The sequence below is a fragment of the Ascaphus truei genome, chromosome 3 (assembly GCF_040206685.1).
Source record: "Ascaphus truei isolate aAscTru1 chromosome 3, aAscTru1.hap1, whole genome shotgun sequence".
NCBI lineage: Eukaryota > Metazoa > Chordata > Amphibia > Anura > Ascaphidae > Ascaphus > Ascaphus truei.
The window spans coordinates 340240040-340384218 of NC_134485.1; the positions used below are offsets into that span (position 1 = coordinate 340240040).

Below are 144179 nucleotides of genomic sequence, written 5' to 3' on the forward strand. Positions count from 1 at the left end.
GAATTTCTCCCTATTTGATTGCTTTTTGTTGTTGTATGTTCGCGAGTGGCTTAGCCACCAGGCGAATAGCCAGGAAATTCTTGATGTCTAGCACTCCAAAAAGGAGCTATTTTTGATAATTTATTTGTGGTGTGACAGCTTGCAGCTTTTCAAGTCAAGTAAAACAAACGGACAGGAAGAAAAGCTCTTCTCAGTGATCTGCACTTGGTTTACCTGACAAAAAGACTTTAACAAGACAAGTACCCCAAATCTGGGACACTGTGAAAGATCCAGCATGGAATTTTATCACATAACCCACCAATTACTGAATCCCTTTGTTGATTGAGGGTTCTGCAATGCAGTGCTTTGCAATATATTGCAGGTCCATCTGGCACATATTAATATTCATAAATATAGCACACACATTTGCAATAGCATGAAAACCTTGAATAGCGCTTTAATAAATAATAGATTCAGTAAGACCTCGTAAAACCTATAGTAGCAATGAACATAGTTTTTTTTCTTTAAACAGTGTAGAGTATTCACCTGTCCCAGGAGCAGCACAGTGAGGGAGAGGGGCAGCGGCTGGGGAGTGGCAACCTGCGGACGGAGGGGAGAGCCGCATGTTGGTGCGGAAAGAGCTGAACCGCAGGGTGCCAACCCCATGACTAGCCGCTAAGGTAATGAAGCTACTTTTAGTTTAATTATATAGTATTGAAGTAGGGGGTCTCCGGAGCTGAACCACATTCATTTCTGCCCCGGGACCCCTTGCTTCCCGAGTTACAGGTCCCAGTATGGGGTGCCAGTTTCTCCCTGCATGTTTAATTCCCCCGTGTCACATGACCGGAACATTTAAACGCACAGGAGATACCGGCCCCCAGTACTGGGGCCTGTATCTCAGGAAACAAGGGGACCCCGGAGCTGAAATGAACGTGGTTCCGCTCTGGGGACCCCCTGCTTAGATACTATGTAATTAAAATAAAATAAAAGCCTGGCGATCGCCTGTTAGAGGTGCACAGAAAGAGGGGTTGACTATCTACTTTCACTGTGCGTCTCTTACAGACTGATGAAGCCGGGTAGGATTCACACAGCGGGAGTCCGATTCAGAAGCAGGCACCCCGCTGTGTTAGTCTGATGGGTGATTCCCCATGCCAAGCACTGTGCCGTGAATGCACGACTCATGGTCCGCGGTTCACCAGTACATGTGCTGCAGCTGCTGATGGTGGAGGGGAGTGAGTACTATTGAGTAAGAAGGAGAGGAGAGTTGTGAACCTTGAACTAGGCTTAGTATGCTTTGTGCTGAGTCACACTAACAACAGTATATGTCCAGAATCAAAAGCATAGCAGACAACAGGGCGAACACACTCTGTGTTTGCCTAGTTTTCAGCACACAACATTCAGAAGGTTTGCCATTACTGAACTAGCGAGTATAAAAGGTAAAAGCAGAAGTACCTTAGCTCATGGTATAAAAATAAATGTATCGTTTGTAAGTAATAACATGATAGTAATTAATGTGGGTGCTGCAATGGCTGCAAACAATTTCTCACAATGTTCTATTTTCCATAGGCTTAAATGTGGAATAATAAAGAAAATGAATCTTTAATGATTCACGACAGGGGAAAATTCTCCTAGTGAATGTTACGCTTGAATGCAATATTTAAGGTCAGCATGTATGTCCCTCGGTATTGTGTTATTATTGCATATTAATGTTACAATCAAGCCGCACTCTTGTTAAATATTATAAGTAAAAAAATATGTTAGATAACCGTGCCAACAATATTGTTTGCGCCAAGCTTACTGACAAGTAGACTATTTTTTTAGCCTACTAGTACAGAATACGCGTATTATTAATGCACAATATAAAAAAAGAAATCTTTTACAGTTCTTCGTGCAGATTTGAAATACTGCCACCTAGTGACCATAAAGCAGACATTCAGCTATTCCACTTACAAACATTTGAGGTAATTTAGTGTTGCATTAGTCGCCCTATAAATGAAACGACAAGAACGGCCATTATAGATAATAGTTTAATCTATAGAGCTTTTAAATTCTCACTTTCTTTATGTCTATAATAATTCTTTTGTTGGGCAGTTTTACAACAACAAATTCACACTTTAACATTGCCGTGTAGAACTTTGAACTACATTGTTACTCAATGTAACTCAGTACTTCCATTTACTTAAAATACTCTCCACAACATATTTAAATGTTTTCTATCTGCCTGTATTAATAATGCATGTCCTGTTGTCAAATTGCAACTAAAATGCAATTTTAAGAGCCATGTCCTATCCAGTGTGGGACTATATTTGCAAATGGGCATAGAGGATCCTGAGCACATCAAAAAGATTTTTTTTTTTTTTTAAATCACATACATCTAATGATGACAACAATATCTGTATGTGACTTAATGTGGGAGCTTTAAGTATGTATCAACCCAGGTTTGCAGACTACTGTAAGGGATCGGGGGACACGCGCCTCTCAGCGGGTCCCCGTCACCTCTGCTACCAGTACGCCTGCCAGTTCCGGTCCCCCTCCCCGTCGGCTCCTTACCCCTTCTTCTCGGGCGCCATGCCGCTCCTCCGCGGCACATGCCACATCCCTTCACACGTGGCCGAGGCGCGCGCACGGCAATCTTACAGAGTGCGCGCGCACCCGATCTTCTTGGCCGTCCTCCCGTGCCGCTGGCTCCGCCCCCCATCGGCTGCAGGCGATTTCCACTACTCACCTATCTGACTCCCTCCCTGCACACCTGGACCTATCCCTGGGCTTACCCAGACAGGCCTCCGCTCCACCCCATGCTACCATAGGTCCTCCAACATTTATAACCCAAGTCTGCCCTCTCCTTCCTTGCTCTGCATAATTCTTCTGTGACTCCTGTTGTCCAGTTGTCTATGCCAAGCTCTTGTTCCTGTCCCTGCCCCTGTTGGATACCTTTGGATTTGATCTCGGCTCTTGTTTGACTACGTGTACCTCGCTACCCCTGGACTCAGCTTTGGACCTCACTTCGCTGCTATCTACTGCCCCTGACCCACGGCTCTTGGATATTAACCCTCGGACTTCTGGTACCCCGGACGCAGCAAGTATCTCGTTAACCCTTTCTCACCAGGCCCGGCAACGCATCTTACCACACTCTGGGCACGCCCTCACTGCTGTGGGTGCGTGTTATACCCTTACCCACCTCAGTACTGGGGACTGGCCAGGTCTGCGGGCATACAGGCGTTACAACTACACAGTATATGCTCAAATTATTGTGATACTGTCGCGGCCCCTTTTATTCTCCAACATCACCGCATTTTTCCGGGATTTTTTTCCGAATGCCACGCACTTCACCGTGTTCATGCCGCATTCTGACCGCATTAATACTGCATTCATGTTGCATTCACAGCCGCGGTTGATGCGCGGTTGATGTGTTTATTGATATTGGTTCGGATTTAATTGGTTGAAATTCTTCGCGTATCTGCCAGATGGCAGATATTCATGAATTGTAATGCGCATGCGCTTCAGTAATGTGTCGACTTGCAGGTGTTTAAAAAAAATACCACAGTGGTCCATTGTAAATTGGCCTTGGGACTGAAGAAAGAAGTTACAATAATGTATCAATTTAGGCTTCTCATATTAAAAAAAGACAAGCACGGTTTCCGGTCTGGTTATTATCCTGAGCTGAGCGTCCCGCCATGAGTGTACAAGTGCAGCCCGTGTTCCAAAAACCCGACAGAACGTACGCGTATTTAATATGGGCCGCGATTAATGCAACAGATGATAAGATGGCAACAGTTGTTCAAATGTACCAGTATTTTATCGAAAACTATGACTTTTACAAATTTTTGCCAGATCCTCATGTGTGGAAGCGTGCAATAAGGAAAAAGTTATGTAGCGATCCATGTTTTTTTCGTATTGATCCCGATTTTATTGGAGGGTATTGGTGTGTATCGCCGGGTTTTTCCTGTATCTATGATCATGCAGACGGCAAAAGGCGAAAGGTCGTGTTAAAACCAAGTAAGAAACGTCAGTCGCTGGCAAGCAATGCGCCAGCACCAGCACCGGCTTCCAATAATGGTCTGACCGTCAGTGACAACCCATGCTGTCTGTCCACGCACGGATACCTGCAGCCTGAGCTGGATTTCGCGTACAGTTTCGAGCAAGCTTGCATGTACCTAACCGATTTCCAGCCTCATCAGCTGATTACAGGTGTAGTAGTCCCGCTGCCAACTGTCAACGTGTATGATCAAGAATACTGGACTGGCAGTGGCCCGGCGCCGCCACCAGCTGAATGGGAAATTCTATGGTGAGTATTGTTGCCGTATTTTATTCTGTTTTTTTTTATTTTGAAAATATCAGTATCAGTGCGATTCAAAAGTCAAGCGATTCTCCTGTAAGCAATATCATTGGCTGAGCGGCTTCTACAGTAGATACTGCACAATTGGTGGAAAGCTAGGCGCATGCGCATTGGAACCTTCTTGAAACGCATATGCGTGTCATTACATCGACAGTAGGCGCATGCGCATGTGAACAGGAGACGCCCCCCGAGTAAATTATTGGTGGGACTGACTGTGGGAACTTCTTTAGGGGACTGACCATTACAGTAAAACTTGTACTTTTGTTTTTCCTCAGAAAAGAAAACTTTGTCATCTCATGCGGAAAACGGCAAATGGAGGGATTTCGATGGATAATATCGCTTTGTGTAACAATGCCTGCACATTGCTGAATCGGATTTAAAAAACCACGTACCGGAGTCTACAGTTTAGTGGCCGTTGTTATTGATTAGGATAGAATACCTGAAACAGTATGCTGATGTTTTCAGACCGTATACAATACTTTTTATATATATACTGTATAATAAACCCGAGAAAATAAAAAGTATGCATTTATTCTACATGTATTCCAGTACATATGTGTATTCTATACCCGTACAGCATGTATTGTTTTAATACTCTTGTGATGTACAGTACTGAGCATGCCTACAGTATACAGTACAGTATGCAGTACAGTATGCCTGGACAGTACTGTACATTCTAGAAACACTGTATTTTGATACAGTATAAAAGGAGACAATGGAACAATTTAAAACAAATCAACATTTTCTTTTATTGGTGGAGTAAGTACAAAAACATTTATTTACAAATACTGTACAATGTAAAAACATTTTAAATGTACAGCAATTCAAAACATCAACAGGTGTATGGTTTACTGCTAGTGAAAACGTTTATGTACAGAAAGTCAAAACATTTACAGTCAGTCAGTATGGTTTACAGTCACATGTTGTTATTAAAAAAAATTCTTTATTCAGAAAATTTAATAAACGCAGCATCTCCTTTATTAAAGTACAGCAAGTCAAAACATTTCTTTATTAATACAAGTTGAAACACGCAACATCTCCTTTATTTAAGTACAGCAAGTCAAAACATTTACAGTACAGCACAACAGTATGGTGTTATTAAAAAAAATTCTTTATTCAGAAAATTTAATAAACGCAACTTCTCCTTTATTAAAGTACAGCAAGTCAAAATATTTACAGTAGGATGGTGTACAGAATAGTCAGTCAGGCCTGCACAACTCCAGTCCTCGAGGGCCGCAAACAGGCCCGGTTTTCAGGATAACCTTGAAAACTGGGCCTGTTTGCGGCCCTCGGGGACTGGAATTGGGCAGGTCCTGTGTGTACAGTAAGTAAAAACATTTCTTTATTAATACAAGTTGAAACAAGCAACATCTCCTTTATTTAAGTACAGCAAGTCAAAACATTTACAGTAGGATGGTGTACAGAACAGTCAGTCAGGCCTGCACAACTCCAGTCCTCGAGGGCCGCAAACAGGCCCGGTTTTCAGGATAACCTTGAAAACCGGGCCTGTTTGTGACCCTCGGGGACTGGAATTGTGCAGGTCCTGTGTGCAGAGTAAGTAAAAACATTTCTTTATTAATACAAGTTAAAACACGCAACATCTCCTTTATTTAAGTACAGCAAGTAAAAACATTTACAAAAACATTTACAAAAAATAAACAACAGTTGAACACTCATGCAAATGCGTACCCCACCAGATTGTCCTTCCAGGGCCGATGCTTTGTATGGTGCAAAATGCCATTAATGGAGACTCAAACGCTTTTCATTGAAGGATCTGTCATTGAAAAAAAGCGCCGCAATTCCTCCACAATAGTCTTTCTTAAATTTTCAAAAAGCGCCTTTTTTTTGCGTTTTCCTTCATAGTTCACTTTGTATGCCCACTCGCAGTACACCAAGTAGGGCACGTGGTGCTTAAAAATTAACATGGCATACTTGTGGGGTAAACCAGCACTCATCACCCTATACTTCTCCCTGAGTGGCTGGGGAAGCTCGCGCAGGATGATGTCGGGCACCGTCTCGATGCAAGTGTATGTAGGTTGGGTTCTGTGAGCGGGTGTGCTTCTGTGAGCGGGTGTGCCTGTGGCGGCGGGCGAGGGTAGGTTGTCTGGGAGGAAGATTTCCTCCTGTCTTGGTCGCCGTGTTGTCTCCTGGCGTGGTCTTGACGGGGTTGTCATGTTATCCTCCTCCTCAACGGCATACATGTACACAAAATCTTCTGGTGGAGGGGGTGCGCTTGCTGATGGAAGGTGGTCGAAGGTCCCATTCATCACATCCATGCCAACCTCCTGCTCCGGCGTCGGGGATACAGGGGCATGAACACCGAGCAAATGATGTATCCCCGCTATGTCAGTCTCTATCTTCTCCATCCGTTGATCCATCTTCTGCATCCGTTGATCCATATTTAGCATGGTCTCCAGAAGCAGATCTATCTTTACCAGCATAGTAGAGTTCCCGTGGATATCCACACTTAACGCATTCAGCATGCGGTCTAATGAGCTTGTTCTTGTGCATGGGGTGCTGTGGACATCTGGGTGGATGGGTACTACGGAGGATGAGATGGGGGTTCCATGGAGAGAAGCGGCAGCGTCGTCGAAGAAGGATGGATGAGGTGACCTGTGGATTTCCGGGAGAGGAGAAGCGGCAGCGTCGTTGAAGAGGGATGGAGAAAGTGACCTGTGGATTTCCGGGCGAGAAGCGGCAGAGTCGTCTAAGTGCAAAGGAGAAAGTGACCCGTGGATTTCAGGGGCACCAGCGGCAGCGTCGTCGAAGAGCAGTGGCGAAGATGGCCTGTGGGTTTCCCGGGAGAGCGGCGGAAGAGTCGTCGAAGCATAAACGAGGAAGTGGCCTGCGGGTTCGATGGGTTGGCTGCCATTTGTTTTGCGTTGTGTGTACATCACCGAATTTCTTCTTGACATAATAAGGCTTACGTGTTTTAAAAACCTTAGGCTTTGGGGTCAGCAGAAGGTTTTCTTTATTAGCCTTAGCCTGTCGCTTTGGGCTTGGCTTGGAAATGGCTGGCGCCGCCGCCGCCTTTCGCTTTTTCTGCATGACAGGCACGGCAGAGCCAAGTGGGTTCCTGCGTCCGTAGATTCGGGGTTGATCCATGGAAGCAGATGGCACAATGCAGTATCTGGACAGGGGCAATTGGAGAAAAATAGAGGTGTATGACCCCCTAAGTTAACCAGTGCTCAGAGTATATATCAGTCCACAACAATGATAAAAAGCTGCTTGTCCGGATGGAGACAGGAGTAAGGGAGCTGAATAATAAATAACCCCTATTAGGGATGTTGTCTCGTGGAGACTGTGAAGGGTTGTCTGGGAGAAGTCCTAAGACCCACCCAGATCCCATACATTAGTCCCACTTCAATGTATCAAACACATCACCTGGGGAAGCTCCAGCAATGAAAGAAATCACTCACTGTGTCTTTTAACTCCTCCGGTCTCTTTTCTTTGTCTGTACTTGGCGTGCGTATTAATAGAACTATATATTGTGTAGATCTATCTCATTATATACTATTTTTACTGCAAATGATGTGCTGTGCTTGTGGCCTACTGCACTGTAACTTACCGGATTGTTGTTTTTCTGTACATTGTAGGGAGACAATTCTTCTGGTCGGCAAAATAAGTGAAGAGAATGATGAGAAGAGTGCATTAAGGGTCAAATACACTCTGTAGAAAAATCACAATCTCACTGTATCCGAGACCAGCATAAAGAAGATGAGACGCAGAATTGGATGGAAATATGGACATGTGAGGTTTGTACTGGACAGTACAGGAGGTAAAAGTGTTGTTTAAGAAACTGTACTGTACCTCTAAAATTATTTATTCCTTGTCATTACAGAGCGTACCTTATGATAAGGGACGTTAACAAAATCAAGAGAGTGGTCCAGGCCCAGGCATGGATCGACAGTGGAGAAACTTTCCAGGATTGCATCTTCACTGACGAGTCTACTGTTTCACTGGAGAGATTTGCCACCTTTGCATTCCACAAAAAAGGTCGCATATCTATGAAGCCGCGTCCAAAACAGCCAGTGAAGATGCATGTGTGGGGTGCCATCTCTAGGCGTGGACCAGGATGCATCGTCATCTTTGAAGGTACAGTAAAATGTATGTCACACGCTTTTGCCTTACGCACTGTACTGTACTAGTGTGCAGTTTTTTGAGCACTTTTCTTTTCTTGTTATAGGAATCATGAATAAAGCTTTCTTCCAAGAGAAAATTGTGCCTGAGATTGTGGAATACATCACGCGTGAGTTCCCGGATAGTCACCGTTTCTACCAGGACAATGATCCGAAGCACACCGCGTCAAACGTGCATATCCTTGCGCGTGGTATCAACTGGGTGAAGATGCCAGCGGAGTAAGTGCGGTAACCGTGTCTCATTTTTCCCCACTGTTTTTACAGTGTACTGTATCTCTTAAACTAATTGTCCTTTTTTTCCCCCTCCAAATGACAGATCGCCAGACTTCAATCCTATCGAAATGGTCTGGCATCAGCTGAAGGACCATATCCGAAAAGTCGTGAAACCCTCCAAAAAGGATGAGTTGGCGCAAGGCATACTGAGTTTTTGGAACGATGTACTCACCGTGGAACGATGCAATAAATATATTGACCATATTGCGACTGTGTTGCCCATTGTAATCGCGCGTAATGGGCAAGCATCAGGAAGGTAGTATGGTATAGTACTGTAGTATTGTAAGTACAGTATGATAAAGGTAAGTATGGCACAGATTTTTTCTTTCCTAGTAGTCAGAGTATACAGTAGTTCCAGTGTAGACTAGTTTGACAGTACTAACTGCATACTGTAGTCCAATATGGAGTAGCTATACAGTACACAATGCCATAATACAGTATGCACCTAACTGCTCAATTTTTTTCTTTCCAGAGAGAGCAGCATCAGCCATCTGGTTACAAAGTATTTAACAGTAGTCAGAGTATACAGTAGTTCCAGTATAGACTAGTTTGTCAGTACTACATAGCACACAATGCCATAATACAGTATGCACATAACTGCACTAATTTTTTGTTTTCTTGTCTTTTCAGAAAAAAAAGATGGACTGGGGGAGAGGGGGGTATTGTGTACAGTCTGTGAACGGTTTGTACAGTTAAGTGTACAGTATCTAAACTGCAGTCATGATGTACACAAAACCTCTCCTCTCTCAATGAACTACTGTACTGTACACAGAATGAGGAAGAAGATAAAGACGGAAAAAATTATATTACTATATATATATATATATATTATTATATATTATATATTATTAATATTATTATCAATGTGCATTATTCATGATTATCCACCGGCCCTCAATTTCCATCTGACAGAAGAACTTAATAAAGACTGCATTATGTATTATTCATGATTATTTTTACATTTGTTTTTTTTTGTTCCTGATAAAATAAAATAAATATTTATTTACATTCATGATAATCATAATCATTGACCCCCCCCCCCCCAAACCTACACCAAAGAAAAAGAAAGAATGACAAAACGACATGACTCCGTCAATGTTTTTTTTAACTCTCAATTCTCACAGTGCTGTGCAAATCAGATTTACATATCAAATTCGAGAAGGGATTTTCCAAAGCATTACTGTAAACAAAGCTTCAAAGGGTTGGGGGGGGGGGGGTTGGGTGAGTCATGCGCAGTAATCAACTAGCTCCCATCTCAAAGAGGATTACAAGCAGGCGCATAGAGAGGTGATGCTCGGCTGGGGACGGATTCAAAACACAATGGCAAGCTTCAAAAATTGAATGATTGAATGTAGATAAGAGTTTCAAATCCGTGAGCGAGCCTTGTGTGTGTGCGTGGGGGAGGGGGGTACAGGGTACAGCAGCATGAATGATTAGCTCTACTGCAGTTCAAAGAAATGGCATATTTTCAAAAGGCAGGTCATCATAATAATTTGATCGCTGCACCCCCAAATACAGTACTGTACATAAAAAGCACACAAATCAACCATGTGTAATCAAATGCAGTGTCGCAGTCAAAAGCTACAACACAGATTTAATATCGTAATATCAAGATGGTTTATGCAGGCTACTTGTGGAGAAAATAAACATAAAAAATGAGGAGAAATTTTTTTTTTTTTCTTTTTGGTCACTCACTCAAGCAAGCAGTGGTGAACTTTCAGACGCATGCGCAGTAATCAGCAGCTGTCAAGCAGGAATGTGATTGAAACCAGAAAGACACACATTCAAAGGAATGGTGTGGGAGAGGTGTACTGTACTGTAGATAAGATAAGAAGTTGAAATACTGCAGTGCAGTAAATTATCCTGTGTGTGTGCGGGGGCGAGCGAGGGGAGAGTACTGTATATGCTGAAATGTGACACTGTTACCGCACACGCCACACGCCTATGCGTTTCAACAATTTTCAAATGAGACATACAGCACTGCAAATGCATGTATAAATATGCAAATTTACAATTACTGCGCGCGCACACGCAGACTGTGTACTGACGTAGGTTGAACTGCTAAAGTACTGTATTAGACTTCCAAGACAACAGCTCGCTTATAAATGTAGTGCAGTTTCCTCTTTCATCCAGCAGGGTCCATGTAAAAGACAATTTTGGAGGTGAACTGTTGAAAAGAGGGGCATTTTCATTACACGTCTTATTGTAGCAGTAGGAACCCTGTTGGAACCCATCAAAACTGTCTTTTAATAGGTTAATAGGTAAAGGGGGGGGGAGAATATTAGTGACTACATTATATCAGAGGAGTTAAGTGGGGGGAAAATGTCAGAGGAAGCCTGAAGGAGGAGGGGCAGACAAACTATATCTCCTAGAGTTCCCCTGGTCTTTTTTCAACCAAGAGACACACAGCACAAAAAAACATAGGTAAACAGTGGCGGATTTCGAAATCCGCCGTCCCCCGGCACTTCCCTGTTTCAGCCGCCTCCTTTCTGCCACCCTCCGGCTCCTTTGGCATCCAAGTGTCAAATGACGTTACGTTGCCAGGGCAACGAGACACCGTGTGACGCCACGTCCGTGGCGTCATTTGAAGCTGGGATTCCAAACGAGCAGGAGAGTGACAGCAAGGAGGCGGCTAACACAGGCAAGGGCATTCCCATTAGGTCCGATAGTGCAGCGCAAGCATGTGGTGGCAGCACTTTGTGCCGCCCCAGGGCTGGGCCTAATGGAAAATCTGACACTGTACATAATGAGCAGCACACAAAGACACATCTACCCAGACAACATGAGACAAGAATAGCAAGGGTATGGGCATGTTGTACTGAACATTGGCATAAAGAACAGGCCAGGGACAAAAGAACAGAACTCTTCCCCTTCTGCATCAATCTGACAATTTATTATATATGTCTTTATATTTTATGCCCAGTTGTCCTGCACTATGGAGCTCGCTGCCACTGTGTACATTTAGATCATTACAAAGACACCACAACAAACAAACAACTAAATAGAGTGGACAAGAGATCCAGCAACCGAAACCCTGTTGGAGATGATCAGCTATGATCAGATATTCACACAGTGTTTGAAACAGTACCAGTGCCCAATGTGGTACCTGAGATATGATACAGCGGTGTTGATGAGATGAATGTAGATATATTAAGCCAACGGACAGAAAAGGGAACACACCACTTACCTAGGGATTCTTTTATCTGCGACTGTATAACTCAATTTGATGCCTAGAAAAACACAACCAAGAATATCTTTACACGTTGTTTGGTGTAAACTTTGAGGTCTCCAATGGAATAGGCTCTAAATCTTATTAAAAAGAGAACTATCAATCATCAAATGTCACAACCAGACCACCTTTCACAGCTGTTGAGTGTTTGTAAGGTGTAAAGATGCAAAAACTATGTGGATCAAAAATGCTTCGATATGATAAGATGTTTGGTTTGCTTGGTAACCATGTTTTCTTATTCTTTTTTTTTTTATTATTAACTTGAATCTCCATCATTGCTATCAGCGCACTGCTGCCGAGTGACTGGAGGAATAGTGTTGCACGCCAAGGACACACTAATGATATAATGCTAATGACACACTTTTTGATATAAGAGCTATACAAAAAAGTCAGCACCACGGTCGTAAAAACCCTCTCTCTGATGCAGGTCGTGTTGTGGAAGTCTGAAGCTATTTTAAAAATTGTTCAGGGCTCTGGTATTCACTGCATGTTTTTTTCTGTGTGTATAATGTGTATGTTAAACACTTTTATTGCCACCCTTCCCCCCCTTTTCTAAGTTCTGTATCCCTTTCCACACTTTATTTTGCAAAAAATAAACATCTGTTTGAAAAAATAAAAAAACCTCTCTGTAAAATTATAAACGTTTCACTAATATTCAGTAATTATTTTGCTGGGTATTTCAATATTCATTTTTCCCCCCCTTTTTCTTGTAATCGTTGTATTACTTGCTCAATTACTTATACTCAATACTTATTCAATCACCAAGGAGGCGAGAGCTTCCCCCCCTCTCCCTTTAACACTATCAACATATAACGTTATGCATAACGAGAGGACATGGTCTGGAGGAATATAGGCCACGGCTTTGTTTATTAATAATAAATGTAGATAGCGTACCGCCAGTCCGTGCCAGAATGCTCGATGATGGGTAACGCGAATTGGGCAACCGGAAGTAGGTTCCGGTAACCTGCCCCCTCGCTTCAACCCCCAGCATTAACAGCCCCGCTGCTAGCCAGGACCAAGTAACCGACGCTTGCTCCTGGCTGGAGGTTCGGTCCATGAGGCCCCTCCCCCGCTCCTCCCCCGGCCGCTTCTGTGGCCAACCAGGTTTGGGGAGGCCGCACCCCCTTGTCACCGGCTGTTGCCACCCATTCGGGCTAGGCCAGCTTCATTCTCCTCTAAGTGCACATGTCAATATTACAGAAGCTAATTTTAACATTACATGACACAAGGCACTATCTACTCGCAGAAATATAGGTCATGAACTTATTTTCTTCACCACATCATTTACTATTTCCGTGACAGTACAAGTTTAATGATTAACAAGTGGCCATTTTCCACATTGTTACAAAACAAACATTCCTGTAACACATGAACGGTAATTCTGTGCAGCAGTTTCACAATTGAGCAAATATTAAACATGATCCAATAATTACAAAAGAAACAAGGACTGTAAATGCACATACATTACTCCATGATTTTCTAGCATTTCATACATTTACATGTATTAATCTACAAGCAACTTTATCAATAGTAAGGAAATGTAATTTACGAAGCTTAATTTTAAGCCCTGATGATTATAAACACATGCACAATAGTTTAAGAAGCTCACAAAACCCTTCTATAATAAACTACTTTAAATAGTAAGTTACATTTTGCATTTCCTATATACAATTAATTTTTTTCTGCAGAGAAAGTGACATGGGTGATATGCAGGGACTACTGTATTCAACAAGGCGTTGAAAAATCATTGGAGCAGGTATTGGGGGGTTATGTAAACCATAGTCTCATGTTTGGCTCATATGACTAATTCATATTTTCAAAGCTACAGAAGATAATGAGAAGGGTAACAAAGGATTAGACACTGAGTTTAAATCCTCGAGACTAAATTGGCGGTTACACAGCTGCAAAGTTAATGCATTGAAGTCTTGTTCAAAGGGGTCACATGTAGAGTGGGAAGTGAGCAGGTTGGACATACTGTAGAATGCTTCCAGCCACCAGTGACAGACGTTCTGCATTTTGCATTGTTACAGATCTATTAGGGTAAACTTGGGTGTAATTGTTTGGGCAATGACATACTAAGGGGGTTATTCATTCAAATGCAATAGAATTAAAATATTTTGGTGCAATAGTGCCCCAATCTGCACGATCACAGTTTAATGAGTAACCCCCGTAGTATCTGATCAATTCCAGTTCTGGTCCTACTTAAAACTGGGCCACAGACCTTTCTCAGAGAGCAAGTTCTCATCCTATCAGCACTTTTTAGCAACATACACTAATAATTCCTATAAAATGTAGCTAGATTTAGTAAACTTATATGATTTTTTTGACCCCCCAATTGGTTTCTCTTCTTTACATTTCTGAAGATGAAAATGTTTTAGTTTTTTCCCTCCAAATAGTTCTTTGGGATTGTGGTTTCTACAGCAGCGTTTGGTGTGCATTTTACTTCATCGCTGTGTCTACTGCATGTGTTTCAAGGCTCAGTATCTGCAGAATGGATAAAGATACCGTGCACAAAAAGGATTCAGGAAAGTGGAAGCAGCAGTTTTAAGTGGTATGTGAAATAAAGGGTTGCATGTTACAGCTGTGTTGGGGCCATCACACTTAGCTCACCAATGCCATGGACTTTCTTGAAGAAATGTAATTTTCCTCAATACAAAAACGTAATTATTTGTTTAAAGAATATTGAGTAAGGTTTTCTGTCAATTGTCCCACCCTGATTATTGTATCATCCACGTGTCCTGCCTCATTGTCCATTGAATTCACATTACTGGCAAACATGAATTTGTTTAGAACTGCATTAAAGGAACTGCATACCATTTAAATCACTTAAAACCTTCTCTTTAAAAAGAAGCAATCCAAGCAATATCCTGTGTTTTTTTTTTAAATAAATCTGTTTTGTAGAAATAGATACTACTTGTTTTTTTTAATTCAACTCTTAATGCCATGTTTAATAAGTTTTAAAATACTGAGCATCCTATGATTTCTATATCCGGCTTTAGCCCACCTCCCCAGCAGTGCAAGGTATTTGCAACACTTTCCTGCTTGTGATAATTTGTTATCAATATTCCCAGCAGTTTAAGCGGCAAACTGTAACAATAGCTCTTACCGTAGTAATATCAGGGTACATTGTAGCTGCTGAGTTACACTGACTGACGGATTGATTAAAACCGAAAGGCGCCATTATATGAACCCCAGGAAGCTGTATCTTTTCTGATTAATCAAGGGAGAACCAATTGATTGGCAGCTTAGATAATTTGTGTTCAGTAAAGGTAATCAAATGCTGCATATATTTAAATAAAATCTAATTTTGTTTTATGTGCTGTATGGACTGCCTCTTTAACCAGGTATTTTTCATATAAGAACTGACACTAAGGAACATTTCCCCCCCCAATTTATAATAACATTCTCTTCTTTAACAGGGTTGTAGCTTCAATAGCCATCTTGTTCACAGACGCTGTGTGTCTGACCTGTGGAAACTCACTTTTTTCTACCTCATGTTGCCAATTAGTAATTGGACAACAAACATGTAATTGTTCATAGCTCAGTTTTCTCATTCAGATGCTGCCAGACAGAAGAGCACAAATATCAAACATTTCCAGGGGAACAAATATCATTGTACCTCGTTCACATGCCAGAAACCCCCAAACGGATGGAAACTTTAAACACGTACAAATGCCCTAAACATGTGGTGACACCGGGTCACTTTGTAAAACGCACGTGCTTGCTTCATGTACCCCACCTCTTGTATATTTTAAAACATTATTAAAGTTAAGGATTTGGATTATTTGGAAATTCATACTTTCTAATATGGATTATTCACACTCCTTTTCATGAATTAAGTTGGGTTGATCGGAGGCATTTCATTCCGACAAACAGAGAATGAATATCCCCGTTTGAGGAGAGCTCTTGTTGCTTTGTATATACTTGCTGTACTCTGTGAATTTTTTCTAGTTTAATGATTTTGTATTCTTTTGTAGCCCAAGAAACAAAAAATTATAAGTGTGTGTGTGTGTGTTTCCCCCCACCCCCCCTGATGTTTTTAATGACATATATTACCATTACCTAACAATTTCTGTCACTTGTTTTGGATTTGTTAGTAGTAAAACTTGCTTTTGTACGATTTGGTAGTTTTGCTGAACATTCAAATTGGGTCGTTAGATGGTGTGAAATCGATGGATTCAATAACAATTGAGACAATAATGGAAAAAAACATGATACCCGCAGTAGTCCAAAGACATATCAATCCACAAAGTGATCACTTTTACCATCAGCAACAAAGTATACAGATTTCAGTACAATATCTTTGTAATCATATTGTGGGAAGGAGATAAGTACAGGCATACCCCGCATTAACATACCGGAGCATGTATGTAAAGTGCAAATGTACTTAAAGTGAAGCAATACCTTTTCCCCACTTATCGATGCATGTACTGTACTGCAATCGTGATATACGTGTATAACTGATGTAAATAACGTATTTGTAACAGGCTCTATAGTCTCCCCGCTTGCGCACAGCTTCGGTACAGATAGGGAGCTGGTGTTGCTGTTCAGGGCGTGCTGACAGGCGCATGCGTGAGCTGCCATTTGCCTATTGTGTGATTATGTCATTACTCACGAGTGTACTTAAAGTGAGTGTCCTTAAACCGGGGTATGCCTGTACAGGTAGCCTGTAATCAAACGTCTGTGTCAAATGTGCCAATTACGTAAGTAGATTTGTAAATTACAAAATCAGATGAAGAGTGACAGGTAACTTTATTTTGCATGAAATAAATAATTTGTTTCTTTCAGGGAAGTATATACTTATTTTAGAAACTGTAATGATTGATTTTCTACTTTACAAAGCACACTGAACATGAAAACTGAAACATGTTAAAATAACTGAAAACCAAAGAAAGCTACTGCATGCCGAAAACAACTACTCAAGGTATTAATGCTAGTACTGTAATATGCAGGGGTAACAATCCATTTATATTCATATTCGGAAAAAGCCTTTTAAGACAAAGCCGTGCATTTGCACACTCTCCCAAACTTAGATGTTGGATTCAACAGATCTCTTGCGGCTAAGGTGTTCCAAGTGGGCTTTTTCAGACGTGTCCAAGATGATGTCATATTTTGCAAGAATTTTGAGGATGGGACGAAGTTTAAGCCACCACTGCTCTTTGGGTAAACGGTGCCTGGATAAACAAGTATAACAAAATGACAGATAATAAACAACATTTAGATTTGGAACAAAACATATACTTTTCCATTTTACCATACAGCTTTTTTAAATCTTCGTAAAATGGAAAACATTGCATAAAAATCATAATGCAGATTTTCATCACACCATATAGCTGTTATAAACTTTCTGCACTGGTATGTTAATTATTTCAATTTTAGTGGAATCTGATGAGCAATGTGTAGCATGAACGTTTGTCCAAGAGCTACAATAAAATGCTCACTACATGCACATTTGTCTTGTTGAGCTTTGAAATTAGCTTCAAAAAATAAATAAATTAGATAGTTAATGCCAGGAAAGTCACATGAACTACAGATAGGCAAATAATTTAGATAAACATAAATCAGACAAATATTTAAATTTTATGTGTGGGAAAGAAGTATATTTCATCCAAACGTAAATTAGAAAATCTAATTGCACTGAAAGGCCTTCAATTGAGGCGATTTTGCAATTTACTTCAGAAACATTACCCAATAATGCATAACCCTAAGGCCGCGCTTATAGTGACGGCGATGACGTCACCCGTCGCCGCTAGCGAAAGTTATACTTCATTTTTAAGCGACGTCGCTGGCGACAAGGCCAGTGACGTCACGAAGGGAGCGGGCAGCGCTCTCTGATTGGTTTAGAGACAGTCACATGTGGCGACTGTCTCTAAAAAAATAAAATTTACCCGGCTTCAACATTTTTGGTTGCTCCGTCGCGCTTATGAAGGAGTCAATGGATTTGTTTTGGAGCGACGTCGCGCCACCGTCGCCAGGCAGTATTAGCGCAGCCTATACCTCTAACCACGTTGTCCATAAAAAAAAATGCAAAGCTGGTCCACTGCTCACCACATTGTGAAGAATGTAGCAAGAGAACAATTCTACCAGTGCTACAATTGGGTCAAAACAAATTGAGCATGGAGTCTAGTAGCCTTTCCCAAACAGAGGCCAGCAATTGAAGCGTTTGAGAAGCATACAGAAGTCAATCCAAAAATGATATTTGACCAGGTGCTGATCATGGAAACCCATACTTGTTTACTCTTCATGTTTACCAGGGACTCCTAGATGGTTAAAACATAAATATGTTTTCTACATTCTTCCTGATAAAAGCTCCACAATCCCCAAACCAGGTCAACAGAGGATGTAAAGGTTTCCCCCATGTTTCTCTCCAATCATTCTGGAAGGAGCACAGACATTTTAGTCTACAGTATATGACTGCATGTCTTCAGCCCCATGCTCTTTGGTAATCTAGATCATTCAAATATTCACTAAAGTAAAAACTGCACATCGATTTTGAAAAGCAAATACTGTATCAAACAAATAAAAGGACTAATTTTTCGGTCACATGGGGAACTTCCTCAACCCTGATAACAAGGGCTCTTTTCTTTGTTTAATACAGTAATCCTTTGCCTTTCTAAATTAATGCATTGTATTTTTTTTCACTTCAGCATTTGCTCTACTTAACATTTGAATGATTGAGGAGTGCAGCCTAATTCATACTTATCTGCTTATATAACACACACAATCATAACTATGTTCAAGCAGCACAATAGATCATAGCCATGCTATAAATGTGCAAAAACATACACAGTGTCAGTTTGCTCTTTAAGATCCTCCAAAGGCTGAAAAACGAGGCTTCTTTTGCGCATTCCCAACAGACAAGCTGAATCGGCCGTATTAGCAAATATACGACCTGCAAAACAGGATATATGTATAAGAATGTTAATTTTACATTGGGGTAAATAACTAAAGATACGACATTTGTGCTTAATACTTACCATGTCTAGAGCACTCCTTTACTTTCCCTGTGATCCACATTACAGCTTTAGCACCCATTTTTGTGCCAAAATTTCTATCAAAGGGAGTAGGTGTACCACCCTGAAAGATAATAAATATCTGCCATCAGGTATAATACCTATACAAATAACACAGCAATGTATCCATTCAAACTGCACTTTAAATGAATCAATCCGATTTGATGCTTGATTTAACCAAATCGGATTGCTTGATTTTAACCACCTGTTATGTAAGATTTACATGTCCTATATAAGGGCCATCCCCTTACATAACATGGCTATGTGGCGGAGAGGACAATTAGGATGGGCCAGCATTTAGTGAAGAAAGAAGACAAAAAAGAAGACTATTTCTTCTTTCAATAATCTTCGAGGATTATTCTTCAACCAACATAGGACAGAGGGCTGACACTACCAAAAGTTTCTAGAAGACATGGGACCCTTGGATCCACAGGTAGAATTCTAGGCACCAGTAATTGAAATCCACAGACTAACCCACAGTGAGGGAATTTTACAGAACACAATTGGTACATATGAAATTGTAGCTTATATAACTATTTCTCTATGTCTGTTTATTGTAATGTTTTGATCCCTTTTCTTATCCACCTCTTTTGCTTTTGTACCCCACCCTCAATATTCCTAGTAAACATGTCAATAAGCTATATATATATATATATATATATATATATATAAAAGAAAAGATGAACCGTTATTTTTCCGAGATTGACGTTGTATTGCATCTAGGCCATCGATTATTTTTTTTTTACTTTGATGCTTTATATTATTAGGCATTTTTGGGGATCTAGACCATCAGGTTGAGGATTATGGCAGAGATGTATTGAATTTTCTTTTATTAGGTCATCAGGCCATTGGATGTTTTTTGTTGTTGTTTTTTTTACTTTTGTGGTTTATTTTTCCCTTATGGTTGTGTCCGATGGGATTATTGTAATGAACTAGTTTTAAAGGGTCATTGACCCTGAAGATCAGGGAGGACTTGCACGGGGTAAGTGTTTTTCTTTATTCCTTCGTTAACGTCTTTGGTGACAATTAGACTACCTAGACTCTGCATGAAACACACAAGATGGCGCTCAATACCTAAACACAGTGAATAATATAATATATAAACACTTAATGGAAAAACTATGTATATAAATGTGAAGGTAAACACAAAATACAAAGTAAAAATAAAGACACTCAAACCCTTGGACGGACTGTTTCAAGGTCCACACGAAACATAGGAAGAAAAAACCAGGGGAGCGTAGATACCTTTAAAAAGAAAAAAAGACAAACATAGTGCAACCTGTAGCAAAATATGTTATAAGGAGCTCCCAGCTGGGCACCACATACTAAGGCCAATGCCTAATAGGATATATCAGCAGGAACAATTCGGAGGAGATAATCTTTAGAAAAGAGAAGCACACATGCAGTATCCAATAAAATACAGTTTATCCAAAAATGATAAAAGTGGAGGCTTACAGAATCCCAATGGGAAAACAGCATTGACGGTGGTGATCTCAAGACCACATCACAGCGTCTCTGTGTCAGCAAACCGCCACGGTACACTTCAGCCTGGAGCCGTCTCGTCACTTCCGGTCTTGGGGCCGTCACGTCACTTCCGGTTGCGCCGCCGGTAGGAAAACAGCTACGGATACCCAGGCACTCTCTCCTTCTTGATTAAGAGGTCACGCTGTTTTCCCATTGGGATTCTGTAAGCCTCCACTTTTATCATTTTTGGATAAACTGTATTTTATTGGATACTGCATGTGTGCTTCTCTTTTCTAAAGATTATCTCCTCCGAATTGTTCCTGCTGATATATCCTATTAGGCATTGGCCTTAGTATGTGGTGCCCAGCTGGGAGCTCCTTATAACATATTTTGCTACAGGTTGCACTATGTTTGTCTTTTTTTCTTTTTAAAGGTATCTACGCTCCCCTGGTTTTTTCTTCCTAGACTCTGCATGAACCTATGTGCTAATGACCATTTGAAACATATTGTACTATAGATTTTAATATTGATTTTTATGCTATGTCTAATTTTACATTGTGTGTTTGTTTATTTTCTACATGTTCCATAATTAATTTGCTATTAGCCAGCTTTGGATAAAAGGTCTGTCATTCCTATAAACAGGGGCGGGTGGAAGAGGGTGGAGTCGTTAGGTGTGTTAGGGTAGGGGTAAGAACATGAGTGATCAGTAAGGTGCCCCAAGGGTCTTGGATAGGCACCACAAAGGTTAACCCCTTGTTTGCCATAGGGGTAAGACCATTCCCTTACAAGTCTCTTTGGTATACAAGGGGGGGGGGGGGTGAGTAGTGTTAGGTGCTTTAATTCCCCTGGTGACTGAAGGCTATGAATGGTACTGTATGTATTGGTAGCCTCAGACATCAAAGGGGTTAAATAATTTACTGCCATAGGGTATTGTAACAGGATTGATCACATTACCTTATAGTAAATGTGATATTTGCGGTAATTAACTTATATTTCTGTGCGTTAACACTTATTTTATCAATTTCATTACCGCGTCGCTAATATCACACCTGGTAAATTGACTTAGATCAGGGGAGCGCAAACTTTAGAAGCTGAGCCCCCCTGTCTTCCCTTCCCCGGCTCTCGGGCCCCCCCACCCCCACCTTGTATCCACGTCAAATGATGCTGCGGGGTCGTGTGACGTCACGTGACCTGCGGCAAATGATGCTTCGTTGCCATGGCAATGCGTCACACAGCTGTCTGAATCCCGGTAAGTGGAATGTTGCGGGGGCCTCACGCGATCCCCCGGCATTTAATTAAATACCTGGGGGAAGAGAGTGGGGCCTGTGCAACTGCCCACGCCCCCCCAGCAAAATCTCCCATGCCACGCAGTTTGCGCACCCCTGAATGATATTCTTGCATTAATAACACAGATAATTCTTTATTCCACAGGAGGGTGGCAGAAAGGAGGCGGCTGACACAGGCAAGTGCATTCCCATTAGGTCCAATAGGGCCGAGAGTGTGGCAAAAGCATTATGGGGGGTGAAAATTTTTGCCGACCCTAAATTTTATCGCCCTTGGTCAGGTCTAACGGGCCTAATGGGAAATATGACACTGTTCGCGTCAAGTAATGTTCTAATAGTTCATGTTATACAGTTAGAAGCAACTGTCCTAAGGGAGCACCCAGCAAGTAACAAGATAGTTCTTGGTACCGAAGGTGTAGAACCCAAAGATGTGCACCCCTGCTTGTTTAATATGTGGATTCATGCTTTAGAATTACTTTACCTGCTGCATGTGACCAAGAACATTTTTCCTGCAGTCAAAGATACCTTTTCCTTCCTCCGAATACAAATTAAATATAAAATCTGTAGAGTAGTTTTCATTGGACTTTTCATTCCTTTTATGAGGGAAAAAAAAATCTTAAATAAAACCATAAGATACACAGATGAAGTGTATGTGTCTTGTTTATAATATATATGTATATGTATGTATGTATATCATCATGTAATACAGACATACATACAATACAATAAAGGAATTGCAGAATCATTAAAAACTTTTAGAGAATGAAGACCAGTGAAATACGTGAGAACTTTATTTAATTTTGTATTGTCTATGCAAGGTAAGATTTATTCCATATATAAGTGATGACTTTCACCGTGAACCTGTATAAAATACTACATAAAGTAACATAAGCAGCATTAAATAGAATATTGTTTTAGATTCATTTAAAATGTGATGTACCTTAAAATTAAACCTCTTTTCACGGTCGTCTTCATTTTTTCTGTGAGATGCTCAACATTGACCTGTTACAAAATTGCCAAGGTTATTGTGCGAGCAATCATAACGGCCATGATTAATATTCTGACTCTGGCTTATTCATTTTCTTGCACTCCTGACCAACTCTGCCCTGATTTAGTGACATTGTCCCTTTGCTACCTCTACATGTAACTCTTACCTGTAAATCATGGATTGAAAAGTGTTCCTCAAAAATGTAAGCAGCATCTGCGCCCGCAGCAAGTCCGGCCATGGTGGCTAAATACCCACAGTAACCTCCCATAGTTTCAATTATAAAGACTCGTCTCTTCGTTCCAGCTGCAGACTGCTTGATTCGATCACAGGTCTTAGAAAATATAAGAGAAAGAAAATGCATCTTCTTTATAACCTCGCCAGACAGAATGGATTATACTGTACATGCAAACGTGTCTACATTTGAACTTGTGTAACTGCCTAGGACAAGCTTCTGAGAGTTTCACTACTCCTCTTTAAATGTTCATTCATAAACTATTTTAGATTTTTAGTATTGAGGGCTCAAACTGACAGAGGCTTCATCCGGTCTAGTTTCTCCTGAGACTGCTGAAGAGCAAGAGAATCAAAATTATATGGTGTAAGCTTCATAAACCATTTTAAAACGGTCAACATGTAAGCTCCAGGGGGATCACCACAACACTCACTGCAAATACAGGAACACATGAGCACTATAGTCTGCTTGATATTATGCTGTAAAATGACCACATGATGACCCACTACATAAGTACTTACCCTCTTAACCTTAAATTGCCTCAGGAGTGATTAAATGATTGTGACGTCACTGATGAGGCAAACGGGAGAGGAGGAGGAGACTCCTTGCAAACTTGCAAAAAGCCCACGACAGAGCAACAAAATTATGAATCCCCTGGCGGCCTGTTCTAATGATGTGGTAGCTAGGTTATGGGGAACCCAATGGGTTAACCTAGCTCTATAACATGTGCACTTCTATTTACTTGTAAGCCTTTTGGATCAGGGACTCCTTCCCCCAAACATTTACTTTTATGCATTATGCACGTATCCCTAATTCTGCTATTCTAATCCCTAGGTGTTCTGAGCAAAGCTTTTCCTTCTTTGTCTATCCTACCCTTCTCTCCACAACACACCTTGTGTCTTTCACCATATCCTACCATACACTTTCTTCTCCCATGATTACCTTGCACCAGATTTTACTTCAATATTTCTCACACGCTGAGAACTACTAGTGAATTTCCAAGTGTTATATATATATATATATATATATATATATATACACTGAACTGAAACTTTATGCAAAATGTGTAAATACGTGCACATAAATTACTATGAAAAGTACTAGCTTGATGCAATGTTGCAATATCATATATTGTAGGGGGTGGGGGGAGACACAAAAGTAAGGAGCATAAACTGGAATATGCTGGGTACCAGCCATGCTTTCTCTTTTGCAACAAGTATTGTTAAACGCTCTGGTTGCTGCACGAGATACAGGATTAGACGCGCACTTCCTCAGCGGAGTTACACATCTTGATTACATCTGTGTTTCATCTGTACACCTCACTCTGATTTGCATTTGTATCCTCTTGACAATTAATGGATGTACAGTACTCTGTTTAGTGTGAATCCCTTTTGGTGTATAATGGATAGATTAAAAGGCCCTTTGAAATAACGATTGAAAATAATCTCCTGCATTAATATTATTCATCATAATCTTCTGTTTTATTATATTTTTGAGAAGGGTACATATCTGCTATGTTGTTCAGTTACCCTATTGTATTCAGTTGCCCAAATGTAAATGACTAAAGTGTGTTGTATTATAACAATATAACCTTTAGATATTGTAATTTATTGTCCGTATTTTATGCTCTGAAGCAGTCCTCTACCGGCTTTTAAAGATTTAAGCTCCATTAATTTAAATCTTTCCAAGCAGGGGGAGGATGGTCTCACAGAATATTGAATAGGAGCCAATATTTCTTGTGTATAGGAAGAGATAATTGTTACCTCGACCACACAAGATTGAGAGAAAACATTTTCACGGAACTTTCTAAAGATAATTGACGGAGGATCAAGTTATATGTCACCACTACTTTAATTATATTTTAGAAAACTTGATTTATTACATTTAAAGTACAAAAAGCAAAACAGACTTACAGTAGTAATGGTGTTGAGAGCTGTGTCCGCACCAATACTGAAATCAGATCCTGGAACATTGTTTGATACTGTTGCAGGTATAACGACAATAGGTATACATAGTTCCTCAAATTTGGAACGTCCTTCCATCAATTCCAGGCTGCCTGTGAAAGCCTACAGGAATAAGTTATGAGTACGTTTTCAAGTACAAAGAAAGATAATGTCACAGGTGCACACACTCAAAGGTTGGCAATCACTTATCTTCTTCTCACTTTATCAATCTACTACCAGTATAAATGTTTTGTGGCTGTGCGTTGGGGATAGCAGTACCTAGGTAGACACGGCTGAACGCGTACTGAAACTTTGATATAAAAACACTGTCATATTTAAAGGAGGCTGTTGGCCATGGTCTTACACCCAGAACAGTGACCTCATAGAAAGTAATTATACTGATGCTGCTTGGAGGTTGTGAAGAGACCAGATCTCTCCGCCCAGAGGATTTTCTAGATCCTGAAATAAGTCGTCCATACAGGATTCATTATGCTGGCACAAAGAAGCCACCGGAGCGGGGGGAGAGAAAGAAAGACCTATTCTTCAGAAAAATAAATACTTTGCGAGGTGCAAATATCTGCGGATATAAAAACAAAATGGCAACGGTGGCCGTACTTAAAAGCCAACCCCTCCCCCCCAGGAAAAAAAAAAAAAGAAAGCAATTCACATCAATAATTCTCTACTATTGCAAATTTCTGGAGAAAATCAAAAGGAAAAGTGAGAAAAATATGTTGAAGAAACTATTTTATGAACTGTTAATGGTTTGAATTCAGAAATGCACTTTGATGTCTAGTGAAATGTTTATATCTGCCTTAGTTCCTACTCAGGAATATTTGCTTTCTTTAACAAAAGTAGTTTCATTGTATTATTATGCCACGGTATGTAAGACTTACCTCAAACCCTCCAATAACGATCAGGCCATGAATGTTAAACGAGCTTATATTTGCACTGATTTCTTCTAAGTATTTCTTTGGCAGAACCCTATTTTTTTTTTTAAATTAAGGATGAAACACGAATTTCAATTAATAAATAATGGTAAAGATTTAATGGTGTGTCAGTAATAGTCACGGCCTTTAAGTAGAGTTATTTAGAACAGATTTTTTTCAAAGCCATGTACGTTAAGTTACATAATTTAGGGTACGTAACAAAACATTACAATGTTGATGCATACCATTACAAAAATTTAAATATTACCAATACTAAAAAATACTACAAATTCAGATTTAAAACTAGTATCCCCTTTGCACTAGAGTAAATTTGTAAGTATTATTATTCTGCATACACTTAAAAAGCTAAAATGCATAAGCATAATTTCAGTCACCTCTTTGTTCCAAGTCGAGAGCCCCCGTGTCCAGTCCATCCACCAACACCACTCCATCCAATCTCTTCAATCTATTATTAGAAATAAGTTGGCATTACCAACATGCGAAATTAAATAGCAGAGACCATTGTAATGAGCACAACACCATTAGTGCTTCAGGGGTTTCTACTCAACGTCTTGTGGTGATTAAGTTTCAGTCTTCCATTCACAATCTTTTGAATTCTATGTCAGACTCATCCACTTAAAGTAGTTTGTCGATGGTTACACAGACATTTATCTGACCCCTGGTCCAGTATAGTCAATTGAATGTAGGTAATAACATAATTGCCCTTTTCTCTGTGCTCTTTCCTTTGCAAGCTGTCAAGTAGTGCAAAAAGACGACTGAGAATGCTTCAGAAATATTAATAACTAAATATTACATGAAATAATGTTGCAAAGCAATAGAATGCATATCTACATCAGAAAGGTAGTGGTACATAAAATCACTAACTATAACATGAATTATACAAGATCAGTATTTTGTTTAAATGAACAATTATGTATGTGTATTTGTATTTTTGATGGTGTCTTTAGTATACAGTTATAATTGCACTATGACACTTCACCTATGACAGTAATGTAGAGAAAGGAAAATTATGATAATAAATCTAAATATATAGTTATAGCACTTCTGTATTCAAAGAAAAATAGGCATAATGTTAATGCCAGAAACCCCCCAGAAACATTAGTGCTGGTGTCACCAGCGTCCTTACTCAAATATCTACTAAAGTAAAACAGCAGAGTGCCTCAAAATTGTCTTTATTATACCATATTGTGTTGCCAAAGTTTTGTTCCCTACAAAAAGTGAATCGTCAACAGAGACCTGACAATTGAAACTTTTGAGGTGGGTTGCCAGCATAGTTTTATGGTTTGACTCCCATTTAACATTTGGGTTGCATATTGATACTCTGACATCCAAAACCTATGCCAAACTAGGTGTACTTTATAGGCACAAACCCTCCCTAAGTCAGCTGGTCAGAAAGCGAATTGCACATCAGATGCTGATGCCAATTATCGGCTATGGGGACATAGTATATGGCTCGGCACCCTGAACCCACCTTAGCAAACTTGATACCCTCTACAATTCAATATGCCGTTTTGTCCTCCAATGCAACAACAACACACATCGCTGTGAAATGCTCAAAGAACTAGATTGGCCATTACTTGTGTCTAGGTGCAAAGTTCATATCTCCTGTCTTGCCTTCAAATACTTTCTGGGCAAGCTACCCATCTATCTGAACAAACTCCTCACCCCTACCACATGCAGCACTTATCACCTGAGATCTGACTCTGAAAAGACTGTTAATGGTTCCAAGGCTCAACAAAGTATCCGGACGCTCCTCCTTCTCTTACCATGCACCTCACAACTGGAACAACCTACCGGAAACTTTCACAGCCGCCACCAGTCTAAGTTCTTTCAAAACTGAAGCTGTCTCACATTTAAATCTGGTTTGTAACTGTTACATACGCATATAACATATATTATCTCTTACTGTGATGCAATGTATTTATATATAATGTACAGTATAACCTTGCTCATTTAATGCAATCATGTATGTGTCATCATAACTCTGTGCCCAGGACATACTTGAAAACGAGAGGTAACTCTCAATGTATTACTTCCTGGTAAAACATTTTATAAATAAAATAAATAAATTATTAGAAATGCTGCTCAGCCTGCAACCACTTTAAGCAAGGTGAAGAAAGAGAATTACCGGTAGTATTGTTTTGCTGGGCACTTGGCTACAGCTGTAGAAGTTTATAGCCCTCAAGAGGTTACACTATAAATAGACGGGAAATGTCGAGGAAGAGAGTTGAATCAGATCAATAATTTAAGATACTGTAAGGGGATGTGAATGTAAATCCCTTAGTCCTCATAAGGGGAATTCTAGCAACTATTCTCCAAGTGGGTGAGGCACAGAAAATGCTTTTCTAAATTAGCTCAGCAGGATTAGTACCCTAAAAGTAAAAATGACTATTTCTAAGAAATTAACCCACCAAAATATTTGTTTTAAATATCAAAACGTGTTCCCTTGTCCTTTTTAACTTCATCAGTTTACAACAGCTGTTATGCACATTAGAAAATACATTTCTGGTTTTCATTGATAAAGAAGAAATTCAAATATAGTCCCCATAAGAACAAGTCGCAGCTTTTAAAGTGCACACGATCTTTTACACCAGAATGTTTATTTCCTATCTTCAGAGGCATCTTAACATTTCCTGCAGAGCAATAATTGATTAAAATTGTTAAGCCCAATTGCTAGTAACACTTGTAATAAATCCTTTTGAATAACGAAGTACATTTTGTTCCCTTTAAAGGAGAACATTTTTCATTTATTATAGATGAAACACTAAAATACTTGTCTGTCTCATTTCTGTAAATACGTTTCTGGGAAACCCTAGAGATTCAGGCCTTGCTGCACCCCTCTTCCCCATTTCAACTTTCATAACCGGTCTAGTTTAATCACACCCATTCACACTTCCATTATTGACCTATGCTTCTTGTTTAATTAGTTTCATATAAGCAGAACATGATAAAACAGTTTCACATACAGCCAACTACACCACAATCCCTACTACAGAGTCTCGGATACTTTTCCTTTGTGTAGGTCAAAGTGATAACGGACTGAAATCCAAGAGCGCTGATTAGATAAAATATGTTGCATTTGCTTTATACACCCATATAGACAGACAAAAAAACCCAAGCCCTACATACTCCTCAAGAAGAAAGAAATCCAATGAGGAGAAACGGAGCACAGCAAGTCCAAACATCTGGGGCTACGCAGCAGAGGCGATTAAAAAGTAAACTTTTATTAGTGGCTTGACATCATGGAGGTGAAAAATGTTACTCTGATGCGTTTCGGGTTACAACTAGCCCTTTGTCAAAGAGTGATACCTGAGATTCATTTCTCTAACTGCTGGCAATATACTCCTCAAGAAAGATGAGTGGGCCAGGAAAGAAGCCCCCTAACAACATGCACTCACTAACCACTTAATATGAATAAGTATATGCGTAGAATACCCCTGTAGACGCCAATGGAATGGGAAAATGTCCCTAACAGTGTGAAAGAAAAATGAATATGTTAAAACAACTTGAATGAGTCCGTAGACTAGATTTAAATAAATGGGACACTTAGAGACAAATACTCTAGTCCCAATCCCAGTGATAATAAGTAGTCACTGGAGTGGGTATATCCTGACTCCCCCTAGTGGTGAGAGTAGCGTGGAGAAGCAAGCTCTCACCAAAGCAACGATCAGCCGCGGGCAGAAGAGACAGCTACACAGCTTTTATCTAATGTGCCAAGAAATTAAATAACGTCGGGTATGACGTCATCGCGTTGAAGTCGCAGAGGTCACGGGTGAGATCGTTCCGACTTGCTAGGGGGTGGACGTGTCGGATGGGTGGCGGGTGCTTTTAATATTTGTAATGCTCGTAATGTTACTGATACTTACTATGATCTGACGGGCACTGGATATGGCCACATAAGACATTGCTATACATTACTACTAGCTTTGTGTGGCGATTCATATATGTCTGCATACACTGGCAACTGCGGTAGCAGGAAGAGAACATATGTGTGCATGGCTACTCTGTACCCTTACACTTGGGTCTGAGGCATATGTAACAACTATCTAGATCCACAGTGTTACTGAGGCTGTGGGGATAAGTCTGTGTTTGCGATAATATTTATCAATATTTTGTTGCACTGCTGATGCTCTCCACACCATCATATGTATATCTATATACTATATAGACACAATCACCCACTGCCTATATGCTAAGCAAGGTCAACCTGTACATGGTATCTTAACTATTCCTATATGAGACCTACCTTATTCTTGGCACCTCAGGATGTAACTGTACATCCTCATTAGATATTACACACCTACCTCCTTAGTGAGGTAATTATATGGAACGTCTCTAGTACCTATTACCAGGGATTATATATATAGCTACTTGGTGATTACCCCTCGCTCCCTGTTAAAGCTACTATATCACCCATTTTTAATTGATTTTTATGTGTTTGCGTCGTTAAGGTTTAATAATTAAAATTTCATTATTTTTGACCTATTTAGGTTTTTAGTGGTTACTGTCCTCCCACAGTGTTGGGAGCAGTTACTTCGTGTACTTATATATAGCCAATTTGACATTATGTTGGGGAGTATCCATCCCCCTGTATTCTAGCAGCTATAGAGTGCAATCAATGGGGATCTTTGGGAGACCTCTAATCTTCTGACTTGTGTTCATGTATAACATTATCCCTGTGCACCAGCTGTAATTTATTTGAGTATTTTTCCTATCATTCTTATTTGGTGAGCGGACAACCATAAGTTATGTTATACTCCTAGGGGGCCCCCACTTGTAGCAAACTACCTCAGTATCGACAACCAGAGATGTGAGGGTAAACTCAGGTATGACTCCGCCCTACCAGTATGTGTATTTAAAGCACCTAGATCCACGGCAGTAACATACCCTTGACAAAGCTGCCTTTACCGCCCAAGCGAAACGTAAGTCGGGTACGCATACGCACTGACGTCACTGCAGTCAGCACTCGAGTCCGCACCGGGACACATCTTCCGGAAGCCACGCTAAGTACCTATGCTACATACATCTCAGCACGGTACACTTGTATACTTGTTATAACAATTACTACATCAGCTTTGGCGCAACATTATACAGTACTTTCGCTTGGCGAGACTATATAGTGGTCCCTAATTGGAGACTAGGCAGGTCTACACCACACTACTCCAATATTTTTAAAGTGTACTCCCAGGGATTTGTTAGTTATACTCATTTTCCTACCTGTCCGTCCACCCTGGCCCAAGCAACAGGGACATTATAGGCCATTAGCTTTGGCTTGTGCAACCAGTGGTAATAGATACAGGGCACTTCGCCTCATAAGGTTATAATCAGTGTAGTTTTGCACTGCATCATAGTTTGTCCCCGAGTGCTAATAGTTATATTGACCATACTCCATACTTATTTGGTATGTGTCAAAGTGGCAGGTTTTCCATGTCTGGTATTTTCTAGTCACCTTTTTAGCAGTGTTTGCCCTAGTATATCTCTCCCCCACTACTTTCCCTCCACCCCCCTACCATCGATCTACGCACTTGTAGGCTCACTTACCTGAATTTCTTGGCACATTAGATAAAAGCTGTGTAGCTGTCTCTTCTTCCCGCGGCTGATCGTTGCTTTGGTGAGAGCTTGCTTCACCACGCTACTCTCACCACAAGGGGGAGTCAGGATATACCCACTCCAGTGACTACTTATTATCACTGGGATTGGGGACTAGAGTATTTGTCTCTAAGTGTCCCATTTATTTAAATCTAGTCTACGGACTCATTCAAGTTGTTTTAACATATTCATGGTTCTTTCACACTGTTAGGGACTTTTTCCCATTCCATTGGCGTCTACAGGGGTATTCTACGCATATACTTATTCATATTAAGTGGTTAGTGAGTGCATGCTGTTAGGGGGCTTCTTTCCTGGCCCACTCATCTTTCTTGAGGAGTATATTGCCAGCAGATAGAGAAATGAATCTCAGGTATCACTCTTAGACAAAGGGCTAGTTGTAACCCGAAACGCGTCAGAGTAACGTTTTTCACCTCCATGATGTCAAGCCACTAATAAAAGTTTCCTTTTAATCGCCTCTGCTGCTAAGCCCCAGATTTTTGGACTTGCTGTGCTCATCACCGGATTTCTTTCTTCTTGAGGAGTATGTAGGGCTTGGGTTTTTTTGTCTGTCTATATGGGTGTATAAAGCAAATGCTACATATTTTATCTAATCAGCGCTCTTGGATTTCAGTCCGTTATCACTTTGACCTACACAAAGGAAAAGTATCCGAGACTCTGTAGTAGGGATTGTGGTGTAGTTGGCTGTATGTGAAACTGTTTTATCATGTTCTGCTTATGTGAAACCAATTAAACAAGAAGCATAGGTCAATAATGGAAGTTTGAATGGGTGTGATTAAACTAGACCGGTTATGAAAGTTGAAATGGGGAAGAGGGGTGCAGCTAGGCCTGAATCTCTAGGGTTTCTCCGAAACGTATTTACAGAAATGAGACAGACAAGTATTTTAGTGTTTCATCTATAATAAATGAAAAATGTTCTCCTTTAAAGAGAACAAAATGTACTTCGTTATTCAAAAGGATTTATTACAAGTGTTACTAGCAATTGGGCTTAACAATTTTAATCAATTATTGCTCTGCAGGAAATGTTAAGATGCCTCTGAAGATAGGAAATAAACATTCTGGTGTAAAAGATCGTGTGTACTTTAAAAGCTGCGACTTGTTCTTATGGGGACTCTATTTGAATTTCTTCTTTATCAATGAAAACCAGAAATGTATTTTCTAATTTGCATAACAGCTGTTGTAAACTGATGAAGTTAAAAAGGACAAGGGAACACGTTTTGATATTTAAAACAAATATTTTGGTGGGTTAATTTCTTAGAAATAGTCATTTTTACTTTTAGGGTACTAATCCTGCTGAGCTAATTTAGAAAAGCATTTTCTGTGCCTCACCCTCTTGGAAAATAGTTGCTAGAATTCCCCTTATGAGGACTAAGGGATTTACATTCACATCCCCTTACAGTATCTTAAATTATTGATCTGATTCAACTCTCTTCCTCGACATTTCCCGTCTATTTATAGTGTAACCTCTTGTGGGCTATAAACTTCTACAGCTGTAGCCAAGTGCCCGGCAAAATAATACTAATTCTCTTTCTTTTTTGGTGTCTGTCTATATATTTTTCCCTAGTACACCCGATATATGCATTTTTTACAGTGGCTGAGCGGGCTCTTCTCCCCTTTTCTGTTGGTTACACCCATATAGCAATATATAGCATTTGCATTGGCTCTTATGTTTTTGTTACTCTTTTTCATGTTATATATTACTCTGATCTGCACTCTTCGTATAACATATTAGCTAGTGTGCTCCACACATAATGCCTATGTTATACTGTATGTATAGATACAATTTTTAGCATGTTATACACTTGATCATACGTGTCCCCGTTTGCTTGATAAATTTCTTTTCTGTTTCCTGATTCTGAGTTGTATGTATAATTTGATACAATTCTGGTGTTAATTTTAACAATTTTTCTAAATCTGTAATGCTAAATATAATAAATACAAGGATTTTAATCAGGACTGTAAATCGAGAAAGATAAGAAACAGTATTCATAAATTCCACATTTAAACAAAAAAAAAGTCTTGAGGCAGGGAAGAAGTTTGTGCAGAGAAATAATGTCTTTGCTATATTTTTCATGTTATTTCCATCAGAAACGCAATTGGTAAACCACATGTACAGATCAATCAAAATAACAAAAGGTAAAAGGAGTGTGGTCCTAAGAAAAAAAATATTTGTTAGTTACCTGCTTAAAGTAATAGAATGTATTCTGCAACATGGCTGCAGCCCGTTACACAGAAACAATAAAACATTTTTATACAAAAAAATTTTTTCCCCATAATGCAAGTGAGCAGAATTGCCAAACAGTACTGTTAACAGTGCCTATATCAATTCAATTCCGCATTTTTTGAAAACCAAACACAGATGTACCTGTCCTTTTGCAAGACCCTCAAATCCATCATGTACTGCAAACATTCTGTGGCCTTGTATAATGCCAATTCTGACCGTGGCCCTTACTGCTGCGTTCATCCCTGCTGCAGGTGCTCCAACATTCAGCAGAGCAAGATTATAACCACTCTAGGAGAAATAAAACACAAACTCTTGTGACCACCGTGCGCCATGAGAGAGATGTTTTACTTGTAATACTGAATTTAGAGAAGATTAATCAAAAGAAGGAATGTGATCATTGGCAATGTTATAAAATATTTTTGTAAGCATACTGTATATAAAAATAGGAGGGATGTCAGCAGAAATATACTTAGTTTATCTAATGGATTTGAATGGTCCTGTTGATAGTAACTAGGGAAATGCATGGTTACATCTGGTAGTATTTGTTTATTAGTGCATAACTTGCACAGAACTGCCATCAATGGGTTGCCACATTTAAGTTGTTGTAATACCTGGAAGCTGAAATCCAGTATGAAAGTGCGACATCGTAATGAGATGAATGGTATGTCCCGCTTTGGTTTTTCTCATTCCTGCTCTTGGCAGGCCAGGGAAAGACACGCACTGAACTAACAAGTAGCGGCAGAAGAAAAAGTAACGCCTATAGGGGCGGTTGCAATGGTATTATAAGATGGCCAAGTAGTGTCCTAATTTTTTTATTCTAATAATTTAGTAAGACGCCATCTATCGCAAAAGGTAACTACAACACTCAAGTAGAAATGTATAACGTTTTCTAATTTTAAGTTCAGGCATTATACGTCAAAGCACTAAAATACGGGACAATAGTGCGTCCCAACCGGACTTTCTGGGACAACGGGACAAGTCAATGAAATAAGGGACAATCACGTATATACGGGACATCTGGCAACCCTCTCTATTCAATTATATCATTTCAGATCATACACATTTTGTCATCATAGCAAACATGTAAATTACTAGGAGACAAAGTGTGGTGACTGTTCCATACAAAAGTACTAAGTGATTATCATTTGCTCAGTTCTTAGATAATGGCGTGTCCAGTTGAAATCTACAGTACAGCTAGTAACTCCTCCTAATAATTGAGGAGGAGTTAATTTAATAACACAGTCTAGTCACATAGATGCGGTTGTAAATATTTTTAGATGTATTGGAAAACATGTGTAGACAGTGACAGAATTCAATTTTGACTGAAACGATAAAGCAAAACCAGATTATAATCCATTAATTAATTTTGATAAAAGGCTTCATACCTTTGTAGAAGGAGGTCTTATATGAGCTAAGGTCCTATAAACATTCCAGTTGTTTTCAAAACTCCTGAAAAATAGAAAATCCAATTATACAACTATTTTACACAGAAAACACATTTTGGCCGATGTACTGAACATTACAAATAACTTTTTAGGCGTGAAGTTGCCACATGTCAAACTCCATTTCATTGCGCAGCTGAGTCAAAAATAGTTTTTTTTTTTAATTTGTTTTGGCACACAGAAATGGACTGCGCTTTTTGTGCAGATGTTAATATGGTAAGTACTAAAAAAAAGGATATTTTTGTGCATTACTAAATCAACTAAAAGTGCATCAAAATTGGCTACCAAGTTCAATGTGACGTAAACCCTACAAAGGAGTGTTAATAGTGCTTGCGCAGAATTAAGTTGCAATGCATCAAGCCAAACATTTTTTGGACGCAGTATAGATTTTTCATTATATAGGTTCAAATACGTATGAAAGTATAGTTAATATAAATATTATTCCACTACTATCAGATATTTACAGAGACTAGTTATAAATATATAAAAATACACATAACCGTTGTAATTGAAATTGTATCAATCAGGCATTCAACATGAAAGCTGCATCAAAAATAATTTCGAACAACATTTTAGGCACATTTTTGAAGGTTTGTCGGAAGTCTTTACATTTTTTTGGCCCATACTGGGTAATCGGCATTGAAATGAGTTTAGGTGGTTAGTGAGTGCATAGGCAATGTACCAGCATTATCTTCATTTATTTACGAAGTGCTAACATGTAACACAGTACAGTATATATTAACAAAAGGTAAATCAGGGCGGTCTGTCGCGAGGCATTTACAGTCTATAAGGGAACACGTCAAATTTGTTTACATAAAATAGCTGCACTGAGTCGGATTTAAAAAAAAGATGTCAATTTGTTTTTTGAGAATTATTTAAGCAATATTTATGCTTTTGAAATAGGAAGGCGAAAGGCTTGCTAAAACAAATCATTAAAAAGGTGTCATTAAACTGTTATAACTGCCTAATAAAAAAATTGAAACAAAAAAAAAAGGTGTAATTAAAAGGTTGCGATTGTAAAAAGAAATAGCGCTTAAACGCTCTACTACCATCGCAATGTAAAAAAGAACGGAGGTGTGCAGACACAGAGTAAGAGAAATAGGTCACTGGGATTTAATGCTTTCCACCGTGACCCTATAAATTCCATGTGTATTACTTATAAGAAATATGGAATGGACACTATAGCCCGTATTCACTAAAGGGTGCTAAGCGTTAGCACGGCCTAACTACCAGTGAATATGGGGCTAAGTTGTGTTGGAAGGCTAAACCTGCACTGAATGTGTCAGTAAGGCCCATTCGAGGCAAAGCGTCAACACTGCACAAGGTAGGTAACCCAGTAGGGTTGAATCAAAAAGACTAATGCACGCAATATTAGGCTTATTATATACTGTACGGTTATGCAGTATGTGCAGTTGCATTAGAAAATCAGATCGCTTGCACAATACCAAACAAATACTGTATGTATGTGTATGAATACGTCACACTAGGTGGAGTTGCTGCATGAAAAATATTACAAGTGTTACAATGGCCAGAAAAAAAACAAAATGTTTTTGTCCTGAAACTATTTTTGTTATGACTTTCTCATTTGACAAAACTCTATTGTTATATGTTGATTATTCGATATTAGGTTACAAAGAACTATAAACTATGAAAGATTGCTTGAAACTTATACTAACTATATATATTGCAGCACTTTTATAGGTATTATGTGTGGGTATTGTACAATTTTGATCTATGATTTAATAGTTAAAGAAAAATGAAAATATCAACTGTTTGTTAAAAATCACAAACATTAAAGGCTAAAAACCAAGTAAATCAGATTCCTGCCCTCTGATAGGTTAAATTCCATGAATTGCACAGGAATGCCCTGAATTTGTGATTAATGCCCTGAATTTTAACAAATCACAGAGCAAGATTTAATTACACACTTTGTTAGCATCGACTGGGGGGGCAGGAGAGGGCCTGTTACTGTGGGTTAAGTGAGGGGGAGGGAGTGAGGGTAGGGGTCGTCCCCAGAAGACTGATGGTTGAGCGGGGTAGGGGTAAGGGGCATATCTGTGCTGGTTTCGGTAGGGGGCTCCCTGGTGCCCCTCCTGCTAAACCAACGGCTCGCCACTGACATGCTCAACAGCCAGTGATATATTGGCCAATAATGCCATTCTCTGTACTGTAACACGACAATGTAAATGTATCAAACCAGTCCAGATTTCTTGCCACAATTGATGCTCTCTGGTCTATTGAAAGTTTACTAGTCTTAAGATTTTAGCAAGATTTACCTTCCTCTTAATTTAACTGCATCCTGAAATCGTTTCTCACTCATTGCTTGCGTCACGTCCTTGGTCTGTTAGGAATAAAAACAAGACACAGGTTTTGATGTACTTACTGTAGGTTATGATACTATTTTTAGTGGACCAACATGACAGTAGACTTGAAGATGTAACAAAGGAGGGAGGGGGAGTAGGGGGTATGATGCCTTTTATTGGACCAACAAGTAGTTGAAATGTTACAAGCTTTCCAACCTCTCAGGGTCCTTCATCGGGTATGGTAAGAAGGATATCTAGTTACAATGGATGTGGACAGGAAGTGTGAAATAGGAGTGAGGTAGAAACAGGGAACCTGGTGTGAAAATGAACAGCAGAGACATATGGTAGAAGGCTATTCTCTTTTGCAATGCAATGCGACCTAGATATTAAGGAGACGTGAGGGGGAGTGTGTGGGACAAGACAGACCGTGAACGTGGAAAAAACATATCTATCAAATAAAAACCACTATAAATATTTTATGTCTGGTGATCTATATAAAGAATATTGTCAGGGAAAAGTGCAAATGTGCATACAGTATGTACACACACATGCTGCACATATACACCATACAGTACATACACATATATATGTGTATATATAAATTATTAGAGTACATGAGTCAGATGAGCGACAATTTGTAGCGATCTTTTGGGAAGCTCAGATTAATGGGTAACCTCAGGCCCATCTCCTTGCAGACCACCTAACTATGACTTTATGGTTGTCAGTTCACACTTTTCTGTTGAATTAAGGATTATGCATTATGTCTATCCAACGCATTTTTTTAATTCTGTTCCTGTATTAGCCCCTACCACCTCTGTTGAGAGGCTATTCCATGAATCAACCACAATTTCCGTGAAGTAGTACTTCCTCTCGGCCGGCCACACTCCAGCGTCAGAGAATGACCTCTTGTGCCAGCACGTCTCTTTCTCTGAAATCTGCTTCCCGCCTGTACTTTGTTGAGACCCTTAAAATGTTTGGAAACTTTCTATTGTATCCCCACTCTCCCTTGTTATCCTCCAATCCATATTCGTAAGCTGGCATTGATTTGTAGGAAATACTTACCACTTGAACACATTCCATTAGAGGGAGTCGGACGGCTTGATTTCCAGATAAACTGACCACACAAGCTGGTGTGTCAGGTGTTCCCTCCAACAAAGCCATCACGGCTTCCACGCCCATCCGACTTCCCTGACAAATACAACCATACAGGGGTTTTTAACACAAGTTTCTCTTCAAGCTTTAATAACACACATTGTCAATTAATCTTGTTGACTTTTAAAATAAATATCTGTTGTAAACAGAATCAGTAATTTACCTGTAATTATACAATAGGGAAGATAAGAGCACCAGACATATTAGTATATATTAGGGAAGTGGTGTGTCTGTCCCGAGAGTTTACAATGTAGGTGGTAGGTAAATGTAAGTGCATTGGGCTTACATTGCAAGGCAAAATAACAAGGGGCTGATTCTAAAAGCTTTGAAGCCGACTCCCATTGTTTGCAGTGCGATCGGCCACTTGGGAATTAATAGAATCATCCCCCAATTAAGAACATATACACAGGACGGTCACTTTTTTAAATAACGTATTTTTTGGGATGCAACTTTTCTTACCCCTGTGTCCATTTACATTTGTACTATTACAGTAGCATGGATGAGGATATATTATACTTTTATTATTTGCCGTTAAACCGATTGAAAGCACGAATGAAGGTCAAACCCAAAACACTCCTTTAACCCTTTGGGTTTCCCAAGACGTGGTCATTAGGTCTGGCACTCCAGGGTCCCCAATCATGCCCAAATAGTGCTTGCTTTTCAGCTTTGATCGCATCCCGCGGTCTCGTGGAGGGCAGGATGCGATCTGAAGTATAGGGAAATGGAGGAGGAAACTCCCCTCCTCTTCCCTTTTCCAGGTTAAGGGCCGCCCTGGTCACTTGACTACGCAGCGCCAGAGGAGCCGTGGCACTCCAAGGGCTAATGCGATTTATTTGAATAAATCATATTAACGTCACATATCTAGATCTTGAACGTTTATACGGAGCGACTTCAAATCAATGATTTGTGCTGAAACAAAGAAATGTGATTCTTACCAAAATTCTGTCAAAGGCTGAGGGGGTCCCCCCCCGCTGAACATGGCCAAGGACGGTAACTCTTGTATCATATCCAAGACGCTTTACAACTAGCTGTTAAAAGGAGTGCAAATGATACCAATTATGACTGACACTGTTCTTGGTACTCTAGTCTTTGTATTATATCCAACACTATTTCTGCTCAGTGGAAATCCTTTCATATAAAAAGTCCCCTGCTTTTCCTTATCCCTGGTTGCATTATAATATATATTTTCTTTAACTATGCACGCAATGTCTTGTATATAATGTATACCCTGTTCATTTATGTAACTGTATTTGTAACAATGTATTATTTGTTTTACTCTGTGCCCAGGACATACTTGAAAACGAGAGGTAACTCTCAATGTATTACTTCCTGGTAAAATATTTTATAAATAAATAAATAAATAATTACTCTCTTAAAACTCAAAAAATCTCTTCAGAAATTCCCCAAGCATTCCAAGATTCCCTTGTAAAACCAATATTCTTCACTAGTCATTTAGATATAAAATTGTATTTCATTTCGAAGAATTCCTCTGTGTTTTAGCTTGCCACCAACAATCTGAATGACATTTTTTAAATTATATTCTATTGTATGTATGTATGTCTTTATTTGTATAGCGCCATAAATGTACATAGCGCTTCACAGTAGTAATACATGTCATATAAATAACAAATATAAATAACAGATCATGGGAATAAGTGCTTCAGACATACTGTAAAAGCAGATGTGTCTTAAGGTGGGTCTTAAGGTGGATAGCGAGGGGGCTAGTCGGGTATTGAGGGGAAGGGCATTCCAGAGGTGTGGGGCAGAAAGTGAGAAAGGTTTAAGGCGGGAGAGAGCTTTAGATACAAAGGGGGTAGTAAGAAGACTTCCTTGAGAAGAACGCAAGAGTCGTGATGGTGCATAGCGAGAAATTAGGGCTGAGATGTAATGAGGGGCAGAAGAATGTAAAGCTTTAAAAGTGAGCAGTAGAATTGAGTGTGAGATACGCGATTTAATCGGAAGCCAGGAGAGGGATTTCAGCAGGGGAGACGCTGAGACAGATTTAGGAAAGAGTAGAGTGATTCTGGCAGCAGTGTTTAGGATAGATTGTAGGGGAGACAGGTGAGAGGTAGGAAGGCCGGACAGCAGGAGGTTGCAGTAATCGAGACGTGAGAGAATGAGGGCCTGAGTCAGAGTTTTAGCAGTTGAGTAACAGAGGAAAGGGCGTATCTTTGTGATATTGCGGAGGAAAAAGCGACAAGTTTTTGAAACGTTTTGAATATGAGAGGAGAATGAGAGAGAGGAATCAAGTGTGACCCCTAGGCAGCGTGCTTGGGCTACTGGGTGAATGATCGTATTTCCAATAGCAATGTGGAAGGATGTAGTAGGGCCAGGTTTGGGAGGTAGTATAAGGAGCTCTGTTTTTGCCATGTTAAGTTTCAGTCGGTGGATGGCCATTGATTACATAACTATAAATCTTTTATGAGAGTTTCCATGGAATGTACAGGTATGAACAACACTTACATGTTTTATATCTTCTGACGTGATGGCATTTCCATGTAGGTCAATTGCGCCTTCAGCAACAATAATAATGTTTAGTCTGGATCCACGTCCTCTTGTCTAAAAATAAGAATATCGTTAGCTCTTTCACAGGCAGGGGGCACTGCAGGGCACTGCAGAAAACCTTGCACATGCTGCTTGAACAAAACGGTTAATTAAATAAAAAATAATTTAAATATCTTGCAATGCTGATTGGTTGATTGTCGAACAACATTCTTTAGATGTTCTTAGTAACTACTATATATGAGTTAGGTGTTTTTTTAATTTCCTCAAACAACAGATTCCTGAAGTATTTAAGACTTTGGTTTGCAGAATTCGGTAAGAAATGAATGCACTTCTATACGGACTTATTTAACATTAAAGAACATTATGATTACAGAACAGGCGTTGGATCTTTGAAGTTTTGAAATTGTAACTAGGATCATTGAAAATTGTACCTAAATTCAAACAGAGAATGTGACATTTTTGATAAATGACACCTGTCACGAAATTGTTAGCAGTTATTAGTGAGTTTGTAGTGTTACAGCCCCCTCAGAAAATAATTTAAAGTACTCTATTTAAATGTGGTTGTATGGATATGGTGAATCCTAGAGACCTCCATTTAATTTGCATTCGGATGCCTCCAAAGCTACTCGAAACATCATCTTTTACAGTAACAGTAAGGCCTTTTCCGATGGCTAGGAAGAGCTCATGGAAATGCTGAACATGACATGATGCTTAAGGACATGAAGAGACACTCGCCACTGAAGTGAGACATCACTATTGGAGGCCCTGAGACAGATGCACGTAGTTTGGAGGATTGGAACATATGTAAGTCAAATGTGTTTAAATGAGAATGGAAGCTCTGGACTTATTGTGTCTGTATTATATACTGTATTTAGCGCAGTGTTCACTTGTAAAACTATATAAAACCGTATGTAATAAATTATATTTCCTGTAGGTCTGGAAGTAAAAAATCACATTTATTCATTTTAATGTTATGCATGTAGGCATTAGACATTATGTTTGAACGTTGAACAAGTTCCATATTGCATGTTCTATAAAATGCTAACAGCTACCTCAGTTAATCTTCTGCAAAGGTGTTCTTCCCAATTCTCCTCGGGTGGAGATTCTGGAATAAAAACCCAATCTGCTCCACATGCAAGGGCCGTCACTAATGCCAAGTATCTAGAACAAGAATGACGTGCAGTGAAGTTACAATGGTTAGCAAGTTGTAGAGGAGTTTCATTGAAGTGAATATGCAGTACATACAGGTGTATACATTGGTTTAGCTAAATCTCAAAGCCAACTGGAAAGACAGCGCTGAAGCTTTATCCAAATTCCAGTTATCGCGATTCAAAATTTGAAGCAGTTCTGAGAACATTCACAAGAGACGTTTTTAAAGAGGCAATCCATGGAACACTAAAAAAATCTGTACTGTCGTGTTAGATAATACTTACTACATTTTATTTTTGAATTAAACACTTAATGCCACTTTTTAATGAGTTTTAATATACTGAGCATCCTTTGATTTCTATAGCAGGCTTTAACCTAAACAAACTCCAGTGCTCTGGAATAGGGAAGCATCCTTTAAACTGGTTTCATGCCTGCCTATCAGGTAGATCCCAGCATGTATCTATCTAACTCAAAAACCCTGGATATCACCTGCAGTGTCCCACAAGGCTCTGTTTTGGGGCCCCTACTCTTCTCAGTGCTCATCAATGATCTTCCCACAGCTTGTCAGGCCTGGTTCCCTCTGCATCAGACGGTGCACGCGGCCGCGTCTCTCACCAGACCCGTGTTCCTCCCGAGCCTGCCCCAGTCCCCCCTCGCTGCAAGGCTCGCTACGCACTGTGACGCGTCAGCTAGCAGGGGATACACGAGGATCGTGATCCCAAGCGGCGACGCGTTATGTGGTGCGGCAGGGAGCCAATGAGGGGGCGGAGGAGGGGGCAAGGGAGAAGGGGGAAGCTGTCTACCGCTACAGGAGGGAGGTCTGAGTGTGTATGTTATTCTCCCCTCCCCCCCTCCGGTGCCCGTCTTAGAGTCTGCGCGTGCTGGGGAGGTTGCGGCCAGCTCCTGCTGCTGTGCTTGTCTTCCCTGGGAGAAGAGGCAGCAGTAGATGGACGGGACAGGACAGGGCGGGGGCAGGGGGGGAGGGGAGGATGACTGTAGTGGGGTCTCCAGGTATACAGATTCCGCTGCCCGGTCATGCCTGCACGCTCCTCATAGACCGCATAAAGCGGTGAAGTGCAGTGCCGGTGTACGTCGTGGCCCCGCCCCCTCGTCATTTCCGCGCCCACACAGCCTGTTTTGGCTACGCCCCCTCGCGCCTCAGAACGCCGCCTGCAGACCGCAGATCGCTGTGTAGCGCTCTACACGCGCCGCCTGTTTGCAGTGCGGGCGCGTGGTCTGAGGCAGCGGGGCCTTAGCCTAAGCGAGCCTCAATACACATGCATGCGATGACACAATCTTATATGCATGCAGCCCTAACCTCTCCGACCTTTAACACGTACTTGAATCTGACTTTTTGAGACTTGAAAATTGGATTTCCCAAAACAAACTGTTTCTAAACACTGACAAGACTGCAACAATGGTATTTGGGACCATGGCTAGATTTTTGAAGCTTCCAATGAAGGAGTTACAGATCAGAACCAACTCTAATACTATCCTAGCCCCTGTTACTAGTTTCAAATATTTGGGCATATGGTTTGACGCCCATTTAACATTTGGGTTGCACATTGATAGCCTGACATCCAAAACCTATGCCAAACTAGGTGTACTATATAGGAACAAATCCTCCCTAATTCTGCTAGTCAGAAAGCGCATCGCACAGCAGATCCTGATGCCAATTATAGACTATGGAGACATAGCATACGGCTCGGCACCCCAAACTCACCTCAGCAAACTTGATACCCTCTACAATTCAATATGCCGCTTTGTTCTCCAATGCAAATACAACACACATCACTGCGAAATACTCAAAGAACTAGATTAGTCATCACTTGAGTCTATGTGCAAAGTTCATCTTTCCTGTCTTGTCTTCAAATACTTTCTGGACAAGCTACCCAGCTATCTGAACATTCTCATCACTCCTACCACATGCAGCAGTTTCATGTGAGATCTGACTCTAAAAGACTGTTCATGTTCACAAGGTTCAACAAAGTATCCAGCTGCTCCTCCTTCTCTTACCGTGCACCCCACAACTGGAACAGTCTACCGGAGACTCTCACTGCCGCCACCAGTCTAAGTTCTTTCAAAACTAAAGCTGTGTCACATTTTAATCAGGTCTGTAACTGTTACATACACCTATAATATATATTATCTCTTACTGTGCGTGCAATGTCTTGTACATAATGTACTGTATAACCCTTTTCACTTAATGTAACTATGTATTTGTAACCATATATTTCTCATTATAACTCTGTGCCCATGACATACTTGAAAACGAGAGGTAACTCTCAATGTATTACTTCCTGGTAATACAAGGACAAATGGGGGAAATAGGGTGCTCAACCCCAGTATAACTTCATCCAGACATAAAACATCTTAGAAAAAGTCCCCTAATAGAGCAAGTGGGAGTGGGCATAAATGAAAATGACCTGTGAGTCACTCACGGACAATGAACAATAAAGTTTCACTCAAGGTAATCCAAATATGAGTACTCAGCTATAACAGTCATAAAGAATAAAGGTAAGTCTCTTACCCACTCCCACACTCTCTGGGGATCTGTAGAGGCGTGCCAGCCATGGAAGGAAAATCCAGTAATAGTAGAACACGAAGCAAATAGCGCAGAGCCAGGGAGTCAGGTGGTAGATAAAAAAGTGAAATCCATTTATTTCAGTGCATGACTGATAAAATCATCACCCCAAGGGGGAAACACACAGCCTGTTACGTGTTTCGGACGGGTGGGTCCTTTATCAAGGAGTATGGGATGTTGAGCAAGTAGGTGCCTTATATACCCCTAACTCAATTATAACAATTAGAGGCACTCGTGAAAAAAACATACTGAACCATGGCGCGCATGCGCGTGACGTCACGCGAGGCGCCACCGCATCGGGCCCAGAAGCCAGAGGGTAAAGACGCCCCCCCGTCCGCTCGCCTTGGGAACAGAATAAACGACTACACTCACAAGCCTGCAGCTACGCAATTGGCTCCTCCCATGTGATGCACCCCGGGGCACCGATTGGACCGTGCGCGCCGCCACGCCGCCGAAGGGTGGGCGTGTTGCTGCCTCGGCCTCTGCTTTCTATTGGCGGAGTGGCGGCGCGCACGGTCTAATCGGTGCCCCAGGGTGCGTCACATGGGGCGGAGCCAATTGCGTAGCTGCAGGCTTGTGAGTGTAGTCGTTTATTCTGTTCCCAAGGCGTGCATGCGCGAGCGAGCGGGGGGGGCATGTTTACCCTCTGGCTTCTGGGCCCGATGCGGTGGCGCCTCGCGTGACGTCACGCGCATGCGCGCCAAGGTGCAGTATGTTTTTTTCACGAGTGCCTCTAATTGTTATAATTGAGTTAGGGGTATATAAGGCACCTACTTGCTCAATATCCCATACTCCTTGATAAAGGACCTACCCGCCCGAAACGGGTAGGAGGCTGTGTGTTACCCCCTGGGGTGATGATTTTATCAGTCATGCACTGAAATAAATGGATTTCACTTTTTTAACTACCACCTGACTCCCTGGCTGTGCGCTATTTGCTTCTTGTTCTACTTCCTGGTAATACAGTTTATAAATAACCCACCTCCCAAGCAGTGCAAGATCTTTGCAACACTTTCCTGTTTGTGATAATTTGTTGCCAATATTCCCAGCAGTTTGAGCTGCAAACTGTAACAATAGATAATGCTACCTTAGTAATCTAGGAATACGTTGTAGCTGCTGAGTTACAGTCACTGAAGAATTGATTGAAACTGAAAGGCAGCAATTTAGTGAACCCTGGGAAGCAGGGTCTTTGCTGATCAATCACAGGAGAACTAATCAATTGGCAGCTTAGGTAATTAGTTTTCAATAAAGGTAATCAAAGCCTGTATATATTAAAACAACATTTTTTTTAAAGTGCCGCTTTGATCACCTCTTTAAAGAATGACGTCAAGTTTTTTCTACAATGTGATCTGTGATGGTAAAAAGTAGAAAAACATATCTTCCTCAATCTAATTAAAATGGCAGTTGCATATTGTATTTAATATTTTTTTCGTTTACAAGAAACCATACGTGAAACATGAAATTAAAAATTCTGCAGGATCCAAAAATTGAATTGAGAATGGAAATGTTACACTGACTTCTTAGTATTAAAAAAAAGATAAATAATTAGTAACAAAATCAGATATGTGCATATCACGATGTTTCAGTGTAATACGTCCTTTATTTCACTGTATTTTATGCAATGTACTTATAGGTGATAGTTAATGAAACAAACAAGTACTCAACTATCCAACATAGCTATGAAAACAATAACTAAAAAGTTGTTGTTTTTATCACAAAGACATTGTTAGTTTTAGAAAGTCAATATTTTACTTACCTTCCAAGAACAAAACAAAGCCCATTAAAATCTGTCCATTTATAATTTTAAAAATGTCAACATAAATAATCCAACATAACATTACCATTCAATAGATGAGATAGCCCTGCCTTTATAAATGGCTGTTGCTTAATGACATAAGGAAAATGTATTTATTATGTATTTTACTGTTTGTTTGAATCACAATACTGCAGTAAATACTGTAGTTCATATCACATGTGAAAGAAACCTCTGTGCTCTTGAAGGGGTATGTACAAAAGGCATGTAAGCAGCATGTTATGTTTGTCTACAGAGCTCATATAACACTCTTTAAACTTCCTAAACATGCCAGCAGCCCTTATGATGTTCAAAGAACAGAGACAGATAATCTCTTCTTTGGTTTGCAATGTTGGGAAGTGGGTTGTGACCATGCGATTGCTAGACAAGTGTAGATAGGCTTTCTGCAGGTTTATACAGAAATCATAGCAAATACTTTGGGAAATAAGCCATTAAAAACAGAGATACTTTCAACATGTAGCACAGAGAGGGAACGAGTCTGCTGAAGCATCACTAGCATCAATATACTAGTGCAAACAGATGAAAAACATCAGCGCTGCATGATACGCAGGGGCAGCTGGAGTTTGGAACAGATAACTAGAAAGGGGTTATTTGATTTCTCAGATTGTTTAACAAAACTGCTGTTTAAAAAGACTTAATGCAAAGTAGTATTGTAAAGAATCAGTAATACCACTTACCCACAGTGACGACCCATTACTTCTAGAACAAAGGTCCTCTGGTGACTGAAAATAAATATGTAAACAAAATAATTGTTAATAAAATAATATTTTTTTGTAATCTGAGTAGTTTTGGCAGCTTTGGTAGTATATTTAATTCATTTTCTTGTCTAGTAAATAACAACATTGTAGAAGAAAAAGAATATTAAAATCAATATAATGAAGGCCATTGGTAGAGATCTGCAAAGTTTTTTTGTTTATTTTGCTTGTTGTAAGAAAGACATTATATAAAAATGGTGCACTTTCTATGGCCAAAATTGCACAGTTTAAGAAGTTTAGTTCCGATTTTCTTTTTAGTTTTCAACATCATTAAACATTCACAGCGTTAGCGGGTGTCGACAGCAGCAGCAGCAGCAGCAGCCTCGCAAACATTGTGAAAAAAATAAAACAACAAAACGCAACTGAAAAATGTTTGCAAAAGTTGCCAAAGTATTCTGCAAGATTTGAGGTGAGATTTATTCCTTGAGGAAGATGCTGGTGACTATTAATTATGTTTAATATTTCAAAAAGTAACACGTCTAAATTCACCAGTTTCTCTACTGTCTACAAATGTTAAGCCTGTCTTTAGTCTGTGGCTATCGGCAAGTAAAAAGTACAGAAAAAAAAGTCAAAACAAATGCAAAAGTTGAAAATCAGGTGAATATCCTGGATAAGGTTCACACCAGAAAATGCTGCACACCGGAGACACGCTGAACATCAAACTTTACTTATTAATTTTATACTACAGTAGGTCTTGCTGCAGATATAAGACATAGCGTAATATGCTTCAAACAGGTCTCTAAATCCTAGTGTAGCCAGGGTCTCTCTGGTCCCCCTGTCTGCAGGTTTCTTTCCCCCTTGCGTGTGTGCTGCTGCGGGGGCGAGCGCGTTCCCGGGGGCTCCCGGTGGCAGCTGCGGCAGGACGCCGCCATGTTTAATGTGTTCGCGCATGTGCGGAGGCTTGCGCGTAAGCAGAGCAATCGCGGCGGCCATGTTGAGGTCACAGGCAGCATTGAAGCCAATAGAGCTGGCAGCTTCTCATGCTGCAAAGTTGCAACAATGTTGTGTGCAGACAGGGTTTTGTCAGTTGGATCCAGGAAGAGATTGAGGAAGGTAGTGTACACAGCTGCAGTGCTCTGCTGTACTAGGCCAGAGAAACCCCAGGCCCAGGTAGGCCCCACTCCCCACTAGGTTAGCGGGTAAGTTCATAGGGAAGGCCCCTTAGGTAGGGACCCTGCCCTAATCTGAGTCTTGTCAGTGACATAGCTGCAGTGCTGTGGGCTCTGACAAGAAGAGACAGTGTGGCTTGCAGTGCAGCCACAGCAGTTAGTTTGGCAGTTTCAGGGAAGGCCCCTTTCCGTGCGAGGGGGGGTTGCTTTCTATAGTACCCAGTTCTATGTGATATCACCGGTGCCAGTTGCACTCAGAGATCGCGGCCTGCGTCTGGGCTCAGACAGGCTCTGCAGCAAGAGACTTTCCAAAGGTGGATCACTCCATGCGGGAGTCACCCACCGCCAGGCAGAGTTGCAGGACGTCACAGAGGAGATCGCAGAGTGGCGGATCCTTTGTGAAGAATCTGCAGCCTCAGGTGCTGGAGCACTGGGCAGGTACAGTCAGTCATCAAGTGCACCAACTTTACCAACAGTCACTCACTTGGGGTATTGTGGGACATTTGGGACTATTGATATAACGTGTGGGGTACAAAGCCCTGCGTGGTGACCGGGTAGTTGTGCCTATTAGTGTTATAGAGGGACACTGTCAATGTCATATTGTTGAAGTATGTTGTGTTGTGTTATTTGCCATATAGTAAACCCTTTAAGCCATAACCTTTGGTGTGGGCTGGTTACTTTATGGATGTTCCTATGTGAGGGCCACTCTACACTCCTAGAAGCTCACATAGGTGGAGGCGCTGACAAGAAATGTTCCATTGGATTCACCCCAGGCTCTCACTAGCGGAGGCTCAGACCTCCTGTGAGCCTGACAGGTATACTGCACCACACCTGGTAACATATAGGTTCCCCCTAACATACACTCTATATGCGATTGGGTGGGGGAATACCCGTTACACTAGGAATTCAGCAAAATGGGGACTCACAATTTCTCAGATAAAAAACAGCATGTCCCACAATAAATGTGGCTCTGGATATCCAGACTTTACTTCTCTGGTAAGTAGATGGTGGTGATCTGGGTGTGACCAGAGAAGTAAAGTCTGGATACCCAGAGCAACATTTATTGTGGGACATGCTGTTTTTTTATCTGAGAAATTGTGAGTCCCCATTTTGCTGAATTCCTAGGATTTAGAGACCTATTTGAAGCATATTACGCTATGTAGTATTTATCTGCATCATTTCATATATGGTGATACCTGCGCTCCCCGAAGCTTCCGACACACCTGTACAGAAGAAAACTTGGACCTTTCTCCACAGGGTTGAGCTGCGATGTTTTCACTTTGTATTTTTTGCACATGCACTTGCACTTTGTATTTTACATTTATTAGTGCACATTTCAAACACCTTATAGTGATTTAATATTGTTTTTTTATATTTATCACGTTAATATACTCTGTACAGGAGCGCCTAAGCACCATTTTTTGTCACTTCAGATATAAGAAACAGGTCTATTCGCCAAAAATGTTAATTCCACTGCAGACTAGTTAGATTTCCTGGGGAAAGGAACAGTGTTGGGTAAGGACTCCTATTACTCAGTAATAGCCACTGATTTACCCTTTCAGTGATGGGGGTGCAGCAGCACCTGAGTGCTACAGTACTTCCGGCACATTGTGATCACGTGATTACGTGAATGGAAGAGGACTAGTCTCCTGTCCCGTTCCTCGTCCGGTCAGATCGCGTTTAACGATACCCAGAAGAAATAACATTTAAGGGCGACTGATGCTTTTCCAATTTTTGTTTTTTTAACCAAATCATGTGACTAATCTTAGCGTACGATAACGACTGGACTTGTATCACAAAACCCTTGAGCAATGACCGGTTTGCGACTCGCAAAAAATAGGACCCCAATATAGATTAGGCCACAGTTTGTGTGGTAGTCATTATTATAATGACTCGACAGGCGGAGCAGTATTGGGTCAATTCCTAATTTATTTTAATGATCTCAACATGGGCGTAAACAAATTAAAGCTGCAGTTCAGTCTTTTTTTTTTTTTTACTTCAATAGTTTTATGTGTGCAATCTCTAATTACCTATAGAACTGTATAGCTGCAGGTCAATTCGTTTTCCATGTATTGATAGGTCGAAATTTGGTGACATATTAAAAGCTGGGATTTGTTTATAATCTGCTTGTCAGTCAGTGGAAGCTCATGAATATTCATGAGCATTCCTGCACTGTCAAGTGCTAGAGGGAGGGCAGGGCTGACAAAGGGGTGTGCCAGGGCTTGTGACAGGACATGAAGGGGCAGTGCCTTAGCAAATGGCTGTTAAAATAGAATACAAGAAAATTGGTCTTTCAAAGTTGTTTTTTTAAAAACAGAAAATTCTAAAAGTATTTTTTCTTACTACAGAACTGATTTATTAAAAAAAACACACATGCAGGATATTGACTGAACTGCAGCTTTAAATTGTACGTCTTGGTTTAGCATCCAATTTAGAGTTGGATTCATTAGTCCTAACTGAAGACCCCTTCTTCATTATGCGCATATATAGACCAGGCACTAATCACACTAAACTACAAGAACCCATAATTTGTACCATGCATTTTCTGGAGCCATGGCTGCAATTGCTGCTCTATTGATGAGCAGACCCAACCTGGCAATGTTTGCTACTCTTGAGAATAGAGCAAGCCCCCAGCGAAGGGAAATCATTCATATGGCTAGAGTTAATGTATTTGGCATGCTTGATGATGGGGCACTTTAGAGGTACCGCCTCATACTTCACATCATCATGGACATTTTAGAGCTTGTTCAGGCTGATCCACGACCTAAAATATAAATTAGAACAGCTATCCCTTCAATGACCAAACTACGGGATGCAGAGCTTCCTACTGCAAGGCAGCATTTTTATAGATGGAGGTCTGTCCCTCAAACGTCACATTTTTAAGGGCAATTGAGCACAAACGTTAAGCAGCATAAGTAATTGGCACAGACATATGATTGCGAAAGACGTTACAATTACACGTAGGCAATGGTGCCTTATATAATGATAAGACTGTGCCATCATATTTAGGACCAGCTGCTAACGAGTCTGAAGCGCCTAACTAAATCTGCTCCTAATTACAAAGATAGCAATGACACATCTTTAAAATGTTAACACCACTTCTATTTTTCCGACTATATCTAAACTCTCAATCAACACCTAAATCCCTTTGTTTGTGCCCATTGTAAGCGGAGACTACTCCCTATTCTATTGTGTAGTATCACTGTGTTCAACACACATAATTGCCTTGTTTTACAGATGATGTTGGGTTTCTTTCTATAAATCCAAATGCAATGTTTCCATTTTTTAAGTTGAAAGCTGAATTTTTAGACACACTTCTAAATACCTGTATTGTGTAAACTGGAGTGTTACAATGTACAGTGATCTGCAGCAGTGCCAAACGAATGTCACTTTCACTACAACAGCAGGATGTAAGTTCCTGTTTACTATATTATGATGCTGTGCTACAGACATCTCTCTAGACAACACGAAACAGCTCTGTGTTATTGTGCTATACAGCACACACTAGAAGGTGATAATGTGCTACATCAAATGGTACAAATTCACTTAGGAATTTTTACCTTTCTCCCCTCCTGAAATAACCCAGGCAAATTAAAAAAAACTGATGTTACTTTAATGTTATAGTTCATAGTCATGACTTCTTAACTAATGGCAGCCAATCATTTTTCAGTGCTACAGACCCAGGGATTATTCTCTATTGTGTACAATTGCATATTACCTTCATCCATGTTTATAGGATTTGTTTTTGCTTGTGAATCTGGTGGCTACAGGTTTCCCAAAGAATAATTAGAAAACCGGTACATTCTTACCTCTGTGCTGTAGTTGTGATAGCATCCACTATTTCCATTATTCTATGCAGAGCAGAATCAGTACCAATCGTCATATCTGTTCCGCAGAAATCATTATCGATGGAACCAACCATGCCAACGATATTCAGGAAATTGGACTTGCTGGCTTCAGCAGCAGATATCTTCCCTAAAGAAATATACACACATTAAAAAAAGGTGTGCATGTGTGCATGTATGTATGTATGTATGTATGTATGTATGTATACATACATACATACATACAGTACATACATACATATATAACATTTCTAGAAATTAAATAACATTATTTGCTCTTTGAAAAAAATAGATGGTGTGAAAAATGAAAGACTTCACACAGCAGAATTACAAATGTTACACTGAAGATGAAGCAAGTTATGCGACTAGAAGGACATGTGAAAAGTGCACTCCCCCACTATACCATACTGAACTAATGGTAGTAAATAGTTTAAAAATAGGTGATTCACGTCTTAAAAAAACATTAACATGTAAAAAAAATATTATTTCCAAAGCATTATCCTTACAATTAATATAAATATTGTAGCCTACAATGTTAATTGGGTTTTACGATCCTTATCTGTGTCTTACTGTATGTCTCACTTCTCATTCTCCTTTTTTCCAGTTTGTGGTCAGACAAAGTGGGGATCCCTAAAACCTGTGGGGATCCCTAAAAGTGGGCTGAAGCAAAAAATAAAATGTTTTTAGAATAGCTACCGGGAAAGTCTGCAGACTTTGTTTTCTATAAAAAGGTGTCAAACACCTCGTTTTAACTGATTAAACACTAAATCACTATTTCACTATGGTCTTTAATAGGAATGCTTTTAAAAACAAAACAAATATATGCCACTGATGTGTAAACTGGGAAGAGGAAAGAAATAAAATGATTGCAATAAAATGACTAATAACTTTTCAATAAGTCACCCCAAACAAACTGCTTATGCAAAATTGACATGCTACCCCTCTTTACATTGTTGCATGTTAAAGGTAAACGGATTACCTGTTTTAACTAAATCCGCTAACAAGCCGCTCCACTCTGATCGGAAAGTGTCAGCTCCTGTTAGGCTGCCGTCTCCACCAATCACACATAAGTTGGTTATTCCTTTCTTTACCAGGTTGCATGCTGCTTTCAGTCGCCCCTCTCGTCCCCGGAAATCTTGACATCGAGCACTTCCTATTACTGTACCACCCTAAAAGAAAATAAACATTAAATGATGGCACTTCTTTAAAATGGACTAGCAATATACAAATATAATTGCATCGCTGGTTTTGTTCTTAGATGTCGACTTGTGATTGCACTTTGTAGAATAACATGAAATCATTAACCTCTTCAAATAGTATTCCATCTTTAATGCCCCTTTAAGTGCGGTATTTTTGCATGTGCCAGGTTTTGTGCTTTTGTGCTCTTCTTGGTGGCTTAATCAGGAATCAGAGCAAATACAAATTAAAGGCACATATATTTAATCTTCCAAATATGCTTGAAAATAGCAAGGACAATGAAAGCACTACGTATGGATCGCACCGACCCATGTGGCAAGCCAAATAAGTATTGCAATCTAATTCTAATGTACAACAATTTGCAGCAGCTATAATAACTCTGATGCTGCAGTCGGACAAGTCACAATTAACCAATGAGCAAGATGGGCTGCTTTATATGTCCTCTCTACTGAGAAAAGCAGAATCCTTGTTACAGAATGTGCGTCATTTGGTATTTAAAGGCATGCTTGGCCTTGGTGCCTTAAATTATTTGAAATTATGTTTTAACCCCACTTGTCACTTTCAGGTACGTCTACTATAGACTGTAGCTTTCCAACTGTTTCGTACAAATTTTACAACAGAAATGACATTATAGATTAGTGTAAATATGACTTGCATGTAAGATGCAAATATAATTATTGCAGTCTTTAAAATATATATCTCTCTATTTCAGCTGTGTCTAAAGTACTTACCATCCAACTGGCAATCAAGTTAAGTGTACATGAGTTTTCATGGTTCTGATTTACAATTCCTCCCTCCATCCCTTCCACCCTCCCCTCCCCCCCCCAACTATTAACTATATATTCAATGAGTGAAACCAAACCAGTACCATTTCATAATATTCAATATTATTGAAATTTTTTTTTTTGATGTCTATAATTTCTTAAATGACCCAATCCTGGGTCACACAGCAGGACTTCTTGCCAAGAACCTCCCCTTGGTACCTGGATGTATATACTATATTGTACACAGTGCAGCGCGCATTTTACAAAGAATAATTCGAAAATGCAGGATACAGGTTTGACAAGGACAGAAATACAAATCAAGCAGACACTACTTGAGAAAAGTGGAAGACAACTAATAATGGGACCCAGAAATCAGTGACTACGTTTTTGTCAGGTAACTTCCTATCAGAAAAATCATGTAGCTCAATTCCCTGAACTGGCAAACCTTAAGGCTTAGGCTGCGTCCATAGACACTGCAGCCAAGCGGAGGCGCGCGGAGGCTGAGGGAAAGCGGGTGCTTTCCCTGGCCTTAGTACGCGCGCCATCCGGGGGCGTGTCTATAGGCGGGCCAGTGACGTCACGGAGCTGGTTCGCCCTCATTGGGCCAACCATTCACGTGACCGCCCTATTGCACGAGAAATTAGTTTTAACTGATTTCTCGCGCATGGTGCGCCCCCTCCCACTTCCACGCGCACGCACGCTGTATAGACACGATCACTGCCTTTAGGCAGTCTGATCGCTCAGCGTGCGGACACATCCGCGCGGTCTGCCTATCTATGGACGCAGCCTTAAGAGTATAAAGCTCACGATAGCAGAAGAAGATGTGTTTGGGACATTCACACAGTGCAAAATAAATTAAATGCTTCATTCTTTATCATGGATAACATTTTAAATAAGGATAATAAACACATCAAGGGTTCTTTAAACTGTGTGTCACCAAAAATGCTTATTTTAGCGTGGAGTTTTGGAAAACATTGCTTTAAAATGTACTGAACCAACGAAGTGGACATCTTGATAAGTTTATCACAGCATTCAAAAGAAGCATTACAGGCATACCCCGCTTTAAGGACACTCACTTTAAGTACACTCGCGAGTAAGTACACATCGCCCAATAGGCAAACGGCAGCTCGCGCATGCGCCTGTCAGCACGTCCTGAACAGCAATACCGGCTCCCTACCTGTACCGAAGCTGTGCGCAAGCGGGGAGACTATAGAGCCTGTTACAAATGCGTTATTTACATCAGTTATGCACGTATATGACGATTGCAGTACAGAACATGCATCGATAAATGGGAAAAGGTAGTGCTTCACTTTAAGTACATTTTCGCTTTACATACATGCTCCGGTCCCATTGCGTACGTTAATGCGGGGTATGCCTGTACTCAGTTTAAGTACAAATGTCTGAGCAGTGAATGATTGTTCTTATGTTTAGCGAATTCAAGACCAAATCATGTCTTATGATTATCTATTTCTAAGCTCATGTACACATACAGTAATTGAAAAGGTCAATAGTATCATTTCTATTTATGGCCGGCATTTGAAATTAGATTCCAGTTAGAACTTTGACCTCATGTATTTTTGACACCAAAAGGGCAGGTTATTTCTGTATTTGACATTGAGTGTAATACTGTAGTCATAGGATATCTCCAGACTGAAGTATCCTTTGCTAGTAAAGGATAACCTCAAAAGAAATGTCAAGATCCTCACAATGATTCCCTCCAAACTGAACACCCTTCTCTCGAGCAAAGATGACCTTTAAACGGTGAATGTTATTTAAAGATTGCTATGCCATGAAAGCACCATGCATCTCCTGGCGATACGATGGAGACCAATGATAAGCTACAGTAACAAAATGCTCTTTGTGACAATATTTTCAGCATCATTTTTCAACTGATCAGCAATCTTTAATAACACTCAAATGTCCCACGGAGCCCCCCAAAAATGCAATAAAGTTGAACATTAATATGGCGTTATATTTCACATAATGTGGAGAAATTACATTTCATGAACTACAGTAAACCTGCTTAAAATAAATAAATAAAAATACAATATTAAAGCATCACTACATCGTCTGGCAAACACCCACTCTCTTAACTTTGCACTATGTCTATAACAATCCACAGTAGAAAGTGTTCACCTTTAGAAAACGACAAGACTTATTCTCAAGGGTCAAAAGGAAGTCAAAATTTCATCAGAACATGACATTGTGTCTTCCTATTGGACGATCCCAACAGCCATCTTTTATTTTACTGTAATTTTACCCGCACATGAAAGGTAAATATTTCCGAAACGGGGGGCGTGTGGGGGGGTTGGGGGGGTAAACGGAGCTAGTAATAGTGTAGTTCAGCTGCAGGGGAACCCCCTATTCTGAAAAAATATGTAGGGATTGCTACTTTAATCATGTCAACACCCCTACCCTAGCAGACACACTATTTGCATATCCTAAATCCAGATCCTAAAACTAGTCTCAATTCTACCACTAACCCTAACACAAATTCGAACCTAACTCAATCAGATTGCTGACCAAAATCATTTCACTGACCCTAAATCCCAAGCCCAATGCTATGCAGGTGAGCTCCCAGAAGTGGAGAAGCTTAAAGTAGAAGAGATACATGTTGCCTTCTCTTCCCCCCTTTCATTCCTGGGAGGGGAGGGGAAGGGGGGTAGATTGCACTAAAGCACCTTTGAACGCCACAAAACACAACAGAAGCCACTTCCACACATCCCAGGGGAGCAGCAGCTTGCGTTAAGTTTTAAGTTACCCTGCACTGTGGAGTTAAAGGGGCAATTCTATCTGTACTGGACTTCTTCCCCACATATTTTCTTAGAGGAGACTACAGAAAATTTCAGAGTGCTCTTCTTTATCAAGAACTGGGCTCCATATTATACTATTTTAGCCATTTGAAATAATCACTGATTCTTTCCAATTAAATACATGTGGCCACCAGCAGAGATTCTGGACCATATTTACTCATTCGTGCTATGCCATTAGGCATCTTCCAGTATAAAAAGATACCTCATGGCCCATTCACTTGAATGAGGTGTCTTCAGGAACAGAGAGGTGTTTTATGGACTAGCACCACTTAGTAAATATGGGCCTATATCGGTTTGAGAATGGCACGAGGCGGCTGTAGGAAAGGCGAGATTCAAAGTGAGAAGTGTGTGACACACAGAAAGCAGCTATATAATGATTAGGCATCAGGGCCCAAGCATTATGAAGGTTGTGAGAATGTATCACTAACATTTAGCAATAAAATAAAATGTTTTTTAAAAATATACATTTTTAGGTTTCCATGAAAAAGGTGAATATTGCACTCGCTGACACTTAAATAGGACTACTACTGTTTATCTTGTATAGTATCTGTCTTTATACAGTATGTGTCTGTGTCACAGCCAGGGGAGGCAATGAGACGTACCTTCCATATGTCTATACTACTGTACAGGGCCGCCAACACAAATCATGGGGCCCAGGACAAATGAAAGGAGCAGGGCGCCCCCCAACCCACAGCACACCTACCGCAGACAATTTTTTTTTAGCGCGCAACTTTTACTTAACTGTTTTCTTTTTAGTACGTAGTAGTAATACGGAAAAAACATTACAATGCAATCTGTTTATTTTTATATTTTCAACAAAAGACAAAGATACCCAATGCTACATCAAATGTGACAATGGGGGGGATTTAGTATAGGCCTGGGGGGGATTCAGTATGGGCCTGGGGGGGAGGGGGTTAAGTATGGGCCTGTGGGGGGGTAAGTATAGGTGGGTGACTGACTGCCTGGGTGGGTGGGTGACTGTCTAGGTGATTGCCCTGACTGACTGCCTGGGTGGGTGATCGCCTGGGTGACTGACTGCCTGGGTGGGTGACTGACCTTGAACGGGTGGGTGCTGCTTCCTAGCCCGCCAGACGCTTCCCCCCTGCCCCCGATCCCCGCGGCTTCTGCCCAGTGTTGGCGGGCCTGCTACGGTATTTGCAACCAGTATGAAGGCATTGAATTTTCGTTATCGTTGGAATGCAGGCATGCCATTGACTTCACTGGAGCTTTCCGTGCGATGTATTGTATTGTATTGTATGTCTTAATTTATATAGCGCCATTAATGTACATAGCGCTTCACAGTAGTAATACATGTGGTAATCAAATAAATAACAGAGCATGGGAATATGTGCTTTAGACATAAAAGTAACATTAAGGAAGAGGAGTCCCTACTCCGAGGAGCTTACAGTCTAATTGGTAGGTAGCGAGAACGTACAGAGACAGTAGGAGGGAGTTCTGGTAAGTGCGTCTGCAGGGGGCCAAGCTTTATGTATCATGTGTTCAGAATATCCACAGTGCTATTCATATGCTTCTTTAAGCATAGACAACCTCTTGAAAAAGAGAGAAAGCGCCGCACAGCACAAAAAAGGAAGTGAAGGCTGATGTGAGAAAAATAAAAAGAGCTTTATTTGCACAAGGTGCAAGCGAAACCTCTTGACGCGTTTTGTCACTCTTTTGACAAAGGCCTCCCAGGCCGAAACGCGTCAAGAGGTTTCGCTTGCACCTTGTGCAAATAAAGCGCTTTTTATTTTTCTCACATCAGCCTTCACTTCCTTTTTTGTGCTGCGGCGCTTTCTCTCTTTTTCAAGAGGTTGTCTATGCTGGTTCATTGCGCGCCTGCACGCCGAGTCACTGCTGGTTGTTCCTGGCTGCCGGGTCTGCCGTGACGTCATTCAGAAGCACCATCCATGCCGCCGGTCAGGTGACCACCCTCCGCATCGGCGGATAGCGGGTTGGCGGTGAAGCAACAAGATCCTGCGACGGAGAGATCCCAGCCTCATCCAGGAGGAGCGGGAGCATACAGTACATCATACTGCCAAGACCGGACAGGCTTGACATCAACAGCCCCAAGAATTATACGTGAGTTTCCCGTGTTCCAGCCTGATAGTGCTCTTGGTGAGCCGGTTGGGGGGAAGGATATATTTTTCACACTGCTAAATGGTTGTGTATAGCCGGGGTCTATAAGATTCATTTTATCATTGCTCACCAGCAGGACTATGCTTTATTCTGAGCGCCTGGAGGGTTAGTCCATTGATTTACCCATTTGTATGCTTCTTTAAGCAAGTGTGTCTTAAGTTGGGTCTTAAAGGTGGATAGAGAGGGTGCTAGTCGGGTATTGAGGGGAAGGGCAGTCTAGAGGTGTGGGGCAGTCAGTGAAAAGGGTTTAAGGCGGGAGAGGGCTTCAGATACAAAGGGGGTAGAAAGAAGACATCCTTGAGAAGAACGCAAGAGTCTGGATGGTGCATAACGAGAAATTAGGGCTGAGATGTAAGGAGGGGCAGAAGAGTGTAAAGCTTTAAAAATGAGGAGAAGAATGGAGTGTGAGATGCGGGATTTGATCGGAAGCCAGGAGAGTGATTTCATGAGGGGAGATGCTGAGACAGATCTAGGAAAGAGTAGAGTGATTCTGGCAGCACCGTTTAGGATAGATTGTAGGGGAGACAGGTGAGAGGCAGGAAGGCCGGACAGCAGGAGGTTACAGTAATCAAGACGGGAGAGAATGAGGGCCTGAGTCAGAGTTTTAGCAGTCGAGCAACAGAGGAAAGGGCGTATCTTTGTTATATTGCGGAGGAAAAAGCGACAGGTTTTAGAAATGTTTTGAATGTGAGGGGCGAATGTGAGAGAGGAGTCGAGTGTGACCCCTAGGCAGTGTGCTTGGGCTACTGGGTGAATGATCGTAGTTCCAACAGTAATGTGGAAGGAGGTAGTAGGGCCAGGTTTGGGAGGAAGTATGATGAGCTCTGTTTTAGCCATGTTGAGTTTAAGGCGGAGGAGGGCCATCCAGGATGATATAGCAGAGAGACATTCAGAAACTTTGGTTTGTACAGCAGGTGTAAGGTCGGGTGTTGAAAAGTATATTTGTGTGTCGTCAGCATAGAGGTGATAATTAAACCCAAAAGATGTTATTAGGTCACCTAGAGAGAGTGTGTACAGAGAAAAGAGAAGAGGTCCCAGGACAGAGCCCTGGGGTACCCCCACAGAGAGATCAATAGAGGAGGAGGAGGTGTTAGCAGAAGAGACACTAAAAGTACGATGGGAGAGGTAGGATGAGATCCAGAATAGAGCTTTGTTCCGAATACCAAGAGTATGGAGAATGTGAAGGAGAAGAGGGTGGTCAACTGTGTCAAATGCTGCAGAGAGGTCGAGTAATATGAGCAGAGCTGGATCGGCGCTATCACAGTTTACAGAATAAGGGTCATAGTTGATATATCTGAGGAGGCTATGTAAAGAATGAAAGGGATTTGCTCACAATGTTTTAGATACTTGATTTTCTGCTTCTGGAAGGAACAGATATGGCTCTTTATCATGCTCTACTTAGATCTTAATATTTATTGAGTCATTCTCACCTTCTCAGTACTCTAGGCGAATAAAACACTGCTTATGATTTAAGCCTCTCCAACACTAACATAGTTATTCAACCATTAAACTTACCAACTGCAGCATCATTGACACACTTTCCCAGGTAGCTTCTCTAATATTGTCACCTCCATCGACCAGTCCTTGGTAACCCTGCAAAATGAATCAAGTTAAATAACCACTTCTCTTTTTAGTAATTGTAATGTATATTAAATAAAATAAAACAACCTGCAAAAGAGGGATCATATGAGCTATTTTTTTTTTTATATACATACCTCATGAACGAAGTAGACTTTAGCACCCATGTATATTCCCACTCTCACAGCAGCTCGGACAGCTGCATTCATTCCTGTTCAAGAATAGAGTTTTGCAGTTACATTTGTGAAATTGGTTTCTATTACTTGTAAATTGCACAATGATGGACTGGCATGAAAATAAGGATTGTAAATGTTAAATATGAGGTCAGATCAAGACATTTTTGTTCATTGCTTTTGTTTTGTAAAATGTTGATCCATAAATATATTAAAATTTGTAATACATAAATCAGCCAGTTGAAATGAAACATTATATTGATGGAAGTACAGTATACCTGAACATCTATATTGTATTCTCCTCTACAAATCTTCTATTGTTTTGTAAAAACCTGCATAGCTCGTGTTCTAAGTGTACAGCAACTCTTTCTTTTTACAAAGGCCCAAGCAGAAGAGAAAATAGCCCAGTCAGTAAAGAACGGGAACAAAAAAACATAGTGGTTCGGTATATATACATACTACTATGTATATATACTGTATATATTTTTTTAGATAAGTGGGAAGAAGCAGGGTCTCCGGCGCTGGACCGCATTCATTTCACCTTTGGGGACCCGGACTCTCGAGATACCTGTGAAGGTGCCCATGGTACCATCCCCGGCTATGGAGATTTAAAAACCAGGAAGTAACCGACAGCACTTATGGAGGTACGAATCTCTGGAACCAGCGGGTCCCCGGAGCTAAAATGAATGCAGTTAAGCTCAGGGACACACTGCTTCTTAACTATTAAAAAAAATGGGGCCCTTGGATGGAATGCTTCTTGAAGTATATATAAGTGAAAGTGATTCAAGCAAAGTACCTCTTGGACATAACACTCAAGTTGCCCCCAAGATAGACTCCCCAATATGCCTTCACTGTCCCTGTCCATAAAGCTGTGGATGGGGTTAACAGCATGAGGAAAAGAGATGCTTCAAAGACCACCTGGAGCTCATCAGTCCTTCACCCCTGCATGTCTGCCGTGAGGTCCAATACTGTGCTATGCTGCTGTTTCATTCTTACAAAGAATCACTAGGACAGTGATTCCCAACCGGGGCTCCGGGGAACTTGCTGCTGGTCGCTCATGCGTGATCGGCACTTCCCGGCCTGCTTGTGCACATGCGCAACTGGCAAGCTCTGATTGCGCATGAGCGACTGGCAAACGCAGTTCATACATGCGCAGACAGCAAGTGCCGATCGCGCATGCGCACAAGCAGCCGGGAAATTTCTATTGTGCATATAGTTGGTGAGAAAACGCTCAAAGTGCCGACGGCACATGCGTGACATTTGTGCCAGTTTTTGCCGGGACAAATGTGGTCACCCTACTTGTACCCAATGTTTCAACTTACCCTACCTATAGATTGTAAGCTCCTTGAGGCAGGGCTTCTTCTAACACAATGCAAGCCTATCCAAGCTCTCCTAACACAATTCTCATACCATCTGTAAATGTATGTATGTATAACTTTATTTATATAGTGCCATTAATGTACATAGCGCTTCACAACAGTAATACATATGACAATCATATAAATAACAGATAATACAAATAACACATAATGGGAATAAGTGCTTCAGACATAAAAGAAACATTTAGGAAAAGAAGTCCCTGCCCCAAAGAGCTCACAATCTAGTTGGTAAGTAGGAAGAACGTACAGAGGACAGTAGGAAGGTGTTCTGGTAAGTGCATCTATCTGCAAGGTGCCAAGGTTGATGTATGAGGTGTATAGTATCAGCCACGGAGTTATCTATATGCTTCATTAAGTTGGGGTTTAACCCCTTAAGGACGAATTATGCGAATTCACCTCATACCTCGCCTCATACTGTTCAATTACTTTTTGAAGAGGGGAAGAGTCCAGGTGAAGAGACTCCAAAGAGCACAGCAGACGTTAGCGACAAAGACGGGAACCAGACTGAGATGCCAGGAAAAAGGTAGGTGTTTTATTCCAGACAAAAGTACTTCAGAGCATGGTTGTTAAGTACAAAAAGAGGATTTTTGTACTTAACAACCATGCTCTGAAGTACGTTTGTCTGGAATAAAACACCTACCTTTTTGCTGGCATCTCAGTCTGGTTCCCGTCTTTGTCGCTAACGTCTGCTGTGCTCTTTGGAGTCTCTTCACCTGGACTCTTCGCCTTCCTTACATGTATTATTATAATTCTGGCTTTTTCTGTCAGTCTCATGTGTAACAAAATAATTATATGTAATTGTAGTTTTCATACGAACTATAAAGTATTGCGGTGCCCCCTTAAGTGGAGGCCCGTGTTCACCTAAAAAATAAATTATCGTTGATGATGATAAATGGATGAGGATAAATGATTATTCATGATGATAATGATAAATGATGATAAAAATGTTAAAGGAGGAAAAGTAAGACTAAAGACAGGAGTGGACCATTATGTTGAGGGAGACAAATGAATAGCAGAATAGTAAATGGAGTATATTCAGAGGAGGGGAAGGTGACTAATGGAGTATTTCGGAGATCAGTACGGGGATTTCTTGACTCAATATTAAATCATATGTGGATCCTATAGAAAATGTATTTTGTTTTGGGGCCCTAAACTGAGCAGACAGCGCAAAAATTAGAATACTATTAATGAAAAACAGTCTTTGCAAGTAATGGCAACAGTCACTAGCAATGAATCTCTAAGGCACAAGCAGGCAACAGTCCTCAGTGTGTGAAGCACTGTTAAATTAGATATTTGCAACGGAAGAACCTGTTGTCTGGGAGTCATTCTCACAGGATCCTAGTATAGTACAGGTAGTCCTCGGTTATCCGACACAATGCGTTACTCAAAATGGCGTTGTAAAGCGAAACGTTGTAAAGCGAAACACGTTTTCCCATAGGAACACTGTTTAAATGAAAGGTTCCGTTCCTGAAGGCATTTTTAACAATAAAATACACCAAATATTTTATGCAGGCAATAAGATATGCAGCACACACATAAATATATGTATATAGTATAATATTATATATATACGCTCTTAGGACGCTTTGCAACGTTGTTTATGTGAATGTGTGTGTATATACATATACACACATACACAACGTTGCAAAGCGTCGTAAGAGCGTTGGATAAGCCATTTTGGCGTTGTAAAAATGAATATAGGTATGTATTGCATAGCGTTGGATAAGCCATTTGTTGTAAAGCGAAGCGTTGTAAAACGAGGACTGCCTGTATTATATAGTATTCTCATTTTTGTGCTGTCTGCTCTCAGCCTACAAGGATTTGTCAGATATTTAGTGCAGTAGCCAAGTACATATCAGATGACATTATTCATTGAATTTAATACTGCTTGGTAGTATACACATATATGTGATCTCTGTTTTCAGGCTCTTAGCCTACAACGGGTTGTCAGGTGTCTAGTGCATCAGTTTAAGGATATCAGCTAAACATATACATAGATATCAGATGACATAACTCATTGAATTCAATACTGCTTGCATCCGCCTAGACACTTTTTTTGCATTTGTTTTAACACTGGGAGGATTTTGCTGTGAGGGAGTCGGGAAGTACCATAGTCCCACTTTGTGGTGACTATGGGAATGGGCCTATAGAAGGGGTAAGTGACCCCAAAACATTGCCCCCTGCGTATCACTGCACCCACTTCCTTCCCTGATAGGGATTTCTGTATCATATCCCTCACTTTTTAGTGATGTCACATTTCCCCCTTCCCTCACCATCTCTCCCCCTCCTGTTCATTTTGTGATTTGTGTTTTTTTGCACATTGTCAATTCATGTTCTTCACTTTTGCTCATTAATACATATCAGCATTTCAAGTATCATTGATTCTTTTGTATTCATTAGGAGTGCGGGGAACACTTTTTGTGTTCTAGAATTCATTTATCCTTCCCCCCCCCTTTTTTTTCTCCTAACGGGTGAATGTCATGATAATCAATAATAGCTAATAACTTAGGACATTAAAAAAACGGCATTTATGTCGTATACAAAACCTGTTTGATTCTCAGATACCAGTGATGGGATTATCTTTTTTAAATCTATGTGCTAATATTTTGTTCATTAGTTTGAAGTCAATTATTTAAAAGTGATATAGGTCAGTACGAGGCAGGGTCTTTAAAATGTAAATTCTCTATCGAAGGGATGGAAGTGTCTCCAGCTATTAATTACTTATAACGTTTCGTATTTATGCTGACAGCTTTCGTTACCTATTGTTTTTTGTGGTCTAGATTCTTTACAACTGGATCGATCCAGGAAATTATCAAGACAAATATTAAAATCTCGCCGATAAGAAGAAAAGGCTTAAAGATGAGAGAATCTCCACGTTCCCATCCCCTCCAACTCCAATATGTGAGAAGTCTGATTTCCCCCCAGGGCTCAACTCCAGAATATTTAAAAAAATGGAGTCAAGCGGGTGTAATTAGGCTAGGAGACCTGATGGATACGGGTAAGATCAGATGTTTTAAACACTTTCAGCACCAGGTTGAATTTAAAGAAGGGGAGGAGAGGTGGCAATATATGCAAATTTTACATTATATGAACAGAAAAAATATATATATTAAGGGCGCTGAGTCCTTTTGAAACAGTGCTGGTTTGTGGGGTGCAGGTGGATACAATATATTGTATATCTATAGAGTATTACTGGAAATTAATATTGAAACTAAACCACGGTTTGTACTAGCCTGGGAAAAAGAGCTTGGTAGGGAGTACTCTGCACTCAAGTGGACACAGATGTGGAGCAATGCCAACTCTTCCTCGTTATCAACGAATATTCTAGAAAATTGATATAAGATAATGTACAAGTGGTAATACTCACCACAAAAACTGAAAGAATGCTACCCAGGAACTTCCAATAAGTAATGGAGAGGTTGTGAGGAGGTGGGAACAATGCTTCATATCTGGTGCGAGTGTAAGATAATAGAGCGGTTTTGGGATATGATATTACAGCAGATTTTTAATATTACCAAAATTAGAATCACAAAAGACCCAAGTATTATATTGTTAAGGTAAGGGGTCAAGGGGCACAGAATTAGGAAATCTCTATTAATACATATGCTAAATGCAGCAAGATGTGCCATCGCTGCCAACTGGAAAAAGATGCAGGCACCCACTATGGGACAATGGGAGTCGAGAGTATGGGAGTTTATGAAAATGGAACAACTATCAAGCATAACCACTGACACTAGGTTAAAATTTGAACGCCTTTGGTTGCCATGGTCAGAGTTTACTACTAATAGAATACCGTGAGAGGATTTAAAAGTAGACACATTTGCCATAGTCAGAATAATAATTATAATAATAAGGATAACCCAGACTAATATTTATGGGATTGACTTGTGTCTAGTTTTAATTTTATTTTGTCTAATCTTAATTTTTTTATTTATGTCAGATTGTTGGTTTTGTGTTTGTTTTTATTAGTATCAATGCTGTATGTTTTAAGTTGTGTTGTATTGTTTTGTATAGGTTAAATGTTATAAAAATGTGGTTTATAAATAAAGAATTTACAAGAGGAAAAAGCTTAAATCCCATTATTTTGCCAACGAGGGCTGTAAAGAATTTACGGGAGTTCTTATTTGGGGCATATACTTTAGCTATAACTTTTCTTCCCGCTATGGTAATATCAATTAAAACAAAATCTGCCTTCATCATCTGTTAGCATTGAGTGGAACATATATTGCAGTTCCTTCTGGATGGCTACACCCCTCCTCCTTCTATCATAGGACAAGCAAGGCATTTCTGTACCCATGATCTTTCTAATTTTGAATGTAAATTTATACACCTGTATACTAATTTTGAATGTCCAGATCATGAAGATGGGTCTCTTGTATTAATCCTAGATCCACCTTGTTAATCTGTAGATGGTGGGGTATTTTAGATCGCTTAATTGGTGAGTTAATCCCATTTACATTCCACATTGAGATTTTAAATAAAATAAAAAAATAGAATGAACTAGCACTCACCCTGTCTACTATACAGTAATTCAGAAGGCGGTACTATCATCCTGCATCTATACCGCTAGATGCATACAACTATATATAAAAAAATTTTTAAAAAACATACTGGATCTGCACTCAAAAAGTAAATCAAAGAAAATGAAAGACTTCCATTTTCCCTTTGGTCTCACCAACTTGGTGAGACTAAAAAGGAAAGGTAAGTCTTTCATTTTCTTTGATTTACTTTTTAAGTGCTGATCCAGTATGAGATTTTAAATGTATTCATGACACCTTTCTATGGGAGAGGGTATTCTGCCTTTCGTTTATTTTGCCTAGTTTTTAGTCCTACTTATAACACTCATTACATATTCTTATCTCTTAGTTGTTTTTCTTTGGAGCCATAATAAGAACAAAAATCCTAACCATATAATTTAACTTTCAGTAAGCTCTTAACTGGTCTAAAAGAACCAAGAACATAACTTTGTATACATACATTTTTGTATATAGGGGAGATTAGCTTTACTCCCCTTTAAACCTCTATTGTAGCTACGACAGCTACCATTGCTACCTCTGCCTTTTTCTAAAATGGCTTTCCTGTTCCAGGTGTCTCGTCACATAGTAATAAGAAGGGAGAAAGCAGAGTGAAGCAATATAACACAAAAAGAAAGTGCATGAGGAATCTCGTAGGAAGGGCCACCTTGTTACCTCTTACCCTCCCTCATCTATGGGTTCCGCATATCGGGATATGTGTGGCTTATCAGGACTATGGTCAATGGTGCACATGAAAGAGTTGTCCTCTTAAGGGGAAGGCACCCAGGCTCCTGCCTGGGCACATCATACGAGAGGAAGGAAGCGGGCCTCTGGATTCGTTCTCATCCTCTACTGTGGCTGATTTTTCAATAGACTCTTAAATCTTTAGTTCCGATGATGGGTCCTTAAAGATCTTTTCACCTTGAATTGTTTGAACTCAATTTTACTGGGTACATCAAGGCAAATGTAATACCTTTGTGGTACATCTGAGTGCAGATATTCAGGAGCGGCTGAGGCTGGGCCATTTTATTTGACAAGGTACCGAGCGGCTGAGGCTGGGCCATTTTATTTGACTTCAAGTGTGAGTGTAGTCCTTGTGTTTGCTTTATTTCATTTTATTTCATTGTGTCTTATTTTATTCCATTGTGTCTTAGTATAATTTATTTCATTTTGTCATAGATTGTTCTATACTTTTTATGGTTCACCACATGTTTGCATTTCATATGCTTATGTCTCCACTGTATACCCATTAAAGACCTTTTTTATTGTTGTTAACCCTTGTTGGCATACACTCCTTTTGGTCATCTGGGAAACGGGGAGAGGAGACACTCACACACTACACCCATCGGGGGATAATTCTGCTGAGACAACCCAGACACCATCCATACAGGACATCACCCTCTGAGGACAAGGACTCACATCAGGCCGTGTGAGTTTTATGTATATTGAGACTCCAGCATATGAGTCTGTAATAAATCCACTACAGTCAGCGTTGAGGGAGAGACACCACACAAGCCCGTGTGAGTCACTGAATCCATAATTTTATGTATTCTTTGATTAGTTAAAGTGGAAAACCAATTATCAACCCCTCCAGCATTATCCTCCTCCTTGCTCCCACACCCTGCCCTCACCCCCCTCCCCCTTTCCCCCCCCCCCCTCTTCCCCCATCCCCCACATGTGTATCTAATACACTGAGATTTTAATTCTTTTTTATCCATATCCTTTTATTTCATTCGGTTCCATCGACATCGGGAGGCCCGTGAGGTTTGCGCTGACTATCTTCACACCACAAAAAAAAACATCATACGAGAGGAAGGAAGCGGGCCTCTGGATTCGTTCTCATCCTCTACTGTGGCTGATTTTTCAATAGACTCTTAAATCTTTAGTTCCGATGATGGGTCCTTGAAGATCTTTTCACCTTGAATTGTTTGAACTCAATTTTACTGGGTACATCAAGGCAAATGTAATACCTTTGTGGTACATCTGAGTGCAGATATTCAGGAATTCTTTCCTCTTTCTAGCCCTGAAAGATCAGAATTTTGTTTCCTTGCAGTTTTGCTTTAGATTTTGTAAGCCGTGAAGGTTTTGGTGCTCTCTGAGAAGTTTAGGAATCGAGCGATGACTGGTCGCGTTCTCTCTTTAACCTCTTTTTTCGGAAGTCCAATCCGGTGGCGTCTTTCTATTCCAACACCATGTTTTCCTGTGGGACCCTCTAGGATACTTGGTACGTACTGTATGTGATATAGCTGTAAACAATTGCGTCTCTGATGTCCCCTCAGTTATCCTAATAAAGCTGTGATTATTCCTTCTTTGTCTGTTTTCTTGATCCTTAAGCTGTTCCGTTAGGTTGGATATATTTTTTCTCATTATTATTATAACAGCTTTTTGTGCATCATTTATCTTGTCGTCCGAGTCACTGGTTCTTTGTTCCAGTTCTTTAAGTTGGTGACTATGTGAACCCAATTGTTGTTGGTTATCTTCCAGCATTTTCTGGATAGGTTCTAATTTAGAATCCAGCAGCAGTGATATACTTTTGATGGCTTGTCTGATAATCGCCACAGATTGAGCCACACTTAAAACAGTTAGCTCACTCACATTGTCAGCTTGTTCCACTCTTTTGTGCCCTTTCCCACCATCCTCTCTCCTCCTCTTCTGCTGGTCCTTCATGGAGGTTTCATTGCTTTTGACGGCTTGGTGACAAATCTCTCTATAAAATCGTATTCTAACAGACAAGAGTTGGTTTCACTTCACACTGATTTTCCCTTATCTGCCTCTCTTCTTAGAATCACCACGTGGGTGAACCCAGTGTAGCAAGGCTGTGTGCTATTTAGCAGTAACTACCCTCCATGATGAGAGTCAGCGGGCCTCAAAATTGTGATGATATCCGCATTCTCCCCCTCCCCTCCAAGCCCACAGTCCTCTCAGTCTTGGCCCCTTTCTTATTTCTCTCCCTTCATTTATATACTCACACTTTTATGGCTCACCCTAGGCATGGGCAAGATAAGGAATACAGTTCCCTTTCCCCCTTTACTTCATATGTTTTGGGTCTCCGGTAAATGTTCCAGTTACAATCTGGAGAGTTCTCCTGCAACTCTCGTAGCCCAGTGGAGATCAGTATAATTATGGTGTCTATATGAGAGGTAGGGATTTCAGACGTTTGTGGTAGTATCGCTGTTTGTTCTGATCATACTCTCTCGTGGGGTTTCCGGAGGGGGCAATAGCCCATGTGAAATGCAAGGTAGGGTGCCCCCTTCTCCTCTGGAGCGCTCTATGTCCCTCCATGGCCCGATTCGTGTACATCGCAGGTTATGGGGGATACCGGGATTACCTGCCCACCGACTGTGACGCTAGTCCGTTACTCCGGTTCCTCTCACTTCCAGTTGTGGCTCACAGACTATCCATTCCGGGACGCTCTGCATTGTAGACCTCATCCGTGTGGTCTCAGCGTTCATCTTGAAACCACTGCATCAAGGCCGGGTGGAGGAACGTGGCTGCTTAAAAATAGATGTGGGTATGTGAATATCTAAAGTCAGCGATTTGTGGTCACGGCGGATTCGTGTTGCCGCTCTTATCAATATGCCTTTGTCCTTGTAGTTTTCATCCCGATTTTCAATGCTTTGTTGTTGCTCCTTCCATGTGGCGCTTGATCTAGACACATGCTCTCATGCTTGCTGTCCAAGCTACGCCACACAAAAGCCTATTTTTAATTTTTTTTTAATAAGTCCTCAAGATAAATGTAATTCTATTTGTGGGGGGAAAACAAAACACTTATAGGGCGAGGTATGTAGGCCTCTTATAAAAGTACCTAATTTATCCAAGGCACTATGAGCAATAGGTCTATCATAGTTTAGTTGGTGATCTTCTCTGATAAGAAATAATAACTACTATTTTTTTAAACAAACAAAATAGATATGACTACAAAATTAAACTGTATTCCATTCAGTAGTCCACATTTTACATGGAGAGATAAAGGAAGGCATATGAAACAGTGCACCTACAGAGAGTGGAAAGGCAAGAAAAAAAAGTTACAACAGAAGGTGTAAGAGGAATATCGGAACAGAAACATCTGAAGGAGAGGATTTATCGAAAGATGCAGGGATATCAATCAAGAAGAATTTAAACTGGCTAATTTGATGAGACGTTTCAACCAACTGAACAGCCTGGAAGCCTAACTGGTACGAGTGTGGTTATTAGGAAAATTGATTATGTTGATACATAAAATATGCTCAGGGATTAGAAAGGCAGGAGCGCAAAGTTAAATTAGTGCTTTAAGGAGTAATCCATGCAATATCCTACGTGAGTTTAAAAACTTTAATGCAATTTTTGAATGCATCCTTTGATTGCTATAGCAGGTTCTAACACACTTCCCAAGCAGCGCAAGATCTTTGCAACACTTTCATGTTTGCAAAACCGCCGACAATTGAGGCGCTGGAAGTTGGGCCGGTCAGAGGTCGGGTTCAACTTCTTTGTCCTTTTGCCGGTCCTCTGTTTGCCGCTGGGCCTGGGCTCCCCCCAGCTGCTGGCCTCCCTCACTATCCCGTGCAGGGCCTCTCTCTGATGTCGGTGTGCACCGGGCCTCACTGGAAGCTGGGCCCAGCTTCTGGCACACACTGTCATCAGAGAGGCCCTGCACAGGACAGTGAGGGAGGCCAGCAGCTGGGGAGAGCTGGGGCCTGGCGGCCTGAGACCATCCCCAAGTTAAGTGTGTTTTGTATATATTTGGATGGGTTGTTTTGTATGTACTTGGGGTGGGGGATGTTTTGTATATATTTCGGGTTTGTGGGGTGTTTTGTATGTATTTGGGGGGGGGGTCTTTTGTATGTATTTGGGGGGTGTTTTGTATGTATTTGGGGGTGTGTTGTATGTATTGGGGGGGTGTTTTGTAAATATTTGGGGGGTGTTTTATGTATTGGGGTGCTTTGTATTTATTAGGGGGAGGGGTAATTATTGGGGGGGGGGGTTGTGTGGAGGGAATTGTGGACGTGTGTGGCCAGGGGGGAGGGAGGAGGGAATGAGTGTGAGGAGGGGGGATTGAGGGAGAGGGGGGTAAATGATGAATGAGGCAGGAGAGTGAGAGGAGGGAGGTATAAGATAGGGAGAAATAGGGTAAGGTGGGGGAGAGTGAGTGAGGAAGAGAGGTAATCAGAGTGAGACGGTTAGAGAAATCCATGGGGAGAGGGGGGGGGGAAGAAGGGTGGCTCGCGAGCTGCAAACTGTAATAATGGATAATGTTACCTTAGTAATATAAGAGTACATTGTAGTTGCTGAGTTACACAGACGGAAGGATTGATTGAAACTGAAAGCAGCCATTTAGTGAACCCTAGGAAGCAGGATCTTTGCTGATTGATTACAGGAAACCATATCAATTAGCAGCTTAGGTAATTAGTTTTCAATAAAGGTAATCAAAGGCTGCATATATTAAATAAAATGTAAAAACTATATATATATTGTAAAGTGCCACTTGAATTGTTTCTTTAAAACATTTGCACGTGACTTTGAGGCCTTCCTCACACTGCAGATGGTTACTTAAAGGTATTCATTAAAATATACTGTAAAAATAAGCCAAGTACACTAGAGGACATATACATAATAAAATATCAATCACATTTCAGATGTATTCTTACATTTGCAGCTAGACGTCAGAAATCCTTGATTTGTAAAGTAATTTTTTAAACTACTGTATTATGAGAGATTGCGTGTCTCTGTGGTACATTATACATTCTCCTGGCTTCTGCAGCTGCACACACACATACTGTATCCTCTTAGAAGCCAGAGGAACAAATAATGTATTTGTATGCATTCAGCCTCCCTAACATTTTCAGTGTAACAAACGTTCTAAAGTGATAACTCTGTACTGAAGAAGATTAGAATATCTAAATAATTGTATTTACAATTGTTGGTTTTTTTTTTTTTTAGAAATGTAAGTGTACATTGTGATAAAAATAATTCCAAGCATTTGATAGAGTTAAAAGATCAGCTGATTAAGTGACTTCACCTGCTCCATGTTAGCATTAATTGAAGAAATTGCCAGCAAAACTTCTTTGCCAGAGAATGTCTTTACATTTCAGACTCCTTTTTTATTGCTTTTCTAACATCGAGACGAATATTAAACACATTGTGTATTTATTCATCAATTTTCTGCATTTCTGAAACTGTGTAATATAATGACAAACTACAACTTTGTTTAGCAGTATCTGTCCCACATATTCATGGCAATACTACTGTTCTGTAAATATCCAATAAGAATTTGGAGAGTTATTTGTTCATATTGTAATGGAGTGTTAAAGCCGGATTCATTTGTCTTTACCCTGGTGAAATCAACCGGTCATCTCCCCTGATACTAGTGTGCTCTGTTTAAGAATTGTGCACCCGCTCCTGGGTGCAGTCGTCAGTCACCCAGTCCAGGTGAAAAATGTAAAATGCTCCTGTTGTGAAGCATCTTATACAGGTCAACAATAAAGAGATGTAATGGTTCTTTAAGACCGTTTCCCGTGTATCACTGTAAGTTTCCTGCAGCATAACATCAGTAGTGTGTGGGAGAATGTGGCCTAGTGAGTCTAGTCTAGCCAGTGACTGGCAGTAACATATGTGCCTTGCTGAGGCAGCATTCCAAAACTCAAAGCCCCCCTGACACACACACACACACACGAGAATAAAATGAAGTTACAATATTATCATTTCTACATTGTTTTATTCGTTACTTATAATTATTTATATGTATTAACATAACCTGAAATTAACATTGTAATAAATAGCTGCAGAATTATGATGTATACTATACAAAGTCTGGGTTTAAAACCTACCAATCAAATATAGTTCTCTCTTGTGAATGCATCTTCGTTTGTAAAATGCTTTGCTTCACAACCTAGTTTGCACTAATGTGTTCCCATCTTTGTAACTCCAACTGCTGAGGAATCTGCTGTTTGTCTTTTTCTAGCATTCCACTGCAGTCTTGCAGGGAGACATACTGTAATCAGTGCAAGTACAGACCATCTGATACTTCCCCCTCGCTCTCCTTAACTTGCACAAGGCAGAGGACTGCTGGCTCCTACTCTAGCCCAGGCAAAAGAGAATCAAGGGAACTTTCCTATAAACTTGGCAGAAGAACTACTTGTTCAATATCATGCACATATTCTATGGAAAGGCAATAACCATTTTTATGGTGAGTACACTATTTTTCACTCCATCATACAATAGTTATGCAACAAGTCGTTTTCAGATTGGTTAACGTGTCCATTCTAAACGTAATGATGATGTACAGTACTGTAAATGAGCATCAACGTGGAAAGTCCTATCTTCCACACACTATGGCAAAGTGACACCTGGGACCCAGACTTCCATCTTTTAGATTCATATAATCATCGCTATTTGCCTGTGAGCTACACGTTAGCAGTACAGAGATATAATCTGCCTTAGATTGTTATCTGAACTTTTACATCTGTGTTAAACTCATGCAATCCATGTAAATCATTATTACTGACCCGAGGAAGAGAGGAGAACTCTCAAAAGCTCGTCTTATAATATCAATTGTTAGTTCAAATAATAAAAAAAAGGTATTTCCTAATACTGAAGTACTCATTTATTGTTTGAGCAAATAATTGTTTTACAGTATAATCCAAGTATTACTGAATATTTACTATTTTCATGGAAGTTAGTGGTAGTGGTTTACGTTTCCAGCGCATGAAACAATTTTAAAAAAAGTGGATCACATCTTCAGTTCCGTATATTGTCTTTCCTGTCCCTGCAGAATTTGTTAAAGACACAACTTGTATTATATTTTCTTTAACACAATCTATTTCTTCAAAAATCAAAAGAACAAAAAAACAAAACAAAAAAACAAACCCAGGAAACACAGTTTGGATACCCACATAGCTAAAGTTTAACAGCTTTCCAGTAACTTTGGGAAAACATTTCCAACTTTTCAGATTTGATTTAATGTATTCCTAATTTGTTTGTATGTTAACCAGTGTAGCCTAACGAGACGTGCAGCTGAGATTAGTTACGGTCTGGCATATTTTTAGACATGTGGCTGAAACAGCCACGGTATTTATTTACAGCTCCCTCTCATATAAATTTTTTTGGTATTGATACGTTTTAATATGAAATCTATTTCACTTATTTATTTGATTTTAATTTGTGACAGCGTACAAAATTCAATTTAGGCAAAATCCAATGAAAAGTTTACATGAAAGTTTACAGTTTGAAATAAACATACCAGGTACTATAACATATACAGTATAAGTGAATTCAATAAAAATGTGAAATAAGCATCAAGAAGCTATTTGACACTATGTATTACTGTACCTTGTGCATCTCCTCCTGATGTAAGTACAGCGATAGCTTTGCCAATTCCCAGAGTTTGGGCTTCAGGAGGTTTATTTGATGATCGCTGCATTTTATCAGCTGGAAAGCAAAAGAAAAATTTGCATGAAAACACGCACTGGCTGCTTGTCTCCTTCCTTCTCCTGACTAACACAGACTGAGGAGCATAAGCTGCTTTTGTAGGTCACACTATCCTCTTAACATAATACTGGTCTCTGAATGACAAGTCAAAATGTCACTGTACAGTAGATAAGGTTTTATGCAGTGTCAGTCACTGTTGCTCCATCATTCATCTATGACTGCATTCAGTTATGAATATTGTCAGGGAAAAAAACCCACTACAATACTCTTTCTATATATTTATTGTATGTAGTGAAAAAAAAGGGAATCATTTGATGTATCTGGTAAAAGAAATATTGGTGTTATAGTTTGCAGATTGGAAAGGGTGATGATTCTCAACTTTTTGTTTATTAAAAAAATGAGAAATCCAATACTGATGCAAAAACAATACTTATTGCAACTAGTACTTATAGGGTTCTTATCTGCTCTTAAAGCAGCAAAACATGTTACATTGTATGATTAAAAAAATAAATAAAACAGTTCTGTAGTATTTGATAATAGTGACGGTTTTTTTAAAATGCAATTCTTAATGCCATTTTTAATGAGTTTTAAAGCATCCTTTGATTTCTATAGCAGATTTGAACCGACCTCCCCAGCAGTGCATGATATTTGCAACAACTTCCTGTTTGGGATCATTTGTTGCCAATGTTCCAGCAGTTAGAGCTGTAAACTGTAACAATAGATAATGTTACCTTAGTAATATAAGGATACATTGTAGCTGCTGAGTTACACTGAGTGAAGGATTGATTGAAACTGAAAGGCAGCCATTATGTTAGGCACACAATCAGGATATTTACAGATTTATAACAGGAGCACCAAACGATTGCCAGCTTAAGTAAGAATGTAGAATTATATATGGTCATATGCTTTACATATAAAAATAAGAAGACGAAAGGGGGAAAGTAGTATTGCTGCTTTACGCTTTGCAACCTTTAATCGTTTACTAGTTGTTGTCTAAGGTAACTGAGACAAGTGGCCTTGGAGAAAAGTAATTTCTCCCCCCAAACAAATATCCCAACTCAATGGGCTATGTTCAATACACTATAAAATGGCCCATATCGGTTAGTATTTATTATTATTGTTTATTTGTGAAGAGTCAACATATTCTCCTTGTGCCCCTTTGTCTCTCATCCTCTGTGCCCACCTGTCTGTTACTCTCTCTCCTTGCTCCCCTTGTTTATTTGTCTCTCTCTGTGTTATTCTCTGTCTCTGTGTATAGCTCTACCCCTTGTCTGCAGGTCTCCCTTTGTGCCCCCTTGTCTGTTTGTCTCTCCTCAGTACCTGTAAATTGTCTTAGGCCCTGTTCTTTTATTTTCCTCTTTCCCACCCTTTTCCTCTTCTGATTGGCCCTTACCTTCCCCTCTGTCCCGCCCCCTAACTCTTCCGATTGGTCCACTCTTCCTGTCTTTTCCCCCTCTTCTGAGGGAGAAGTGCTGGTACTATGTCCCTGCTGCTAGAATATGTACCGGAACAGCGTTCCAGCAAGTTCCTGCAGGACCCTAGCCCTGTTTTCATGTAATGTTACCAAGTACATTATTGTGGTATTAAACACTGCATCCTAAAAAAAGAAAACCCCAAACTGATCTTAAGGAGCGCAAATTATTTTCAATATAACTTTATAAGCTGCTGCATAGCCTTCAGTGCTACACTACCCTCTCAGGCCTGATTTATATATACACTCTTTCAAATCATACTCCTCATATCCTGCAATACCTGGGAACCATCTCCTCCTACCTTTCTCTCCTTACTACTGTGGCTGCATCCCAATAAGACCTCTGCATTGATTTTTCTGTTTGCAGTTTCCTCACTTCTTTATAAAAACTTTTCTATTCTCTCGACCTTTCCACACTCTCTTCATATCCCATTCCCTCCACATTTGCCTGTGGACAGACACTGCACCACAATTTACATACCTCTATCCCAGCAACATCTGCACACCTCATTAAAAAAAAGTACCGTCAAATATTTCCCAGCTGCTTTCTCTCTCGCTCTACTCCTTGCTGCTGGGGATAGCTCTCCTAATCCTGGACCTGGCCATATACACAGCTGGTCTTGCCCACACCTGCCTCCTGACCAAGGGTGTTAACCCATCTAACTTAATACCCATTACTTGTCTCCCTTTCTTCACTCTACCCTTCTCCTGTGCCCTCTGGAATGGCCACTCTAACTAACAAGACTCTGGTTGTACATGATCTCTTCTACTCTCTCTTCAGCCCTTTGCTCTAACAGAAACCTGGCACTCACAACATCACTCTGCAGTGGAGACTGCTGTCTCCTATGGTGGTCTCTTTCAAACACTCAACCCCCTAATGGCCGGGGTGGAAAGGTAGGTCTCCTCCCTTGCCAATTATCAGCTCCACCCTATGCCTTCATCTGTTTCAGTCTCTTCCTTTCAGATTCACACTGTCCAGTTTTTCTACCCTATCTCTCTACATGTTGCAGTCAACTACAGACCGCCTACCTCTACATCCACCTTCCTCTCAGACTTTGAATCGTGGCTTTACTTCTCTCTCTTTCATCCATTTACTGAGTGGCGTTGACTATCATATTGATGATCCTTCAGTCTCCTGGGCATCTCACTTTCTCTCTTTAACCTCCTCCTTTGGCATTCCCCAATAGACAGATTCCAGTCCCCACAAAAAATTGTCACTATTTAGACCTGATCTTTACTAAAATCTGTTCCATTTTGGATTTCAACATCTCCCCCTTCTACTCTCTGAACATCACCACTACTCATTCCTCTCAACCTTCTCATACCTGTTCTCCTCGTTACTCTCGAGACAGTCACTCCATTGACCACTCCGCTCTGACATCTACCCTGAGCACTAACCTCTCTCTTCTAACTCCTTCCTCTGGAACTGACAATCTTGTCAACTCTTACAACTCTATCCTCTCCTCCTCTCTAGATCTATATGCCCGGTTCTGTTCTGCGGCACACCCATCTCTCTAACCCACAGCCTTGGCTAAACTCACAAACATGCTTCATTCACACGTGCACTCGCTCCTCTGAATGACCATGGAGGAAATCTCACACACATGCTAATTTACTGCAGTATTCATTTCTCCTCTCCTGTTTTACCTCTGGTTTCTCCAAGGCCAAACAATACTGCTTCTCTTCACTTATCAACACTCACAAATCCAATCCACGCCGTCTTTTCTCTGTATATTTGACTCCCTCCTCCGACCTTCTCCTCTCACTTCATATCCTTCCTTCACTTCTCCTCAAGCCATTGCCGATCACTTTAAAGGCAAGGTGGATTCTATCCGCGAGATTCCTTCTGTCCCATCCCCCTCCTCTCTGCTTCTACCTACATGAAAACCCTTTTACACTCTTGACTCCTTCTCTCCTGTTGCAGAGTTGGAACTTTGTAACCTGATTTTCTCTGCTTACTTTACCACACTCTCGATTCCATTCCCTCCCACCTTTTCAGAACTCTTGCTCCTATCTTAGTCCTCACTCTTACCGATATCTTCAATTCCCCCCTGTCCTCTGCTACTTTCCGTCCCTCCTTTAAGCATGCAATGGTCACACCTATTTTCAAAAACATCCTAGACCATATGTGCCTTACTAACTACTAACCAGTATGTCTCCTGCCTTTTTCCTTCAAACTGCTAGAAAGTCATGTGTTTTCCTGTATGATCACCTTTTTTAATTCCCATGCCCTCTGGGACCCCTTGCAAGCTGGCTTCCGTACAGCTCCCGTAGATGGTGCTCACTAAAGAAGCGAATGGTCTGCATGAAGCAAAATTCAATTTTTCCCTACTTGTCCTACTTTATTTCTCTGCTGCCTTTGATACTGTTGATCACTCTGTTCTTCATATTCAAAACTCTGTTAGTATCCGCAATAAAGCTCTATTCTGGTTTTCATCATACCCCTACCCTCACACATTTTTAGGCCTATGTTGCTACCATGTTTTTGTCTCCTGTTGGTCGGTCTGTTGGTGTACCTCAAGGCTCTGTTCTGGGACCTCTCCTACCACCTGGTGACCTTATCAAACTCGTTTGGCCTTGGGTATCAGCTCTATGCAGATAATACGCAGATATATCTATCCACCCCCAAACTCATACCTGCAATCCAATTTATAATTGCCTCCAGGCTATATCCTTGTGGATGGTGCTGTGCCGCCTTAAACTTAATATATCTAAAATTGAGCTTCTAAAATTGAGTACTACCATCTATTCTGTTGCCAAAGTATGTTGCCTTCGAGTGATAGTTTACTCTTCCCTTTGCTTTTCCATTCCCTTCCACGGCATGTTTAAAATTGGTGTATTCTTCCTCTGTAACATTTCCAAGATCCACCCTTTCCTCTGTCAATCTTCTGCTAAAACTCTAAAGCATGCCTGTGGCAGGATTGCCTGTAGGCGAGGTCAGACAATAGTCCACACGTGCAGTTTGTGATTTTATTTCTCCACAACACAAATAAACATTTGGGCACACTGTCCCTTTAAGGCAAAACGAAACTCATTAAAAGAACACCTACTCCCAATAGGGATATCTTGCTAAGCACTCCAGGCCCTATCTATCGGGCTGGCTGACTTTGTCCAGTTCCCAACCCCATAACATATATCACAATGGTTATGAAACAATATGAAAGTCCTTACTGTATCTTTGTTTGGGAATCTCTGTCCCTAGAGAGCGGATAGGAAGCCCTTCTGGATAAGAGCTTCCACAGAACAGCTCTGTAGTCTAAGTCAGCCACATACTACAAGTATTAGCCTCCTTATCAAGCTGGTTGTCAGCTGTCTCAGCTTACTTCCTGATTGCCCAACTATTCTTACTGGGTTAACCTTCTGAGTGCTGGATGAAGGACTCAGATGTATGTTTCCCAGACATAATTATCAGTACCTGACTTCACCCTGTCACAATGCCCTTATTCTCTCCCATCTGGATTATTGCAACATAATGTTAACAGGCCTCCCTGCCACACAACTTTTTCCTTTGCAATCTAGCAAAAAATTTGCCTGGATAATCTAACAAACAGTCTCTGCTTCTTAAATCCATCTCATGGCTTCCCATCAGGTTCTGAATCACCTACAAAGTTCTCCTCCTTATGTTCAAGGCTCTCCACTCATCTGCTCCTCCCTACATATCAACTTTGATCTCTCGTTATGCCCCTGTTCATCTCCTGCACTCTATCCATAACCGTCTTCTTTCCACCTCTTTCATATCTACTGTACAGCTTTCACCTTAAACCTTTTCCCCTTACTGCCCGTTACCTGTGGAATGCCCTCACACTCAGTATACACCAAGCACCTTCTCTCCCCACCTTTAAGTCAAACCTTCAAACTTACCTCTTAAATAAATTGTTTCAATAGCCTGGACTCATGGCTACTGTCCGACACTTACAGTTACTCCTACCAGCAATTGCCATCTACTGCACTTATTCCCTCACCTGCTGTCTCTAACTCTCCCAACATACTATTTAGATTGTAAGCTCTACGCGGCAGGGATTTCCTTTCCCATGGTTTGATTTTATTTGTTGCACTTATTCTATTATAATTCCCTGTACTGCATTGTCTCTTTTTTTTAAAGCGCAGAGTACACTGTGGGCGCTATATAAATAACGATATACATACGGTTTTGCAAGTGGATAATACTGTAATGAAAAAACGTGAAGTCTATATACTAATAACCTCCTGCACACACATTCCACTTAAATAAAGAGTTTGAAAAAATAAGGTTCTCCATCCTTAAAATAACGTAATGTACAAACTTCTACATAGAAAACCAGATGGCTTTGGTTCAAAAAGGCTTTTGTTTATTTCAGTAGCAAAACCCAGGCCAAAAGTGAGGCACTCAGTAAGCTGGTCAGGTACAACAGAAGTATCAGCCACACAATTGCAAAGCAACAACATTCTTGTTAGCGCAGTACTAGCTAATACAGCACCACTATATATATATATATATATATATATATATATATATATATCTAATACCATATTAATTTTGTACTATAAATTGTTACTCTTCCCATAATACAAACTAAGCTATAATTGGGTAATGTATAAGATGGAGAACTTATTTTACGACCTATGCAAATAGGACACATTGGGGGGGGGGGGGGGGGGCTCATTAAAGGTAGAACAATTGGCATTAGCCCTATTTACTGACAATTTTATTTCTCATCTTATTCACTAAAGCAATGTTTCTCAACCAGGGTGCCAGGGAACACTGGTGTGCCATAACACTCTGCCAAGGGTGCCACAGCTCCAGGGGGACATTTTTGCTGGCTGCTCAGCGGGCACATCCCCTGCTGCCTGGAGGCGTAGAGGCTGCGATCTACCTCTCCTCTCACAGTCCGGCTGGACGCACCCGGAGAGCAGCTGATATGTTTGAGGTGTGGGAAGGTGGGCGGAAAGAGGGAAGGAGTAAGGAGGAGCGTGTGCTGCCTGTGTATGTTGGGGTGTGTGATAGCTTTATGTGGGGAGGATAGTATGGATCTACACCTCTTCCCATCAAGGATCTGCAGGCCACGCAGAAAAAGACTGAAGAAGAATGGTGTTCATGGAAGGATAGCCAGGAGGAAACCACTGCTCTTTAAAAAGAACATTGCTGCCCATCTGAAGTTTGCCAAAGAGCACATAGATGATCCATGAGACTTCTGGAACAATATTCTCTGGACAGACGAGTCAAAGGTAGAAACTTTTTTACCTCAATGAAAACCTTATGCTTGGCGAAAACCAAAACTGTGTTCGAACAGAAGAACCTCATCCCAACCGTCAAGCATGGTGGTGAGAGTGTGATGGTTTGGGGTGCTTTGCTGCCTCAGGACTTGGATGGCTTGCCATCATTGACACAACCATGAAATCTGCATTGTATCAGAAGATTCTAGAGGAGAATGTCAGGCCAAACGTCTGTGAGCTGAAGCACAAGCAAAAAGTGGGTCATGCAGCAAGGCAATGATCCTAAACATACAAGCAAATCTACAAAAGAATGGCTGCAGAAGAAGAAATTCCGCGTTTTAGAATGGCTTAGTCAAAGACCGGACCTAAACCCCATCAAAATGTTGTGGCAGGACCTGAAGTGAGCTGTCCATGCAAGGCAGCGCTCAAAATGTCGCTGAATTGAAGCAGTTCTGTAAGGAGGAATGGGCCAAAATTCCTCAAAACTGATGTGAGAGACTGACCAGCAGTTCCAGGAAACACTAAGTTGAAGTCATTGCTGCTCAAGGGGGTGCAAGCAGGTTCTGAATCTGAAGATTCACATACTTTTTCACACGTGGAATGTTTAATCATTTGTGGATAAATAAATGTTGAAAAAGTATCATGTTTTTATGTTATTTGTTTGACTAGGTTAACTTTATCTATGATTATGACTTAGATTAAGACATTTTAGGTTTGAAATATATGAAATATGAGAAAATCCTAAGTGTTTCACAAACTTTTCCTCGCCACTGTAAATAAAGGCCACTACATACATAGGCAAGATAAAACTAGCCAAACTAGAACAAGTGATAAAAATACATATTACCAATGTAGAAATATAAATATATTAAAGGTGAACCATGGAAGGACAAAAATATAAAATACTTAGGAGCCAACCAGAATTTGAAGGAGCCAGCATTTTGTGAGGCGCTGGGGTGGGAAGGGGAGAGAGTAGTGTTCCAGCTGGAGTGCCACCCACTCCCTCCCCAGCCAGTAACTTTACTGAAGACTTCCGGGTTGAACCACAGGGGCACACTTCTACCCGGCTTTTCTCCTGCTGCTCACATGGATGTGAATGCTCTCCTGCTTCCTGCCGCCCGCCATCTAATGCCTCTGCTGCCCTGCTGACATGGTGATCCTCTTCTCCCGCCGCCAGCTTCTTCTTACGCTCCAGTCAGTCCTGCCGCCACCTCGCCAGCTCACAAAATCCACTCACCCCAAGCGTGTGGCTGAGTAGATTTGTCGAGCACTGTATATATATGTGTGTAACCCCCTGTGCCTGCAAGCAGCACAGGACATTGCCCCTTTAACAGTTATGCTATACAGGAAATTGCGCCTTTAACAGTTACGCTCACTGATTAACATGTGACTGGAATCAGCCAGTGAGAGAGTGAAACATTGAGTCTGGGCAGGACAGCCATCTTGTGATGCTCTGAGCTGGATGGAGTTGTGGAGTATGAGGATGCTTGCAAATGTACTCTGCAAGTGCCTGACAGATCCACTGAGTGTGGAGACTGGTGGAGTTGCTGGCCAGTTGAAAAGCACAGTGACCCACCTCAGTGAGCACTGCCCAGCCCAGAGGAAAAGGATCAGGATTCAGACAGCCCCTGAGGGTAGACCCGAGTGCACTCAGCCTAGAGGAAAGAGATTCCCTTGCACTGGAACAAAATGTTATGTTTTTCACATTAACTGTAAGAAGCACAGGCCTGCATCTAGTAGTCGTTGAATCAACAGCTCCAACGAAAGTGTTATTATGCAAATACTCTGTCTGATCAACAGGGTATGTGAACTCAGTTGCAATGACTGTAATATATAAAATCAGAAGCACAGCATTAGTAACCTTTAGTAGGATAGTAGGAATACTGTGTGGTTATGTGGTGGCCCTGATCATTAAGGGTCACATGAGTTTAGTAACCCTGTGTGTATGCCTGTTCAAAGTTATAGATATAGAAATATAAAGTTTGTCATAATTCTTTACAGTTGTGTTGTGTCTAATTACTTATGCCTCCCACTGTGTACCACCCACTATAAGATTTAAACCTCAATTTATAGGACTCAGGTCCCCACCTCAGTGACAGGTTCTATAGTCCAAAAAAAAGTAAAGAGGGGTTACACACACACACACACACACACACACACACACACACACACACACACACACACACACACACACACACACACAGACTGTGTATATATATATATATATATATATCTTATTATATATTAGTGAAAGCACTGTATGCCTGTCTGCATCTTCCTGTGTCCCTAGGGGAAATCTCATTGGTCCCTTGGGCCGCCCGCCCCCACACCTCTCATTGGCCTGAGGCGGAGTGACCACACACACACACACACACACACACACACACACACACACACACACACACACACACACACACCCTCCAAGTCATCGTGACCCGCGCGCACCTCCTCCTCTCCCCATGTCTCCCTGTTTCCCCCGCTTTCACCCCCCCGGCGCCGCTAAAGTCAGCGGGGGAGCGGAGCGAGCGCCCGGGACACCCCCCACGGCTCTCAATCACGCGCCGCGCGCCCCCACGCTCTCCTCCTCTCCCCGTGTCAGCTCCCCCCCGGTGCTCCGCTCAGCTCTCCCCCCCAGAGCTCCGCTCAGCTCTCCCCCCCGGTGCTCCGCTCAGCTCTCCCCCCGGAGCTCCGCTCAGCTCTCCCCCCCGGTGCTCCGCTCAGCTCCCCCTCGGTGCTCCGCTCACCTCCCCCCCGGTGCTCCGACAGGCAGTGGATACGCGGCGCCTAAGATGGCGGCGCCCGGAAGGACCCCCTTCCTCCCTCGCGGAGTAAGATGGCGGCGGACGGAAGGAGAGGTGACGTGTGTGTGTGTATCACTGTGTGTGTGTGTGTCACTGTGTGTGTGGGGGGGGGGGGGGACACTGTGTGTGTGTGTGTTACACTGTGTGTGTGTGTTACACTGCCTCTTACTCCTGTCTGTGTGTTTGTGTGTGACACTGTGTGTGTGTGTGTGTGTGTGTGTGTGTGTGTGTGTGTGACACTCTGTGGTGGGGGCCGGGGGTGATGTGGTGGGGGCCGGGGGGTGATGTGGTGGGGGCCGGGGGGTGATGTGGTGGGGGCCGGGGGGTGATGTGGTGGGGGCCGGGGGTGATGTGGTGGGGGCCAGGGGTGATGTGGTGGGAGCCGGGGGTGATGCAGGGGGGGGGGGCAGTAATGTGAGGTGCAAGGGGGGGGGAGTCATGTGAGGTGCAAGGGGCGGAGAGTCATGTGATGTGCAAGGCGGGGAACACAGATGTGGGGGCCAGGAGGGGTGGAGAGTGATGTGGGGTGCAGGGAGGGGAGACCGCAGATGTGAAGGAGGGGGGGGGGACGAAGCTGTGAAGAGGGGGGGGGGGAGCTGTGAAGGGGAACGGAGTTGTGAACGTGGGGGCCAGCCAGCTGTGAAGGGGGGTAAATCACGGGCAACGCAGGGTATATCAGCTAGTATATATATATATATATATATATATATACATATATATATATATATCAGCTTTAATTTGAGGGTATTCCCATCCAAATTGGAGAAAGGGTTTAGGAATTACATCTCTATAATATGTAGCCCCCTCTTTTTCAAGGGACCAAAAGTAATTGGACAATTGACTCAAAAGCTCTTTCATGTACTGGTGTGGGCTATTCCTTCGTTATTTCATCATCAATTAAGCAGGTAAAAGGTCTGGAGTTGATTCCAGGTGTGGCATTCACATTTGGAAGCTGTTGCTGTGAACCCACAACATGCGGTCAAAGGAGCTCTCAATGCAAGTGAAACAGGGCATCCATCTGAGAGATAGCAGGCACATTAGGAGTGGCCAAATCAACAGTTTAGTACATTCTTAGGAAAAAAGAATGCACTGGTGAGCTCTGCAACACAAAAAGGCCTGAACGTCCACGGAAGACAACAGTAGTGGATGATCGTAGGATCCTTTCCATGGTAAAGAAAAACACCTTCACAACATCCAGTCAAGTGAATAACACTCTCCAGGAGGTAGGCATATCATTATCCAAGTCTAGCATAAAGAGAAGACTTCACGAGAGCAAATACAGAGGGTTCACCACAAGGTGCAAAGCATTCATAAGCCTCAAGAATAGAAAGGACAGATTAGACTTTGCCAAACAATATATAAAAAAACCAGCCCAGTTCTGGAACAGCATTCTTTGGACAGATGAAACTAAGATCAACCTGTACCAGAATGATTGGAAGAAAAAAGTATGGAGAAGGCTTAGAACGGCTCATGATCCGAAGCATACCACATCATCTGAAAAACACGGTGGAGTCAGTGTGATAGCATGGGCATGCATGGCTTACAATGGCACTGGGTCACTAGTCTTTATTGATGATGTGACAGAAGACAGAAGCAGGCGGATGAATTCTGAAGTGTATAGGGATATATTGTCTGCTCAGATTCAGCCAAATTCAGCGAAGTTGATTGGACGACGCTTCACTTTACAGATGGACAATGACCCAAAACATACTGCGAAAGCAACCCAGGAGTTTTTTAAGGCAAAGAAGTGGAATATTCTGCAATGGCCGAGTCAATCACCTGATCTCTACCCGATCGAGCATGCATTTCACTTGCTGAAGACAAAACTTAAGGCAGAAAGACCCACGAACAAACAACAACTGAAGACAGCTGCCGTAAAGGCCTGGCAAAGCATCACAAAAGAGGAATCCCAGTGTTTGGTGATGTCCATGTGTTCCAGACTTCACGCAGTCATTGCCTGCAAAGGATTCTCGACAAAGTATTAAAAATGAACATTTTATTTATGATTGTATTCATTTGTCCAATTACATTTGAGCCCCTGAAATAAGGGGACTGTGTATTAAAATGGTTGCAATTTCTAAACGTTTCATACGATATTTTTCTTCAACCTCTTGAATTAAAGCTGAAAGTCTGCACTTCTATTGCATCTCGGTTGTTTCATTTCAAATCCATTGTGGTGGCGTACAGAGCCAAAATTATGAAAATTGTGTCAGTGTCCAATTATTTCTGGACTTAAGTGTATATATTTCTGTTGCACGCAGACACGTGCTCCTTCTCTGTCTCACACTCGCAGTCCCCCGCTCACACAGACTCATGCTCCCCCTCACAGACTCCGTCTCCTTGGTACAGTGTGCATTGAGAGCAGAGGCAGGGCAGAGTACTCAGAACTCAGACAAGCTCCTCGCACGGCCTCTGCCTCCTGCTCCCCTCGCAGTTCTGGCAAGGCGGCGACTTGACCTGTCAAATTACCACCCGGTCCCAGCATGCCAGGTCTTTGATATCGCTGGGCTGGGGAGCACCACTGTCCATCGCAGCGGTGATGGAAAGCTCAGTCATTATGTACACAGGACAGCCATTACTGTGCACAGCACATGCGCCAGGAGGGAAGTTTTAGGCGTCCAGAATTTTTCCATCCCTGTATTAACCCCCTTAGTAGCCAACTAGTCATGGTGAATGAAATGCTTAATATTTACACATATCTATGCCGTGCTTTTTGTATTTTATTTGTAGCGTTTGTTTTAAGTCATCCCATTTGGTGCCTGAAGGCATTCCATTGCAATGCATTGGTAACCCTAGATATCAATGATCTCAAATATTATTTAATAGGACAATAGGGGTTTGTAAGAAATCCTATTACATAACAATAAGGTAGAAAAGTGCGATTTCCTCTTTTCTCCATTGCTACAATAGCAGCGCTAGCACTGATTAATGCAGAGTTGACGCTTATTTGTATTCCTAGCATTATTTAATGCCAAGTTAATGCAATTTCTGTTTATGTAAACAAGATGGAATATTGAAAAACATGTATGAATAAATCATTCTAAGTGAATGTCAGCAATTGTAAAAATTAATCACCACTAAATCACCAAAAAAAAAAGCTATCAGATCTTCACCAACTAAGAGCTTCATGTTATATGCTGTAAGTACTTGTCCTTGAGCATGTTTCACTACATTTCAGAGTTTTTCATCATAACTATTTATTGCATGTACAGTAGTGGTTATTTATCTCTGATGTCCTTGGAGTTGCAAAACATGGAGGGCAGGGGAGGTTGTGAGGGTTGGGGAAAAGTAGTAAGATGGAGTTAATTTTGTAAAGGTCTCCCACCAACAAAATTAAACATTTCCTGAGAGACTCATCTTCTTATATAGGTATGTGGAAAACAATGTCATTATTAGCTGACAAAAACTTTAATACAAAAGCTGAAACTTGCTTTTCAGGAAGATGCATCATTTTTATTGCTGCTTTTACTGACACTGTAGAGGATAAGAATGTATTTTTGCCTGAAGGTTTGTAGGAGTCACCCATAGGGCAGCATCACACCCTATGGAGCTCTTTAGAACACTTGTTTTGCTCTGGACTTTTATGAATACATTTCTACTACCATGCACATTTCCTAGAGGATCTATAGGATAATTATGCAATATGTGTTGCTTTGAACTCTTCCATTTATTACTTTTTTGGGTGGTTTGATCTGCAGTTTTTACATTGCTGTATATTTTATTTCATGGCTGTAGCTGCTTCCATCCATTTCCAGCAGACGTTAGCATTTTCGAATGAGTTAATAAGGAAGATTGCGAACACTGGTTCTGTTCTGCATTCCTTCGCAAACATCTGCCTCTAAATGGAACACTGAGCACTTTATTGAAGAAGCCCCACAGGCCCCAAAACTCACCACATCAATCCTGATTACTTCTGTAAATAAATCTTCTAATTAGATTATTTCACTGATTACCTACAAATTAAGAAAATCTGATTCTTTAATTTATAAATTTGTTCCAGAACGGAACTAATTTTTTTTTTTAAAGATTTGCAGAGTGCTTAATTATCAATACAAAAGTTGTATTAAAGAAAGAAATACTATTGCTTTCAATAGGACTTTTTTCTTTGATATTTGTGCTTCAGTAATTTAGCCCCAGAATTGCACCACTTTTGATTTGCATGTTAAGCAATAAAGCATAACCCAACATTCAAGACCGAGTTAGAGTACATCAAGGTCTACCTGTCAGCTTCCAAATCAAATCAATGGATTTAGGTATAATGCACCTGAAACAGAAAACTTACTACAGATATTTTCTCTGGACAATTGAATTCTTGCTGCTCATTTGTGTAATCCTACAACAAGCTTTCTCAAGGACATAATCCCACACCCACATAAGTATCTCTTAATGTATTCAGTATTATTTCATCAATAGATATCACAACTAACACTGCATATATATCATCCTAGGAGCAATATGGCTATTAGAATGTTGAACCACAGCATTAATAATACTATTTATATTCTTTACACTCCGAGATATTAAGACTTTTATTAAATAACCAAATTGCTTTCAAAGAAAATTCATTTAGTGAGCTGTCCTGTTCAAATACATCAGCGGAAAGAGATTTCACTGGCTTTACTCTTTTTGGGGCCAGCGGGTGGCATTGGTCACAAATAACCCACATTTGAGCATTAGAAAATCAGTGGTAATAGCAGAAAAGACCATTGGATCTTTATAGGATTACCCACTAATGCATCCTTCTGGGCTTTCAATTTGGTACCTGTCCTATTTGCTTCTCTTCTTTAATGCTTGGTCTTACTTACTAACCACTGAAAATAATTCACGGTCTGCATATGGAAGGACAGATGGAGTATCCTGATGAAAATATCCTGAGTTATCACTCCACAATCCCTCTCCTGAATTAGCTTATCCAATCATAGGAAATCGCTTCCTAATATGGCAGGGTGAGATAATAAGTTCCTGGGGCTGTCATTTGCCTGGCATCTTGATCTCTATCGAGTTTACCATCTCATGAATACATATTGCACAAACTCGTTTATTGTGTCTTAGTTTATCTTTGCCTAAACAAAACACAACTCAGTGACCAAGAGGGTCACTAAAAGACCCTGCAAGCTGCACTCATTCCATAGTATGATATAGTATACATAAAGTACCAGTATATTAACTAGTACCAATAATTTGAAGGTATATACACGAACCAAATGGGAAGGTCCCACACAACCTAAACTAAAATAGATCCCCTAGTGGGCGAGATGGAAAATGTATGGTGTACGTCTCGCCCACTAGGGGATCTATTTTAGTTTTTTTCTATTTAGTTATTTTATGCATTTCGTCAGATTTTAATGTGTTTGTCGTGTCATAGTTTAGGTTGTGTGGGACCTTCCCATTTGGTTCGTGTATATACCTTCAAATTATTGGTACTAGTTAATATACTGGTACTTTATGTATACTATATCATACTATGGAATGAGTGCAGCTTGCAGGGACTTTTAGTGACGCTCTTGGTCACTGAGTTTTGTTTTGTTTTGTAATTCTCCCTTTGCACCGTTCATATATTCTCTTGTTTTATGGTGAGCAAGGTGGTTCTGTGTGTTTTTATCTTTGCCTACCAACTTTCCTCATATTGGGTAACTGTGCCCCCTAAAATCTACCAAAGTAGTACTCTCCTGACCATTTAACTTAATAAAAGAAAAAACAGCGCAAAACCTCATAGTGTAGTATGAGCGGCAGGCTGATTTCAATGCAGGAGCTCAGGTCACGCTGAGCTCATAATACTATCTCACCTCTTCAGCATAATTGTATGAATTAATGGTTGCGATTGTGGTTAGTGGTTTTGAACACCACATAGACTGTTACCCGATCCACTGTGAGGAGCTTGAGCTAGCAGGACACCGATAGAGTGTAGCAATTGATACACTAATCTGATGCATTTTGTAACCACTGCTGCATCATACAAACGGTATGTGGCTCCGATGCAAAATTGATCTAATATCCTGATATGTATCTAGGATTTTTATAGTGCTTACGCCTGCAACAAACCAGGGGTTTATGATTTATTTGCTGAAGTGTCAAGTTTATACTACTAGATCACACACATCATATCTGCGGCTATACTGATAATTTACCACACCAACACAGCTGCAATTGGGAGGAGGGGATATATCCCTTCCACTCTGGCAATAATCCTCCAATATATTAATATGGGGGTATAACTCAGTGTCTATACACCACTCCATATATACAATACATGGTGATATAGGGTGTGTGTAAAGTGGTTCCAGCCACACGCTTATCAGCATTTACTCTACGATACCCCGGTATTAGCAGGCCTTGACTGGGATATACGGTCATTTTACTTTCGTTTATGTACACCCCTTTATTTTAAGTAAATATAATAATAAAGTTATTTTTAATTCTCATCATTACTCATTACCATCATCTTTTTCACTTTGGAGTTATAGCGTGCTACCAGCTGAGTTCTTTTTCTTTTGTGTATTATATTAAATATGTGACAGCAGGTGAGTATCTCACGTACATCAAATTAGATCATTAAAGCATGGCGTCATTCCCTGACGAAGTCACTCTATTACGAAATGCGTAGGAAGGCGCGTTCCAGTGCCAACTTGACTGTTTTATGGACATTTGTTCACTACGAGTGAAAATCCTTGCGGACACTTCAAACCAGCTTCTTCCGGTTAAAGACGCGACGGAACTTTGGTGACGTCATCAGAGGTCTGCCGTGAGTCTGATACACGCATCCAGCGAGGAACCGAGCTGTTACAGATTGAAGCGAACATCTCTTCCTTACCTGACGACCTATACATCAGCTGAGGTTCCAGAGATGGCTCCCTGTGAGAGAGACCTGCCTCTTCGATCGGTCTGACTTCTGTGTGCTGTGCTGATGTGCCGATGTGGTAACATGTCCATAACATGCCATGCTTTAATGATCTAATTTGATGTACGTGAGATACTCACCTGCTGTCACATATTTAATATATTTTTAATACTACACTATGAGGTTTTGCGCTGTTTTTTCTTTTGTTTTCATCTAGTGTTTGTGGTTTGTAGAGCCAGTCCATGAAATACAGCAGCAACCTCTCCGTTTACTACCCTTAATAACAGGTTTTATGTTTAATGTTTGTAACACAGCACCTAATTGGTTTTAATTAGATTCTATATTTTAGTTATTGCACATAGAGTTGTTTATTTAATCACATAAGTAAATCACTATATCACTGTCTTGAGCGCGGTATCTTTCACCTTTTTTTGTTGTCATTTAGCTTAATAGCCTTGACAATTTTGTTTGATGTTAAGGCTATTCCCACTAGCTTAATATTTATTTATAAAATGTTTTACCACGAAGTAACACATCGAGAGTTACTGTACCTCTAGTTTTCAAGTATGTCCTGGGCACAGAGTTATGATGACAGATACATGGTTACAAATACATAGTTACATTAAGTGAGCAGGGTTATACATTATATACAAGACATAGCATGCACAGTTAGAGATAATATATATTATAGGCGTATGTAACAGTTACAGACCAGATAAAAATGTGAGACAACTTTAGTTTTGAAAAACTTAGACTGTTGGAGGCTGTGAGAGTCTCCGGTAGATTGTTCCAGTTTTGGGGTGCACAGTAAGAGAAGGAGGAGAAGCCGGATACCTTAATAAGCGCACAATCATACACACCACCCGTATCACATTGCATTTTTGTTGGTACACTGGCTTTAACTTGAACCTTCCGAAATTTGGTTCTTCTGGTTGACGGTTAATTTCTTCGTTTGGCACCATACTTCCTTTTTTAGCCGTCATATGTCATTCTTTTAATGCAGCAAACTCATCATATAATGTAAGATTACTTTATCCAAACTACTTGCAAAGACCTGGGGGTAGTCATCCCATATTGATCCAAAACTAGAAAGTGTACAATTTTGGCAGGGTTGTTAAAGTATCTGAACATGAATGAGGTAGAACATCTGTGACCTGGGTTTTTTGTCTTCTCCTGTACTTCCATGCGTGGAATCTCTGAGTCCGGATTGCTAACATCATTGCAAATCTGGCTGGGATTGCAGTTATTAGGTGGATATAATCCGAGGCATCTTGTAAATCATGGTAGGTTTTCTCAACCTCCCTGCAGAAAAAGGGTATGACTAACCCTTCCCAGTCATCTTGCTGCCTAGATGCTACTTTAAAACTCAATGTCATTCTCGATGGGCATTTTTTGCAAGAAATGGTTGGCCGTTATTACTGTTGTGATTTGCCAAAGCAATCAGTGGTGGAAGGTTTTCACAAACTTTCCTCTTGACCACCTACAGTCTAGCTCTGTCGTTGCAGCAGGGTTGTGACAGAAACTTTGCCACTGGCCCTTTAAATGGAATCACAAAGATAAACAAAAACCGAACTCCAACTGGAGCTAAATTAATGGTTGGCTTCCATCACCAGTCACCAGCTATCAAATACCACACGTTGCTCAGCTACCCTGGGTGGAGGGTTTGTTTTTGTTTTTACTAAATGCAGAGACCTTGAATCAGGCTTCCTCATGTGACACAATCTTTTCCTGTGGCAGTCCTCTCTGGTCTGTCTTTCTCTGAAATGCAGCTTTTTCGGACAGGTTATTGAAGACCTTGATTAGGCTCAAGCTCTGATTATTCACCCGTCTTCAAAAACATTATAATTTTACACTGGGAAAATTACTGTCATCTTGCAACTCACAGATACCCCTTCTTCCACTCTAACACAATATAATTATATAGGTGTACACCTATATAATTATATTGTGTTAGAGTGGAAGAAGGGGTATATATATATATATATATATATATATATATATATCAAGAGACACCGTTTTTAAGTATACCTTTTGCTTGCTTCATTCATTGTAACATCGCCGGAAGAAGAGATCAGTGTATCTCGAAAGCTCGCACAAATAAAAGCATTTCGTTAGCCACAGAACGGTATCATCTATTTATTTTTTGATTATATATATAAATATACACACACACACACAGTATGTGAACTAAATTATCATTGATTTGTATTGAACACTTAAGTGTAGTACTGCAAAGGTACTTAATGTAATTTAATGTAGAAGAAGATCTACAGATTTTCTGAGTATTCCTTAGCTCACAAGTGAACCTTAAATTAGCCAGGGGGATCTTTGCTTTTCCCTATTGGTGCCATCATATGCTCCAGTTTACTTGGCAGAAAGCCCTACATAATCTTCTTCCAGCTTGTTCTACTTAAGGGTCCATTTACTTTTAACATATTTTAAACACTAAACATTTCAGTTGTGTTGTTCAATGAAATACATACATTTACTTTTATACAGCATGGAGGACTATTTTTGACAAGCATATACAAGATAAGAGATGTAACTTGTATCCCTGGTCGCAACATCACAACATGTAAAAGATATGCCATTCACATGTCTCAAACAGGTCTACAGCCGTCCCTTAAACCATTATCTCTTAGCATACAATGCTTCCACTGCAGCCAGGGATTCTGGGTAATGACATGCAAATGAGCACTGTGTGTCACGCTTTACTTCTCATCCATTTTAAAATGGATCCCTATAAGTTTATGACTGCCGTATTACACAGCTTTTCAGCACAGCCTGGGTTAAAGAAGTGCATAGCCAGTAAACCTACTCACAGACAGCTATTTCACCCTTTCAGGTCTCAATCGAGTGAGAATGATTATACAACAAAATGTATAAATGATGGCATGGTAGTGAGTGGCACAAGTCACATGTTCACTGGAATAGAAAGTGTTTAATATGTACTGCGCAAATCGTGGTCACCACCTAGTGCTAAATGTGTAACAAATGTTACTATCATTCCTTTTTGATTTTGCAGTCTGGATAAATTCAAGGGAATACGGCAAATTACATTTCCATTCTAAATGCTGTTAATAGTTACAATTGTATTATTTATATAGCAGTAAAACAAATCTCTTTCAACATAACATGTAAAATCATAATACCTCTATTTTGTTCCAACAAAAACGCTGCAAGCCTTCACTTACTGTATGAGCCGGGTATATTTACAGGGCTTTTATTTTTTAATGTATAGGATTATTTTACTCAATAAAGTAGATAACAAAAATGCAAAAGCATCTAAATACGCATGATATGTTTGAAGATTATTGTATGGAAAAATGGCCAACAAGTATGTAAACCACATACATTGCTTTATTAATTAATATCTGGCATCATTACAACACGATTCATTGATGCATCTGTGAAGCTTGCCTAATATGTACTACTAAAGCTAACGATCTGTACTTTGTACACATGCACATAGTTCACAACTGATATTTCAGCCAAACGAAAAAGACTATAGATAAATAGATAAACAAGAACAACAAAACGTAAGGAACATTTGGAAATGTAATAAAAAGTAAATTCACAGGAATACTAACCAATGGAATCTTTGTTTTTCTCGTTGAGCTTGAAAAAAGTGAACAAGAAAAAAATCCCGAGTGATAGAGATACTGAAATAAAAAGTTTGACTAAAATCCTATCAATCTCTAGAGTAGCACTCATAGCCTGCGGCTACCGTCATTACTGCCTGATATTTATAGATTCGAGTTCATTAAGCTGGTGGCAGCTGTAAATCAGACCCTCCTACTGGTGAACATACAGCATAACTAGGACATGGTGTGAATTGATTGGGCAGCTGACAAACTCTGCTTCAGTGCTTCATTTATGGAGAAGCCATCATAGTGATACAGCAGTTTCTATTATAATACTAAACATGGACCTTTATGTCCATATTTTTCCAAAATATTTATAATTGTAGCCCGCTCATGGAAGACTACTGGTTTCTGTAAAGGGTGGATTGCCTTAAGGGGTTAACTGTGTGGGCTCACTCCGGTTACACATCTCACCAGCATGCAATGTGCAATGTCAATGTAAAGCCGTTCTTATAGTGACAAACAAAAGCATTGCTGCCAAGTGCGCTTAAAGTGCACGCGACGGCGACAAAGCGATGTAGCCGTCGCGAAAACTGGTAGCCGGCAAAATTTGATTTTTCAAGGGCTGTCGCGTCATGTGACGGCCCTTGAACCAATCAAATTGCCGGAATTACGCAATACCGCTGCCCGGCGAAATATAACTTTTATTTATTTATAAAATATTTTACCAGGAAGTAATACATTGAGAGTTACCTCTCGTTTTCAAGTATGTCCTGGGCACAGAGTTAAGACAAATAATACATGGTTACAAATACAGTTACATAAATGAACAGGGTATACATTATATACAAGACATTGCATGCACAGTTAAAGAAAATATATGTTATGGGTGTATGTAACAGTTACAGACCAGATTAAAATGTGAGACAGCCTTAGATTTGAAAGAACTTAGACTGGTGGTGGATGTGAGAGTCTCTGGTAGGTTGTTCCAGTTTTGGGGTGCACGGTAAGAGAAGGAGGAGCGGCCGGATACGTTGTTGAGCCTTGGGACCATGAACAGTCTTTTGGAGTCAGATCTCAGGTGATAGGTGCTGCATGTGGTAGAGGTGAGGAGCTTGTTCAGGTAGCTGGGTAGCTTGCCCATAAAGAATTTAAAGGCAAGACAGGAAAGGTGAACTTTGCGCCTAGACTCTAGTGATGACCAATCTAGTTCTTTGAGAATTTCGCAGTGATGTGTGTTGTAGTTGCATTGGAGAACAGAACGACAAATTGAATTGTAGTGGGTGTCAAGTTTGCTAAGGTGGGTTTGAGGTGCCGTGCCATATACTATGTCTCCATAGTCAATAATTGGCATTAGCATCTGCTGTGCGATACGCTTTCTGACCAGGAGACTTAAGGAGGATCTGTTCCTGTAAAGTACTCCTAGTTTGGCATAGGTCTTGGTTGTCAGGGTATCAATGTGCATTCCGAATGTTAAGTGGGAGTCAAACCATAAGCCCAGGTATTTAAAACTAGTGACAGGGGTTAGGGTGGTGTTAGTGTTGGTTCTAATATGGAGCTCAGTTGCTGGAAGCTTTAAGAATTTAGTCTTGGTCCCAAATACCATTGTTACAGTCTTGTCAGTGTTTAAAAACAGTTTGTTTTGGGAAATCCAGTTTTCGAGTCTGAAAAAGTCAGACTGAAGTATGTGTTGAAGGTCAGAGAGGCTATGGCTGTGTGCATATAGGATTGTGTCATCTGCATACATGTGTATTGAGGCTACCTTACAAGCTGAGGGAAGATCATTAATGAACACTGAGAAGAGTAGGGGCCCCAGTACAGAGCCTTGCGAGACACCACAGGTGATATCCATGGGGTTGGAGTTAGAGCCTGAGATGGACACATGTTGGGATCTTCCTGATAGGTAGGACTGCAACAAGTTTAAAGCATGCTTCCCTATTCCAGAGCTCTGGAGTTTGTTAAGCAGGATAGCATGATCAACTGTGTCAAAAGCCTTCGCAAAATCTAGGAATACTGCACCAGTGAGTTGTCCCCGTTCCATTCCACACTGGATTTCATTGCTAACTTTTAGCAGGGTAGTTACGGTGGAGTGTTTGGGACGAAAGCCAGATTGTAATTGGCTAGGGAAATTTGTCTTGGTGTAGTAGTCGTTTAATTGGGAGTGGACACATTTTTCCATGACTTTGGATAGAATTGGGAGCAGTGAGATTGGTCTGTAGTTTGAGACAGTGTTTTTGTCCCCACTTTTGAAGATTGGGACAACTCTGGCAGTTTTCCAGGTCTTAGGGATATGGCCTGCAGACAGGATAGAGTTGACTATGGAAGCAATTGGTTTGGCAATGGCTGGGGCACCAAGTCGTAGGAACCTAGATTGTAGCAAGTCAGGTCCACATTGGCTGCTTAGTTTTAGTTTGAGGAGCGCTTGTGTAATCTCCTCTTCAGATACTGGGCCAAATTGAAAATTGTGGGCAGTGTTGGGAAGGGGTGGGGCTATGTGGGCACTCCCAGGATGAGATTCAGGTGGTTTGGGCTGCATTTCGCTAATAAGTTAGTGGCACACCCCACAAAGTAATCATTGAATGCATTTGCAATGTCAGTGGGGTTTGTCAGAGTAATATCCCCCTTAGTGATATTACCGGTGCGACGGTGACATCACCAGTCGTGGCGCGTCGACGGCACTATAGGCACGGCCTAAGGGTATATACAGTTAGGTCCGGAAATAATTGGACACTGACACAATTTTCATAATTTTGGCTCTGTACGCCACCACAATGGATTTGAAATGAAACAACCGAGATGCAATAGAAGTGCAGACTTTCAGCTTTAATTCAAGGGGTTGAACAAAAACATCGTATGAAACGTTTAGGAATTGCAACCATTTTCATACACAGTCCCCTTATTTCAGGGGCTCACATGTAATTGGACAAATAAACACAATCATAAATAAAATGTTCATTTTTAATACTTTGTCGAGAATCCTTTGCAGACAATGACTGCTTGAAGTCTGGAACGCATGGACATCACCAAACGCTGGGTTTCCTCCTTTGTGATGCTTTGCCAGGCCTTTACTGCAGCTGTCTTCCGTTGTTGTTTGTTCGTGGGTCTTTCTGCCTTAAGTTTTGTCTTCAGCAAGTGAAATGCATGCTCAATCGGGCTGAGATCAGGTGATTGACTCGGCCATTGCAGAATATTCCACTTCTTTGCCTTAAAAAGCTCCTGGGTTGCTTTTGCAGTATGTTTTGGGTCATTGTCCATCTGTAAAGTGAAGCGCCGTCCAATCAACTTCGCTGAATTTGTCTGAATCTGAGCAGACAATATATCCCTATACACTTCAGAATTCATCCGGCTGCTTCTGTCACATCATCAATAAACACTAGTGACCCAGTGCCATTGGAAGCCATGCATACACATCCCATCACACTGCCTCCACCGTGTTTTACAGATGATGTGGTATGCTTCGGATCATGAGCCGTTCCAAGCCTTCTCCATACTTTTTTCTTCCCATCCTTCTGGTACAGGTTGATCTTAGTTTCATCTGTCCAAAGAATGCTGTTCCAGAACTGGGCTGGCTTTTTTTTTAGATGTTTGGCAAAGTCTAATCTGGCCTTTCTATTTTTGGGGCTTATGAATGGTTTGCACCTTGTGGTGAACCCTGTGTATTTGCTCTTGTTAAGTCTTCTCTTTATGGTAGACTTGGATAATGATATGTCTACCTCCTGGAGAGTGTTCGTCACTTGGCTGGATGTTGTGAAGGGGGTATCTTTACCATGGAAAGGATCCTACGATCATCCACCACTGTTGTCTTCCGTGGACGTCCAGGCCTTTTTGTGTTGCAGAGCACACCAGTGCGTTCTTTTTTTCTCAGAATGTACCAAACTGTTGATTTGGCCACTCCTAATGTTTCTGCTATCTCTCTGATGGATTTTCTTTTTTTTTTGCAGCCTAAGGATGCCCTATTTCACTTGCATTGAGAGCTCCTTTGACCGCATATTGTGGGTTCACAGCAACAGCTTCCAAATGCGAATGCCACACCTGGAATCAACTCCAGACCTTTTACCTGCTTAATTGATGATGAAATAACGAAGGAATAGCCCACACCTGTCCATGAAACAGCTTTTGAGTCAATTGTCCAATTACTTTTGGTCCCTTGAAAAAGAGGGGGTTACATATTAAAGAGATGTAATTCCTAAACCCTTCCTCCAATTTGGATCTGAATACCCTCAAATTAAAGCTGATAGACTGCACTTTAAGCCCATATTCATTATTTAACTGTAACTTCAATTTATTTTGGTACTCAGCCAAAATAACAAAACTTGTATCAGTGTCCAATTATTTCCGGACCTAACTGTATAGCCACCCCTTATGTTATAGTAGAAGGTTCTTCAGAGTTCTGACTGGGGTCCTCACTGTGAGTCCTGTTCATAGGTTTGTGTGTTTAGTAATAAGTATTAAGAGGTGCCCTGGCACTCTTTATTGTTTTCCAGTTAGCAACGTGCCTCTTGTAAGCTGTTAAAAGAACAGGAAACCTAAATTTGTGGGAGACAGGTGCCAATTGTTTCATAGGGTTTCCCCAACCGCAGCCTGATTGTCACAGTCCTCATGGGGTTGCCTATTGTTAGGTCCAATCACACCTATACTACAGCCTGCGCACACACTCTTACATCACTAACATTCAGGGACTATTTAACACCAAGTCATAAATCGCATGCTGCATACGGGGGAGGGATAGGTTTCAGTCACAAATAACATTCCCGGATGCACTGTTTTTAAGTAAAACCCTTGCTTGCTTTATCCATTGCAACACCGCCGGAAGAAGAGATCAGTGTATCTCGAAAGCTCGCACAAATAAAAGCATTTAGTTAGCCACAGAACGGTATCGTCTATTCGTTTATATATATATATATATATGCAAATACAATCCCTTGCTGCAGTGGAAGTGCTGTATGCTGGGTGATAATGGGGAAAGGCGGGGTTGCAGACCTGCCTAAGACATGCAGATGAGCATACAGTTGTATTTGCATATTTGCTTTCCTGTGGAGGGTTTTTGTCACTTTTTTTACTCACCATAACTTAACTCAGTATTATTAATATATATATATATATATATATATATATATATATATATATATATATATATATATATATATATATATAAAGATAAAGATAACAGCAGGCACTTCAAAGGCTCCAAAGAAATAGGTGCTTGTTCAACAAAAATAACAGGAAACCAGGTGTTCCACCAAGGAGACAAAAAACAGCACTCAAGGTATATTGCAAAAGTGTATTTGAAAAAAAGCAGGCACATATAAATCCAACGTTTCGGTCCTGTATAGGACCTTCCTCAGGGGTGTGCCAATATATTTAAATATATATATATATTTTATTTATTTATGCATATACACGTTTAGGACCAACAACCTTACTTCAAACAGCTAAACAACAAATAACTAGATCAGCTTTATTGTCCTCTCTCTGATATTGTAATTGGATAAGAATGTTAGAGTTATCTGAAATCCAAACACAGTTTTAGTAAATTCACATGAACATTTTATTTTCAAAAATGTCTGTAAAATGGAAATATTTACCAATGAGATATGCTCAGAATAAAAAAAGCAAAAGTAAAGACATTTTGTGCACTCCGTGAGTAGAACTGCACAAATAAACAGAGCCATCGTGTACGGTCTTCCAAGGAATTACCTGCACAGCCAACCAATCTGACTAGAATGGCTAACAGTTGATTATGCAGGGAATACAGCACCTTTAAGGGAGGAGCAGGACTGGTATTAAAGTACGGTGAAGATTGTACTGGAATAGCATCCCTGCGAATGTAAATCTACTCGTAACAGGAAAGATATTGGCTCATATTTACTAAGTACTGCTATTCCATAAGACACTTTTTGCTTCACTACCCACTATGCTTCACTGCTCCTGTCCACTAAGCCAGTGTGGAGAGGGTTAACACAATCGGGAAAAAACAGACAACTTCAAAGACCTGGAGTTCGTCAGCACCCTGTATCTCTGCAGTGGGTGTGTTTGCTTTGCATGTGATATCATCTCCCAGAGATGCTGAGCTAAAGAGATAACACCCGAATCGTAGCAAAGGCGACAGCCAAAGGGTGTCAGCCAGTTGCTGATGTTACAGCTGCTCTGTTACTGGTCTTGAGTAAAATATTTCCGATGTATACTGAACCATTTTCATCTTCCCACATTACCTGCTCTCAACTCTACCAACGCATAATCCCACTTCTTCCCCAACTCCTTCAAATAACAAGCAGCTATCTGAAACCTTCTTATCCCCCTATACCTTATGTTTTCACTTACCCTTCCTTATAGATTGTAAGCTCCTTGGGGCAGGGCCCCCCTTACCTACTGTAACAATGTATGTTATTTTATTGTTTTCGTCCTCCAACCCTATCCTACTGCCCTACGGAATATGTTGGCGCCTTAAAAATAAATGTTAATAATATACATTAATCAAACAAGTATAAGACTTTTTAGGTTACCCATGAGAACCCCTAATCAGGGACACTATTTCGTTATCAGAAGAGTTCCTACAGGTACATAGATAAAGGGTATCAAGGGTCCATTCATAATCAGGTTAGTAACTAGTCCAATGTAATGTGGTCAATGTACATGGTGATATAGGATCTTCTCTTAGTAATGCAGATTACAAATAAGAGTCCCCAGTCTAGCTAATGGGGATTTTATTAATCAATTAATAGAAATACTACATATACATTAACATCTTAGCCAAAATGTATCTAGCACGCCAATGATTAAACAGTTAAATGCTTTATTCACACAGCACAAATTGGAAGAAAGACAACGTGAAAATCTGGCACAGAAATACATTGCTCTGTCTTTAGTTACAAGGGCTAGACTGTTGAATCTAATTAGGCAGTGTGTCCCTAGTTACCCAAGTATTCATGTCTAAAATATCTCTCCTGTGTCTCTTACATGTTTCTAAATTGAATTATATAAGATGCAGTGGAACCTTTAAACCACAATTCTGTCAAAAACTAATCACATTTTGGTTGCCTCTATGGCTAAAAAGAAATAAATATATTTATATGAAAAAGGAGTCTAAGTTTTTTTGGCTACTATCATGCAGATACCATACAGATAACAGGTTTATCTTAATTTACAAAGTTGTTTCAGAAGAATGCTATGTGAAAATGTAATGTGTTATTTTGGTATGCATATTTACATTGTTACATCATCTTACGTCAAAAACAAAAGTCAGCCATGCATTACATTTTATTGTAGTACTTTTGAGTGGCAAATTAATTAACATATTCCAATCACCTCTTAAAAGGGCAGTCCGACAAATCTATATAGTAGTGTTTTTGTAGGGAATAAAATTGTGCCAGAACCTTAAGCAGAAAAATGTTTTATATCTAAACTATAATAACAAAATTGGCTATAAATAAAAAAAAGTGGTAGAAAAAGTAGAAATCTATTCCCAGTTATTATTAAGCCAATTAACTAATATATTCCTAATCACTAAGTTTCCGTGCGATGGTGTTCTGATTGCCATTATCAGAGTGTGGGTCTCAGAGTCTGAGAGAGTGGGTCTGAGAGTCTGAGAGAGAGAGTGGGTCTGAGAGTCTGAGAGAGAGTGGGTCTGAGAGTCAGAGAGAGTGGGTCTGAGAGTCTGAGAGAGAGTGGGTCTGAGAGTCTGAGAGAGAGTGGGTCTGAGAGAGTGGGTCTGAGAGTCTGAGAGAGAGTGGGTCTGAGAGTCTGAGAGAGAGTGGGTCTGAGAGTCTGATAGAGAGTGGTTCTGAGAGAGAGCGGTTCTGAGAGAGAGTGGGTCTGAGAGAGAGTGGGTCTGAGAGTCTGAGAGAGAGTGGGTCTGAGAGTCTGAGAGAGAGTGGGTCTGAGAGTCTGAGAGAGAGTGGGTCTGAGAGTCTGAGAGAGAGTGGGTCTGAGAGTCTGATAGAGAGTGGGTCTGAGAGAGAGTGGGTCTGAGAGTCTGTGGGTCTGAGAGTCTGTGGGTCTGAGAGTCTGTGGGTCTGAGAGAGAGTGGATCTGAGAGAGAGTGGGCCGGAGAGTGAGTCTGAGAGTCTGAGCGAGAGAGTGGGTCTGAGAGTCTGATAGAGAGTGGTTCTGAGAGAGAGTGGGTCTGAGAGAGAGTGGGTCTGAGAGTCTGAGAGAGAGTTGGTTTGAGAGTCTGAGAGAGAGTGGGTCTGAGAATCTGAGAGAGAGTGGGTCTGAGCGTCTGAGAGAGAGTGAGTCTGAGAGTCTGATAGAGAGTGGGTCTGAGAGAGAGTGGGTCTGAGAGAGAGTGGGTCTGAGAGTCTGTGGGTCTGAGAGTCTGTGGGTCTGAGAGTCTGTGGGTCTGAGAGATAGTGGATCTGAGAGAGAGTGGGTCTGAGAGAGAGTGGATCTGAGAGAGAGTGGGCCGGAGAGAGAGTGAGTCTGAGAGTCTGAGCGAGAGAGTGGGTCTGAGAGTCTGATTTCCCTACCCCCTGCCCAATTTCTGTGCGTGTGCGTGTGCACAGACACCAACCCACAGTCAGTCATAGTCACCCACCACCCAAGAGTCAGTCAGTCACCCAAAGAGAAGCAGTTCCAGCCATCACATTAGTGGTGAGTTCATTAAATGTTTGACCAAATATAGCAGGCTAATTTTTAAGTTGATAATTTTGGATGGCCCTCGAATGATTTTATAAATATCAAAATGGCCCTTGGCAGAAAAAAGGTTCCCCACCCCTGAACTAGACACTAGTTTTGCTTACCCCCCCTGTTAATTTCCCTATCTTTTGCGGATTTAGCATGTTATCTGGGATCTGTCTAGGTCCGATTAGCCTAGTATCTTGATTTGTCAGCCCCTGGGACCATCATTACTGGCCATCAGTGGCCATTTCTTCTATACACTTATACCCCCAATTTCTTCATGCCTATCATATTTTATCCTCCCAGTTAGGACTCCATATGCAAACAAGTTCTTTTTACACAGCATTTCACACACTCACTGTTACTCCTCTTATACCATCCTGCTCTTTAATGAGTTTTCAATACATTAATATTGACTTTACAGCGGAGTACTTCACGCATCTTTAAGATTTGCTGCGCGATTTAGTGATGCTGTATACATTAGCCTCCCAATATGAATCTGTGGTTCTTAGTGATTATTACCCAGATTTATGAAGATGGCTACACCATAGCTGAGGACATCCACTCATCTATTTTATTCTGAGGAGTGATATTGGCCACATGATACTAATCTAATGTGTCCTAGCACCAGTGTCTCGCTGCCTGCACTTCACTTCTCTGTGCAATCTGTGACTCTCTCTGCGCATGCGACAAGTATACCAGCTGCTTTGTTTGGGTCAATTACCTTTTCATTGCTATGACAACCAGTTGCTTTAAATAGCTTACGTTGATAGCACGTATGCACCTTTGAAAAAGCGCGCTCTAGCGCGAAACATACGTCAGGTGACCCGACGGGATGACGTCACTCCGCGGCACCGGTGGATACACTTACCATCCACACTGAAGTCGGAGCTGCTCTTCACCATACGTAGGAAGCTCAGCGTTACAATACCGACACACAGCTAAGTCTTTTTTGTAGCTCCCTCCTATACATAGTTTGCTACCATATGTTTAAGCACTGAAAGGAGGTTTTCTTTACTGAGTTACTATATCTGTAGTCGGAGCTGCTCTTCACTATATGTAGGAATTGTAGCGTCATTATATTGACACACAGCTTAGTTTCTTTGTAGCTCTCCTCTATATACAGTGTGCCATTACAATCATATGTGCACTGAAAAGAGGTTTTTTTCTACTGCTATTTTTCAATGTTGTTTCTATCAATACTGACAATCCTAGACCCAGGACATCATATATGCTATGGGCTATACTTAAATTACTGCATTAACTTGTCACCAGTGACAAAGTTGAGACATTAGGGGGTCTGACATAACAACATTAGAGTCAAAGCAGCCATTTTGTCTGACTATTTTTGTTAGCCATCTTGTTATTGTTCTAGTCCTTGTCTGTCAATTACGTTGTAATGTGCTGTGCTTGTGTCTTCCATTTTGTCTTCTGTCTGTATGAAAGCTGCATGAAAGTTATAGTGGGTTAAAAGATTGTTCGCTCTCAGTGTTTACCAGCTCTGACCAGCCCAGCTGCAGAAGAAGGGAGGGGGCATACAGCCTTGAGGAGTGAGATTAGAATTAGAGAATTAGAATTAGAGAATTAGAATAAGTGCCAGGTAACGTCTTGAGAAGTGAGATCAGAATTAGAACCAACTTCTCAGCATTTGAGTGTCTGGTGGACTCAGAGATAGAAATCATTTCTCACATTCAACCCCTTAAAGAATGTATGTATCATTTCATTTTTGTTATGTATTACAAAATGATGTCATATTTAATGATGTGCAAGCCCCCCCATAAAGGGGTGGAGCTTTAGGTTTTAGGGTATAAATATATGGCATATCGTGTTATTGTTAGAGAGCTTTTTTTCAAAAGCTGTCTCCTTGTGCACTTGACATGAATAAATTCACGTGTTATTCTGTTTCAAAATAACCTCAGACTGTGTTTTTTATTTACGCTTTTCCCAGATGGCGCATTCCGAAATAGGGACTCAATATCATCGGAATCGAGCACCCGGATGAATCACTCCTCCATCACTCAAACCTGAGCGCTTATATGAATCAAGGTAAGGCTACCTGCATTTTATAGACAAACAGCCTGTTTAAATTGTTTTGAGTGGTGCGTGGAGCTGATTTTTGAACGGTGTCTTATCTGATGTGACGAGTAAGAATCCCTAGCAGTTTCACGTGAATTTATTATTCTCTGTTCCTGTATTCATTTTAAAGTGTAAGAGTTGTTAAGAGTTGTTAGGGGCTAAGGTAAGAGTCCCGTTAAAAGTTTTGGTGTTTTGGTGATGAAGGTGAGTGTTTGTGTGCTTAAAGGGATTGCTTTCAGACCGTCCTGGGTTGTGATAAATATTTTTGTTGTCTGAGCAGGACGGGTCCCTGATTGTACATTTGCTGTGTTTTGTCATTAACATACCAAGTGAGTTATTCATGGATATATGGTTAGAAAGTCTTATCTGTATCCATGTTATAAAAGTATAAGGTTTATCAGGACTGGGTTGGACCCGCTGAAGTGATTCAAGTTTTTCTTTGGTATAGTTATGGTGAGAAAATGTGATTGGGGAACAGTCTTGTGACAGGTCCTTATTTGCATATTTACACTATTCAGAACAATAACATGCCAAAAGAGTTGTACGTAATCAGCTTGCGCTGATTATTGTAACGCTAAATTGTACAGGTCAATTAACAGTTGATTGCTGTAGCCGAAGTATTGTACAGGTCAATTAAATTTGATTTCTGTAACCGAAGAAGTATTGTACAGGTAAATTAAATTTGATTTCTGTAACAGGGGAATAATGGGAAACCAAAAATTCTCAAAGGATTGTGTGTCTGCAGACGAAAATAATAAAGAATGAATACAGAGAACGAAAAGAGACAATATAAAGATATTTTGTTGGCCAGAGAATGGCACTGTTTGTACTATTATCAACAAATTGCGCAGATGTTTAAATGAAAGAGGGGTCTTTTTCTGTGGGATTGATATGCTCAGGGAGCGCCGTCTCGTGTGTTTTTGAATTCCACAGGGAAACATACCTTACGTTAATATGGGTCAAAAGAATTATGTTGAGGGACAGAAGGGTCCCGCTGCATTAATTTGTACCATTGCCAGGACAGAAGTTAATATAATAACAAGTGAAAAAGAAAGTGAATAGGAAAGAAATAGCAAGTGAATTTGCCGATAGATAATTAAGGCATATGATGGTGTTGAGGAAGTAGATATTGAGGGTTATTTTTATGAAAGGTTTATATGCAGAAATTGGGATACAATTATAGACTGTGTATATTGTTTGGAAGGGACAGAAAGTGTTATAAGTGTAAAAAGGGTAGGACATGTTGCAGTAATTGCAGAGCAGCCCTAAGAGAGAGAGTAGAAGAAAAAGAATGGAATTTAAAAGGTTTGTTCGTATTGGCCACACGAATGGGTCTTTTAAACCAGAAAATATTCTTTTTCCTTTCTGTTCTAATGGCAACCAGAAAGAGAATCAGAATAACAGCAGCACAGACCGTGCCAAAACCCCCTTTTTTCTCCAAAGGAATGTACAAAAGATACGAAAAGTTAACTCAAAAGCTCCGGAGCATAAAAAAAAAAATAGTTTTAAAAGCAGGTTATTTATATGAGAAGCTGATTCGCTGTGTAGGAGAGAAATTTGTGTCTATGTTCTTTGTGTGTCTGTATTGTGGTTTCTGTATTGTGAGTAAACCAGTAAAAACATGTCAATTGCATTTCTATAGGATTAGGATATGTTGGAGAGATTTTAAGCTCGCACGTATTGTTTAAATTATATATGGTGTGTTCATAAATTGATCTAACCTCAGTTTAGGTCATTGTCCCATTTTTATTTTTGAGAGGCCACATTTTTATTTTTGAGAGGCCATATTTTTATTTTTAGAGGCCACATTTTTATTTTTAAGAGGCCATATTTTTATTTTTAAAAGGCCATATGTTTATTGTTAGACAGGCCATACATTTTTTTGTTTTTTTTGCATTGGAGAGAGCTCCATTTTTAACTTTGAGCTGAAGTTTCAATCCAGTAATTAATATTTAGAAGACGGAGAAACTGTTTTGTTATCTGCTCTGCACTCAAGGTCTTTTTTGGCGAAACGTCCGGGCTGGCAAATTGCCCAAGATAAACAAGCTCTGAAATTTTTCTCTGAGTGTCTTTAAAAAAAAAATAACGCTGTCTGTGTGTTCGGCACTGTGCAAAGAGCTTATATTACAAGAAATTTAGTGTGAAGTCCTATACAAAAGCATTTGACTATTATATGAATATGTGATGTATTTTATAACTTCTAACCATCTATTTTTCCATAGGTGTTCTATTTTTATAATAAGCAGTAGTTACTGTTACAATCACTGTATAATATATCATTCTAAGTCTGCTGATTAAGCAAACAACATCCTAGTTCCTAATTTATTTTATTTGTAGAATGTTTTGCCAGAAAATGGTGCACTGGGAGTCACCTCTTGTTTTTGGGTGTGTCCTGGGTATAGAGTTAAAGGACAGGTGATATATAGTTGCAAATACAGTTACATAAGTGAGCAGGGAATATATAATATGCAAGGCATTTCATATTTTTAGCAGAATAGTTACAATGGAGTGTTTGGGGTGGAGGCCAGACTGGAATTGGCTAGGGGCATTGTTTTAGTATAGTAATTGTTTAATTGGGAGTGAACACATTTTTGTCCATGACTTTGGATAGTAGTATATTGTAGTGTATGACTTTATGTATAGCGTCAAAAATGTTCTCAGCACTTCATAAAGAATACAGTAGAGGGAATTATAATAGAATAGTAAGTGCAGCAAAATCAGACAATAGGAAAGGAAATCCCTGCCCTGAAGAGCTTACAATCTGAGGTTTAAGGGAAATTTACAGAGATAGCAGGTGAGGGAATAAGTGCTGTAGATGGCAGTGCTTGGCCACAATGGGTGTGGTAGGAGTGACTGTGTGTGAAATAATAGCCATGAGTGCAGGCTATTGGGATGTTTAATTTGTGGGGCAAGTTTTAAGGTTAGTTAGTATTTTATGAAAAGGTTGATACCATTTGCATCGGAGGAGATGACAGTGAGGCATGAATGAGAGCAAGTGTGTATTGGGAGAAGAGATATTGGTCTGTAGTTTGAGACAGTGTTTTTGTCCCCACTTTTGAAGATTGGGACAGCTCTGGTAGTTTTCCAGGTCTCAGGGATATGGCCTGTAGAAAGGATAGAGTTGATTATGGAAGCAATTGGTTTGACAATGGCTGAGGCCCAAAGTCTTAGGAACTTAGATTGTAGTACAGTCAAGTCCACATTAGCTGCTTAGTTTTAAATATGAGGAGCATTAATAGGAGATACCTCTGTCTATATGTAACACATTGATACAAGAATTTATTCCTAGGTATAAATTATCTCCCTATGAGACACTTATGGGATGACTTATAACTAACAGTAGTTCAAAGGAACAAATTAAGGACCATCTATTGGTAATAAAACAATTAATAAGTATTGTATGCCACTAATACATGTTTTGAGTCTCTCTAGGCAAAGTTGAAAGTGCACCTACTCGAGAAGGGGTTAATAGTTAAATATTTCCTACGCAAGCATGCTCTTCATCCCAGATGAAAAGGCATATACTAACCACCAATTCAGCAATTAAAGTGGCAGAGTTCTTTCCCTGGACCCAAAGTACAGTAAAGCTCATTCCAGCTCCACCAAAGACAAAAGTCACCTAAAGCACAGCCGCATCAAGTTAACGTTTTGACGAGACATAAACTTTGACCGTTAACCAACGAGGAAAATAAGATACCAGGCAGAGGCCTGATCTCATCAGGAACATTTCATTTTTTCAAAGACTCAAAACATTCTATTTTTTCAGAGACTCAATATTCCTGATTTCTATCAGAACATTTTATTTTTCAGAGACTCAATATTTTTATTCTTTTATAGTGTGTATAAGTTAGATTTTTAAGATGTATGGACCATTGGGTCTGCGAAAGTATAACCCACAGAGAGATGACAGGATTGTCATGATGATGCTCTGCAGAGCCTTGTCAGCAATACTCATCTGCCTGTGTTCCTTATACATCGCAGATATCTATCACCATGGTTAAGGTAACACTATACTAATTCACCATCTCACCCACACACATCACAAATTCTCAGTAATAGAATGTTGTGCTAATTCTCAAAATATATGATGGTAGAGATGCCATTTTTCTTTAGCTAGCAACAGAAAGGTCTAGCATTTTTGTATCCATTTTTACACACTAGCAACACCAATCATTTATGGGTCAAGTGCCTCCAACAACCAGAAACAAGAGAAAAACACCAAATATTGCAGGACTGAAAAGGAGTTTATGGAAAGAACAATTTTGGGTTAGTTTAGTTCTAAATGTAGGAGGTGGGTTACTATATGACAGGCTTAATGCATTAACAGATATGTTAGATGATGTCCTCAATCATACCACTACAGCTATTGCATCACTAAACCAAGAACAGGTTCAAATCAGGCTTATGGCCTTACAAAACAGAATGGCTTTAGATTACATTTTAGCATCAAAAGGATGCCCTAATTAAAGAACAATGTTGTGTTTTCATCCAAGATCAGAGTGGCAAGGTACAGCATGAGTTAGGCAAGATAGAAGAAATTCAAGAAAGACTTAGGAAGGAAGGTGACACAGACTGAGACCCTTTGGGGCTGACTGGATTGGTAGGATCACTAGGAGCGAAATTTTTGAATGCGGTAATGTGTGTGATTGTGATACTCGTTGTCATCTATGTTTGTGTTACGTTTGTCAAAGGCATGATCCACAAATGTGCCACCCCCTCTGCAGACATAATGCCATTGTTTGCAGAACCAATTTACAGCAGTCCCTTGAAGAAAGAAGTTGCCAAGTACAATGTTCTAACTCTGGAAAAGAATTTGGCTGTAACGCCATACTAAGAGACTATGACTACATTTGGCAGGCACCCTCGTGCACTGTCCTACACCCTCAAGCAGCATTATGAGATGATGGAGCACCCTTGTGCCTCCCAACGTGTTACTGAACTAAAACCATGCTAATAATTCTCAAAAAACAATGTTTTACAGAATCAGAGGAGGGACTGACGAAGTTGAGACATTAGGGGGTCTGACATAACAACATTAGAGTCAAAGCAGCCATGTTGTCTGACTATTTTTGTTAGCCATCTTGTTATTGTTCTAGTCCTTGTCTGTCAATTACGTTGTAATGTGCTGTGCTTGTGTCTTCCATTTTATCTTCTGTCTGTATGAAAGCTGCATGAAAGTTATAGTGGGTTAAAAGATTGTTCGCTCTCAGTGTTTACCAGCTCTGACCAGCCCAGCTGCAGAAGAAGAGAGGGGGCATACAGCCTTGAGGAGTGAGATTAGAATTAGAGAAGAGTTCTCACATTTAAGTGCCAGGTAAAGTCTTGAGAAGTGACATCAGAATTAGAACCAACTTCTCAGCATTTGAGTGTCTGGTGGACTCAGAGATAGAAATCATTTCTCACATTCAACCCCTTAAAGAATGTATGTATCATTTCATTTTTGTTATGTATTACAAAATGATGTCATATTTAGTGATGTGCAAGCCCCCCCATAAAGGGGTGGAGCTTTAGGTTTTAGGGTATAAATATATGGCATATCGTGTTATTGTTAGAGAGCTTTTTTTCAAAAGCTGTCTCCTTGTGCACTTGACATGAATAAATTCACGTGTTATTCTGTTTCAAAATAACCTCAGACTGTGTTTTTTATTTACGCTTTTCTCACCAGAATGTGGATTAACAGTATCTACATTTGACTACATTTTATTAAGTGTTTGTTACTGTTGTATTGATTACACAATGACACTGTTTCCTGAGATATATAATTTCGGTGATCATAGTGTACCTTTCAACAGATGCAGTTTATCATATATACTACTACTCAGCATTTATGGCCACTTTATTTTAGGAGGCTATAACTGGATACGGTGCTTTGAACCGTGCCTCTGGGCTGTACTACTGCATATTTTATGCTAGCGCGTTTTAGGGTCCCATTCTCTCAGGTTTTATTATTATTTTCCTTATGAGTTGTGTTCTGAATCAGTACATAAGTGTTCTTTTTCAACAGTGTGTATGTTTAGTGATCATACGTCTAAATATCATCCTACTATTATGATACACTAGTTCTATATTATAGGTCTGCCAATTTGGTATATACTTTCTGTCCTGATTTATTCCTTGTGGAATCAGTGCTGATATTTGGTGTTATATTCCTTATCAGTTTTTTAGACAATAGTATAGTGACAATTATTGTCACTACTATCTCCTTAGGATTTTATCCCTGGACAAGGTAGCCTTTCCACTATTAGGCATTTCATAGACTAGTGTTGTCTTAGGTTTTTCTTCTTCGTGGACTTCATGCGGAAGTTTCAATTGGTGTGTCTTTAGGGAGTGGTCTTGGATCATTTTACCACATCCCTCTTTAAAAATATTTTTATTTTTATTATATATAATAAACAGTAATTTTTAATGTTCTCTACCATTTCCACTTTATCATTTTGAGCGCATTCAATGTGGATTCTTTTTGTTTGTTATGTTTACCTATCCGTAGATGTAACCGGCCAAACTCCAGAAGAGGAAGATTTTGGAAGTCTAGAACTTTTCCCAAGTAATTTTGGTAGGGAACAGGCTAATGATCCCCAGTTGAAAAATGGGTTTAGCCAAGCGGTAGAAGTTAATGGGTGTGAGGATTCGGGGATCGCGGCGCTCACAGCGCGACCCCTCCTCACCTCCTTTGCCTCCTACTGTTGCTGTGGTGCGTGCCCCTCGCCGGCGCCGGGCATCTTCCGCTGCCCTGGGGGTTCCCCACCGTCCCCAGCGGTCCGCCTCTGCTCGGAGGACGCCCCTCTCTCATGCGGCTGCCATTTGTCCCGGGCGCGCGCGTGCACAGCGCGCGCCGGGTGAAGATAATTTATTCACTGCACTAGCAGTGAAACCACGCCCCCAGCTGACGTACAGGCTGTTTCCCCAGACCAAAATGACTCACCTGCCTGCCAAACAAGGGGACCTATCCAGGACAGCTCCACGCACTCCTCCAGGTCTGCCCCCGCTTCTGATTGGTCAGCCGTACTTTATATTGCCTGTCCTGCCACTCACTCATTGCTCGACATAGTCTCCACTGCGGAGGTCTTCTCTGGCACTTTCTCTCTTCATTTACACAGGACTCGACTTGGCGGACGTCAACTCCTGGCTCTCAATCCCTGCTTGGACACCGACCTTCCGGAATTCTCCAATCCTCGACCATGGCTAACGGCAACGACTACGGAACTTCTTTACCGGTACCGGCAAGTATTGCTAAAGCTAACACCACCTGGCCTGGCAACGACTAAAACACCACACTCCGGACACGCTCCTTTTGCTGCGGGTGTGTGTTCATTTACGTCCCCACCTCAGTATAAGGGACGGGTCTGGTCTGCGGGCAGCACCGGTGTAACAATGGGGTCCCGGTAGAAGGGACAACCAAGGACTCCTATCCCTATTTTTGTATTAAAAATGATTTGTTGTACCATGTGAGCCAAGAGGAGGGCCAAGAAATAGAAAAATTGCTAGTACCCAGTTCATTAGGAAGGTCCTAGAGCTAGCACACTCTCACTTATTGGGGGGTCATCTTGGAGTAGAGAAAACACAGAAAACAATCCTAAAAAGATTTTACTGGCCAGGGATATATAATGCAGTAAAATATTTCTGTGCCTCCTGCCCAGAGTGTCAGTTGACAACCCCCCCGACCAAGCTTGAGGGCCCCGTTAATTCCTATGCCTATTATTGAGATTCCATTTGAGAGGATTGCTATGGATATAGTGGGTCCCTTGCTTACATCCTAGTAATTCTAGATTATGCCACTCGATATCCAGAGGTGGTGCCTTTACGTAACACTTCCTTCAAAGCCATAGCTAAGGAATTGTTCCAAGTAATCTCCCGACTCGGGATACCAAAGGAAATTTTGACAGATCAGGACACCCCGTTTACGTCTAAACTTATGCGAGAATTATGCGTAGAGCTAAATATAAAGTCCCTAAGAACCTCTGTTTACCATTCGCAAACGGACAGACTGGTAGAAAGATTTAATAAAACTTTTACGATAATGTTGCAGAAGGTAGTTGGTAGTGATGGGAAGAACTGGGGCACCTTGTTGCCATATCTCTTGTTTGCTATCCAAGAAGTACCACAGGCCTCTACAGGGTTTTCCCCGTTTGAACACCTGTATAGGAGACACCAAAGAGGGATTCTGGATAGCCTCAAAGAAGAGTGGGAGCAACAAGCTGTTCCATGGAAGAATGTCATCCAATTTGTAGAAGATTTAAAAGAACGCATTGCTCATGTTACTATATGGCTGACAGCTTGGATTTCACCCTGACCAGGCCCGCATTACGTGGATGGGCAGTAGAGGTTTGCACTGGATGCAGGTCTTGCCTGTTTTATTAAGACAGTAACGGTTACGTTGCTGCCCTGATGTCTTTGTAATGCTTGCGCGGGGCAACGGCTTGGGTTAAAAGCATTCCGTGGAATTTGTGGGGGAAATGAAAAGGGATGTGGCAAGCATTTTCATGGCGTTTCCCAAAATATTTTTAATTTGGTCTGAAATTATTCCATGGATGTGGTGGCTAGTGGCTAAAGACCCCAGGGCAATTTAGAGGTGCAGGATAAACAAGGCCATGAGTAAATTTGAGAAACATTTGGGAGGCTATTCTGTAAGGCACACAGAGTTACAAGAGGCCATACCGGTTTGTTTTGGAAGGACGGAATACACCTTAAAGATATCGGTTACGATATATTTACTATTGGTTAGCGAGAATGTGTAGAGGTAGCTTGCGCCATGAGGGAACCAAGGACAATTGAGGGGAAAATGTCCTTGGCGGTGGCAGGGTTTTTGTACTTGCTAGGCAGGGAGAGCCGAGGAAGTATATGGATACCCGGTATAATGGCGCCCTCATTGGGGCTGGTGGAACAATTACACCAGCCTTTTTAAAGGGCAGAGGGAGTCACGAGCCACAGCGACGGCATTGGGCTCTCTACTACTGTCGGGCTGCCTGGCAGGGGGTAAGAAAGAGATTTGGTAAACAAACAATGGTTTTAAAATTAAATAAAGCTATGGCCTCGTTTGTCCTCAAATACAGCGCTTGTCGTTCTTTGATAGGGGCAAGGTGGGCACTTAGATCTCCAACGTGCGGCTCCACGCAGCTGGTGAAATAAGTTTTCACACACAAACGTATCAGTCTTCTTGGTTATTTCAAAGATTCAATGAACCTTAAAGTAACAGTTTAACTTTTTTGCATCTTGTGAAAAATGAACGTTTTACATTTCTGTGAATTCAATCCTTTCAGCTTCTTATGATTATGTTTGATTAATGATTGCATCTTAACAGCAAATAAAGCTCTGAATACCAATATGTGTGTGGCTTTAACTAGTCTTATAATGAAACAATGTTTGATAAAGACTGTAAGAACCCCACAAAGCATTTGTTTACTATGGAAATGTTAAGAATTTATTATTAAAGAATACACTTGTCTGATTTTTGGGTAAAACACAGCTACATTTAACCTATTAAAACAAGCCACCGTCCTTCAAGGGACTTTTTAATATGCTGTAAAGCTGCTTTCCTGTGTTGGAGAAGATTTCAGTCCCATTCTTTTGCAAGGAGCAGAGCTCTCCTCCAACGCTGGGAAGCAGCTTCACAGCATAAATGTTTGTAGTGATCCTAGCAGCTACTACAGAAATTGTTTCAGACACCCCAAAATATAAAAGGTGCTATGCGGGAAATCTCAATCTTGTAAAGCTGGGGTTTACAGGGGTCCCCTGAGAGATTTTGCAATGGAGGATATTTTAAGACAATTTTATTTTGACATGTTTTTAAATGTAATCATTTAAAAATGTTATGATTTCATATTATAGATTATATGTAACAAAAGGTAAAAATACAAGCAAATGTATGTTTATGTGTAGAAGAGGAACATGTGGACTGGGGGTTCAACAGTCACAATACATTTGGAACAGTTCTAAGTTATAAAATCGGTTTTATAGACATACATGTTAGGGGATTTTTTTTGGTATCAGGGATAAAGTTATTTTTGTTAGTGAACTCTTAAAAAAATGTATAATAAACATTACAAAAAGTATTAATAATCCTACACAGACCTATTTCTATAAATATACAAAAATCCAGAAGAATACTAGACAAATGATAGGAAAAGCAAAAAAGTAATTATTCACATATCAATGAAAAAAAAAGAAAGCAACAAAGGTCAGCCCAATGTAAGCCACAATTCAAAGGACAACATCTCAAAATGCAGCACGGTCATATAACTTAGGCTGTTAATAATACTTGCTATGGCGACTGCCACGTTGCACAGCGCCGTAGCAAGTACATGTCCATCGCGGGTGCCCATATTGGGTGCGGCCGCCAGCCGTCATGATCACTGGAATCCAAAAGATTTTGGTATTTCCAGCGATCGAGGGGTGACGTCACGGGCACATGAGCGGGTAAGCCAGAGGGTGAACCGCTCACAGCCATGCCCCCCGGTCACGATCTCTGGTCTCCTGCACCAGATTGCTGGAATCACTGGAAGACGGCGACGGCTGATGTCACACGGTTGCGTCGCCGTACTTGTCTCCAATATGTTTTCGGTGCAGAATATGATGTCTCCGTCGCAGGCTTCAAAGAATTGTTGAATATGCTTCATATTCTATTGCAAGTGAGCATATTCACCTCCAATAAAAAATAATAATAATATTAATACTTTGAAGTTTGTGTGCGGCAGAGACATCATCGTCTACATGATTTCACATGCAGCTGATGGATCCCTGCTGTGCTCTCCTGCCAACACCAACAATATACAACAGCATCATTGAACCTTCAGGAAAGAGAGCAGCAGCAGTGGTCACTGTGTGTATACCAATATGTTTTCAGAATAGCTGTCTGTGAGTAGGTTTACTGGCTATGTGCATCATTAACCCAGGCTATGCTGAAAAGCTGTGTAATACAGCACCCATAAACTTACAGGGGTCCATGTCAAAATAGATTTGAAGCAAAAGGTGACACTGTGTGCTCATTTGCATGTTATTTCCCAGTATCCCTTGCTGCAATGGAATAATTGTATGCTAGGAGATAATGGTGAAAAGCAGGGTTGTAGACCTGTCCGAGATGCGAATGTGCTCACAAGTGATATTTTCAGTTGCAATAGGTTTTCGCCAATGTCATAATATTCAGACGGAAACAGTGCCAATGTGAAACTGATGCGGTTTGTGTGGGATATTGTCCTTTAATTTGTGGTTTACATTGGACTGACCTTTATTGGATTTTTTTTTTTTAAGTTCCTTTGATATTGGAATAAATACTTATTTGCTTTTGCTATCATTTGCGTGTTGCCTGGTACCACTCTGAAATTTTGCATATTCATCGATTAAATGTTGATAGATAACACATTCTCTGGCTAATAATTAGGAAGGCTCCCTGGAGATGAGAGAGATTTAAGATATTTGAAATTGACTGTTTTTGACTAATGAATGGTCACAAATAAGCACGCTATAAAAGATGGGTTACCATGCCATAAACCACACTTGGGGCTACATTTAAAAAGGTCCCCTAGCTGCAACACTAGGGCAAAAAAAAAAAACTATATTCGGTGCTCCAATTTTATTAAGATTGTGAAGGTTAAATACATAACCCCAAAATTGCGCAGTAAGGATAACTCACACAGATCAGTAATCCCAGATTTTCTGCAAATCCCCCTGATTTTTTCCCCCCACCAGGGTCTCACAGCCTTCAATGCAGTGTCAATGCTAAACAAAAGAAGCAGCACTTTGCTATTTACATACAATAGGTTTACAATGTGTCGGCGATTGTGGAGGCGGACTAGTACGGTACACACAGCCCATACATATCCTCTCTCCTCTCCCCTTCCTCTCATCCTCACTCTCATCCTGTCCTCTCTCCAAAAACGAGGGAGACATTCTTGGCCACATCCTAAAATAAACCCGTCAATGACACTACTGATGAAGACGGTAACACAATCAAACCCTCAAACAGATGACACATCATTGACAACCCATCACCTTCATGAGGTAGTGATGTGGACATGCTTCCCCGGCTGCTCTGCCCTTTATCTTTCAGCAGTTCCCGCGATGTCTTTGGGCCGCGCGCACTGCACACTGCACAGAGCGCACTGCGCCCCCTGCCGTCACTCACCCTGCCCGCATAGCGGACATCGTTGTTTTGGGCAAGAAGCGCAGTAGTTTTGAGCAAGGGGTCAACTGAACACAGAACGGGGGCGCAAAGCACACATATACGTGTATCACAGAACATCTTGCCCGGTGGGATTACTAAATTACTGTATTCTAAAAAGCGCAGATTTTTTTTTTCCCCGCGCGTCCTTTTTCAGCCATCGATACAAATAAATAAATAAACTAAAAACTGGTTTCCCCAATCAAAGATGGCTGCTGGTTGCATCAGGCTCCATCACGTGATTATCCTCTCGCTCTCTTTACAACAGCCACAGAGCGCCTCCCCTCGGAAACAAAGAATAATCGCAACAGACATCGCCGACTGAACAACAACTTTATTGACAAAGCCGGCGAACAAAATCACAAAGGCGGCCTTGGTGTTCTTTCCATAGCGCGCTTAACTAAAACATTGGAAGATTCGGTTCGTGCTCGTGTTCCGGGGATTGTAACACCCGCTGTGTTCCCGCCCGGCCCGTCCCCACTCCCCCGCGCATCTTGTGCTTCACTCACATCGGTCGCAGAGGTAGTGTTCAGCCCGCCGGTTGGCGGGAGGAGAGTGAGGTGAGTCTGCGCGCCCAGACTGTGGCGCGTGCTGCCGCAGGGGAGACCGGGAGAAACAAATACAATAGCGAAGAAAGTAAAACCGAGCGATACGTTTCTCTGCGGGTGGAGAGGAGCTCGCCCGCTCCGCGGTGGCGGCTCTGTAGGCCCCCGAGCCGCGGTTGTCGCGTAGTTGGGAGGCGCGGGGGACCCCTCCTGTCACTCAGAGCCGGTGTGTGTTGCAGCCCCGTCCCTCTTCCTCCCCGGGTCTGCCAACATAACGGTCACTTCACACGCCCCCCCCCCCCCGTATCTTACTTTAATGTGGGGGTCTCCCAAGGAGTGTGCATACTCCTGTGTTATAACTGTGCAGATCCGGGGACACAATCCCGCGCTCGGTGGTTAGCCTCCCGCCATGGTTACAGGAGGGCGGGGGAGCCCGAGGTCTCCCTGCATGTCCCACACACCGCTTCCCCGTGAGGTCTCCCTGCATGTCCCTCACACACCTCTTCCATGAGAGGTCTCTCTGTATGTCTCCCACACACATTGCTTCCTGAGAGGTCTCTGCATGTCCCACACACACCGCTTCCCTGAAAGGTCTCTCTGCATGTCCCACACACACCGCTTCCCTGAGAGGTCTCTCTGCATGTCCCACACACACCGCTTCCCTGAGAGGTCTCTCTGCATGTCCCACACACACCGCTTCCCTGAGAGGTCTCTCTGCATGTCTCACACACACCTCTTCCATGAGAGGTCTCTCTGCATGTCCCACACACACCGCTTCCCTGAGAGGTCTCTCTGCATGTCTCCCACACACATTGCTTCCTGAGAGGTCTCTGCATGTCCCACACACACCGCTTCCCTGAGAGGTCTCTCTGCATGTCCCACACACACCGCTTCCCTGAGAGGTCTCTCTGCATGTCCCACACACACCGCTTCCCTGAGAGGTCTCTCTGTATGTCTCACACACACCGCTTCCCTGAGAGGTCTCTCTGCATGTCCCACACACACCGCTTCCCTGAGCCTCGCAGGCTGCAGTGTGAAGAGATCTCATCTGTCACAGGACCCGCCTCAGTGTCCGTGACCAATGGTCCAATCGTACAAAAGCAGTGGTTCTGTGCGTGACTCAAAGAAACTATCCATCTAGTAAATGTAGAGGGCAAGGTATTGTATTTATATTCTCAAAGATATCCGTCATGCATTTTGTAAAAAAAAAAAAAAACATTTTTTCTAGAGGTTGTAACAGATCAAAGTGAGGAGTCCGAAAGGATAAAGTAGCAGTATTTACGGAAGGGTGGGTAGCCGTGTTGATCATTTCTTCCATGTAGTAACAAAGGAGGGAGTAGGTTGGACCAACAAGTAGTTGAAATAAAAGGTATCATTGCACCCACTCCCTCCCACCTATATTTAAGTGAAATTGTTGGATCTGTATTTCCTACTCCTATGCTTAGTTGTGTCAGATGTATTGTGTGGCTGGCTGATTCATAAGGGAGTGTGCTGGTTATTGGTAGTGTAGGTCTTCCCAGTAGTTGCTGTTGAATAACATGAGTCACATTGATGTTCACTTTATGGTTTTCCTTTACTTACTGTATGAGGAGTGGAGAAGAAATGTGTTAATATGGAAAAGTATAAACTAACACAGTGTATGACTTGCATTAGGTTGAACCCGTGTGTGTGTGTGTGTGTGTGTGTGTGTGTGTGTGTGTGTATATATATATATATATATATATATATATATATATATATATATATATATATATATATATATATATATATATATATGCATATGTATATGTGTGTGTATGTATGTATTATATAATTATTATTTTCTTTTTCATAGCCTAGTGTTGTCAAGGATTTGACTGCTACCTCAAAGGAGGGAGTAGTGAGTATGTTGGTCCAATAGAAGTTATGTTACAAGCTTTCGGGGTCCTTCACGACGACCCCTTTCTGTACTGCAATCTATTTCGGTCTTCGCTTCTTTGACAGCTGAAATGTTAACATCTGTGTGAGTCATTGATTCCACTGGTTTTGTTGGCAGTTCCCTCATTCTGTCTGCTGCTGAAGATTAACCCATTCCCTGCAGGTGTTGTCTGCTGCAGCACATTGTAAATTATTGTTTTTAACACATTAAACAGTGGGGAGTATTTTGCATATTGTTTTTTTTTTAACATTTGATTTCTAGACTCCTAAGATTTTAAAATGGCAACATTTTGCCACACAGTGCAATAGCTGTACTCAAAAACAGCAAGCTTGACCCTACCTGTCTTTCTAACTATCGACCTGTCTCCCTCCTGCCTTTTGCCTCTAAACTCCTTGAACGTCTTGTATTCTCTCGCTTGCTCCATTTTCTCAACACCTATTCTCTCCTAGACCCTCTACAATCTGGCTTCCGCACTGCTCACTCCACGGAAACAGCCCTCACTAAAATAACTGACGACCTCCATGCTGCCAAAGACAGAGGTCATTACACTCTGCTCATATTACTCGACCTCTCTGCAGCATTTGACACCGTGGACCACCCTCTTCTCCTTCACATTCTCCATACTCTTGGCATTCGGAACAAAGCTCTATCCGGGATCTCATCCTACCTCTCCCATCGTACTTTCAGTTTCTCTTCTGCTAACACATCCTCCTCCTCTATTGATCTCTCTGTGGGGGTACTCCAGGGCTCTGTCCTGGGACCTCTTCTCTTTTCTCTGTACACACTCTCTCTAGGTGACCTAATAACATATTTTGGGTTTAATTATCACCTCTATGCTGACGACACACAAATATACTTTTCAACACCCGACCTTACACCTGCTGTACAAACCAAAGTTTCTGAATGTCTCTCTGCTATATCATCCTGGATGGCCCTCCGCCGCCTTAAAACTCAACATGGCTAAAACAGAGCTCCTCATACTTCCTCCCAAACCTGGCCCTACTACCTCCTTCCACATTACTGTTGGAACTACGATCATTCACCCAGTAGCCCAAGCACACTGCCTAGGGGTCACACTCGACTCCTCTCTCACATTCGCCCCTCACATTCAAAACATTTCTAAAACCTGTCGCTTTTTCCTCCGCAATATAACACAAATACGCCCTTTCCTCTGTTGCTCGACTGCTAAAACTCTGACTCAGGCCCTCATTCTCTCCCGTCTTGATTACTGTAACCTCCTGCTGTCCGGCCTTCCTGCCTCTCACCTGTCTCCCCTACAATCTATCCTAAACGCTGCTGCCAGAATCACTCTACTCTTTCCTAGATCTGTCTCAGCATCTCCCCTCCTGAAATCCCTCTCCTGGCTTCCGATCAAATCCCGCATCTCACACTCTATTCTTCTCCTCACTTTTAAAGCTTTACACTCTTCTGCCCCTCCTTACATCTCAGCCCTAATTTCTCGTTATGCACCATCCAGACTCTTGCGTTCTTCTCAAGGATGTCTTCTTTCTACCCCCTTTGTATCTGAAGCCCTCTCCCGCCTTAAACCCTTTTCATTGACTGCCCCACACCTCTAGACTGCCCTTCCCCTCAATACCCGACTAGCACCCTCTCTATCCACCTTTAAGACCAAACTTAAGACACACTTGCTTAAAGAAGCATATGAATAGCACTGTGGCTATTCTGAACACATGATACATAAAGCTTGGCCCCCTGCAGACGCACTTACCAGAACTCCCTCCTACTGTCTCTGTACGTTCTCCCTCCCTACCAATTAGACTGTAAGCTCCTCGGAGCAGGGACTCCTCTTCCTTAATGTCTAAAGCACTTATTCCCCTGATCTGTTATTTATATTATCTGTTATTTATTTGATTACCACATGTATTACCGCTGTGAAGCGCTATGTACATTAATGGTGCTATATAAATAAAGACATACAATACAATTAAAATGGCAACATTTTGCCACACAGTGCAATAGGGGACAAAATAAATAAAATTAAAATTAACAAAGTAACAAAAGTTGATTAACTATCACATTGTTTACATGATTTTGTAGGAGTTATCCCCTTTAAATTCTACTATAGATTCAGTGGCAAGCCTGGTCAAATTGATGCTTCCCTAGTGGTCTCTCCTGCAAACCCATATTGGTGCTGAGGGAGTGGGCGATCCCCAGTATGGCCATGCTGACACTGTTATATTTCTCCCATGTTTGAGGAAGCCCAAAATCCTTCGGGCTCCTCAGAGTTTGGGAAGGGTTATAGAAAATGTGTTGGTTAACTTTCTGTTATGAGGGAGAGTGTTAACTTTCTGTTATGAGGGAGAGTGTATGTGTGGTAGTAAATGTTTATAGTAGAAGTACCGTAATTACATGCAAAATTAACAGCTGTGTGAAATATGGTTAGACTAAAATGACAAAAGCAGTATCTGGGGAAATTTGTATCCTTTCATCTAGTTATTGCTGAAATGTTTAGTTTTATGAAAGCTGATGTTGATTCCTTATTTTATGCTTTTGTGTAATTTGGCTGTCCTTTTGTTGTTTTTAACATTTTTTAATTGAAATGAAAGCTTTAAGACAGGAGTGCACAAACTGGGGGGCGCAAGATTTTCTAGGGGGCGTGGCGGTTACCGAGGCCCCGCGCCCTTTCCCAAGGCATTTTAAATTAAATCTCGGGGGTGGCGTGAGGCCTCTGCAACGTCCCTTACCTACTGTACTGCCAGCTGGGTCTGGCGACGCATCGCTATGGCAACGCGTGTCAAATTACGCTGTGGGTCATTTGACACCGGGTCGTAGGAGAGGGGGGGCGCAAACGCTGGGGCTGCGAGGCAGGGGGGGCACAGGTCAAAAACTTTGCGCATCCCTGCTTTAACCCAGGACTCATTTCTGTTATACACATTTCCCCTATCTTCCAAGTCCTACACGTAATCATTACTGTGCAGTGTGACCACTAAAGGTTCTTGCACCCTTAGGCTGCAGTCCCAGTGCGTTCTACAGCGTACTCACAAGCACCGCCCCCCAATCAGTCTGGGCCCAGTACATGCGTCGGTGTGCATTTAGCAGCCGCGCTCTACTGCAAGTTTTCACACATACAATTTTTTTGTATGTGAAACTTGCGATGGATGCGTGGCCACGCCCACGCTGGAGGTTCAGCCACGTGAGGTCATGGCCACACTCCCCCCACGCGCCCTCCTGTCGCAATCTCTCCCAGGACTGCGATCTGCAGTGAAGTGCTGTGCACGCGCCGCCCCGCCCCCGCCGGGCGTGCGTGCTACAGAACGCACTGTGACCGCAGCCTTAGCTGGTGCAACACAAGTATGAGCCTTGGTTTTCTAAAAGGAGCTCTGAATTTGAAATGGTACATTAGGGAGGGGGGGGGGCAGGAGATCCCCAGATATAGTGCTGCATGGACATGGAATTTGTTCCATGAACTCCATCCTCTGCCTTAGAATGTAAATGGATATTTCCAGGGGAAAGGACTTTAATTTTGTGGGTTTGAGAGTAGTTGGGATATGGTATTTGTGAGGCATAGTGGATTTCCCCAGCTGAGTAATTTATTCTAGAAGCCAATGCTTTAATGCTTAAACGTGATCCAAGTTTAAACAAAGCATAAAATAGTGAGTACTGTGATGAGGACCACACATGGTCCGCGCTTTAGTGTGTGGGCGCAACGGGAGACGTCGACGATAGCGAAAGTTGTAATTCGCTTTGCGGCGACGTCGCGGGCGACCAGGTCATTGATTGGTTCAGAGGCTGTCACGTGGCGGCAGCCTCTGAAAAATCAAATTTGACCGGCTTCCAAATTTCGCGTCGCCCTTACTATAAGCGCATGTGACGGCAGCAATACATTTGTTTTCGGGCGACGTCGCCGGCACTATAAGCGCAGCCTTACTCATCACATATCAACAGAAACACCTGTATCACATTACATGATGAAAAGGAAATGGGGTATCAAATCACATACCAATTTCCAATGTTTTAGGTCTCCATAAGGAAGCTCTGAATAGTGGATCTGAATGTTGAAAAGCTATGATGTGCTGCTGTATTTTAATATTTTACAGTATGTGGAAATCATAAACTTGGCGAATGGCTTACAGGTTTAATAGAAAAATATTACTTGACCCTAAAACACTAGCGGTTTCTACGCCAGCCATGTTCATCGGTTGTGTAGTCATCTTCCTAGCCTACAGTAATAGCAAACAGTAGCGTCATGACCTCATTAACATTTGTTATAATTCATATACAAACATTTCACCAGGAAAATATTAATCATACAGGATGTTTTCTGAATGTTTAGGATAAATTTTGGTTTGCCTTATCCAGCTTTGTACAAATGAAACTTTTGTCTGACGTACTGATTCAAGGTCTGGGTTTTTTTACATAGCAGCAATGCTGCCTTATGTCATTTTAAAGAGTCTAAAAAAAGCAGAGGATCTAACATGGCATCCAAAGTATCTCAATAAGCAACTGAGAACTGATGTACAGATATCAGAGCACTGAAATGTATACAAATGTTTGTTTATGATCCAGTTACAAAGGAATAAATGCACTTGTTGGCTGTCCTTGCTCCATTCCATATTGTCTTTAAAAAAAAAAAAAGTTAGTAGTATTTTTTTATTTTTTATAGTGCTTTTTGGATAACAATTATATTGACTCCCAACTCCCAGAAGAATGAACATTGTTCTATAGTAAGAAGCATTTGCCACGATTAATCGATATCAGAGAAGGTGGTATTGGAGCGCAATCCATAATAACAGCAAATTGACTTAAATGGCAGTTAACACCAGATCGACTTCTGATACCCCTTATCAGAGCTTTGGGAATTCCGCCCACCCCCTCGTCTTTAGAGCAGGGCCAGCGTCTGTAGCGAGTAGTTAGTACACTTGAGCTGCCACTAATGAGACTTCCATGTTTGCAGGAAAATTTAAGTCTCCCTTGTGGTATTGGGGTTTAGAAAGGGTAGGGTTAAAGGGCGTTTTAGATATGTGGTCAAAAGCTATCCTTATTGGAGGTCTCGGGGTATGCTATTGCACGTGGCTGTATTTTCCAACATTGCTGTGGAGCATGAAGGGAAGTTTCCATGTTGATGAAAATGAATATACTAGGGCAGAGGAGTATCCCCCTTCCCAAAATTGTTTTTGTTCCAATAGTTTTAATGTCTCTTAGTTTACATTAGTCCTTTACGTGGACTCTGAGCAAAACAGTAGTTAGTACAGTAAGTGTGTGATTTAGTTCAGTTTGTAAGTGCAAATTAGAAGGGGAAAACCTGCGCACTGCCAAAAAAGTGGGTCCCAAAGTGATAATTTTTATTCATCTTTATTGATCCATAAAAAAGGAGGTAGACAATCTCCTACGCGTTTCGTTTAGAAAATACACTTTATCAACTTTATCCTTGATAAAGTGTATTTTCTACACGAAACGCGTAGGAGTGTCTACCTCCTTTTTTATGGATCAATAAAGAATTTTTATTCATCACTTTGGGACCCACTTTTTTGGCAGTGCGCAGGTTTTTCCCTTCTATTCCAGTACAAGCAACTTCACTTGGCTACACGCCACCAGGAATCACAGGACGGGGTATATGTGTGAGTACTACTGCTTTCATTCTTCATAATTGTCAGCTGTGAGTCCAGGGACCTTCCCAATTAGGTTTTGACTGTGGTGTCACCATTTGATTTACCCTTCAGGGAACATTGTCCCATCTGGGGACTTTACTTCATCAATCTCACTTACCCCTGTGTCCTATCCTGCACCTCTGGAATTATACTTTATTTGAACTATAAAGATTCGGCTTTGGAGCGCTTTATCACTGATTGTTGAATTGTAAGTGCAAATGAACCTGATTCTTGAATTTTAATTGTTCAACCTGCTATAGCATATTAGTCTTAAACGATGATCTACTATATATTTTGGAAAGCGGTTTGTTTGTTTGTTCGCCATGCATTTGGACATTTATTGTATTGTATGTCTTTATTTATATAGCGCCACCTCTTAAGATATTGTAGCCACAGTTTCCTCGATGGTTCCGGAGATGGAGCAGGTTTTTGTGCGTGTGAATACCATTGGCTACATTCTATTTTTTAAAATTCTATGAGTTATTACAATTTCTCTGACAAAGTCAGTTGGCTATGTATCTGGCACGTGACATCATACTGATATCATAATGCACATAGCCATGTGGCAGATAAGGAGAGTAAGATGGCTATATAGTTTACACAGAAAGCAGGCAAAGAGAGTGCGGAAATCACTTGGCAGGAGGATAATGTAGGAATGCTGGAGAACGAGAGCTGGAAAGCATTGGGGACATTGTAAGGCTAATGGAAAGTGATGGGTGAGAGGAGGGATAAGGTTGGTTTCTTAGAATTCCCGAGCAACGTTGGGTGCTTTCAGCTAGTAGTTCATATTAAATAGCTAATCATTAGGTTGATGAAATTCAAGGGTAGACAGACTTTGTAGATGTATATGGTTTTTTTAATGTTGTGCATTTCTGCACAAAAGATATTGTATAACTAGCTGATATACCCGGCGTTGCCCGGGATGTAAATGCGTGAATGATCTGAAGAAGTCCAAAAATTGTTTGTAAGCAAACAGCAGTACAATGTACATGTAGCCGAGGCAGTGGAATGGGTTTGACTTACAGATGTTGAGGGGTGAGAGGGTGGGTGGTCAAGGCCGGGCAGGCGTTGAGGGCCAAAGGGGTGATAGTGGGGGGGGGGCAAGTCCACAGGGGGGGAGTGTTGTACTTACTTTTGGTGTCCTGGCGAGCGTCTCGTCAGCGGTTGAGCGGGGGGGGGGGGGTGGGTGTGAGAGCGGGGGGGGTGGGTGTGAGAGCGGGGGGGGTGGGTGTGAGAGCGGGGGGGGTGGGTGTGAGAGCGGGGGGGGTGGGTGTGAGAGCGGGGGAGTGGGTGTGAGAGCGGGGGGGTGGGTGTGAGAGCGGGGGGGTGGGTGTGAGAGCGGGGGGGTGGGTGTGAGAGCGGGGGGGGGTGGGTGTGAGAGCGGGGGGGGGTGGGTGTGAGAGCGGGGGGGGGTGGGTGTGTGTGAGCGGGGGGGGGTGGGTGTGTGTGAGCGGGGGGGGTGTGGGTGTGTGTGAGCGGGGGGGGTGTGGGTGTGTGTGAGCGGGGGGGGTGTGTGTGTGTGTGAGCGGGGGGGTGTGTGTGTGTGAGCGGGGGGGGGTGTGTGTGTATGTGTGTGAGCGGGGGGGGGGGGTGTGTGTGTATGTGTGTGAGCGGGGGGGGGGGTGTGTGTGTATGTGTGTGAGCGGGGGGGGTGTGTGTGTGTATGTGTGTGAGCGGGGGGGGTGTGTGTGTATGTGAGCGGGGGGGTGTGTGTGTATGTGAGCGGGGGGGTGTGTGTGTGTGTGAGCGGGGGGGTGTGTGTGTGTGAGAGCGGGGGTGTGTGTGTGTGTGAGAGCGGGGGGGTGTGTGTGTGTGAGCGGGGGGTGTGTGTGTGTGTGTGAGCGGGGGGGTGTGTGTGTGAGCGGGGGTGTGTGTGTGTGAGCGGGGGTGTGTGTGTGTGTGAGCGGGTGTGTGTGAGCGGGTGTGTGTGAGCGGGTGTGTGTGAGCATGTGAGCGGGGGGGTGTGTGTGTGTGTGTATGTGAGCGGGGGTGTGTGTGTGTGTGAGCGGGGGGGGTGTGTGTGTGTGTGTGAGCGAGCGGGGGGGTGGATGTGTGAGCGAGCGGAGGGGTGGGTGTGTGAGCGAGCGGAGGGGTGGGTGTGTGAGCGAGCGGAGGGGTGGGTGTGTGAGCGAGTGGAGGGGTGGGTGTGTGTGTGAGCGGGGGGTGGGTGTGTGTGTGAGAGCGGGGGGTGGGTGTGTATGTGAGCGGGGGTGTGTGTGTGTGTGAGCGGGGGGGTGGGTGTGTGTGTGTGTGAGCGGGGGGGTGTGTGTGTGAGCGGAGGGGTGTGTGTGTGAGCGGGGGGGTGTGTGTGTGAGCGGGGGGGTGTGTGTGTGAGCGGGGGGTGGGTGTGTGTGTGAGAGCGGGGGGTGGGTGTGTGTGTGAGAGCGGGGGGTGTGTGTGTGTGTGAGTGGGGGTGTGTGTGAGAGCGGGGGGTGGGTGTGTGTGTGAGAGCGGGGGGTGGGTGTGTGTGTGAGAGCGGGGGGTGGGTGTGTGTGTGAGAGCGGGGGGTGGGTGTGTGTGTGAGAGCGGGGGGGTGTGTTTGTGTGAGTGGGGGGGGGGTGAGAGCGGGGGGGTGTGAGAGTGGGGTGTGGGGGTGTGTGGGGGTGTGTGTGTGTGAGCGGGGTGTGAGCGGGGTGTGTGTGAGAGAGAGCGGGGTGTGTGTGTGTGTGAGAGCGGGGTGTGTGTGTGTGTGTGAGAGCGGGGGGTGTGTGTGTGTGAGCGGGGGGGTGTGTGAGCGGGGGTGTGTGTGTGAGCGGGGGGGGGGGGTGTGAGCGGGGGGGGGTGTGAGCGGGGGGTGTTTGTGTGTGTGTGTGTGTGTGAGCGGGGGGTGTTTGTGTGTGAGCGGTGGGGGTGTGTGTGTGTGTGAGAGCGGGGGTGTGTGTGTGAGCGGGGGGGTGTGTGTGTGAGCGGGGGTGTGTGTGTGTGAGCGGGGGTGTGTGTGTGTGTGAGCGGGGGTGTGTGTGTGTGTGAGCGGGGGGGTGTGTGTGTGTGAGCGGGGGTGTGTGTGTGTGTGTGTGTGTGAGCGGGGGTGTGTGTGTGTGTGTGTGTGTGAGCGGGGGGGTGTGTGTGTGTGTGTGAGCGGGGGTGTGTGTGTGTGTGTGTGAGCGGGGGTGTGTGTGTGTGTGTGTGTGCGGGGGTGTGTGTGCGGGGGTGTGTGTGCGGGGGTGTGTGTGCGGGGGTGTGTGTGCGGGGGTGTGTGTGCGGGGGTGTGTGTGCGGGGGTGTGTGTGCGGGGGTGTGTGTGCGGGGGGTGTGTATGTGAGAGCGGGGGGTGTGTGAGAGCGGGGGTGTGTGAGAGCGGGGGTGTGTGTGAGAGCGGGGGTGTGTGTGAGAGCGGGGGTGTGTGTGAGAGCGAGGGTGTGTGAGAGCGAGGGTGTGTGTGAGAGCGAGGGTGTGTGTGAGAGCGGGGTGTGTGTGAGAGCGGGGTGTGTGTGAGAGCGGGGTGTGTGTGAGAGTGGGGTGTGTGTGTGTGAGAGCGGGGGTGTGTGTGTGAGAGCGGGGAGGTGTGTGTGAGCGGGGTGTGAGCGGGGTGTGTGTGAGAGAGCGGGGTGTGTGTGTGAGAGAGCGGGGAGGTGTGTGTGAGAGCGGGGAGGTGTGTGTGAGCGTGTGTGTGTGTGAGAGAGAGCGGGGAGGTGTGTGAGAGAGAGCGGGGAGGTGTGTGTGTGCGTGCGAGTGGGGTGTGTGTGTTAGCGGGGAGGTGTGTGTGTGTGAGAGCGAGTGGGGTGTGTGTGAGAGCGGGGATGTGTGTGTGTGTGAGAGAGAGAGCGCGTGTGTGTGTGTGTGTGTGCCGGGGGGGGGGGGTCTATGTGTTGGATGTAATCCACAGGGTAAGCTCACAGATCTCGGGGCTCACAGAGTATGAGGAAGCTCTGGGGTGTGAGCAGTCCACACGGGTGAGAGTCTGAAGCGGTGTGAGTGGAACAGTGGTTTCGAGTAGACCGGCCAATGAGAGCCGTGGGAGGGCGGGCGGACTGACAGACCACTCAAATGGTCTGCAGAGATTTTCAATAATATAGATATAGAAGTATAGGCTAAAAAAAAAAACACCTTGAAATGATCTGGTGAACTTCTACTGTTGGTGAGCTGCGCTATGGAGAGTGGCATTTTAACAGTTCCACAGACATTTTTCTGGGGAGCTGGGCAAGCCTCCCCCTTTTCCTTTTTTGGTTGTCCATCCTCCTTTCTTGCCCCATTGTAATTCTTGTGAAGCCCAGTGCCCATGAAGAACAAAGCTTTTTGTGACATTACAGAAGTGTCCAGCAACTTTGTTATCACATCGCCAATTGCTTCTCTGCTACTACTCTATGTTCAACTTCAGTGGGAAACACTGCTGCAAGATAAGAAGCCATTCCTCTTAAAGAGGCAGTACAACATAGAGAGAAACCTTCCTTTAAAACCTTTTATCAATGAATCTTAAGGCAAGTATTCACAATATTTTAATTGTTGGGTTACTATGGTTCTATTTTCTTTGGGTTCTTTTTATTTCTAATCTTTCTCTTTGAATTATTAATTGTTCTTGTTATGTCTCGTGCTAAATGCAATATTATTAGTTTATACAATTCAAGAATGGAAAGTGTGGTTTAACAGTTTGCCTGTTTATAGAACACCAAGAAGGGTTTTAAAAGCTTTATGATTGTCCCCCTAATAAGTATCCCAACCAACAACAAACCTGTATTTGGATGACTTTAGGAACAGTCTTATCGCAAGATGTTCGATAAATATTCTAAAAACTCTGTGTTGCATTTTATTACTATAAAACATTTTAAAAACGATTTAAGAGAAATTCTACTTTTATTTTTATTATCTTTTAACAGGCACCAATTACTTGCATCTAATTTATTAAACGTTGGTTCACTTTGATCCTAGAGAGGGACTGTACTTTTTGCAACAATTCTGCTTCAGATATACAGCTAAAAAGAAATAATTGAATAGTTGTTTAATAGAATTTGGTATCCAGAATACAGCTACTCCAAAATGGATTGCAAAAGCTTTGTTTGGCAATGTATACAGAAACTGCAGATCTGTATTTTTTATTGCAGCAAACCTGAAATAGTAGTGCGTCCTGCTGCAAACCTTTTATAGTCTTTAAAGATTGCATCATCAGTCAGTAAAAGTGTATTTTTCTTGAGTATCTCCATGACTGTGCGCACCAATAGGTTATGTCCCACCTTATAGCTGGGATTGGACAAAGTAAAGCCTTACACCTTCCACTCCACCTCACCCGTAGTCTTTATTTTTTTTTTTTTTAATTAATTTTTTTGTCCTTCAAAGCTGAAGTTAAGACTTTAGTAGTTTGTTTTTTGGTTGGTGTTTTGAGACTTTCCGGACTGCAGTCCAGCCAAGGGGAGTTCTTGCCTCTCACCTTGAAGCCCCAGCGTTCCGCAGCCCTTCGGGGGTTTTGCCTGTTACTGCATCTCCGGTGTGAGCCAAGCTGCAAAGTCGTTCTGACAGCAGCTATGTTGAACGCGACTGTTCTGCCTGCAAAGAAGCATAGAACTCTCCACGCAGCACTGGTGGGATCCCTTCAAGAGGATCTGCTCTATTAACTGTAGATACTGCCTCATCCAAGATTTCTATTACTAAGTAGTTTTAAAGTAGTAATTATTATAACCTTTTTTTTTTTTTTTTTAATTTTAAAGACAACTCGAACAGACCAATAAAGCCTGTTCCATCACATCAAAAGTTTCAAGGTTTCTACTGTACTATTCCTGGTACGAAAGAAGAACAGTTAATTCAGGGCAGTCTTAGTGTAAACAGATAATTCACTAGGTGCTCCTGTAGGTGTTTTGGACCGAAATAATGAAACTGAAAATAATAAAGTAAATAAAATATACAGACGGTAATATATTGCAGCTCGACCTTCACTGGACCTTCCTTGATGCTCCTCTATTCGTGTTGTTGTGGAGAAGTCAGGGAGCGCAGGACACCAATAGGAGCAAAAAAAACACAAAACCATAGAGAGAGCAACTCTGTGTGAAAAAATAGTAATCCCTCTCAGCTAATGGGGTTTGACTATAAAAGATACTAAACCCCTTAATAGATCCCCCCCGAGAAAAGAGAGAGCTACAGAGAAGCTCCTAGAAGATCACCAGATAGAATAAAGAGAACAAGAGATGAATATAGAAGAGAGGAAGGGTCCAGAGACAGAGAGGCGTCAAGAAGGTCGGCTTTGGAGCAAATCTAGTAAATATATCCATAGCCCAAGGAGAGAACAGAGAGGCGGTAATGTAAAAACATCTAACCGTCATTTTTTACAAAAAGTCCCCCATCACAGCAGGTGGGAGGATCCGAACCAGTATGCAGTTCTGGAAGATCAAAGCGGGGAATGCCAAACCCCGAAACCCCAGAGAAAAAAAAAACTTAGAGGAAAGAGAGGAGGAGGAAGGAAAAAGGGTAAAGAAGCTCAATCATTGAATAGTATTTTTAATTTAAGTGCAGTAATTTTAACCCCTGCCCAAAACTCTGTTTTAAGCAATGGTCTTAATTTTGCTCCTACAATAGGACCAAGTAGCTTTGAGCTATTCATAGAGGCAAATAAATATTTAAGGAAATTGGCCTTAAAATGGTTCTTTCTATTAAAAGAGCAGACCGGTCAGCCGATGGCTAGTACCAGTATTAGACAACCCTTAACAATTGGAGCATATACTGAGGAAGGTCCTCAGTTTTTACATAAAAATCTCAAGAACCGATCCACGTTTTATCCTAGTTTCAGTAAAGGTACCTACATGGATACATTTTATAATTTAGTTGTGAGAGATCTCGAGAAACTTAACGAAAACAGAAAACCTTTTAATAACAACTTAAGTTCAGCAGAGAGCGTAGCTTTTAAACAACTAATGGACGACAACAGAATCATGATCAAACAAGCCGATAAGGGAGGAGGAGTTGTTATAATGGATAAAAGCTACTACGAAAAAGAAGCAGCAAGGATTCTTAACGATAATATTACATATTGTATTGTATGTCTTTATTTATATAGCGCCATTAATGTACATAGCGCTTCACAGTAGTAATACATGTGGTAATCAAATAACAGATAATATAAATAACAGGTCATGGGGATAAGTGCTTTAGACATAAAAGTAACATTAAGGAAGAGGAGTCCCTGCCCCGAGGAGCTTACAATCTAATTGGTAGGTAGGGAGAACGTACAGAGACAGTAGGAGGGAGTTCTGGTAAGTGCGTCTGCAGGGGGCCAAGCTTTATGGATCATGTGTTCAGAATATCCAGTGCTATTCGTATGCTTCTTTAAGCAAGTGTGTCTTAAGTTGGGTCTTAAAGGTGGATAGAGAGGGTGCTAGTCGGGTATTGAGGGGAAGGGCATTCCAGAGGTGTGGGGCAGTCAGTGAAAAAGGTTTAAGGCGGGAGAGGGCTTTAGATAAAAAGGGGGTAGAAAGAAGACATCCTTGAGCAGAACGTAAGAGTCGGGGTGGTGCATAGCGAGAAATTAGGGCTGAGATGTAAGGAGGGGCAGAAGAGTGTAAAGCTTTAAAAGTGAGGAGAAGAATGGAGTGTGAGATGCGGGATTTGATTGGAAGCCAGGAGAGGGATTTCAGGAGGGGAGATGCTGAGACAGATCTAGGAAAGAGTAGAGTGATTCTGGCAGCAGCATTTAGGATAGATTGTAGGGGAGACAGGTGAGAGGCAGGAAGGCCGGACAGCAGGAGGTTACAGTAATCAAGACGGGAGAGAATGAGGGCCTGAGTCAGAGTTTTAGCAGTCGAGCAACAGAAGAAAGGGCGTATCTTTGTTATATTGCGGAGGAAAAAGCGACAAGTTTTAGAAATGTTTTGAATATGAGGGGCGAATGTGAGAGAGGAGTCGAGTGTGACCCTTAGGCAGCGTGCTTGGGCTACTGGGTGGATGATGGTAGTTCCAACAGTAATGTGGAAGGAGGTAGTAGGGCCAGGTTTGGGAGGAAGTATGAGGAGCTCTGTTTTAGCCATGTTGAGTTTAAGGCGACGGAGGGGAATCCAGGATGATACAGCAGAGAGACATTCAGAAACTTTGGTCTGTATAGCAGGTGTAAGGTCAGGTGTTGAAAAGTATATTTGTGTGTCGTCAGCATAGAGGTGATATTTAAACCCAAGCGATGTTATTAGGTCACCTAGAGATAGTGTGTACAGAGAAAAGAGAAGAGGTCCCAGGACAGAGCCCTGGGGTACCCCCACAGAGAGATCAATAGAGGAGGAGGAGGTGTTAGCAGAAGAGACACTGAAAGTACGATGGGAGAGGTAGGATGAAATCCAGGATAGAGCTTTGTTCCGAATACCAAGAGTATGGAGAATGTGAAGGAGAAGAGGGTGGTCCACGGTGTCAAATGCTGCAGAGAGGTCGAGTAATATGAGCAGAGTGTAATGACCTCTGTCTTTGGCAGCATGGAGGTCGTCGGTTATTTTAGTGAGGGCTGTTTCCGTGGAGTGAGCAGTGCGGAAGCCAGATTGTAGAGGGTCTAGGAGAGAATAGGTGTTGAGAAAATGAAGCAAGCGAGAGAATACAAGACGTTCAAGGAGTTTAGAGGCAAAAGGCAGGAGGGAGACAGGTCGATAGTTAGAAAGACAGGTAGGGTCAAGCTTGGTGTTTTTGAGTAATGGTATGACTGTTGCATGTTTGAAGGAGGAAGGAAAGGTTCCAGAGCAGAGGGAGGAGTTAAAAATGTGTGTGAGCGTAGGGATTATAGTAGGAGCAAGAGGTTTTAGGAGATGGGAGGGAATGGGGTCGAGGGCAAGTGGTAGAGGGAGAAGTGGCGATCAACAGCGACACATCCTCCTCTGAGACAGTGGAAAAAGAGTCAAGGAAGGCAGGAGGAGAGTTAGGAAGAGGTGTAGGATGGGAAGAAGAAACAGAGGAGATGTTCTGACGTATGGATTCCACCTTTTCCTTAAAATAGACAGCAAAGTCCTGAGCGGAGATGGAGGAAGGAGAGGCAGCTGAGGGTGGTTTGAGTAGAGTATCAAAGACAGAGAACAGTCGGCATGGGTTAGACTTGTGCATGTTGATTAGTGCAGAAAAGTAGGCTTGTTTAGCTTGCGAGAGGGCAGAGTTGAAACAGGATAGCATAAATTTGTAGTGAAGGAAGTCTGCTAGAGTGTGAGACTTCCTCCAGAGGCGTTCAGAGGAACGAGTGGAGGAACGCAGCATGTGTGTGTGGGAATTTAGCCAGGGTCTAGGGTTAGAAGGGCGAGTGCGGCAGAGAGAAAGTGGGGCATGTAGATCAAGAGAGGAGGACAAGACAGAGTTGTAGTTCCTGACCAGGTTGTCGGGGTCTGTAGCAGAGCTGAGAGAGGAGAGTGAGGAGCGTAAAGTGGACTCAAAGTCAGGTAAGTGAATAGAGCGCAGGTTTCTGCAGAACCGGGGTGTAGATGGAGGTGGAGAAGGGGAGAAGCGAGATAGAGAAAATGAGATGATGGTCAGAGAGAGGAAAAGGGTAAATGGAGAAATCGGAGAGAGAGAAGTTCTTAGTGAAAACCAGGTCTAAGTAGTGGCCATCCTTGTGGGTGCTGGCTGCAGTCCACTGTTGAAGGCCAAAAGAAGAGGTTAGAGAAAGAAAGCGGGAAGCCCAAGGGAGAGAGGGGTCATCAATGTGGCAATTGAAGTCCCCAAGGAGAAGAACAGGGGAGTCTGAGGAGAGGAAGAAAGAGAGCCAGGATTCAAAGTGAGAGAGAAAGGCAGAAGGGGGATGAGTAGAGGTAGGTGGGCGATAGATGACCGCCACATGAACAGGGAGAGGAGAGAAAATCTGGACAGTGTGAGCCTCAAAGGAGGGAAAAGCAAGAGAGGGAGGAATAGGAAGGGTTCGGTAACGACAGAGAGAGGAGAGCAGGAGCCCCACGCCTCCACCCCTGCCATCAGTGCGCGGAGTGTGGGACAAGGAAAGGCCACCGTAGGAGAGGGCAGCTTCCAGAGCAGAGTCAGACTGAGTGAGCCAGGTCTCAGTTATAGCAAAGAGAAGCAGGGAGTGAGAGAGAAAGAAGTCATGCACAGAGAGGAACTTGTTAGAGAGGGAGCGAGCATTCCAAAGGGCACAGGAGAAAGGGAGAGAGGAGGGAGGGTGGCAGGGGATGGGTATGAGGTTGGAGGGGTTGACACCAGAAGGAGTAGAGGTTGCAGTTGGCAGGCGAGGACGAGCGCATGTAGGAATAAGACAGGGACCAGGATTGGGAGAGATATCCCCAGAAGCAAGGAGGAGAAGCATGGATAGAAAGAGGATGTGTGAGGATGATTTGTAGGGGTGTGTTTTAGTGCAGGGGATATAGCTGTGTGGTGTCAGAGGACGCAGGTAAGAAAGGAGTTCATGTGAACAGAGAAGTGGTGAAGGAAGGAGAGATGGAGATATATGAATGGAGTTAGAGACATACTGAGGCTGGTAAAAAGAAGTGCATAATTTGAGAAGTGAAGTCACAGCAAATATAAATGGTAAAGGCAGCATCACAGCAGTAATGATGCAGTCTAGTATTGATGATATCCTCCTTTCCAGCGTAGTTCAAATGCAGGAATCAGGGCCAGATGGGGTGTCCACTTCTTCCTCCCTTCTTTTGACCTTCCTTTTAAACTTCAGTTGTTCAATAGTCATGCCACTTATAATGGGCCACTTGGATATGGGCTGCAAGCAGACTAGCTGTTCTGACTGGGTTTATATAGGCCTAAAAAGTCACCTGACAATGTTTTTCTGTCTGCTTAATTAGCACATCTGAGGCACATTCAAACAAATGGTTTTCTACACAGGGTGTTCCCTGCCTAGGTGGCAACACTGAATTTGATTAGGGGTAGACAGAAAACAGCATTCAAATATGGTTTTTACCTAGCATTGGATCACTTGCATATACTATACATATGATCATTGTTCGACAAATTCATTAAAATACAGGCCCGTGGCGACTGGATTTGACCCCGTGGCGACCTCCTCATGGCCGACACCAAGCAGGGCGGGATTGGGAGCGGGACTAGGGGGGAGTAGATTTTTTGGTTCGGCGATTAGATTTTTGGCTGATTTGTCAACCACTGCATATGATAGATTACCAAGTGACACAACAAAAAAGTTTTTAGAGTCTCTAAACTCATTTTTATTAGAAGGGAAGCTGAGTGGAATTCTTACTGAAGATAGCTAAATTCATATCAGCAAGACCAAACCAACTTTACCAGTATTTTACTTTTCTCCCGAAAATACATAAGAGTCTGCAGGAACCCCCAGGTAGACCGATGTATATCTAGCATTGGGTCAATTACTGAGAACCTGTCGGAATATATTGATGTTTTTTTAAACAAATATGTAGTCAAGAATAAGTCATACCTCAGAGACACTATGCAAATACTAGACATTTTGAGCAAAACCAAATGGGAAAATGGCTTTTTCTTGGTGACGTCGGATGTTACATCTCTGTACACATCAATTAGCCACGCTCAAGGGATCGATGCAATAAGAACACTACTACAGGGTGACCCTAGTCTTATGGCCGATCAAGTAGAATTTCTGGTATCGAGTATTGCTTTTATTTTGGAGCACAACTATTTTTCTTTTAATTGAAGCTTTTATCTGCAAAAAAGTGGTACCGCCATGGGGACCAGGTTCCCACCTAGTTATGCTAACCTGTTTATGGGTTTCTGGGAATCAGATACTATCTGGTCCCGGAACCCATTTGGTGCGGACCTGGTCCTCTGGCATCGGTATATACATGACATCTTCTTCATTTGGAATGGGATGAACCAAATTTAAATTGCTTTTTAGAATATCTCAATACTAATACTTTAAATCTACGGTTTACTAGCAAGTATAGTGAGACAATGGTGGAGTTTTTAGACCTTGCAATTTTTATTGAAAATAAAGAAATTCACACTAAGACTTTCTTTAAAGCAGTGGATGCTAACAATTATATTTTAAAATCAAGCTGCCACCACCCAAGGTGGGTGCGTAATATTCCTTTCGACCAATTAAAGCGTATAAAACGGAACTGCAGTAAAGACAGCGATTATCAGAGTCAGGCAGCATTAATAGAAAAAAAATTCTTAGATAGGAAATATGACACCTCTATAGTCACATCAGCCCTACAAAAAACAAATTAAATTGACCGTGATTCCCTTCTCCAGCCAAAAACTAGGACAGGATGTCACAAAGACTTCCAAACTGCGTTCATAACAAGATATAATAGAAAGGCTAGAGACATTAAAAATATTTTAAATAAGTATTGGCACATTCTGAAAGAGGATCCAGTTTTAGGTGCAAGATAGGCCACAAGTAATTTTTAAGAACAAATTAGCTCCAAGTGCCTTTAAAAACAAAACAGAATGACGGTTGGCTTAATAAGCCAAAAGGTTTTTTTTCGTGCATTTCCTGTAAGGCCAGTACATTCGCTTCCACTGATAGAAAAGAGTTTAAACCAAACTCTACATGGGGAAATATTTTCAATTAAACAATTTGCGAACTGTAGAACCGAGTTTGTAGTGTACTTATTGGAGTGCCCTTGTGGCCTCAAATATGTAGGGAAAACTATAAGACCGCTTAAAGTCCGTGTCCTTGAACACATAGGCAATATAAAGAAAAAACTGCTTACGCATAGTGTCCCTAAACATTTTTTAAAGATGCATAATGCCAATCTGATTGGTCTGAAATATAGGGCAATTGAATGCATCGACAAGCATTGGAGAGGGGGAGACAGAGACAGGAGACTCATCCAGAGAGCGAGTTTCTGGATTTTTAAATTAAAGACACTTGAACCGTATGGTCTTAATATAGATATAGATATTACTGCATTTTTATAGTTGTTTTTTTTTTTATATATAGCCATTTTTATGCATGGAAATTTTTTTTTTGTACTCTTAACTGTTTATCACTAAGCTGTTTATGAAATATCCCTCTGTTGGGATGAACCTCCTGTTACTCGTTGCTTCTCTTTTTGATTTTTAAGTGATGATTTTTTAAGTGTTTTAAGTTCATAATAGTGTTCTTTAGTATATTATTCCAGTATATTTTAATGCTTCTTTGTTTCTGTTTCCCTAGGTACTTATGTACTGATAGGTTTTAATATGTATTATTGCACAGAGTTTATTGTTGTATTTTTTTATTAAATAAAGTTAGTGTAGTATGTATCTTCTAGCTCCAGTGAGTTAGAGTGCATTAGTCCTGTTTATTTGTTATGCTGATTACTTGCCAGTTAGCATTTAGGGCTGAGAATGGGGACAAGTGATGCAGTGAATTGATTGGACACACACGGCTCAAACAGAGCCCTGATTGGGTAAGCCACGTCATATGAGGCAGCCAGCCAATGACGGGTCACTCCTGATGAAGCTATCAGCGAAACGCGGAAGTGTCGCACGTTGAGTCGTGGTTCCTGGACATTGAAGCCAGTCGCGTCCGAGACTTGTGTAGCCATCATGTGAGGCTACGCATTTCCGTGAGAAGGGCAACCCGGAAGATCAGTGACGCTTACAACGGAGGAGACGCCGGCGCAGCGGACCCTCCGTGGAAGTACACCACTCGCTGATTGCCCCTCACCTGACGACCGGACAGTGTGACGTGGTACTGTTTCATGCCCGTTAATGGTGCTTTCTTGTGAGTTCCCACTGCCTGCCATTTGCCTGTGTCTATGCAAATACAACTAGCGTCTTTCTCATTACTGTGCCTTTAGTGTATATTTGTGTACTGAGGTTTCCGTGTATCTAGTTTACTATATTCCGAGCATTAGTCTTATAGGACTGTGTTAGAGTGCTGTTCATCCTCGGATGCTGGTTTATTGTTGGGCTTAGTGCCTTACCTCATTTGGAGTGCTCTGTTGGCACCTTGCTAGTCTTAGGTTGTTATAATGTGTGCCCTCTCTCTCTCATGCATTAGCTGAGAGGGATTATTATTTTTTCACACAGAGTTGCACTATCTCTCTATATTTTGTGTTTTTTATGCTCCTATTGGTGTCCTGCGCTCCCTGACTTCTCCACAACAGGGCAGTATTAGACCTCAAAAATATCAACCATTTTTTTGGAAGTAAAAAAGTTCCAGATAGAGTACCTAAGCACAATTATCTTGGCTGTAGATTAGGACTGGATGGTCTCAGTGGACCCCAAGGGCTCCTATTATCACGTTCCCATAGCGGTCCCTCATCAAAAATAGTTAATGGGTTTGGCCTACTGCAAACCTTATTGGTTCGCTGTGCTTCACTTTTGGTCTTGCGACCTCGCCAAGAACTTTCACAAAGGTACTAGTGACCGTAGTTATTATTCAAATTTTTCATTATCTCGACAATATATTTCTGAAAGCACAGGTAAGAAGTTGGCTTCTGCAAAATCTTGCAAGAGTGATGGAGTTTCTAAAATTACATGAATGGGTGATAAACGAAGCGAAGAGCCACCTTGTTCCTTCTTATCTTAAAACCTTGTGTTCATAGGTGTTAAATTCTGCATAGTGAAAGGTGTTGTTCTTAATGACAAAAGACGAAGGGCCTCATGCAGAGAGCAGCGCTATGTAAAAATGGAGAGGGGAATAAAATGTAGCTTTAATGGAGAGTTTTTTTTCTCCATATGCAGAAAGGGCATAAAAGTGCATTTAGAAGCCTGTCTGCATATGGAGAGTTTCAACCAGCGATATGAGCGCTGTTGAAACTAGTGGGAAAAAAATCGCGGTTTTTTTTTCTCCCCCACTCGGCCGCCGAGCGCCAGCTTCTTGCTGGAGAAGGAAAATGTTGAAAATCGCGCCATTTTTTTGGCGCGAACAGCCACTAGATGGCGTTCGCGGCTCTCTGAATACGGCCGTTTTCAACACTGGAGAGATTTAGGATCTCGCCAGCCGCGCGACGAGATTCAGAAAAAAAAATGGCGCTTTTTTTTAAAACTCGCCATTATCTGCCTTTCTAAAGGCAGATTTCGGCAAAACATGCCGCTTTCCCTGTTAGCGCTGCTCTCTGCATGAGGCCTGAAGTCTGATAGACACAATCTATCAAACTAGATACAAGCTCTACACGGTGTGAAGCTGATTGGTGTCCTATCCTCTACTATACAAGTAGTCAGTCATGTGATCAAGATGGCACATGCGGGTATTCTAATCCAATTTCCTTTGTCAGTGGGACAAAGCAAGAAGAGATCTGCATCAAAATATCAGACTAGAGAGTAAAAAGATCACTGATGTGGTGTGAACAAGAAAAAAAATAAAGCGCTGCCAGAGACTGCTAGGCTAAGATTGGATTGTGCTAACCATAGGTGCAAGGGGTTCAGGTTGGGGGGGCTCAACTTGGTCCTCACTCAGCACAAGGAAAATGGCCAGTCATAAAGAAAGATGTTTGCAGGGATTTCTAAGGCCTGAGCTATAGTGGAAGCGCCTGCTTCCATGCACCTCTGCTGCAGGCAAGCGTGTGCTGCGCCGGAGAGATTTCCTGTCCTGCAGGCAGAGGCGACAGGGAGGCGTGTCGGGGGCCGTGACATCACGGAGCTGGTTCGCCTTCATTGAGCGAACCACTCATGTGACTAGGCTGTCGCGCAGAAAGTACAAACTTGTTTGTAGAGCGAAGCGCCGGTGGTGTCCCTGTCGCGCATTTGCACACGCTAGCACGCACACTATACACAAATACATTGTCATCCTAGTGTTAGTTGTCGGCGTGAGCTACGTAAATGAGCCGTCTTCTGCACTATGTACGCAGTCTTAGAGAGAAGAGCAGTGATGCAAGCGATTTGTTCTTTTCACAGGAAATAGAAGGAAGAAGCCTAAAGGTCAAGTCAGACAACCTCACAATGATACCTTATCTTAAGAAATGAGGAACAAGGAGTCCCTTGCTACTGGAAGAAATTAGGCCCATCTTCAAGCAGGCAGAATAAAATCTACATTGCTTAACAGCAGTATATATATTCCAGGAAGTTTAAATACAGGCAGACTTTCTAAGTTGACGAACAGCCTCGCCAGGAGAATGATCCCTAGCAGACAACATATTGTACTTGACTTCAGCCGGAAACGCAAAACTGGTTCCATGGTTCTTCTGTTCAATGGTTTTGCACCCGGACGCTTCCTACATATATGCTCTCATTCTGTTGAAAATTCCAACTAGCGTACATATTTCCGCCTGCACCTCTAATACCAGTTGTGCTCTGGAAAATAAGACAAGACGAAGCAGTCATTCCATGTTGGCCACGCAGGGCATGATTTCACTTGCCTTGTCAGCATGTTAAAAGACCAGCCACGGGAATTACCGGTGTCTCCTCACCTATCACGGGGACCGTTTTTATATATATATATATATATATACTTATTGCACAGGAGGAGGGGCCTGCCAAAAATTCAAAGACCTTAATGCAGGCAAGAAAGGAAATCGTGCCGTATTGAACATATCGATTTTCTTAAATCCATTAATTTAATCAACCTTGGAATTCTTGCAGAAAGGGTGTGACCTACGGCTCCGTGCCTTTTCCTTGAAAGTTCAAGTGTCCGCGTTATTGTGCAAACAGTTGGCCACACTGGGTTTAATAACATGTTTTTCCGAGCAATTTGCTGAATAAAACCTCAAATTAGAGTTCCACTTCTTCAATGGGATTTGCCTCTTGTTTTACAAGCCCTCACAAAGGCTCAGTTTGAATCGGTCAAACAGGTCTCACTTAAAAACCTAATGTGGAAAACATTATTTTTTTGGGTAGCAGCTACGTCGGCTCGCAGAATAAGTGAACTGAAAACTTTATCAAGAAAGGACCCATTCCTGGTGGTCCATCAAGATAAGTACTACTCAGACCTACTCTTGTCAACCGTGACGTAATTCTTTCACTAAAACCAGGAAATAATCCTTCCTTCATTTTGCCAGAATTCAGCGAATGATGAACAACTTTTACATTCACTAGATGTTGTCAGATGCCTAAAGATCTATCTGAACAGAACCATTCAGAATGTTGGACAGTCTTTTTGTTCTTCCTGTAGGGAAAAGAAAGGGACAAGCAGCCTTTAAGGCTTCCAGCAGTCGCTGGATCACGGCAGCCATGAAAGTCTTACATTATTGCAAGGCAGAAGCACCAAAAACACATTCCACCAGATCCATGGCTACTTCTTGGGCAGCAAAGACTCAAGCTTCTCTAGAGCTATGCAGAGCAGCAGTATGGACTTCCATAAATATGTTGATTAAGTTCCATCATTTAGATGTTCGGGCCTCGGCAGACATATGCTTTGACAGTAAGGATACTGCAAGCAGTTGTACTTTCAGGAAATTACGAAAATGTATGCATTATCAATCATTTTGTATGATTTATTTGTTACCCACCCAGTTATTACTGCGTGGGCTTTGCCTATTAGTGCCCACTGCCATGGAGATGCTCAAGAAAATAGAAAATTGGTTAACAATTTCACTGTCATTTTTCTTTTCCTGATTAATATTCCATGGCAGTGCGCACCAAGCGCCCGACCCAAAGACAGGATAATGTATTAACATAATTATTGGCTATGGGGAAATAAATCTTCAGGTCCTGCTATAGCAGTTGGTTGTGGGTAAGAACTTGTATTTTCTGAAGTGCTTTGTGGGTAGAAATTAACTTTGTGTGATTAGGGATGTCTGTTAGGTTCCCTTTACTTTGCTTCATCTCATAAATTGCATAGACTGCTGTTTATTTGTTCTCACTGTCTCACCCTGGCCTCCTAGCTTACTTTTCTATTTACTCCCTCTTGTAGGGTTGAACATGAAATATGCAAGCTGTTGGCCTTGGGAGGGGGATGTCTGTCATGTATCCTATCTTTAGTTTTTTGTTTAGACTGGTACAATATGCCAATTTGTATAACCAGTAACTAACTGCCGGACCAGCAAGTAAAAAGGCCCAGTGTTGAAAGACATTGTTGACATTGTGAAATTATGGATTGACGCCTCCTTGCTAGGGTATGAAATAGACTGTTTAGGACCAAGATCTCAGTGCATGTTTTTTTTCAGATTCAAGTTTGATTATTATGTACAGGCATACCCCGGTTTAAGCACACTCACTTTAAGTACACTCGCGAGTAAGTACATATCGCCCTATAGGCAAACGGCAGCACGCGCATGCGCCTGTCAGCACGTCCTGAACAGCAATACCGGCTCCCTACCTGTACCGAAGCTGTGCGCAAGCGGGGAGACTATAGAGCCTGTTACAAACTCCTTATTTACATCAGTTATGCACGTATATAACGATTG

The 144179-nt window shown here is 41.6% G+C and overlaps 1 protein-coding gene across 2 annotated transcripts; it reads right to left on the minus strand.

Annotated features, from left to right (window-relative positions):
• Positions 1-13219: 13219 nt before the first annotated feature.
• On the minus strand, positions 13220-117930 carry PFKM (phosphofructokinase, muscle). 2 transcript variants are annotated; one of them, XM_075591667.1, is made up of 23 exons: positions 117830-117930; positions 75167-75265; positions 60934-61007; positions 60734-60811; positions 53288-53477; positions 52273-52438; positions 47277-47321; positions 42109-42217; positions 41015-41110; positions 39487-39579; positions 38462-38587; positions 37373-37437; positions 35040-35103; positions 33796-33942; positions 26198-26268; positions 25770-25857; positions 24847-24999; positions 22871-23035; positions 22657-22718; positions 22198-22309; positions 18934-19033; positions 18743-18848; positions 13220-17130 (listed from the first exon to the last, which is right to left on the minus strand). In XM_075591667.1, the coding sequence occupies exons 1-23, from the start codon at positions 117852-117854 to the stop codon at positions 16986-16988; spliced, it is 2379 nt and encodes a 792-aa protein (XP_075447782.1). In that variant the 5' UTR covers positions 117855-117930; the 3' UTR covers positions 13220-16985. The 2 variants fall into 2 exon arrangements, with proteins under 2 accessions (XP_075447782.1, XP_075447781.1); XM_075591666.1 differs by lacking the exon at positions 117830-117930 and adding an exon at positions 95159-95313.
• Between the last annotated feature and the right edge of the window lie 26249 nt (positions 117931-144179).

Excerpts from the sequence above, each read along its gene's own strand:
- PFKM (XM_075591666.1), bottom strand. The coding sequence starts at position 95,282 with ATGAGTGCTACTCTAGAGATTGATAGGATTTTAGTCAAACTTTTTATT. Across the intron at positions 53,478-60,733 it reads TGTCAATGATGCTGCAGTTG|GGTGGTACAGTAATAGGAAG; the intron begins GTAAGTTTAATG and ends ATTTTCTTTTAG. Across the intron at positions 41,111-42,108 it reads TTTGCAGAAGATTAACTGAG|ACAAGAGGACGTGGATCCAG; the intron begins GTAGCTGTTAGC and ends TCTTATTTTTAG.